This window comes from Medicago truncatula, chromosome 2 (genome assembly GCF_003473485.1).
Source record: "Medicago truncatula cultivar Jemalong A17 chromosome 2, MtrunA17r5.0-ANR, whole genome shotgun sequence".
NCBI classification, from domain to species: domain Eukaryota; kingdom Viridiplantae; phylum Streptophyta; class Magnoliopsida; order Fabales; family Fabaceae; genus Medicago; species Medicago truncatula.
In genome coordinates, this window is record NC_053043.1 from 47204776 (window position 1) to 47347677 (window position 142902).

The following is a 142902-nucleotide window of genomic DNA, read 5'->3' on the forward strand; positions in this document are numbered from 1 at the left end:
AGACTTACAAACTTTCGAAGTAGAGTTAAAATTTCTAGAATATGATTTATATTTCAGAAATTCTAAAAAATGAAACTTCCATTATGAATCTTTCTTTCCAAAAGTTTGGGATGAATTTTTTTTTTCTTTTAAATTTCTCTTACTGTGCCGAAAGTTTGGGCCAATTAGTATAAATTTGATTTTTTTTTTTTTTTATTGGGGTAATTTGAGAGGCCTAAATTGGAATAAATGAAAATTGAGGGTGGGGGTATAGCTGAGGGATGACAAATAGATTATTCCTTGAAACGATATAAATATTCTGGGGTTTTTGTTAAACTGAGCCCAGTTGACCTTGAAATTCTCATAGAGCTGAAAATTGCTTTTCCCACTTTAGAAATTGCTATGAAACACCTGGAAATTACACATTTTTCTTTTGAATTTGTCACTTGATGTTTAATTTTTCTTTTGAAACGAGTGACAGTTAACTTCCAATGAGGGTAAATGTGTAATTTACATTTGTTTTATAGCCAATTCTGGAGTGGGAAAAGCAATTTTTCACATAACTTTGTACAATTCTTTAGAAGCCCTTATTTTTATGAAAAGAACGAAGATGAATGAAAACTACCTCTCCAACAAAAAGAACATGCAATCAAACACATTAAACATGGAAATAAACAATAGTTTAGTGTCAATTCCTTCTCTCCTTTCATAAAAAACAACTATCGTATTTTATGAAATATTGTCGATGCTTTAGTCTAACTTATGTAAAAATAATATTTAATGTAAAGGTAATTTATTTATTTTGGTTAAATAGTCAAATGGCAAGAAATTCACCTTTTAGGCTTTGTTTGGGAATTTGGAGGAGAGGGGAGGGGAAGGCTTTGAGGGGTGAAAAATATGAGGGAAAATGAAGAAATCTTTTAAAAATTTTAAAAGAGTGGTTTTTTAGAGAATGATAAATTACTCCATATGGTTACTATATTTTTCATTCTAAAAATATTATAATAACATAGATTAAATTTAAGAAATTCATATAAACCATCCAAAATCCTCCTCCAATACAATTTTTTAGTTCCCCAAATGAGGAGGGTTTTGTATTATGATAGAAAAGTTAACCCCTAAAACCCTCCCCTCACATTTTCATCTATTTCTCCCACTTACTCATTCCTTTTTTCTTGAGTCTTCCCCTCCAAACTCACAAACAAAGTCTTAATGTAAATAAGTAGGGTGTTCAGAGTTCGAACTATAACCCTTATATATAATATGTAATGTCCCTTTCAACTGAATTTTTCTTGAGGACAAAAGTAATTTATTCTTACACGAAATTAATATGTTTAAACACATAACGATCGGATTTGATCATACAAATAAATTTTACTAATATTCAATAACTTTTTATCAGTTTTTATAAATTTGTCGACCAAACTTAAAGCCCAATTTATATAAACATCACCAAATGCACACAATCCAACCAAGGGTTAAATTTTCTTCAACAAGCAAGTAAATAATTAGTGAGGACAACAACCAAGACAAAGGCAAAGACAAGAGCAATGTTACGAATGCATTACAACTCTTACTGTTTCAACCATTATACATTATAGGGTTAATACTGTTTTACCCCTGTAATATAGGTCATTTTCAATTTTCCACCCTGTAAAAAATTTTAGTTGGGTTTCGTCTTTATAATTTGAAGATTTATGGTTTTGGACCTTCATGAATTTTGACAGTACAAAATCGACTATATGGCAGGGGGCTAATCCGAAATTTTCACAAAGTAACAGGGGGTAAACCAAAATTTGCTCAAATTTTTGGGTGATAAACCGAAATTTTCTCAAATTACAGGGGGCGAAATTTTTCATGAAGATCCAAAACCAAAAAATCTTCAAATTACAAGGACGAAAACTAAACAAAAAATTTTACAGGGTGGAAAACCGGAAATGACCTATATTACAGGGGGTAAAGCACTATTAACCCTACATTATATTCTATCCCACTTACCACTCCACTTCCGCTTCACTTTTTTTTTAACAAGCCCTTTTCGCTTTTCTATTTGGAATTATGCTATTTACCCAACACATTTTGCTCGTTTCCAATTGAAATTCTAAAAATACCTTTGGGTGAGTTAACTCACGCTAGTGTTAAATCTCCGTGACTTAACTCACGTTGCGTGAGTTAACTCACGTAGAGATCTACACTAGTGTGAGTTAATTTAACTCACGCAGGGGCATTATAGTCATTTCAGTTGGGGAATGAGCATTTTTTGTTGGATAAAGAGCATAATCCTTCTATTTGGATGTTAGAGTGTCTGCGGATATCAACCCTACAAACATATTAAAAGTGCTTAACAATCCTTCACATAGTCTACCTTTTGGGTCAATAAATATACTTATTTATCATTATCAAAGACTAACATATATTGATTATAAAATATCACTTTTCTAATTTATTAATTTTTAATGCACATTTGGTTATAATTTCGTTAAGAATAATGTTATAAAATGGCTAATAAATCTTATTAATTTACATCCTCTTTTTATCTGCAGTATTTCAATTCAACATTGTTATAATTTCGTTAAGTTGTTTTCCATTTTATTTGACAATTCAATTCAACATTGTTGCATGTAATCAATTGAAAAAGAAGCCTAAACAAAAATCTTTGTGTGCAACAGAACACGTGCATGAGAACGGACATGAAACGTGTAATCATTTACTTTGCAAACAATATACTAAAATTGATTATAACATCAAATCACATACACGTAAACATTCAATATGTTAAAAACAAGAGGATGTGTTTAGTGCTTTGATTTATTTTATTTTTTCCGAACACAAATTGAAAAATGTGTTGGCTGATTTGAGAGACTCGTGATATTCCGTGAAGAAATTTTCTCGCAATTAATAGCAGCACTCTTTCGTTAAAGCATAAAATAATAAAAAATTGTGAAAATGAATGATAGTATATATTATGGTAATTGCAATAAACTTAACTACCGTATATTACACTATAGAAATGTACATGTCCTTTTATCATTTTCCTACTCCTGTATCTGGATTCCATCAATGATCTAATTCTAAATCTGTATACTTACGTTGATTCCAACCAAATGCATATGCACCCAAGCTACTCCCACTATACACAACCAAGAAACAGCATATTGATAAATCATTGTTCTTGTCGTTGGATATTTGCCCCATTTTCTTGTCTTCACGGTTAACCAAAATACTTTAAAAACAAATCACAAAGTGGGCCCCATTATTGCCGGCAGGTCCTCCAACTTCAAGAATCTTTGACCCCATCGGGTCCACGCAAAATTTCGGATAGATACTCCTTCAAATCTTCGGGCGAATATCTTATCACCGAGTCCAACCCGACCCGAAACTTCACATAAAATTCCCTATACTTAAAAACAATCTTCGAAACCAACGACTCTTTAATTTCATTTCGCAGTTCCAGGTCGGGTACAACCCACAAATATTGCATTCTAAACGCTTCATCGAATTCCACATTGAAACCCTGAAAATTTTCGCTTGCTTTCTCCACCGTTGGATTTTCCGGAATCGACGATAGAACCTTACTCCACGCCATGCGTTCGTACTTCGTAACATACTCTTTAACCTTCATTTCGTGTTTCAATAACCAATCCTCGCCGAGAATAAACCTTAGATTCGATTTACGAACCTTTACGACGACGTATTGCATGTTATTCGCGAGAAAAAGATACGAAAGTGCAACGTCTTTGTAAAACTCAGCTTTACCGTCGAGTTTGCAGAGAACCACCAGAATCAACCACGATAACCGTTTCGCTATCTCCGACGGTGGATTATCCTCGTCGTGAATTGGACTTTTGTAGTAAGATTCCGGTACCGGAGTTTGTGGCCAATCGGAAACTATATCGCCGATTGCTTCGCTGTAATCGGCGAGAAGTGCGATGTAGTTCATGACATAGCGTGTGAGAGGATGGATTCCTCCGCCTGGTACCGGAATCTTCGAAGATTCCTTCTGAATCGCCGATTCAAAATCGGTTAACATTGTTCTAACCGTTTCACCGAGTCTAACCTGTGAAGCAACGACTTGCGATCTGATCGGTGAGTTTGATTCCGACGAAAAAATTGATTCAATTTGATTCCAATTTTCTGAAATCGCTTCGTATAAATCAAGCGTTCTGAACATTTTCTCCGGAGTTTTCTTGCATTTTGCCACGTTTTCCGGGAATGCAAACAGCATTAATGCGCTTTCTCTGCAAATATCAGCGAAACACGATTCTCCGATGTTGTTCTTCTCCGGCGAATCGAAAATATAATTGCAGAGTATTCTCTCGCCGTGAAACAGAGTGTTAACGGCGACTTTGACGGCGTTTAACCAACACTTCATTTTATATTCAAGCATTTCCCAGTCCATTTTCTGAATTTGAGAAAAACTCAAATTCTCAACTCCGAGATTGTACAAAGCTTCATCCATAATAGATTTTCTCACGATTAAGTAAATATTCACACATTCTTTACTGTAACCGGTGAAAATCATACACTCTGCAATAGCTTTCAAATCAGCAACAGCAGACATAGATACTGAGTCTGCTGCGAGTGATGAGCCGTCGTCGTCGGAGAATTCCTCGTCAGAAGAACTACTCCGACGATCAGTGGAAGAACGAAAAGAGATCGATTCAGAGTCGAATCGGTCTCTATTCTGTGATAATATTCCATAAAATTCATTTTCGAGTTTCTTTATGGCGAGTTGCATTAAGGATTGAGCTTCAACGAGTTTTTTGGAGGTGGAATCACGTGCGACGAGGTACATCATAGCGGATTGTAGACTCTTAACGGCTTTAAGATAGCGTTTGGCTTCTTGACGAGTGTTGGTGAAAAGAGAATTAGAATGGTTAGAAGAAGTAGAGACAGTGTTCCATTTGGTTATAAGAGTGCGTGCGGTTTCTATGTTTTCATCAACTATTGCGTCTGAGAATGTTTTGTTTTGTGGTGATGGTAACGGTGATGATGATTTGGGTGGTGATGGTTTGAAGAAAAAGAAGTTTCTAGGTTTAGACATTATTGAAGGGTTTATTTGTGTGTGATTAATTAATGTGTTTGTTGAGGTTTTAAAGTTGAGTTTGTGAAGTGCTTTTTTCTAGTTTGGAGTGTTGGGGGTTGAAGGGTTTTTATAGAAGTGGAACATTTGAAGATAGTTAAGTCTTGTTTGAGGTGAGAACGTAATCGTGTCAGCGTGTGGGGAATGGGAAGTAAAGACAAGACAACAGACGCGGTTATAGGTTCAGATATTGCCAACGGCAACAACCGAGGAAGGGAGTATAAGATAGTAAAAAGAAAAAACAACTTAAAGATCTTTTTGTTTGGACTATCATGTAATTATAGATACGAAGTATATACTCATACAAAATTGCTCTTCTCAAAAAACAAAAAAAAACACTCGCATTCAACTGAATTTCTGAAAATATTGTCGCGTGAGTTAACTCATGCTAGTATATAATCCAGCGTGATTTAAGTCATGTTCAGTATATGACTTAAGTCAGCGTGAGTTAACTCATGTAGGTTATAACTTCATCGTGAGTTAACTCATGTAAGTTATAACCTCAGCGTGACTTAACTCGTGTAGGTTATAACCCCAGCGTGACTAACTCATGTAGGATATAACCCAGCGCGAGTTAAGTCATGTAGGTTATATTTAAGTTTACCGAGCATGAGTTAACTCAGACGGGGATATTTTGATCAGTTTGTATGGAAGTGAATTTTTTTTCTTCGGAAAAGAGCAATTTTCATATTCCTATAGATTGTAATTAATATTCGGCCCATAAAAGCACACAAAATGAATTTTTTTTTCCTCTTAGTCTAGCGAAAAAAGGACACAAGATAAGTTTTTCGCTCCTAATCAAGGTACACAAGATTAAAATATCAATTATGTCAACACTTACTTATGGTGACCAAGTCCCAACCCGATAAGACAAATTTATGATACTCCCTCTGGTCCTAAATATAAGAGAATGTTCTTTTTTCAGGTTCATTGAATAAATGATGTATTTAATGTATATTATTATAATCTAGATACATTAATTATTCAATGAACATAAAAAATATTCTTCTCTTATATTTAGGACCAGATGGAGTAATGCTCATTCATTGGCTACTGAAAGAGATGTTCGGATCGCTACCCCTTCACCACCATCATCGCTATTTGATTTCCTCTCTCCCTCCTTTGTTATCCTTCATCAGTCTTCTTTAGTCTAATTGATAGTTGTTTATCTGGTTTTCTCCCTCTGTGGTTTGTTTTGCACCTTCTGGTGATTTTTTTACCTAGTTTCTTTCTTCTTCTTTTTTCTCTGTTCTCCCCTTTTGTCTCTACTTCCTTCTATATTTCTCATCATATTAAACCAGAAAGGAAAAGGTGCTATCTCTAACACCAATACCTCCCCTCCCAACCCTCAAAACAGTGCTCTGCTGGAACCCAGTTATGATAACCCTATTATGACACCCTGCCCTTCAAAATTTCAGAAAACCCAGATTCCATCTCTGAACATTCTTTCAAACAAGCTTATTTCCAATCAAGTTATGCATAACACTCTTACTGGAATTTGGAGCAACCCTGTGGGATTCAAAATTGCTGAAATTGAGGGGAGGATTCTACAATTTAAGATGGATAAAGAGGAAGATGTCCAAAGAATCTTGAAGGGAAGCCCTTGGATCATCAGAAATTGCTGGTTAATTTTACATGGCTGGGATAGAAATATGGATGTATCAAGATTGGATTTCAGTTCAGCCCCTCTTTGGATCCAATTCTGGGGGCTACCACTACATTGAAAATCCACTACCATGGGTAAGGAGCTTGGATCCCAAATTGGAACTATCATAGATGTGGGACTATGAATTCCCAGAGAATGCTAAGATTATCAAGGTGAAAATCCTATTCAAGATCTGTAATCCTATTAGGGCTGGCATTAACTGGGTGGACTTTAGATTTGAAAATCTACCCATGTTTTGTTTTGGATGTGGCTTAATTGGACATAACCAAGATAATTGCATAAACACTCCCATCCCTATAGAAGGTGGTACTAACCCAAGGGGGACATGGCTCAGATCTAGAAGTTATGGGCGTAGGATCTATGAGAGGCAGGAGAAGACATTCAGAAGTATCCCTTGAAGTCTATCAGTGGAGGTCATTTTAGCCCTATTTCTAAGGGCTTAATCCAACAAATAGATGATATGAAAATTAGGAAACAAGGAGCTCAAACTATTGGCCAACCATCTGCTCAATCACCTTCACAACCCACTACTACTCAGTCCTACAACTCTTCACAAAGGAACAACCAAGTCTCTATTCAAACTACTTACACTTCTCAGGATAATCAGATTCATACTAAAGCAGTTGCCACAGAAGTCCACAAAGTGATGAAGAGGAAAGTGACACTCACAGAAGGAGCACAAACTGATACAGACAAGAATATGGCTCAGGATCAACACATGGCAGGCCTTGATGACAAGGCCAGCCAACCACAATGAGATGCATATCCTGGAACTGCAGAGGGCTTGGGAACCCTGCTGCAGTCAGGGCACTCAAGAAGCTCCTAAAAACTCACTGTCCTGATATTTTTTTTTAATGGAGACAAGTCTCAAAATTAGTGATAAAAAAGCTAAGTCTACTGTTCTTTGTGGCCTTTTATCAAATTGGTTCGTGATTGATTGTAACACTAATAGTGGCCATAGGTCAGGAGGCCTTGCTGTTGTTTGGAATAATGATGTAAACATTGACATTTTACAAGCTAATAATAATTTCATTGATATGTATATTATGTCTAATAATTGGAACATATTTTGGTTTGCTACTGGCTTCTATGGTCACCCTTATTATGCTTAAAAACATCTCATTTGTAAAACTATTAAGGATATTTACAATCAGAGAACCTCATCCAAATGGATGATTTTTGGAGATTTTAACCTTATCCTCAATAGCTCTGAAAAACTTGGGGGTAATAATATTGACTATCATCATACTAATATATTTAATACTACTCTTAATGAATGTGACCTTAATGATTTGGGTTTTTTTGGTTCTAAATACACCTGGGCTAATAACCAGAGTGATATGGATCACATAAAAGAGAGACTAGACAGATTTTGTGCTAACACTAACTAGATTTTATCTTTTCCCAGATACACTAACAAGCATCTGCTCAAATACTCCTCAGATCATAATCCTATCATGCTAGACTTCTATTCAACCAGTGAATGCTATATTAAACATAATCACAAAAAGCTCATCATATTTGAACAACCATGGGCTCAAGATGCATGGAGTAACACCATTCTCAAGACTGCCTGGAACAATACCCAAAGCACCAATATCGTTAAACTTCAACACACATTGGATCATCTATATGCTTGGGGCAGAAACAAATTTTGTGATTTAGCCAATAAAATTAAAATCATCCAGACATCTTTGGATAAATTAAAGACTCAAGTCCCTTCTCAAGACTGCATCAAACAAATCAAGGTTATGGAGACTACTTTGGATGAATATCTCAAACAAGAAGAATTGTGGCGGACTCAAAGGGCTAAGGTCCATTGGCTTCAACATGGAGACCAAAACACAAAGATTTTTCATTATAAAGTCAGTCAAAGGAAAAGGAAAAATACTATCACTAGTATCCAGGACCCTGATGGCAACTCTTGGCAGGAAACATATAAGATCTACTCTATTTTCTCTAATTACTTTCAAAACATATTTGATAGTTTCAATATTACACAGGATAACAATATCAGCTTATATCAGCTTAATTCCTAAAGTTTCTTCTCCTACTAAACCTGAGGAATTTAGACCTATAAGTTTATGTAATGTCATCTTAAAGATTATCACTAAGACTATGGCTAACAGAATCAAACAGATTCTCCCACATATTGTTCATGAAAACCAAAGTGCCTTTCTCCCTGGGAGGTTAATCACTGACAACTCTTTACTTGTTTTTGAAACTCTCAATTATATTAACAAACCCAGAAAGAAAAACTTTGGTTATGTGGGGATCAAACTTGACATAGCTAAGACTTATGATAGTTTGGAATGAAAATTTATTCATAATACTCTTACAGCCATGGGATTCCCCACCAATATTATTAAAACTATTATGTTATGCATCAATTCTGTTTCTTTTTCTATCCTTATTAATGGTCATCCTACTGAGCCTTTCAATCCTAAAAGAGGTATCAGACAAGGTGATCCCTTATCTCCTTACATTTTTATCCTTTGTGGTGAAGTTCTTTATGGTTTGATTAATAGGGAACAAAGAAATGGTAACATAACTGGTATTGCTATTGCTACCAATGCCTCTGCTATCTCACATTTATTATATACTGATGACAATATTTTATTTTGCAAGGCCAAATTTGTTGAAGCTAATATTATCATGAAAGTGTTAAAAGACTATCAACAGGCCTTTGGTTAAAAGTTCAACATGGGCAAATCTGAAATGACATTCAGTCCTAACATATCTATGGATTTCAAGAAGGAATTTCAAAGTATCCTCCCTATCAAAATCAGTACCTCCATTCAGAAATATCTGGGCATAACTACCCACTTTGGTAGATCAAAGGAGCAGGATTTCAACTTTCTAAAGGATAGGATTTGGAAGAAATTAAAAGGGTGGAAGGAAAAGAGTGTATCCTTTGAAGGGAGAGCTTTTCTGATTAGAGCTGTAGCTCAAGCAATTCCCACTTATATTATGAGTTGCTTTCTACTTCCTAAGGGTTTATGTAGCAGAATAGAAAAAGTAGTATGCTTCTTCTGGTGGGGTAGCACTGAGCATAAAAAGAAAATGCATTGGACTAAAAGAGAGCACTTATTTAAATCTAAACTTGAAGGTGGTATGGGTTTCAAAATCTTAAGGGGTTTTAATTTAGCCAAGCTTACTAAACAAGTTTGAAGATTTTAGGTTAATCATAATGCCTTAATCTCCAGATGTTTCAAAGCTAAATAATACCCCACCACAGACATTATGCAGGTCAACATAGGATCAAACTCCAACTTTGCTTGGAGAAGCATCTATAATGCTAAATGGGTTATTCAAAAGGGTTCCTGCTGGCGGATTGGTAATGGCCAAAGTGTTAATATTTGAAATGAAAACTGGATCCCCTCACATCACAACTTCAAAGTTTTCTCTCCCCATAGAGACACCCCAGAAGTTAAGTTGGTTAGTGACCTTATTCATCCTACTACCAAAAATCGGAACACTGATAAAATGTCTAATAATCTTCTGGCTACTGATATATCAGTCATAGAGCAGATTCCTCTAATCAACACTCAGCAGAATGATGAGCTAATGTGGATGTATGAATCAAAAGGCTATTACATAGTGAAAAGTGGCTATACTGCCATCCAACTCTGGAAACCTGGTACACATTCCTCACCTTCTAGCAGTAACAGGGACATTAAGTTATGGAAGAATCTATGGAATCTTCACACAATCCCCAGACACAATCCCTTCGCTGGTGGAGCTTAGGAGCGGTTATCAGAGACTCAACCGGTTTAGCCATGGCTTTAGCTTCTTGGAGATTGAAGGGTTCAGAGGATGTTCTGTTTGCTGAAGCTTTTGCCCTCTATCGTTCTACAGACTTAGCTATTGATTGTGGTTTCAGAAGGGTTGTGTTTGAAGTAGATAGCGAAAAGCTGGTGAAATTGGTTCAAAATGATATGTATGAAGATAGATCTTATCTTGGTCAGCTTATATATGAAATCCGGATTCTCCAATCTCAGTTTGACGCGTGTTCCATTATTCACATAGATAGATCATGTAATGGGTTAGCCCATAAAATGGCTCAAATTGCTCACTCCAATACGGTGTATATCCAAGAAATTGTTCATTAATGTGATTTAATCTTTTATTCAAAAAAAAAAAAGGGACCGGATGGAGTAATATATTTTTATAAATCTTTATATAAACATTCTCTCTTATTTATCATACATTCACATTATTTTTCAAAAAACAACAAGTAGTTTCTCATTTTAATAGCAAATCACTTTTTTACGGTAAGAAATTTGTATTGGTAGTTGAATTCATTTTTATTGCGATTTCTAATATCTTGCCTTGTAAAAGAGCATAAGGTAGTTTTCCCCTTAAAAAAACAAAAGAAAAGAGCATAGGGTCCAATCTAACTAACGATGATGTGTTGTTAAAGAGTACTGTATTTTAGCGTACAAAATAATACCGTATTTCAGAAAGAAGGAAAAAATACGGTATTTTAAAAAAATTACTTATAAATACTTTGGTTCTAGATATTTCGATAGGGCTGGCTGTATGGCAATTAAGCTGCCCTTCCGTGAGATTCTTTTTCTTCAAACAAACTACTTGTTTTGGACATTGGATGATGACTTAGTCTGCTCATGCCTCATTATTCCATGCATACATTCACTAGTGTAGGCTTAAAGAGTAAATGTTTGTATAGGACCAGTGCCAATGGAATATAGTTGAGGTTTTTAAATTGTTGTACCAAATTAAACTCAGAAGATAAAGTCCAGCTTCCGACCTATTCTCATCATCTACATATTTGTTGTTTTCTATGTGTATAGAAGAGTATTTTTAGTAAAAAAGTTTGGTATATTAATTAAATTACACGCGGTATGGTCGGTCATGTTGATTTGGTAGAAAGAAAAGTCCGTCGCATTTAGTTGTAAGTGCCGTCGCGATTTTTATTTGATCTACTACTTTTTAGTAAAATTATTTTGTTTATTTAAAATTAAGTTAAATAAAAAATGGTTAAAAGAAGACTTGACCAAAACAAAAAGTTTAAAAAAGAATCAAGATATCAAACCATACACATACACGTAAGTTAGTGATGTTATGAACCAGTCCACATGAAACACACCCTTTGGAAGTGATGATGATGATTAATTCTTTTTTTTTTTTTGACAAGATGATGATTAATTCATTATTAGTGTCAATGTGCTACTATAATATAATATATAATATTAATTAAAATATTTGAGCCAACCAATAAGTTCATATAAGAAATGCAGATTATATTTGGTGGATGTATACTGGATAGAATGTTCTACTTGTCGCTTATCAGTTGGAGCTGTTAGGGTTATGGTCACCAGACATCAGGTTATTATTATATAGCAAATAGTCCATTCAAAGGGTTCAAAACGTACACTATGTTGCAAAACCAGACACCAAATTATATATTCAAATCGTTTTTTATATTCATATATTTAAGGGTTTATATCTTATATTCTTATCTAATCATTAAAAATTTTGAAGATGAATATACATTTTTTTAGATTAAAGATATATACAAATTAAATTAGATTCGTTCATCTACACATGATTTTTTTATAATTTTTAGGAAGAGTTCATCTACACGTGTTGTTATCTTTAAATCAGCTCGTTACACTTGTATCAACATGATAGTTAATATTGTCTCAAGAGCTTGAACGTTCACTAGTCTTTAAACAAAATTGATGTACTTGATTTAAAATTTAGACTAAATATATAAACTTTTTTGACTCACTTTTATTTCCATTTTGTTACACAAATAGACAAGATAAGATAAACAAAAACGAACCACTTCACTCGTGCCGTGCCTTCAAGGCTCAAAAAAGCAAAGAGTTAAGGATGCATTCTTATATTGTCACAAGTATACATGAATAATATTTGAATAGACAAAGATAAAAATATTTTTATTTAATAATTTTTTAAAGAAGATAAATTAACCTTAAGTCTTGAGTCAATACCACTAAATCAATCCAAATAAAATTGATAATAAAATGATTTCATACATTAAAAAAATAGTTTTATAGATTTGTGCTTAAAAACTATTGATTTATGCTTGTAACTATAGAAGAATGTTCAATAGTTAAGAGCTCAGTTCCTTAAAAAAAAAAAAAAAAAAAAAAAAAAAAAAGAGCTCAGTAAATAAGCTCCCTACCCTATAAATTATAGGCTAGGTGTAATTTCACAATCAAAAGTTTGTTCGCCTAGGGCGGTTCAGAAGCAGCCATAGAGTATTTATGGAACTAATACGAAAAGGAGAAAGTGTGTTTATTCTTAATTCTTTGTTGTTTAAATTGTTATTTTTTCAAAAGCAAAAGGAAAGATTCATTCAACTATTACAAGGCAGAAGATATGGCCAAGAAACAGTTTACACATTCAATGAGCCACCAAATAAACTTGGCAGTAATACACAAAACAAATACTCCTCAACGTTACTTTGATATATACGAATAGGACTGAAATATCGTGAATTTTGTGACATTCAAACCATACACTTTCAAACAAATAACATTTAAATATCCTTAAAAAAACAATTCAATAATAAACATTTAAATAATAAAATATATGCAAGCACAATGGAGTTTTTTTTATTAAGTCAGATCTTAAGTTTTTCGGTTACACTCAGATCTTAAGTTTAATAGTGTACGTCCGGTAAATATATGACGAAAATAAATTCTTAACCGAATTTTTTATACACGTGTAGTATTTATTTTTTGGTGGCTACCTTGTATATATTATCCATTGTTCATATCAAATGAACTAAGCTCACGAGCAGTGACGGAGCCACACACAAAGTTGTGTGGCTCCTGCATGCACAAATATATACCCACCATACTTGTAACATACCACTATTAGATTTTGCAGGCAAATTAAATATATGAATTGGAGTATACCCCGTATAGATTTTGCACTCAATTTATTCACTTTATTTTGCAGGCAATTTATCTACACAAACAAAACATGTTACACTCTCATATATTTAATTTATTTTAAGTTAAAATAAGTAGTTTTTATTACACCCCGTTTCACTATATGTTAAAATGTCTCACATCGGTTGAGAGATGACATGAATAAGTATTTAAAAGTGGGGGTAATATTCACATCACATCCGTTTTTGTGAGATTTTATTTCTAAACCCACCTATGATCATCTCTTTCTCTCTTTCTCAATGAGAAAAATGAAAATTCTTCCTCCTTATTTCATGGAACCGTAAAATCAACCACATCAACTTTTCCTCCCAACAAATTTCGTGTAATAATGCCCCCATTATTCAAAATTTCTGACTCCGCTAGTGCTCACGAGGACATACATGTGTAGTATTTAAAAACACAAAAAACGTGTCATTATTTCACAAAGCTTACAAATATAAATTTATCTGAATTAAAACACGATGAGAAAAATCATGTCAAACCTTGAGGCTAGCCCAAATATTATTACTGGTTTGGTGAAATTGAGCTCTCACACACAATTTAGCTGAGAGAACATTTTTATTTTATTTTTAAAAAAAAATAGCAAATTTAATTTAACTACTAGTTCTATGTTCAAGACGAAAAGAGACCGGTGAAACTGAGAATACAAACTAAAGACATTGTATATAGGCGGAACATCCGAAAATAAATACCCTAAAAAACACCCATGAGGGCACCCACCAAAATAAACGTTACTACCTAAAACAGACTCCTTCACGAAAACGACTATTGTACAAACGATATCCCACAGCACTCATCGTCATTTGAAACGGTAGATATATGATATTCAATAAGCTCAGTCATTTGAAACGGCAAATATATAATATTCAATAAGCTCAGTCATTTGAAACAGCAGATATATAATATTCAATAAACTCAGTCATTTAAAGTTTATAAAATAAAAAATAAAAAACACATGGTGTACCATTAAGATTATATATTACCATATAAGAATATATCATATCATTAATTCAAAATTTTCATATTCAATTTCCACACTAGTAGTTTGTTTCAAACTGATGAATGATTGGTGTAGAGCAAAACTCAAGAACTAATTTTCAGCTCTGAACACCAAACTAAACCTATAAATTCATAAACAAATTGTGAACCATCTGCATAGAAGAATTTTTATAGCTTTCCGTTGAACGTGCAATAAACTGGAGGCTTCAAACATGATGCAACCAGAGTAAATAAGCTAACTTTTAATTATTTTTTTTGAAAGAAGCTAACTTTTAATTTAGTTTCATTAGGATTAATAAATTGCTAGAGCAGAAACATGACACATGATGGACCGTGAGTATAAAATGCACGTCGAAATTCGAATTACATATAGAAAGCAACTACAAAACTTTTTTCCTTACTTGAATTCAATATTATTATTATTACACACCTTCAATGCATATTTTCTTAATGGAGAGTATATTTGTTTCTATGGTATATTTTTTTTTACTTTTATACTTATACTCGTGTTCTGGATTTAGTATTCATTGTACTTCTCTCTATTTTTCTTACCCTCAAATCATTCTGAATGAAATACATCAAAAAATACACAACTTTTGTAACAAAATTAGTACTTTTAAACAAATCAAGAAATTGTGTTATCCAAATGATTACATTATGTACTATGGTTTAATTATGGATGAGATATTAGTGAGTGAAATTTACAAGCATGTTAGACTACTAGCGGTTTAGTGGATTTTCAGGTAAGATTTAAATAAATTTAATCAAAGTAGCTCAAAACATTATCTTTTTGAGGGTGCCTCTCAAATCCAAAAGAGCATTGATTTTGACAACTAAAAAGCAACAACCTTCTCCACACCGTATTGCTGTTGTGAGTCCTGCACAGGCCAACACAAATCTCAAGCCAATAAAGAATGATTAAAAAATTGAATGGTATGTCTTAACCGTATTGATATACGGTGTGGTTGTCAGTGGAGGAGCCAGGAATTTTATAGAGCTTGGGCAAAAAATTTATCGCAAAACGTTACTTCCTTCATGCGAATAATTTCACATTTCCTGCAGATAATTTCACATTTCCTACGGATATATCTTTCTTGCGGAACCTAAATCCTTGGCAAAATCTGCAGGAAATGTGTTTCCTGCGGAATTTACACGAAAATCCGCAGGAAAAACTAAAAATTCTAGTAATGGTTGAGCTTGCTACAAAGAAAGTTGGAGCCGAGCCTGGGCACTAGCCCAGGCTAGCTGGGGGATGGCTCCGCCCCTGGTGGTTCTCACACATGGATGTTAACTTATCATTTCTAAATCCAAAAATATTTTTAAAAAAGAATATTTCAAAAAGTCAAATGTGGACAATGTAGAAATGTTTGAATATGTTCACATTTAATGTCCAATAATGTCTCGAATATGATTATGGAGGAAATATATGAAGAAAAAAATACCAACGCAAATTATGCACACGGGGTGCAAATAAGAGGATGTAAATTGAAACTACATTTTGTCCTTATATGGTAGTATATTAAACTTGTCAAACAGAGCCGTAATGTTTTCCTAAAGACAACATTCCAGCTTTATCATATTATGCAACATCAATTTTTTACCTAATATATTATTTAATAAAGTAATTAGACATACATTCCTAAATAAAATAAAATAATTAGACACACATAAAATAAAATAAAATAATTAGACAAACATCTTTATCTTTATAGTTGGACATTTCATTTCAAGAGAAGAGACCAACCCACGTCAATAATTTTTTATCTTAAATCAACAATGTTTGAACGAAGTTTAAATGAATTAGTTTTATTATCTATTAAAAAAATAAACATTAGATTAAATCAATCATTGTAATTTAATAAATAATTTTGCATCTCAAAAAGCTTGAAAGATAAAATTTACACATTATTATTATTATTATTATTATTGAAAAAAGGCCTCATTCTTATAGTTGTTTTACATCCCAATAATGATTGAGACGGCTATGTTACATAAATCAAATAAACCAAATAATTTGTAGTGACAATTTTGTTCTCAGTGCGTGACGCATGTAACTTACTACTCCATACGGCTTCAAATGTAAACAAAAATTGATCAAAAAAGTCGATGTATTTGGTCGAAATTTGAAACCAAATACATCACTTTTATTTGAACAACTTTTAACCATATTTAAGATGGGAGGAATATCTTACAAAAAGAATCAACTTATTGTTTCTTCCTAATGTTTGAATAAATTTATGATCTTTGCAAAAGAAAAACTAAAGTTTTAGTCCCTCTTTTATCTAATTAAATAATTGTGTGCTCTTTAGTTTTTTTTTTTTTTTTTGACAAATTGTGTGCTCTTTAGTTTTTCAATCTGCTTATTTGTTTATTTATTATAACCTGTTTAATTTTTTTAATAGTAAAAACAATATAATTATACAAAAGTACTGGCCTTTATTTTGTTTTTGACTAATGCTGGATTTAAAATTACTAAAACAAATTCTTGTTCATTATCATCTTACACATTACAACTAAACACCAAAAGATAGATTTGTAAAATAATTCTAGCATACAATTTTGATCAACCATGTAATTAAGCAAGACGGAAGCAGGATTAAATTAATCACCAAGGAAATTTGTTGGCTTTCATAATTTAAATATCGGCTAATGACTTGTTATTATCATAAACTCAATTTGTAAGTGATCGGACTTCAGACCATTTTCTTCAAAAGCGCTTCTTGGGCAAGCTTTTCTGCATTCCACTTAAGTGGATTCTTCTTGGCCTACAAAACATGCAAAAAAGGTCATCAAAACTGATAAACACAAGAGTGGAGTTTGTCATAAGTAACCACTCACCTCAACCGGAACAATGGGACAATATTTGGTCTTCATTGCCCAATCGCGCGGGGCGGAGCCTACTGGCAAGAAGCTCTCAGCCACTAGAGGCGTGTATTCACTATAAAGCTTGAAGTGAGTAGGAGGATCTAACATAAACATGTTGATCAGAATGAGATTGTCGAATATGTTCGCTAGAATGAGTTTATTTATAGCCAATAATGACCATTTTACAGCTGTCTTTGTGAAGGTTTAAACTATGTGTCTTAAAATTACAAGACTAAATTCTTACCTATATGAGGTAGCACTTGTGTAATAAGTAAAAAAAGTTAAAATCAAGAGTAACTTGAATATTAATTGTTAAATGGTTTAGAAAATGTCATGGGGGGATGTAACTAGTTTCCTAAACCATATTTTATATGATAATTTTATTTTATATTCTATAATAGCTTTTTTTGGCAAAATTCTATAATAGATTTGACTTGTATTATTTTTGTATATATTAATTTTTTAATGATTTAGGGCTGCCATGTGAAATGTAAGGGTTTTTGCTCTGCGGTTTGAATAAGTTATGATATAAAAAATTATATGATCCAAACACTTAAATACTCACGGTTTGTTCCGGTTTGGATAACTTATAAAAGTACAATCTTGTAAAAACATCTATTAAAATTAATATTATAAAGACACTATAAAATTGTAAGTTGAAAGCAAAATATAACATATAATAAACTACTCTCTTCGTTCATTTTTAAGTGTCGATCGAGTATGAATATTATTTTTATTTAATTGTCATTTTGATATCTTAAGTGTATAATTTGTCAATTATAGACTTTCTCAATTACTCTTACTATTTTTCAATAAAACTAATTAATACTATCTATTTGAAAAATTCAAAAAAAATTAATTTTAAAAACTAATTATGATAAAAACGATAAAGCAAACACTCTAAAAGGAATAAATATTGCATGAGTATCATTGTTGCTCTCTTTTGCCTCCTCTTCTATGTTATCTTCATCTAATTCCTCTAAAGCAAATATATGTCGATTGGTTAATGATGTTTCTGCACCAATATTTAAATCTAACAGATGAGTAATCTCAACATTCAAATTTACGTCCATAGTGTGGATCTAGTATTGGTTGAATTCATACTTGAAGCCTAAATTCCGATTAATGTGAAGTTGGAAAAAAATTATTTTGCTTTACAATTATTTAAAAAAATGTGTACAACATTTAGACTATTGTCAATTGTTTGTCATGGAAGAGAGATATAATGTGTTAAAAAATAATAGGAATTTGTTAGAGAGAGAGTAACTAGCAAATGTTTGTTAGGGAAGAAAGATAGGAGATCAAATGTATTGGAAAAAGAGAGTGTGAAAAAAATATATTGATTGATTAATAAGAGTGCACAATAGAAAGAAGAAAAAACTCAAAATTTACTCTAAATTTGAGTGTACTATTCTAATTTGTATTTTTCTTACTTAATATTTATATTTTGAGTTGAATTAATAACTTTTATTTTGATATTATTTTTACCAAACTATTATTTTAACAACTTATTAAGAAATTAAATAATTATTTGTGTTTATCTTAATTATTAATAATTATGGAAATAAATTTTAAAGTATGGAAATAGATAAATAATTTATATAGAAATTATCAAAATAAAGTATGGAATTAAAATAATAGTTTATTTAGAAATTATGAAAATAAGGAAATTTGCTAAGTAAGGAAGAATCTATAAATATTATTTTAATTTTTTGTTGACTAAATTTTTATTTTAATATTTGTTTTTTCTATACATATATGTTAAATTTAAAACATATTAATTTGTCTCATATTTATTATATCGGCTTAATTGCATATTAGGTCTCCTAAATAATTTTCAAGTTTCATCTTGGTCCCTTATTTAATAAAAGTTACATTTTGATCCCTTAACTTTATATCAGTTCGTCAAAATGGTCCCTTCCGTCAGTTTTTAACCATAAACCTTATTAATTTGTTAAATTTCAACCCTTGATCTTTTTTTGTCTTCTAGAACAGGCGACCGTTGGATCATGCAAGTCTATTATATATAATGGCGAACCACCACCAATCAATTTTTTTCTCCTTTTCTTCTTCTCCCTCCTCATTTTTTTTTATCGATCTTCAATCCTCAGCATAACAACCTAAAAAACTCATCATCCCAGTTTTTTTTTTCTTCTTAATCTTCATCTCGACCATTAAAAATATCCATTAACTCTTTTAACTTCCACTCATAATTTCCATCCAAACAAACACAAAAACAAAATTTCTTGCATAATGATATCTCTCTCTCTCTCAAAAATCTTTGGCGCAAACATTTTCTCACGATCTCCTCTCATTTTCGCAGACTTCGTCCTCCATAAATCAGTTTGGGTGTTATCATTTTTATCTTTTATTCAATTTTCTAAACGATTTTATAATAGATGATTTACAAATTTGATAGATTAGTGTGATTTGTAGAGGGAAGTGAAATGGGTAAATTTGATTTTGAAGATTTGGATTGGTCGATGAAAGATGGTGCAAATACAGTGAACATGAAATTAGGTGGATTCAATTTATGTAAAAGATTTGAATCCAGCTTTGTGTTTATGTCTTTTGAAGGTTTTTGAACATTCTTGTAGCATTCCTTTGTTCCTCTGTGAGTTGAGAGGGTTGGGGTTTGTTCATGATAAGAAAAAATCATGTGGCTCTACAGAAAACCAAAGAGCATAAGACAACTTCAAAGCCAAAAGTGATGAATCAAAGTAATATTATTGTTTTAAAGATGATTGTTTAAACCCTAATGTTATTGTTTTTGTGTTTATGTTAGGCATGGAATTTGTGAGTAGAGGTGAAAGAGATACCGGAAAAAGTGGAAGTAAAAGAGTTAATGGTAGAGATGAAGATGAATATTTTTTTCCCTTCTGGGTTGTTATGTAGAAGATGAAGATCAACAAGAAAAAAGAAGAGGAAGAAGAAGAAGAAAAGGAGAAAAAATAATTTAATGTGGTTCATCATAAGATATAATAGACTTGTATGATTTAACAGTCCCATTTTTTAGAAAAAAAATCAAGGGTTAAAAACTGACATACAATGTTGTCAGTTTAGATATCTATGGTTAAAAACTGACGGAAGGGACCATTTTGACAGACAGAGATAGAGTTAAGGGACCAAATCAAAACTTTTATTAAATAAGGGACCAAGATGAAACTTGAAAATTAATTAGGGGATCAAATATGTAATTAAGCCTATTATATCAGTCATTTAGCATATATAATTTAAATATGTAAACTTAGTTGATATACATCTTCTTATATACTTCATCTGTCATGTTTATAAAAAATAATTAACTTTTTTTTTTTAAAAAAATAATTGATTTTTTAGATTCATTGAATAATTAACGTATCTAATTTATATATACTATATAGACCAGATACATTAATTATTCAATAAATATAAAAGTCAATTGTTTCTTATAAATAAAACCGAAAAGAATATAATTAACAAAGGCACTAGTTAGCATTTCCTAATATATATTTATCGCATAAATTTTGTCACATTTGTGAATTTATTTATCGTAAAAAAAGTGTCATTTTCAATTTAATTTTAATTGATATTTTTAAATCATACCATCTATTTTTTTTTTTACCAACAATCATACAACCTAATGAATATTTGTACATCACTTTTTTTGACAAGTATTTGTAAATTACTTCAAAATTATTATTATTTTTCGCTTTATATTTTACAATAAGAAAAATATATTAATAATTATTTTTAATAAAATTATCATTTCATTTATATATAGATTTTCTCAATTTGTGCCAAATATTTAAAAGGTAATAGTTATTATTAAAAATGGATTAACAAATAAAAAAAAGTTAAATTAATAATATTATCTCAAATAAAAATCTTATATTATAACCGTTTTATAGAAATAATTACACATACTTGATCCTTATTGAATGTCGGTGTAAAAATGCACGTTATAGTTTATCTATACTATATATAAAGAAGGGTTAAATATGTTTTTGATCCCTATAAAATTGGGACCTTTTAAGTTTAGTCCTTACTTAATTTTAATAGTTTTTTTAGTCCTTAAAAAAATCGCACTCAGTATTAGTCCCTCTTCAATTCAAATTTGTTTAATTTATGCTTAAACTTTTGAGTTTTTAAACAATTTTTTGCAGACGTGTTAAGAACATTACTAAAAGTTCCTCTGCAAAAAATTGTCGTGAAATTTGATTTCTACGTCCATATTTTGTTAATTTTATCTTTAATTTTTGCCGTTTAAAAAATTCTTATTTAATTCGTTTCATGTTAAAAAAGTCTAAATTTTGGTAAATGAACTTTTCATAGTGTTCTAAACTTGTCTTAAAAAAATCGTTCAAAAATTTAAGAGTTTAAGGGTTATGAAAACAACTTTGTTGTAATAGGGACTAAAACTAGAAGTAATTTTTTTTTTTGTAAGGACTAAAAAACCTATTAAAATTAAGTAAGGACTAAACTTAGAAGTTCCCAACTTTATAGGGACCAAAAACATATTTAACCCTATAAAGAAAACCACCCCTTTCAATTCTTTTGGAATGAAATTCTTTCCAACAATACTCTAAATTTTTAATACAAATAACACATGTAACAAATAAATAAGAACAGATTTAAATATTAAAAAAAATGTAACAAGACCAATATGAATATATATATATATATATATATATATATATATATATATATATATATATATTGTTGGAATAAAATGTGTTTAACATTACCCTTTAGAGTTTTGATGATAACAAGGTATTAAAAATTGTCAATTGGATATGCTAATATTTGTTCAAGTGTGTAGGACCACAACCAAAAATTTAGTGTCTTTTTAAAGTATAAGTTCTCGAAGAACAAATGAAAGCAATGGAATAAACAAGAAGGAAGCTTGAAGCATCTGAAGAAAGGTGCTCCTGAAGTGATGACGTCATCAGATGCACCTCATCAGAAGCAACATCACCAGAAGCTGAAGATCATCAGAAGCTGTGAGAATTAAAGCTTCAAAGGCTGTTCAAAGGATTTAATCACGCCTAGCATTGCAGAAGATTGGATGAGTGAAGCAAAGACTAATTCAAAAGGATTTGAAGGCATTGGATTATTGCTCTTTGAAGAGCATTGACAAAGTACAATTGTGCGAAATGTACAACCACTACCTCCACTACTCTGTTTGTGTCTCTGCTACAGGACAAGAATAACAGCTATGCCTGTAACGATGTTCCTTCATACTTGAAATGGATTTGAAATTGATCCTTCATATGACAATAACCATATCAGGAAAAAGATCATTCGTGATTGATCAAAGCTTCAAACGACTCTTTTTGGTGTACTAGCAATTCACAACGTCTCTTTCACACCTCTATATAAAGGAGTGAAGACTTAGAGAATTGTAAGACTCACAACAATTTACAAGCGCTAAAATTATGCTGAAATTGTTCTGCATCAAAAGTTCACTTAGAATTTCTTATCAAAGTTCATATCTTAGAAATTATAAAGTCTTAAGAGTATGTATCTGATTTGTATTATGAACACCACTGATTGTATATCAAGCGTTCAACCTCAAACATTTTTCTTTGTAATTCTGTTTGAATAGAAGTCTCTTGATTGTGTTCAGGAGCATAGGAAATATCTTGCAGTTGTGCTTGAGTAGTTTGAAGTCTCTTGCTAGTTTTAACAGTGAGCAATTGTAATCAGATATTACATTTTAGTGAACTCTCCTTGAAAGTGCAAGGGGGACAGGACTGACTTCCGGTTTGTGAAAGGAATCTGCATAATTGTTGTGTCTTTCTTCTCTCTGTTTTTATCCGCTACATTTAGATTCTGAAAATCACTTCAGAAGCTGAACTCTATCTGCTTCTGATCAGTGACTTCAGTAGGAGAAAACGAAGAAAAAGTAAACACAATTCAACCCTCCTTCTTGTGTTTTTCTCACCTTCATATATGTCTGATTTTTTTTCTTCATCATTTAAAAAATGTAACAAACTAGATGAATATATTTATACTTACTTTTTTATTATCCCAATCATACCCTTAAACAACATTTTTTATAATAAAGATTGTTGTTGGTGTCATTAAAAAAAAGAATTTAGATTATATTTTTTGTTATATTATTGGTATCATTAAACTAGATAATCATGGTTCGTTTGATTTGTTATAACTTGAAAGCAACAAACATTTATATTTTTAGTTTTAATCAAAATCAAAATTTTAAAAGAAAAATATCATTCATAAGTCTATATAATGTTTTATAGAAATAATTGCACATGATTCTTATTGGATGTGGTTGTAAAAATGCACGTCATAGTTTATTTGTATAAAGTTTTATAGAAATAATTACACATACTTGATTCTTATTGAATGTCGGTATAAAAATGTACGTCATAGTTTATCTATCTATATACAGTTTTATAAAAATAATTTTACATATTGCTTCCTATTGGATGTTGGTGTAACAATGCATGTCATAGTTTATTTATATAAAATTTCATAGAAATAATTACACATACTTTTTTTTTTGAATAATTACACATACTTAGCTCTCATCGGATGTCTGTGTAAAAATACATGTCATAATTTATCTATAAAAAAAATTTAAAAAATAATTACACATATTTGATTCTTATTGGATGTGGGTATAAAAATGCTCTATCCATATACAGTTTTATAAAAATACTTATACATACTTGCTTCCTATTGGATGTTGGTGTAACAATGCATGTCATAGTTTATTTATATAAAGTTTTATAGAAATAATTACACATACTTTTTTTTTAAAATAATTACACATACTTAGTTTTCATCAAATGTATGTGTAAAAATACATGTCATAATTTATCTATATAAAGTTTTATAGAAATAATTACACATACTTGATTCTTAATAGATTTAAGTGTAAAAAGTACGTCATAATTTGTCTATATAAACTTTGATTCTCGTCATGTCTTTTTCATCAACTCACCTTTAATCTAAAGTTTTATAAAAATAATTACACATATTTAATTCTTATTGAATGTCGGTGTAAAAAATACGTCATAGTTTATCTATATAAACTCTGATTCTTGTCATACCTTTGCCATCAACTCACCTTTAATCTAAAGTTTTATAAAAAATAATTACACATACTTAATTCTTATCCAATGTCGGTGTAAAAAGTACATCATAGTTTATCTATATAAACTCTGGTTTTTGTCATGTCTTTACCATCAACTCACCTTTAATCTAAAGTCTTAATAAAAATAATTACACATACTTAATTCTTATCCAAAAAGTACATCATAGTTTATCTATATAAACTCTAATTTGTGTCATGTCTTTGCCATCAACTCACCTTTAATCTAAAGTCTTATATAAATAATTACACATACTTAATTCTTATCCAATGTCGGTGTAAAATGTACGTCAGAGGTTATCTATATAAACTCTGATTCTTGTCACGTCTTTGCCATCAACTCACCTTTAATCTAAAGTTTTATAAAAATAATTACACATACTTAATTTCTTATCAAATGTCGGTGTAAAATGTACGTCATAATTTATCTATATAAACTCGAATTCTTGTCATGTCTTTACCATCAACTCTCTTCTAGTCAAAACACCAAACCATACTCTCCTCTTTCTCTTCTTTTTTCTACTTCCCCTTTCACTAAAATTTTAAGAGTGTATATAATATACTCGTCACCTCACTCCTCCGTAACCGTCTCCCTCCACCACCACTCTTCCTCAATTCTACTTCTTTCCAGGTTCTCTCTCTCTCTCTCTCTCTCTCTCTCTCTCTCTCTCTCAAACAGTAATTTATCTCGATTTTACTATTTTCACTGATCTTTCATTCTTCTTGCAGTTGTAGCTTGAAGTACAACTATCGCAAACTTCCTCCTCTGCTCGCTTGATTTCTCAAATCTGCTTCAGGTTCGTTCTTCAAATTTATTCTCTTCAACTTTCATTACGTTACAATTCTAAACTTTGAAATCCCTTTTTTTTTTTTTTTTTTTTTTGTGAAATTGAAATGCTTATTATTATTATTTTTGTGAAATTGAAATGCTTATGCATTATCATCGTTTGATTAGTTCACGACGTTGTTTTCACTCATAAGGTTAATTCGTAGCCACAACTCTTTAAAAAAAAGTTACTCCATTCGTAGCAACATATATAATGTGGATGACTCTCGGCATTCATTAATTTTATAATCTAACTATAAATACGCATGAATGTGTTATCAGAATGATTGAATGAGCTTAAATTTTGGAAAATTTGCTGTGTTTGGTGGAATTAGCTTGTAATACAGTAATTATTATTATTACCGGTGTTCCACGGATATTATTGTAAAATCAGTTTTTTTACAAGAGATTTTTTTTTTTTGAGGATTTTTTTACAAGATATTGTAAAATTTGGAATTAAATGAGATTTTATTGATTCATTAAATTGCATTCATAACTATGAGATCCAATTGAATTTCATAAATTTTTTAAGAGTCGTTTTTGGTGTAAAAAAATACTGATGAAGGGAGGATCTAGAATTTTTAATGCCTAGGGCAAACCATTAACCATATCAACAATGATCACTAGATTCATTGGTGGTGGATTTTTTTTTCTAAAAAAAAAGTTGGCTTAAATGCTCATTTGATCTCTATTTTAAAAAATACGAAGTTTTAGTCCACATGCTGTAAAATTGGTTTTTCGGTCCCTTATTTTACTTTTTTCTTCTTCTGAATTTTGGTCTATCATCTCATTGTAATGAACTAGGATAGACAAGTAGAATAGAATAGGCCTAAGTGATGAGTCGTTCTTTTCTAGAAGGATCCAAAGAGATCAATTGTGACGAGTCATTAGTTAAGTTGTTAGAATACCAACTTTATAAATAAGTGATTAGTGATTCTAATCATTATCAAACGAAATGAATGAATTTAATGTTTAGTCTCTAATCATTTCTAAACATTAAATTATTCATTTTGCTTTACAATGATTACAACCACCAATCATTTTATAACGTTGGTATTCTAAAACCTTACCCAAAGACTCGTCATAATTGATTACTTTAGATCCTTCCAGAAAATCATGACTCATCACCTAATATAACTTGGGCTTATTCTATTCTACAAGGTCTATCTTAGTTCATTACAGTCTTTATAACTTGGTGCAAAAATGAGATGGGACACCAGGATTCTGAAAAAAAGTTAAATAGGGGTCCAAAAAATCGATTTTTAAAAGAGGGAGACCAAAACTTCATGTTTTAGAAAATAGAGGGACCACAAGTGCATTTAAGCCAAAAATGTTTATCAAATACAATAAAGTTAATTGAGTTTATTTAAAAGATTTGAATCCAATTCCTTTCATCAAGTTGCTTCATGGGATGGCCTATAAATGACCATTATCATAATAACATTCGAACGAAATGTATAGACGTGTTTGGATGTATAAATGTATTTGAGCACTCATCGTTGGGGATAGCTTTTGGGATGAGATCCAAGCCCATTTAATATGTTATTAGGGTTTATTTCGTTAAAAGAAACACTATTAGAGTTTATTGATTCTGGCCACCCACCAAAGGTATGAGCTACAAAGGTATGGGACGGGCAGAATGTAAAAGGCACGCGCTCATCATCCTTCACATATTGAGTGTCGGTAGAGGAAAAGTTGAAGGTTTACTTAATGGCTTTCACTACTGTGGTATCAAAGTCGATCCAAGATCTGGGCTATCAGGTTTTTGCTATTGGACCACTCGAATCACGCTCAGATGTCCAATCTTGTGGTGAGGTCGGTGTGTTAAGAGTCTCGCATTGAATTAGATATGACTTAAGTGGGGACAATCCTCACCTTACAAGCTTGCTCATTCATATCTTTCGCCTTTCCTGTCTTAAGGAAATATAGACACTAGTAGAATTGGTGTGCTTATGGATTTCAAGGGTTTAGGACAAGTGGAAAAAGCTTTTGTTCTGCTACTAGAGGAAGCATGCTCTCATCATCAACAAGTGAAGGATGATGATGAGAGCATCATCATCAACAAGTGAAGGATGATGAGAGCATGCTTCCTCTAGTAGCGGAACAAAAGCTTTATCCACTTGTCCTAAACCCTTGAAATCCATAAGCACACCAATTTTACTGAAGTGTCTATATTTCCTTTAGAAAAGAAAGGCATAAGATATGAGTGAGCAAGCTTGTAAGGTGAGGATTTCCCCCACTTAAGTCCTATCTAATTCAATGGGAGACTCTTAACACACCGACCTCACCCCAGGGTTGGACATTTGGAGCGTGATTCGAGTGGTCCAATAGTAGAAACCTGATAGCCAAGATCTTGGATGGACTCTGATACCACATCAGTGAAAGCCATTCAGTAAACCTTCAGCTTTTCCTCTTGACACTCGATATGGGTAGGATGATGAGAGCATGTTTCCTCTAGTAGAGGAACAACCTGAGCAATATGCGACTCCAACACAACTTCAATACCTACCATTATGTGTAGCGTGGGTCCAATTCCTAACGGGATTGTAATGGTTTGATGTAAACATGTCCATATATAACTTTTTATTGTTAGTTCTTATCTCTTTACTACATTTGTATATTACTGATTAGGGAATTGAGGTTTTAATTTTGAAAATCATAATTTGTGACATCTAATAATTTTAGGGGTTCACAGTTATAAATGTTGGACCCTGGATATGGAATCCCAGTCTATTTTTACTGGGACCATGAACTGGAAAACTGCATTCTGGCATTGATGGTATGCATCCATAGCACATTTGATGATAATGGATAAATAGGTCTTGGGTCATATCGATTTATATGGCTCAACATTTAAGACACTTCTTTCCCTGATATGATTACTTGCTCAAAATGAATTTGCGAGTATTGAGAAGCGTTTTCTCTTAGAACATCGAAGGTGAAATGTGGATATGGTTTTCTTAAGACATTATTTTTTATACTATTTTTGTCATTTCATGTTTTATGCTTCATAACTTTACATACCGGAGAACAATCTTGAATTCTGATTAGTAGTGCACATATCTAATGCCTTCTAGAAAGGATGCTAAATCTGCTATGATTATCATAAAATATACAGCAATTAAAAATACTTATTCCGCTTTTTCAACTGCTTCTTTAAATGCTAGCTTGTTACTATTGGAGTATAAAAATACTTGGGATACTCTAAAGCACCAGTACATCATAAATAGTGAAGTACCGTTACCAGGTACGTACCGGCGCGGGCTAAATATACTAATGCTTTGGTTGGTTAAGAGCCTTCATATTCTCTTACTATGCTTGCCATTGGAGTTTCTGACCCAACAATAATCACAGTAGTTCTAGCTACACAAACTTTTTTTCTTCTGTCTATGGCTCTTCATAGTATGGTTGGCGTGAACTGTCTACTTTCTTCCAAAGTGCAACATTACATTAGTGATGTTCTTATGCCTCAATGTCATGCCCATGCATACCGATTACTTGTGCTTTATATGCGTCTCACATATTTCTGATGTGTCTCACTAATGTCTGCTTCCTCTATTTTCCTATTAATTTTCAGGAATGGGGGATACAAATGAAGAACCATCAAGCAATGCTGCAAAGGCAAGTGTTCACCACTTAAACATAACTTGGATCCATGATGTTCTCTTGTCCCCTATTGGTCATTACCCTTCTCCATGGATGAAGCGTGAATTATATTTACTTATTTATTTGCTTGAACAGGTATTACACATGAAATCAACTGTAAAACAATTGCAAGCTATTACCTCGGTGGAACTTAATAAATTATTGAGGGAATCAGAAGGTTTTACTATAAACCTTCTTACCGAACATGGATCATTGCTGAAGGTTGTTTCATACTCAACGTCATAATGCTATTTTACAGCTTGTTTTATCAGACCCTTAATTCTGATCGTGATTGTACAGGTTGACATGGAAAAGCTTGCAGGATCTCTTCCAATGCACCTTGCGTCAGTTCTGATATCGTCCAATAGAGATGAGGCCATGTTCAAATACGTGTTATGTGGTGTTCGACTATTGCATGCCTTGTGTGATTTATCCTCTCGAAATTCTAAGTTTGAGCAGGTTTGTACTTTTAATGCCTATGAACATTTGTCACATTCTGCTTCTGTTGTGGTTGTCTTTTGTTTTTCCTTGCATGGAAAAGACGTTACCAGAATGTTGAAGAATGATATTTATCAAATTTTCTCAAAAGTTTGAATAGCATTTATAGTGTATTAAATAATGCTCTGCTGACCAGTGCTAGAGTCTGTTAGTCGGACACCCTATATTTAGAGATAAAGCAGGAAACAAGTTTAGTGGTAATTTGACAGTGTGACTTGAGAGAAGGGGGGAGAGAGAGAGAGTCATGCAAGAAACTTGATTTTAGTAAAAATAATCAAAACTTACAGAGAAGAGTCTGATAATCACTGTGGTACTACTATACAAAACATCCAAGTTTCATCACTTTTCACACCAATTGTAGGTAAAGAAAGACAAGTATTTAGAGTTCTGTGGAAGTTGTATTTGCAATCCTATACATTTTGTTTGTTTGCAGAAAATAACCTTCAGCGGTTTCCTATGGATATTCATTTTCCTAAGTTGAGTATTAAAAGCTATGGTTCCAATTTTTGTAATACTGTTTCAGAATATGATTACAGATTTTTCTAGATGATGTAAAAGTGGTGACGCAGATGATTGAAATGGTTTTCTTCATGCTAACTGTTCTTGCTGGTTACAGACAGGTATTTCTCAATTCTGCTCTGTACATGTTGATCTTCTGTGTTGTCAATCCGTATTGAGGTTTACATGTATGTTGCAGGAAGGCCATGCTTTTAGTCATGAGCACCTTTTGCATTCAACTCTTGTAGCATGCAATTTATATCTGTTAACAGGGTTTATTTCAACACAATGGAGAGATATTGCACAGGTGTTGCTTGCTCACCCCAAGGTGCAAAATCACCCTCACTTCATGTCTTAGATGCTTGATTCAAAAACTTTCTTTATTTTGTTTGTGTCTATTTGTTGTAACTGGTTGAAAAATACATTTTTTTTGTACTGTCTTGACTATTTCAAATCCTTTTTTCTTAACTCTCACATGTCAAACTTAAGAACAAGAAAACAGCCAAGCCTTATTCTACTGGGTAGGGTTGGTTACATAGACCAAACAACCCCTCTAGTCGATCCTTTTTGGCATATAATTTTGTCTTGATCTACCTCTACCGTTAACTATTGGATATCATCCATCTAGTCAACCCTCCTTATTGTTGCTCCTACAAGTCTTTTACACACATGCCCAAACCACCTAAGAAGAACGTATACCATCTTTTGTGTGTTGTATGCTACCCCATGTTTCTCTTAATGATTGTATTACTAATTGTATGTTGTCTTGCGTGTGACCACTCATTCACCTTGACATTCTTATCTTTCGGCAGAATTTAATTTATTGTTGGCTCTTTATGTCCCAAGATTTAGTCAGCATTGCATGTCTTGTAACTAAGCTGTGAAATTTTCCTTTACACTTGAATGGTGTTTTTGTAATGCATATCACACATTAAACATTCTTACAGTTTGTGTTAATTTTACTTGCTAACAAAAAGATACTAGACTCTTGAAGCGAACAATTGTGTGCATATATATATATATATATATATATATATATATATATATATATATTGTGTGCATTGTTTGGAAACAATAAAAATGTCAAAAAAATATTTTCATTATTTCTAAAAATGCATCATCTCTAATTAGCATTTCATCTTCTCCCCATCACAATGGTTCATTTCAAGAGTCTCACTTCTTATTAGCAAGTTACTGACCACATATTTTAGAAAATGAAAGCAGAAAGTGTTTTCACAAAGTAAATGGGACCTTGTATTTTTCCAAACACTAATAAAAAGGAATTTTTTATGTCGAAAATTAATTTTAACTGAAATATATACCAATTCACGTTGCATTTATTTCAATCTGTTGTTGCATGCATCTAGAATTTTTTTTTTCCTAATCAGCTAATTTATTTATTTTTTATTTAATCTCTATTAACAAGCCCTCCTTAAAAACTTAAGTTGTTGGGTGAAAGCGCATCTGTACATTTGATGCATTCTAAAACTTCTCTTAACAAATTCTATTTCTTACGGCATTTTCTGGAAGTCAATATAATTTATTTATCAACTGATGATATATTTTTGTGCCTTGGATAATGATGAATTCTATGACAGGTTGACATATTCATGGATGCAGCTTTTGGATCAGTTCGTGTGGTTGTTAGGTGTCTTGAGACTACACTTGTAGCTTATAATGAAGATATTTCCATGGAATCAAATCTGACAGCAGAAAGAGTAGTTTTTTATCTCTGCCAGCAGTGTGAAGCTTCTTTACAGCTTCTTCGGTCATTATGTCAGCAAAAATTGTTTAAGGAGCAACTTCTTAGGAATAAGGTTTCCAAACTAAACTTACTACGTAACTTTTGAGCACTTCGTCAAGGGTGATTATATATGAGGGAATTCTTCTAAAGTTTGTTTGGGGATGAGAACAGTATGGAGGCCCAGTTGCATCCTTTGTCTCTCATCGCAATACAATTTACTAAAACTGGACAGCTCAATAAATAAATCATACCAAATTCCCTCTCTAGTAAAAAATCAAGTAATTATATACTTTGCCTCAATAAAGGAAGACATCATATGTTTATATCTGTTGCTATCTTCAAGATCACCCTTTTCTCTCACCCCTAATGGCTGAACAACCAAAAATTCGAGTAGCATCTCAGTTTATGCCTTTTTGACTCATTGTGGTGCTTTACCTTTTAGGAATGTAATATAGGTTTATGGAGAAACTGCAAAGCTCTTTTTCCATTATGGTTTTGTTTGTTTCAGTTTATTGTTGGTTTTCCTTAGAATCCGGGTTAACTCAATCCGACAAAACCGGTTTGTGGTGTTAGGGGTGTACATTCTTTATAAACTATTTACAGATGATGCCTAATGTTATTGCATTGATTTGTTGATTGAAAGGACAATATGTGCTTCATACACGTTTGTCTTTCTCTTACAGGAATTATGCGGAAAGGGGGGTATTCTTCTTCTTGCTCAATCCATCTTGAAGTTACACATTCAACCATATACATCGAATAGAATCGCAGCAGCTATTTCTAGGCTAAAAGCTAAAATACTTTCAATTGTGAGTCAAATGGAAAAGTTCACTATAAATCCCTGCTTTTACCTTTAATCTGCTCTATAACCATTGCATATTATTTACCATACTGTCACTGCTTTCATTTCTCAGTTGCTGAGTTTGTGTGAAGCAGAAAGCATTTCTTATCTTGATGAAGTAGCCAGCACAGCAAGGAGTTTAGATTTGTCTAAATCTGTTGCATTAGAGGTTAGTTTTCAGCAAATGAAATGAATTTGAACAGTTGAAGACATATGGCTGAACTGTTTTATTGGGATTTTGCTGATAGTTGAGTTGCAAAAGTTATAGCCTAATAATTACCTTATTGACTTTTTCTGCCACTCCCTTAATATTACTATTGTCTGTGGGTATGTTGCTCATCAACTGGGATTGGATTTTTGAGAAGCATATAATATGGGTTGTTGAGAAAAAGTACAAGTTCTTTAGAAAATCTTTAAATTGACATCGTTCCATGGTGGTCTGCTGCATGTTTTTGCTGTGCTATTAAGCACGTTGATTTCTTTATATAGGGGGGTGTTTGCTATTTAATATGGTTCTCGTGATATAGGTTTTTGACTTGTTGAAGAAAGCTTTTGGAAGAAATCCCGGGCATCTCGCTGCTGACAGAAGTCACCCAATGGGATTGGTACAGCTCAATGCAATGCGTCTAGCTGACATTTTCTCCGATGATTCAAATTTTCGATCTTACATGATACTTTGTTTTGTAAGTCTATCCTTTGAAGACAATAAGTTAATCTGCTTAAGTGTCATTGACTTTGGTAGTAGCAACTAGCAAGCATCATTCTGTTTTTTTGTAGAAATACACTAGACTAAAATTGTAATTACTTATTTTTTTATTATTTAATTTGTAGCCAATGTATTATATTTACACATCTCCTTTGATTTGCATGTGATTCCAGACTGAAGTTCTGACTGCTATAATTTCACTCTCCCATGGAGATTTTTTATCCTGTTGGTGCTCATCAAACCTCTCAGAGACAGAGGAGGACGCAAGTATTGAATATGATATATCTGCTGCAGTTGGATGGGTTTTGCATAATACTTCACCGGATGTGAAGGATGCCACAAATTTGGAATTCAACCTAACCCCAAGTAGCATGCTTAAAGCTTCTTACGCACACCATAGGACATCATTATTTGTCAAGTTCTTTGCAAATCTTCATTGTTTTGTTCCCAATGTTTGTGAAGGTAGGTTCCTTGTCAATATTCTACACATTTTAGGCCAAATTTGGCTGTTTTGGAGAAGTATTTCCTCATATAATTAGACCCGTTATTTTTTTTTTGTAATTTTAATCTCCAGAGCAAGAAAGGAACCTTTTCGTCCGCAAGGTCATCGAGTGCTTGCAAATGGATCTATCTAACTTACTGCCTGGGTTTTCTTTTGATACTGATGCTCCTAAAGTTTCCATTGCTAGCAAGAACCTCCGTAATGATTGTTCTCATGTAATTATTCTTGCAGAAATATGAGCAACATCTAGCTACTTTCTTACAATTAACCTTTTTTTTGTAGGCTCATTGTTAAGTCATGCAGAATCTCTGATTCCGAACTTCTTAAATGTGGAGGATGTACAACTTTTAAGGTTACATGTCCCTCTCATAAATGTTGCTGTAGCACTTGGCACTTTCAATTTCGCATGACTGATTTAGAAATGTTATTTGCATGATTTTTCATGCATGAGTCATATATAGAATACAACACTTCATGCACGAGCAATAGGGGTGGTGGTCCTTATGCTACTTAATTAAAATTGAAACATTTTTAAACCTTATTAGGGAAGAGTTCCTTGTTGGTTTTATTTCAAGTAAGTATTTTCAAGGATAATGATGAAATGAAGTGATTGTTTTTGTTATTTTTCCCTGAAAAGGGGAGCTTCCTGTCTTGCTTAATGATAAAAAAAATCAATAGACATTCTCTTCTGGCGGTGGTTTGCATGACATATTTACTATCTTCTTGCCAGTCAAGTTAGGAGGATACCTCAATCTGCCATTTTTGTTCTATTTACATACTAAAAATTGTTTTTTAAAGTACAAATATCTACATACTTATCCTCAATATTTTTTCGAAATGAAAAAATAAATAGATGAATGGCAACCGTGCTGATGATAACTAACTTTCATAATAAATTTTCCTGGGTGAGGATAGACCAAAAATTACAGACAAAATTTTGAAATTTAAATATAACTTTTTACTAGCCATTTTATTTATGCTACAAATAGGAATTTCAATAAACTCGGTTTTATGGCAGTCCCAGTAATGTGTTCTAGGAAACTCTTTTATAGCAATACAGTTCTCTTTATGTTGACTTTGTTCTTTGTCATCTCCCTCTAGAACTTCAACTCCCTGTTTAGGACAGGAAACATTTTTCGGTTTTATTCAACAAAAAAAAAAATAAAAAAAAAATCTTGCTCCTAAAGATCCAGTGTTATAAATTATAATATCATCAGTAGTTAAACAACTTCTGTCTGTAAATTGTTTGCAGGGTGTTTTTTGGCGAATTACAATCACTATTTACATCAAATGGATTTGGGAGAAATCGTGTTCAAGTAAATTCTTGTACTTTAGTTCGAGCTGTCAATATTGTCCTTTTCTGTTCAATCTATATACTCATTCCCATTCTTAATTGATGTATGTGCCCAACCACTCTGCCAGAAAACTCAGGATGGCAAATGTGAGGAGTCGTCTTGGGATAAGTTTTCTAAACTCAACATCAATGAGTGTTATCAGGTATTTTCAAGGATTTTTATTTTTGACTTAACAAATTAAATGATAAGCAGCTTGTCCTCTATATAGTGACTTGAGAACAATGAGAAGTTTGATTTCCTGTAGGGGGCTCAAAGTGCTGGGGGACGCCCATTACCTTTAACCAGTAAAGAACAAGCTGATCTTAATAAGAAGGGTGGTAAAGTCGAAGGTATGTCGGAGAATTCTGCAAATCCAAACTTGGAACAACGTAACACCACAGCTGAAGACACAATTCAAGGCAATGGCCCAAGTCGGCAAAGTCAGGTAGAAAATAAAGGCATATCTGGTAAAACAGCATCAGGAGGAGCAAGAGATATTGACAAGGATGCTCATAAAATTGAAACAAGTTGCTCAGATGCCAGTTCTGCAAAAGGAAAGAATGTTGTTGTTCATGTGGATAACGGTGAGCTTTCAAAATCAAATGAGCGTCTTAAAAGAGTTGGTGTTGAAGAAAATCCAGAAGATGAAAAGATTGAGCTCGCACAGAGGAAAAAACGAAAACGGACCATAATGAATGCAGAACAGGTGACAATGATAGAGAATGCACTCTTAGATGAACCTGATATGCAGCGGAATGCAGCTTTACTTCAATCATGGGCTGATAAATTAAGTTCAGATGTATGTTAAACATGACTCAGCTCTCGAGTAGAATTTCATTGACATATTTACTTGAGACTTTCTTGCATGTTTTTCAGGGTCCTGAGGTTACGTCTTCGCAGCTTAAAAATTGGTATGCTTTGTTACGTAACTTGTCATATACTAGTTTGTTTAAGTTGTTACTTCTTTTTCTCATTGTACTGCATGCTTCTTTGTAGGAGTTCAGGAACTGATACATGACCTATTTGCTATATAGGATCAGATAGTGAAATATCTAGTATCAATTTATATATCAAAGTTTCTTTACCAAAATTATGCCGAAAGTTTTAATATCTTACCTGAAGCTAAATCATGGTCTCTGAAACACACTATTATACAATTAAATGTTTTGGTCTCTGAAATGTTATTTGGACTTGAAGCCGTCAATATCTTAAGCAATGTTTATAATTGAACGCCATTTCTGTCATATTAGGTTGAACAATCGAAAAGCTAGGCTAGCTCGTACAGCAGCTAAGGATGTTCGGCCAGCAGCAGCTGATGTCGACAATCAAGTCTCAGACAGGCAGAGAGGGCCAACAATTGGGTCCCATGGCTCACCTGTCAGTGCAGGTATTCATCACATGGAAGAAAATGTCTTTTTTACCATGTGAAATTAGTTAAACCTGTTGCCTTCACTGGCTGTATTTGTAAATGCTGGCTCCCCATAGTTTGGTCATTGTGGTGCAGGTCAATATGTTGTGCTTGTTGGTGTGCAAGGAGAGGAGATTGGGAAAGGAACGGTGTTTCAGACGCAGGATAAGTGGTTTGGGAAGAACTTGGAGGAATCAGCAACATGTGTTGTGGATGTTTGTGAGCTCAGGGTTGATAAAGGGTTGCGACTACCCTACTCGTCAGAAGCCATTGGCACAACATTTGCAGATGCTCAAACAAAGTTTGGTATCATGAGAATAGTATGGGATTTGAACAAAGTATTAGTGTTGCGGACAGACTGAGTTCGTGATGCTTCGGTGGCTGCAGCTGTTCCTTTGCTACTTGCTGTAACTTGTAATTATCAATCTTCCTTGCGGTTCCAAATCCCTATGTTCATGTGTATTATATTTCTATAGACATCAGCTGAGACGAACAAATTTACCAAGTAGAAAGAATCATGACCATTAGAGAAGGGACTTGTAGAAAGCAGAAGAAGACAGTTATGGACAAAGGAAGGGTGATTCAGCAACGATAGTATAGGATATAAACAAGAGCAATAGCCGGTTACAAAAATGTTCAGTAGGGTCTTATTTTATACATGTCTCATTTTATGTTGAAAGTGATAATTTCAAAAACATTCCAATTTCAAGATATTTTGTATTTTTATTTTAGGCAGTGAGTTGCCATGGATGTGTATGTGAATTTTTAAATGTTGGTCTACCATGAACATGAACTACCTATTAAAGTAAACTATGGTAGAATTTGTCGTTTGGATATGCAAATTAATAGGTGATTTTTGGGAAATTTTTACTAGATTGCGTGAAAGAAGAATTTCGCTTACCATTCTTTTGCTACATTTACGTCTCTACATGTCATTCACCAAAAACACACTAGAATCCAGTTTGTGTCAATAGGAACATAAACATACTTTTGAAATTGCATATACTCGGTGTATGACCGTAACTCTGCAAATTAAAGTGAAAATTTTAACTGTCATATAGTGAATGACAAGAAGAGACGTATGTGTGGCAAAAGAAATAGAGAAATATACAACATTTTTTGGATAACTTTTAAGAGTCTTTTTTTCCTTTGTTTGGGATAAAAACAATATCGAGAAAGAGACTGAGTAGAAATACAATATAAGTATGATTCTAAAAATTTATTCCAAAATGATTGTACAAATATAAGTTCATTTGATGCATTTTTTTTGTTTTTTAGCACGTGTAAGGGAGGTGAGTGCTTTTTGAAAACTAGGGAGGATGAGAGTGTCATTTGAAGAGACCATAAGAGAGGACAATGTAAGTTTTCTTACAAAATTAACAAAAAAAACTAAAATTTAAAATATGATTTTTAATGACAAATCCTATATATAAAAATTTAAAATAGGATTAACTGCCTTCAGTAAAAAAATATACTACTTATTAAACAAAAGATGATGCAAAGAGCACCATCAAGATTCATAAATAAATAAAAGAGGAGCAAAATACAAGGAAAGAAAAGGGGACTAACCCAAAACCTTTTCAAAAGTAAACAAACATATAGTTGAGTTGACCTTGTCTATTTCTAATGTAATCATAATTGATAGACTGAAGAACATTGTTCCACCAAAAAATAGAATTATCAGTGAGCAGCTCTAGACCTAATTTTATTAGCAAATCAGCATAAGAGTTGCCTTCTCTACCTAAAGTAATTATGTTTTTAATGACATTTTTTTATTAGTATAACATGATTTTTTTTAAGGGTGGTAAAACATGATTTTTTATTTCAAGTTCACCCACTAAATAAAGTATACTACCTCCATCCCAAATTATATATTACTTTTGCAAATAAAAAAGTTATCCTAAATTATAATATCAATGAAATATTAATTTTTTTTATAGATAGACGGAATGACAATAGTCATTGAAAACTCACACAAACACGTAAAGGAGGTGGAGTTCGAACACAATCACAGTTTTCGACCTAACGATTTTGACATTTTTATTATACTTTTTGCTATTGATTACTTCTCTTGTCTCATAATTAGTGAATCATTCGTAAAAAAATTATTCCAAATAAATGATCCTTTCAATTTTCAATACAACAATAATTTTTTTTCCCTTTCAATTATTACGTCTAGTTAATATTTACTTTCATCACTTCATCACTTACAAGTCAATATCTTCCACTTTTCATTTATGATAATAATGAAGTTAATATTACTTTCATCACTCACAAGTCAATATCTTCCACTTTTCATTTATGATAATAATGAATATACCAATATTAGTTATGATAATATAATAAAATATTATTCTCTATTTTATTTACACATTTTTTTAATCTGTGTGAAATGTTCAAAATAGTCACTTTATACGGGAAGGAGAGAGCACTTTTTTTTCTTTCCAATTCTTTTAGTTTGTTTTTCTCAAGTCATTGATGTAAGATAACTTTGTACCATTTAAATTATTTTCTCTAGAAGATGAATTCAATCGAGACAAACTCATTTTTAGATTTTTTTTTTTTTTTAAACCCACTTGGGTTGGTATGGTGGTGTTGACTTAGAACCTGAAAGTGTGCTCCTCCTCAAGTTCGATTCTCCCTAGTGTCAATTTAGGTGAGCTAATTTAGTTTCTTAAAAAAACTTTTTTTTTTTTGTTTGTATTTATCTGTTTTCAAATTTCAATGTTTGAATGTTATCATTTGGCACACTTTGCTTATAGATTATGCTATCATAAAGTAAACGGCCAAAAATGATATTAAGTAATTAATTGACCTCAAAAATTACCACCAATCTTCCATCTTCCCCTCCTACACATTTCTGCTAAAACTGAACAAATACAATTTTGCTTGAGCAACGCATTATACATATCTCAATCATTAAACATCTTATGGCTTTAGTAAGGTCTATAATTGATTTCCCCTGTGGAAAAAAGCGGGGTTAACAACATCCTTTTTAAGTTCTCTATTGTCACGACAGGGATGCCAAAATCCAAGAATCCAGCCGCACTTGGCGCTGTCTCAATTTAAGTCAAACCAGCTATGTCTATCCATGATCTCAACACTGAATGTGCAGCTCTTGAACTCAAAATTGAACCCGTTCAGTTCAGATGTTGTCAGGTGTAAGGTCAGTATGCTTTACCTCCATATCAGTCACGGGTTGTCCTTCAAATCATTCGAATTCTCATTTTGAACAGGTGCTACAGAGGAGGTTGTCTTCTGAGGTGCTTTCTTCCAGAAACTTTTTGCATAAAGGGAACCGAAGACAATGACCTGACAGTGTGATGCCATTACAATGTTTAGCACCAAGTTTATCGAGGAAATGAGTGGAATCATTGGATCACACTTTTAGGTGTAAGCTTTCACCACTATACTTGGTTTGATATTAATTTTAATTAAAATAGGTGCAAAGAGGGATAAAGAAACAGTGTGATCTTAAAGTGCAAGTGCAACACGAAGCCATTCATTATAATGTTAAGAAAGGGTAAAAGGCTTACGGCTCCAATCCACTGTTCCCAGCTAAGAGGATGAGAAAACCACACACACGACAACATAATGCTCACCAACTGCAACAATATGAATAAAACTTTATAAAAACACTGAAATATTATGCAATTACAGTGAAAATGATAATTAGATTTCTCTGTGCAATTTACCTGTCTCGTGGTCATTATGGTCGCAAAAGTCAGAGCACCAAAAGTGCGAATTGTGTAGGAAATAAAAAATTGACTGATTGTTGCAACCTGTGTAACCCAATAATAAAACAAACTTCAATGAAATAGATAATGAAAAGGGGAATTCTTGTTTTTTATTTTTAAGCCAAAGAAGAAAAAGCGCTATAGTAATAGGGATATTGATGTAGATTTTAAAAATATCTTAAAACAAACAGAAAAGGAGAATGCAATATAAATTTAAAACAGATGTAATTTGCTTACAGTTGAAAGTAATGCTATGTCAAAGAAACAATCATGATGCCGATATACAAATTCTACTGCTGATATCATTTGTCCTTGTACAATAAGACCTACATAAAAAATAAAAAAAAAATCAAATATCAAAAGAGTGAATTTCTGGCCTTGAAGCTGGAAGAGAAACAAAGCTGAAGCAAAATATAAGAGAACTCAAATTTTAGAAAGAAAAGATTACTACTATTATTTAAATAAGTCTAGATAGTTTATACAACACTCAGAATATTGGCTATCAAGTTAGTAGTTATTTAGCAGTTGGGACTGTGAGTATTCTTTGGTAAACAGCTAGCACATAGAAAATGAGAAAGAAAGGCCTAAGAGAAACACCAAATCAGCCAGGGTCAAACATTAGTACTTAATAACTGCGAGTTTTCAGGTGCAAGTTATATACTGTATTTTGCAAAGCACCATCCAAGACTTCTAGAAAATTTATTCATTGCAAACATTTACCCAAAAACATGACTCCAGAAAATAAATCATTACACTGCCGAGCAAGATATTGTTAGACTCAAACCTAGGAGGATAGAATGGGAAATATTGAAAATACTCACTGAAAATGGCTTGCAATATAACTGAATGAAACAGGTGGCATAAGGGGAGTGGCAGAAATTGATTCGGAAATCAGTGGAGTTTATTAGAAGGCGTAACAGACTTGGAGAGGGCATCTTGGAATTGAGGAAATTGGTGTGTGGAGGTAACTGAGCAGTAAGGTTGGCTCTCTCTCAGTCCAGGATTTCTTTCTTAGATTTCTTTCATTACTATCCATCTTATAAGGAGCTTCCTCCAATTCAGTAACAGTTTCATTTTCTTTTATAGTATGGGTGTAAATTCTATTTCACAGGAGTTTCATCGCTGATCAGGATCTATTTCCAGAATAGCACATACATCAGTTTCTTTATATTTGCAAACTCCTATCATGTGTGACAAATATAGTGTTGAATATAAAAATTCACTGTGAAATTCTTAAACCAACCTGTCAAGCTAAGAAGACAAGAACACAGTGTTGTATAAAATATCTGATTATGTATCTCCATGTCATAGCCTCTAAACATCTTATCTTGGAATGTGCTTGTAAAGCCATCAAACCTGTAACACAACAAAAAAATGATTCAATGGGGGACTTGTATATGAACCACTTTTGCAGATAAAATTCTTAAAACAATCTGAAATAAGCATGCATTCAAGAGCCTGGAAAAGTGTTTAAAATACAGATTATTCCAAAATGAGGATTTAAGTTTTAACTATATAATGCAGCTTAAAATAACCTGTACTGCTTAAACCAACAAAAACAGTTCATAATGATTATAGTTGCCCATAATAACTAAATTTTGAAAGAGGGAGGAATGAAAATTATATACAGGACATTATTCAAAGTTTACTGGATGTACTTGCCAGCAGCACTGAAAACAGTTGGACAAATAAAATATCTTCCGTGTCACAATGAATGAAGGTAGCATTGATTTTCGGCCTTTTTTTTTTTCCTTCCCCATATAACACATAATAATACATAAAACCACTAATTGTAGGAAGAGATTCAAGTTCTGTAGTGATACCCAAGATAGCCAACCATTAGAAGAACACCCCAAACTGTATTTTCCCTTCCTCTACTGTATGGACTTATGTCTGTTCCTGCCTACAATAAAAACACAAACGTTTCTTTAGCTTACTAAAGAATGATGCCAGCTTATTTGGTGATTATGCATCAGTGACTATATAATCAATCAGACTCAGAGTAAGAAAGTGATATTTGTTATGTTCTTCTTGCTAAATGGAACATGAGTCGGAACACATATGTCAACAAAGGCACTCTATAAGATGCTATAAGGATAAAAATATGGTCTGGATTGAAAGTCAAGATATCAATATCAAATCTGCAGCTCACTACTCCATTGTTCAAAAATGTGTGTTCTATCTTAACCACCTCTCTCCCTCTAGGTCTTTGTCATCAAGATATCTAAGAAATGGCCCTCTCTCCCTCTGGTCCTAATTTATGAGTAGTAAAACAAAGATTGAAATTAGGAAGTGAAAAGTTCTTGAAATATTAACAGGGTGAAAACTATTTTTCATTTGTGTTTGGTCACCATGTTTAAAGGAAAAGTGTATCAGTAGTAAAACAGCCATTGTCCAAGGAATGCCTCCATAGTTTCACTTTTAGAACAACACTTATTTTGTTAGGTTTCAATAAGGGGGTCAACTCTTTATGCAATGCAATATCTGTTGATGGCTACTGTTACAACAGATCATTGATATTTGCAGGTCTTCCTGATTGGGGACCAGGAACCCAGACCATTGTAATCCCCTTTCACTGCGTGAGTCACTCACTCCTAGTGTTAGTGCTAGCATGAGATATATGGTTTCAGTCCTTCTGCAGCCATGGCTGGCACTATCATGACTGAGAGGGAGAGTTAAAATTTTCTTGTTGCAATCTAGGTCTCAGGTGCCAACAATTCCTGTGTTATAGGCCAGTCACATACCAAAGGAAGCCAGAGGGTAAATTTTGTGAAGGAGAGCTATGCTTTACTTGCTTATGAGTTTGTTCATATTTCTAAACTTCGAGCTCTTTGGGAGAAAAGTACTGTATATAACCTTCTTAGGGGTGGTTTTATACTGATTCAGGATGGTAATATCCTCAGTTGTGCAACATTCTTGACATGTCCTAAATAAAAGCCCTCTTTACTTCAAAAAGAATAACAGTACAACCCACATGCAACATTAAATCATTGAATATGGCTACTCATTGGTTGTTCTTTGATAGAAAATGATCACATACAGCATTACAGACCGGATGATGATAAAGCAACAGGAAAAATAATTAGGGTCAAAGTTCAAACAATTACCGGATATAAGATAAATACTGAGCAGCCAAGGGTAACTAAAAAAGCCAACAAATAGTCAGGTCCCTTATATCTCTTCTGCATGATAAGTGTACCCCAGACCTGTATAAGATACAAAAGAAGGAATATAGATTCAAGGTAGGTCAATCTTAACCAAAACAATAAAGAGGAAACAGGATTTCATGGAATCAAGGAAAATGATTGGCATAGGATAGAAGAAAAATAAATAAATTAATTGTTTTATGCATAAAATGTCCTTTTACATTCATAAACAACTTGTCCAACAAGTAAAATATCCTCTAGAATTTTTTTAATCATGTGAATATGCAAGGCTTAACAATTTTTCTTCCTCCCTCCCTGGTTTATTCTGTGAAAAAAAGATGGTGTGAAGGGAGGGAAAACCACTAGTATTTGTGACCAACTCAAGAATTATATTCAAACAATTTTTTTTTCCAGATCGTTAAATGATTACAAGATTGTGAGGTCAAAAAATATATTCTAGTACCTACTTCATGGATTTGTGTTGTCCCCATTTAGTAAAGAAAGGGGACATTAATACACTAAAAATAATTACACATCATTGAGGACATAAACACACACACACAAAGATAGCATGAAACATTCATTCTTCAACAACAACAAAAGCAATTACTATTATTCTTCATCAAAAGAAGTAGCAGTGACTAAGAAGGTGAAAAATAAGCTACAGATCAATGATGCAAGATAAATAAAAGAGAGAGGGTTAATGTATATTGAAATCAGCCAGTCATCATAAACAAAATATACATAATTGGGAACAGTATCAAAGCTCGACCTACCATAACTGGTATCATTTTCGCACATTTCGCAAGAGTCTGAACAGGAAAACTAACATATTTGAGGGCCTGGAGTAAAAAAAATAAAAAATGGTCATTTCAGTATAAATGGTAGGCAAGCAATGTAACCGATTTCTTATAAATTCACAGGCATGCAGATATTATGTCTCTTACCTCATACTGACAAGTTGTGGTTAGAATGTTTGTTACCGACACAAGGGAATACTTATAAATGGGAGCCACTGGGTCCAATGCTTTTTTACTTGCCTATAAGAAATGTTCAAGAAAGGGGTGTTAGAATTCAAATACTGTAAAACAGGTGAGTATTTTTGCATGCATGTAATGTATATACTTGCCAGCAAAGAACCAGCGGAAACAGCTGACGTCATGATGCGGTTGCAGAAAACAAGAAAGAGTGAATGCTTGAAATACTCCTTTTCTGCTCCATATGGTATTCTCATGATCTTTTCCTGCAAGAATAGACATCTATAACTCAATGAATAAATCTCGGACTGTAAGAGGGTTTTGTGCTATCCATTCAGAGAGAGTGTTAAGAGTAATTTGCACCGGCCCATTCATACTATGTAATAATGTATGTAAATTATAGAGCAAACTAAGCATCAAACTACTAAAAAGAGGAAATACTTGAACCAAGAGTATCATCAACCACTCATGCGTTGTGGTTGTTCATTTATTGATTTATTTTAAAGTTACAATGCTAAGCAGTAAGCACATATAAATTCTTATAATATAAGTGTTTATATTTAAGTTATTTCTATTACAACAAAAAAATAAAGACAAATTGTTTTCATAAGCTAACTTGGAGAGTTTCTGGAAATAAGCTAAAAACAACTTATTGACATGTCATAAGGTCTTGGAAACAATCTCAGAAGTGCTTATCTCAAATAAGTGAATCTAACCTAAGCAAGTCCTAAACCCTAGACACAGCACATATTGTTCATGCGATAGTATTGTGAATTACGAAAGAAAGAGTGTTGCGAAGAGTAATAATGATAACATAACACATCGAGAGCATTCACTTGTACGATGCGAAGCGATGCAATGCAAGGAAAAGATTACCTGTAAGAGGCCATAGGTGACGAGAGTGAGCATGATACCGGAGACAGCGAAAGTTCCTTTCCATAAATTATCTCTGAAACTAACCGCCGTGCTAGTGGTAGAGGATGATGATGATGGTGGTGGTTCCGACATAGAATTCAATCAAAACGGCGTCGGTCGGATTTGATTGGATTTGGATCAAATCAACTGCGGGACCCAGCTAGCTTAGACCAAGTTTTGTCTATGTATGTATATTCATTTCATTTCATCATTCTGTTATGTTTAGTAAAAGGGAATGAAAAAGAAAGATGAAATGAGACTCACCTCATGCGCAAATTGCTTTCTACGCTATATTCGACCCTGCCACGTTATTCAATGACTACTGTGTGTGTGTTGTTATTATTATGGACTCACTTGGATTCCTATTTCTTCACTTCACTCATCAAATCAAAATCAATTCAAATTAAATCAAAACCAAACATTAGAGGGTAAGGTTGGATTAAAATTTACTATATAAAATTGTCTTTCATTAAGGGCTCGTTTCACATACAATAATTTAGAGATTCTTTAAAAAATCAGAATCTATATTATGTTTGTTTACCATGTTAAAAATCACTTTTTTTTAAAAAGGTGATTTTTAGTTTGTTTGGATACAATTTTTTAAAAGTGATTTTTTATTATAAAATTATCATAAAGGACAAAAAAAAATTCTTTCAAATATAACATGTTTGTCAAAAAAAATTAATTTTTTATGTATGAAAACAAGTATGTTAATTAAAAATGCATCTACTCCCTCCATTTCAAAATATAAACAAATTTTACTTTTTAGGTTCATTCAATTAATGATGTATGTGGTTCATAAGACCACATATATCATTAATTGAATGAACCACCTAAAAAGTAAAATTTACTTATATTTTGAGACGGAGGGTTTGAGACGGAGGGAGTACGTTGTTAAAAAAACATATTGTCTACGTATTTGTTACATTCAAAAAATTTACACAAGATATTACATGAATTCAAATAAAATGAGTAACAGAACTTATTCCATAAAGAACAATTAACATATCATATTTAAAAAAATATTAAAGCATAATTGTAGTATCTATACCCTGTTTCATTCGTTGTCCATCGAAAATAAATATATAAACATAAAATTAGTGTTGTCCTCTTCTAGGAAATTGATCTCTAATTGCATTTCTCATTTCTTCAATGTGTTTGATATCTTCTTGTGTTGGATCTTGCCATTCATTATGTTGAGGCACACTGTTATCATCTTCATCACTGACATTTTGCTCATTGTCCTATAACTCATTAATATTCTCCAAATTCTCAAGAATCTATATATCACTCGAGTCTTTTCTTCTAATAAAATTGTGAAGTGCGAAACATGCCCATATAATTGAAATTTGAGTTTCAGGTTTAAAATTGGTCATATTTTGCAATATTCTCCATCTTGCTTTGCAAACACCAATGTTCTTTCAATAACACTTCTCAAACTAGAATGATGATAATTAAATATTTCATTTCTTGATCTGAAACTCGGAGCAAGTAAAAAATGTGGAAGATGATACCTCATATTTCTATATGGTCCCATGAAACCTTTGAATGATGGATATCCCGAGTCGACAAGGTAATATTTGCCTGTGCATAAGTAGGAGATGTGAAATACAATATTATTAAACATAAATATATAAAAAAAATAAAAAAAAAATTGAAGTTACATGCAACTGACCTTCAGGCGGATAAGGGAATGTTTCCTCATTCGGAGTTGCTCAAAGAACATGTTGTCATTTCCATTTATCACTTCTCTATACCACATGTGACCTGTGAGAATTGATGTAGTTTTCTTTTCTTTCACGACATATTTCAACACATGATGTGTGACTAAATAGGCCGCCAAAACTGTTGCAATATGATAGCTACTGTTATGTTCATAATCAATTTCCATTCTAAACTACTATCACTCTCATCCGAGAGCTTTGGGACATCCTGTGCCACAAAATTTAAACTAAATTAATACATAAGAGAGAGAGAGAGAGAGAGAGAGAGAGAGAGAGAGAGAGAGAGAGAGAGAGAGAGTATATAAAATATTTGATTTAAATATTGTTAAATAATACGTATCTAAATAAGTATTAAAGTAGTCAATATCAAGTAAGAAAAAATATCATAGTACTCTAATATAATTTTTACTAACTTTCATTGTATCAAATAAAATAATAACTAATTATCATTGCTCAAATAAATATTCAATCATTGATGATGCTCCTCGGAAAGAGTGCCTAGCCAATCAAAAGCCATGCTAGGATGTTTCTTCATGAGGTGAAAAAATGTTGTTCTATTATCTTTATTGGCAAGGAGTTTCATAGCAAAAAAAGTATAAATGTGATCCTTTTACTAAGGAAGGAATCTCATCCAACATTGTCAGACACTTATCATAACTACAAGGATCCTCAAATGTTGTGATTTATGATTCATCCCATCAACAATACGATCAAGAGATCATTGAAGTTTTTATGTTGTTCCCATCTTTCCTTTCCCGATATTTTCCTCTTTTTCAAACCAATATTTGAAGGAGTTGGTGTTGCATTTACTTCAACATTATTATCAACTTCAAAGCTATCATCTTCTCCTTCATTATCAATATTCAGATTATTTTCATGACCTTCAAAACCAACCTTTTTCTCTTCACCTAGCACTTCAAAAGCCGGTGGATCTTGATATGGCTTTAAAATAGAAAATCCAGTAGCTACCCGGCCCTTGAAACATTTATCCAACAAATCAAGAAATTTTAGGTCCCCCATTTTTCCATTTCAAAACATCAGGATCCTCCTAGATATCAAATAAAAAAATAATGTAAACAAATCATTACAAGAAAGATAGACATAAGGAAAAAAATTAATAATTACAAAGTTACAAAGTCAAACACAAACACACCTTACTCTTAGCAGTTCACCGGTCATCATTAGCTTTGACGTTATTCTTATCATGATTCCACCCAAGTCCGGTGTCTTTTTCAACTAATTTTGCAAATGATGCAAATTCCCTTTTTAAGGCATCCCATCTATTTTTCAGTTGAAAGCGGTTATAAGCATAAGTTGTCCTCTCTTAAAACTTGGTTTGAATGTTCTTCCATCCATCTTTATTAAAATGTGAAGTTGGCCTATTACCGGTATCAATTTCTTCAACACAAATTTTCAAAAATATCTCTGTTTTGTGATCGTCCCATTTTGCGGCAATTTTTTCATCTCCATCAGACCCTTTCAAATCCTTTTTGGGTGCCATTATAGTTATAATACATACAATGAAGATCAAATATCTCTGTTTTGTGATCGTCCCATTTTGCGGCAATTTTTTCATCTCCATCAGACCCTTTCAAATCCTTTTTGGGTGCCATTATAGTTCTAATACATACAATGAAGATCAAATATCTATAATAAAAAAGCGTGGAAAACTATTTAAGTAAAATCTCTTGGACATATATGTGTCATTCAAGTTCTAATACATAGATACTATTATAATTCAAAAAATCTAAACTTAAAACCCGAGCAAGATGATTAGTTGAAAAAGATGGATTGTTCTTCCATATCCTGTGATACTATATATATGATATTTAGCTACTACATATTGATAATAACATTTGTTCATATTTTAACCTGAATCAATACCTAACTAAAATGATCTAACAATAGGGATCAAACAATGCTATATATGTAAACAAATTATGAATAGTTAAGCATGCCATAAAATTATTGATTTACCAAATTATTACTCCACATATATTTTGCACAAGAATGATAAATTTATCACTAGCATTTGTTCATAATTTAATCTGCTTGTATACATGCACTCATATTGCCGAATACAAAGTATCATATTATTTTTTTATAAAAAAATTAACAAATATTCATCAGTTTAGCATTTGACACAATACTACAAGAGTAGGAGACAAATAGTGGGTGAAATAGCACAATACAAAAGTGTTTGTCGATTTTTTGCCATTGGTTTTCGTAAAAAAATAGCATTTTCCTTGATAATAATAACTATATAGTGGTTCCAATTTATGATATATATACAAGCCCCACGCCATGGCAGGACAGGGCACCCAACCAATTACCCTCAAAACCCAACATCAACAGCACCGCAAAATAGAAGCAACAGTGATATATACAAACAGAAAAAACATCCAAAATAGACAAAAACAACACAAAATATACGATAATGGAAAGAAACATGAAAAAAAAAATATACAGGTTCAATTATGAATGAATCAAAAAAATAATAAAATTGCTAACCTTCACAACTTAGATGATCTGCAGCAAAAAATAAAAGAGGGAACTCACTTGTTTAGAGAATAGAGAGAAGAATAACGAATAGGTTGTGAAAAAAGGAAGATTAGTCTTTGTGTATATATAGCAAAACAAGGATATGATTGGAATTTTAGTTTGTTTTAAACATATCTTTTTTTATTAAAATCTCGTAACAAATTTCCCTCCTCTAAAAATAATCTATAAAAAAAAAGCTGCTCATAACAACTTCTCATTTGAAGCTGTTTTTAGATTATTTTCAGATTCTGATTTTTTTTTTGAAAATCTGTAACAAATAGATGCAATATTAAAAAAAGTGATTATTTTGTTAAAAAAAAAGTGATGTTTTTATAAAAAAAAAAAAAGCTGTAACAAACCCTTCTTTTGTATATAAAATTACTTTTCATTTTAATCACTTTGTAGCAGTAACTTATTTCAATATGAATGATACTATCAGAACCATTTTTAAACATGTAATTACCAAAACTTGTATCAGTAATATCTCATCTCAAACTGGTAAAAGGAAAAAGAAAAACTATTAGGTTACTTCAATATAAATTTGGTGCACTGAGGAGTTAAAAAATGAATTAAAGGAGAAAAATTGTATTAAAAAGATAAATGTTTAAACTTTTAAAATATATCAAATACACAATTTTAAGATTATATTTCTACATTTTGATTTTTAAGATGTGTTTTAAGGACACAAACTAGAATTTCACTATAAAATATACCTTTGAAATCAAAATTGGTTGGGATAACGTGCACTTAAAGTCAAAGTCCATTCCCCTAAAAAAAAGTATTTGAATTTTAAATATATATAGCTTTTTTTTTGGACAGAAATTAAATATATTTAGCTGACTATTCCAAACATGCACTTAATTGGATTTTAATATTTGTTTTGCCCCACTCTCACAAAATGGTATGAATGTGTTGATGCATTAAACATGAGTTGAAAGTCTCATATTAAATTATATTAGATTGATCGAGGAAGTTGAACAATATTATATATAAATAAATAAATCATTTTCTATATCTAATGTCTTAATGTACATTTTATGTCAGGTTCTCTTTGTAGCACAACACCTCTCATGACCCAACAAGATTAATCCAAATCATACACAATCTGAGATGACAAACTTCCATGCTATCCCACTTGTTGTTAAGCTCAAAAAACAACAACGAGAAGTAACAAAAATACAAAAGAATGTGGTTCTTAGTACTTACGTGTTGCTAAAGTACAACCAGAAATATAAATATTGGATAATGGATAATGGTTCGTGGTTGAAAAATACACATCCATAAAAAGAGGTGTACTTATTTTTCTATATTGTGTGTGACATGAAATAATTAAGAACACAATTTTTGAGTACATACTTTTTCTTTCCTTCAATTTTCTAAGAATAGAAATTTGATATCACTGCCTATGGACTCTGCTTCATTCCCCGGTCCTTTGATTTCCCACGTCATCACCAATTCAAGGTACATATTTTTATTTCTCTAGATAACACAACACTCTTAATTGTTCTTCTATTTGTTGAACTCGTGTTAAATTTTTCTATTTATTCAAAGCTTGCATCGGTCATGCACTACTCATCATAGTGCAAGATTTGGCCTGTGGAACAACAAGGTGAGAAATTTGGCTTTTTATGCTATTGGGTTTTCTAAGGTTGGAACTGAAGACGTGTTTGATGATAGTGGTGATTTGAAGGAAAATGAAAATGGATCCCTCTTAAAAACGTTAAACGCCGAAAAAGAAATAAAGCAAGAAACCGATGATTTCTTCGTGAGTGAAGCTGAAGGTGATCCAGATTGTCCCTCTAAAGGATACTCTTCCATTGAGCATGCCCTAAATGCGTTACACCAAGGAAAGGTTAGTTAGAATTTTACCTTTGTTCGTTATGTCTAATACATGTTTGGAATCACGATGATTCTAATAAAATCATAGTAGCACGATGACTTCGTTAAAATACAAAAATGCAACTTTGATCAAAATCACATTGACACTAACACGTATTGTGACAAAATCACCGTCAATCTGAACATACAAATAAATAAATTAGCATGCTATTAAATAATGGATTGATCATATCTAACTCCTAGATCAATATTTTTTTGAAGTTTGTAATCGTTGTAGATGATGAAAACAACAATGTTGAAGGAAATCTTATAAAGGCTGCATCTCTAATTAGTACCAAAGATGTGGCTTTTATGATTAAACATGGATCAGGAATTGTTTCTGTTGGCATGAAAGAAGAGGATCTTCAAAGACTAAACCTTCCTCTTATGTCACCTGAGACTGAAGAAGAGGATTCATCTGCCCCTACTTTCACTATCACAGTGGTAAGTAAAATATCATATAGTATATTGAAGCCTAATTTTAGATTGTTGCATATAGTTTGAAGCTCATTTATCTGATATTGTGTAACATTTTGTTGTAGGATGCAAAATTTGGAACTTCCACGGGTGTATCGGCTGCAGATAGAGCAAAAACAATTCTTGCTTTATCATCTCCAGAGTCTAAATCCGAGGACTTAAGAAAACCAGGCCATGTTTTTCCTCTTAAGTATAGAAATGGGGGAGTTCTTAGGAGAGCCGGTCATACCGAGGCTTCTGTAGATTTGGTTGCATTGGCTGGCTTGCCACCATTTTCTGTTCTCACAGCTCTTGTTGATGTGGAAGATGGAAACATGGCATCTTTGCCCAATTTAAAAAACTTAGCATTGGAATATAACTTACCAATTGTCTCAATAACTGATTTGATAAGGTAAGCAATCTTACTTTCATAATTTTTGCTTAAGCAAAGTTTATAATAATTTCTTCTTCGATTGTAGAAATAACTTCTGTATGATAAACTTTATTGAATAAGCACTTCATTATAAGCTAATCCAATCAAATTCGCGTAACGATGTTAATGTATGTGAGTGTGACGCTTCAAGGTATCGAAGAAAGCGAGAGAAATTGGTTGAAAGAACATATGTCTCACATCTTCCTACTAAATGGGGTCTATTTCAAGCATATTGTTATAGTTCAAAGTTGGATGGAACTGAGCATGTGGCTGTTGTAAAGGTAAATATAACTTAGTTAATTTGATTTTCAAGATAAAACTTGGAACTTATAATTTTATTTATGAAAACCTAAACAAATTAAAGCATAATATTTTTCTCAATTATAATTTCTTATTGGTTACTTAGGGAAACATAGGAGATGGGCAAGATGTTCTAGTAAGAGTGCATTCAGAATGTTTAACTGGGGATATATTTGGATCAGCTCGGTGTGACTGTGGCCAGCAACTAGATTTGGCTATGGAATTGATTGAAGAAGCTGGAAGAGGAGTAATTGTTTATCTTAGAGGTCATGAAGGAAGAGGCATTGGGTTGGGTCACAAACTTCAAGCCTATAACTTGCAAGATCAAGGTCGTGATACAGTCCAAGCAAACATAGATTTAGGGTTAGCTGTTGATGCTCGTGAGTATGGCATTGGTGCCCAGGTCAGATCTTTTAATCACTTTCACTTACATTGTTTGTGTGCTTCAAATCAAATAAAGTATACGTATGATTGGATTTCTCAAATTAGTCAGTAATTGGATATGGAATTTAAAAAAAAAAAAAAACTAAAGTTTTACTTGAATTTTTGTTCGCGTATCTTGCTTGGATTGTATAATAAGTTTATCGCAAACACTAAGTGTTGAGAAGTAGAGAATTGCGGATTTCAATTCGCCTCTCAGCATATCAAATGTCGCCGCAACTACCAATTGAACAATAATTATGCACTTTGGGGATATGTAAAACATTTTTGAATGCTGGTTGATAGTATAAAAAAATCTTCATAGTATTAGTGAATACTAATCAAATCCTTGTATAATTTGCGATATTTCATAAAACTATTAAAAATGTGAAATAAGCTGTTATATGATTTGCAGATTTTGAGGGACATTGGAGTTCGAACTATGAGGTTGATGACAAACAATCCAGCAAAATTTGTTGGTCTTAAAGGATATGGTTTAGCTGTGACAGGTCGTGTTCCTGTGCTAACACCAATCACTGATGCAAACAAGCGTTACCTAGAAACAAAAAGGACTAAGATGGGACATATTTATGGGTCTGATATATAAGGATCTCAATGATTCAATTGTAAATAACCAAGATTCATCGAAGAACACATAGCCTACACATAATACGACAGAATGAAAAGTTTGTATACTGTTAAAAGAAATAATTCAAAGGATGAACCCATTTGTGAAAACTGTAATTCAGTTTACTGTACGTACATGCAACTAAAAAAAATTCAAACTACATTTAGTTTTCTTTTACCTCGATATAATATACTCCCTCCGGTCCTATTTATAACTTATAAGAAACATTTGACTTTTTTGATTCATTGCATAAATGATGTATTTGGTCTATATTATAAACCAAATACATCAATTACTCAATGAATCTAAAAAGTCAACTTTTTCTTATAAATAGGATCGGAGGGAGTATAATACTATTTGATCAAACAGAAATTTAGGTTATAAACCATATTAACAGACGCATCCTACTGGTACTAGGAACCAAAGTAAGGAAAAACAAATCTGACCAAATAACCAATGAATGTTGAGCTTCTTCGAACAAAACCAACGTTGATTGAGTCTAAAAAGGGACTAACATTTTATAATGTGGTGAATCAAAATTTGAATTTCGATTAAAAGATGTTTATATTTTTGTAACAAAAAAAGAAGATGTTTATATTTTAATTTTTTAGAGATTTATATTCAATATTTAACCGTGCTTCAAATATGATTACCACCAATGAATGTTAACGTTGTAGTTGGATAAAAATGATTAAGACAAAAACCATAGTAAAATTTTGTATTAAACATTGTTTACGATATAAAATTAGAGTTGGTGCAAGAGTAAGGCTAATTAGTTTTCTTTTTTTTTGAAGGAGAGTAAGGCTATTATTTAGTCTTTCCTTTAAAAAAATGTATACGGTAAAAAGAATTTTTGTAAAAGTAAAAGTTTAGCAAAAACAATTTGAAAAATAATGCGTATTTTGGGGATTAAAAAAGTTTTTGGTGGTACATTTAACAATTTTCATAAACTATCTATATCGTTTTAGAATGGACTGGGTCCATAATCAACGACCCGACCCGTTTGATAAGTGTGACATATAGTCCCGAAAACCCTAATTTGCCACTGTCTGCTTCCATCACACAAGCTTCACGCAGATTTCACATCTTAGGGTTTCTTCATCTTCACCGATTTAATGGCTCCACCAAAAGGTATTTATCTATCCCTCTTTTCTTTTCAATAGTCGAAGATTTGATTTTACTCTCTAATTATTCCGATTTCTGCATCTGTTTTCATAATGTAATTGCTTAAGTACGAAAATCACTGCTTTCACGAGTTTCTGGATTAAATATTGGTTTATCTGCACTGTTGATTTTAATAATCTGTGTTTTTGTGCTGGTAGATTTGATTCGAGTAGAAAATTCACTAGTTGTATTTTTAATGCCAGCTAAAATTGTTATATAATCTCATTTTTGTGTTATGGTTCATTTTTTTTACTAGTTAACTACCAAGAGCTGACTTATAACTTATGAAAAGCTGAAAACAGCTTATGAGATTGTTCATAAGCTGTTTTCAGTTTTCTTTTCTAAGTTCTCCAAAATTGCTTCTGAAACAACGTCCAATTTAGATCTTTTGCTATATAAATAGTTTGAGTAGAACTTGAAATTTTATAGGCTGTAAATAAGCTGTGTATCTGAACCTTCTTTGTTTGCTAAACCTGTATTCTCATTTCTTTATTATTTTAATAGAGATTGAAATTTAATAATTTTCGTTAGACTGTCTGAGTACTGACCCTGAAACCAATGAGATAAATCAAGTTCAACTCAAACATCTCAAGTTCAAAATGATATGATAATTTGCTGTTTTGATTAAAAAAGTTGATGGAACATGATTTGCTTGGACTTATTTTGGTTTTGTTAAATTGGAGACGAACTTATCTGCATGATTATTGCTTTCGGTTTGGAGTTATCTCATTTCTCTGGATGCTTCATTTTTCTAGGATTTATGAAATCAATGATATCTTTTTGTTGAATAGAAGATTTAGGACCTTTTTGGATTGGTTTATTTCAGCTTATCTACTGGCACTTTTTTGTGAGACTGTTTGGGAGAAGGTTTCGTAACAGCTTATGACTTTTTTCATAAGCATTTTTCAACTTGTTTTTATTAGTTTAGTTCCCCCAACGTAACTCAAACATCTTATGTCATATAGAAAGACAGTTTTAACTTTATTTTCCCATTTGCACAAAGAATAGCTTATGTAAGCGCTTACACATAAACACTAATCATGATAAGTGTGTGTGCCATAATCTGCAATTAAGTTGTTTATCTAAACATGACATTTTATGTATACAAAATATCTAGTTCTTGGATTTTTCGCTGCATGAAATGTGACTAGGTAAACTTTTTCTTTTTGCAGGTGATGGTGCAAAGAAGACCGATCCAAAGGCACAGGCCTTGAAAGCTGCGAAAGCAGTGAAGTCAGGCACTGCCATCAAGAAAAAGGCAAAGAAGATCAGGACAACTGTTACATTCCACAGGCCAAAGACTTTATCTAGGGATAGGAATCCAAAATACCCTCGGATTAGTGCTACACCAAGGAACAAACTTGATCATTATCAGATTTTGAAGTATCCACTCACAACTGAGTCCGCAATGAAGAAGATTGAAGACAACAACACTTTGGTTTTCATTGTTGACTTGCGAGCTGACAAAAAGAAAATCAAGGATGCCGTGAAGAAAATGTATGACATCCAGGCCAAGAAAGTTAACACCTTGATCAGGTAAGCCTTTAGGTTGTAATCTTTTTTGCAAATTGTTCGGTAATTCATGGCTGCTTAACTTGAGATGATTGAGATGTATGCTGGTTGTTAATCTTGTATTGAAATTTAAACACACTAGCTTATACTGTTGTAATAACATGTACATACACTGGTTTTTGTGGTACACTGTTATGATCACGGGCCCTATTGTGAAGGGCTATATGACACATAATACAAACCCGTTGTAAACAATAACATGAGATCAAAACCCACACTATTGTAAAGCAGTTTCATACTTTGCATGTATACTTTAAACAACTACTGTTTTTTCTTCTAAATTTGAACTGTTCTTGCAGGCCCGATGGCACCAAGAAGGCCTATGTAAGGTTGACACCTGATTATGATGCTTTGGATGTTGCAAACAAGATTGGGATTATTTAAGGTAGTGGTTGGTTTCGCCAAAGACAGTTTTTGTTTAGATGTTAGTCTTTTGATGGTGATCACTATTGTGGAGACATTTTGACGCAAAGTTAAATTTCAGATTGTGTTTTTGTTATTGTGTATTTTAGTTCAATTGCAATTAAATTATGTTGTTTACAATTTCGAATTTGATGAGTAAATTAGATTATCCTCGAAGTGTGTTTTTAGATTTGGTGGTATTTTTTTATCATCTCAAGATTACCATCTCTTAAAGAGTATCTTTTGTACTGTATTTTTGCTCAAGTTCTGTGCTGTCACCCTTGGGAGATATATACCAAGGTAAAACGATCACCTCGTAGTGCTAAACAAGTAGGCAAAAGGTCTGCTGTAACCAAAGGTAAAACTATCCCCTCACAATGCTAAAGAAGTAGGCAAAAGGTCTGCGGTAACTAATGTTGGTAGTGAAGGACACTATTATGATGTCCTTGCACAGATGGTTTAGCCTATAAATGGAACACCCATTGGCCGAGCGAATTTGAAAATGTGGTTCCTTTAAAACACCCAGATGTTGTCATGCGTATGAACAATGTTGGTGAAAATCATTAATTTACTATAGTTTTCACTTGTATGTTCCTACATATCATGCTGAATTCTGTCGTTGCTTCTTAAACCAAATAATTGTGTATGTTAACCCGTTCTTTAGATTTAACTTAAATATCCCAAGTTCACAACTGATTAAGATAACAAGAAAATCAGGTTTTTAATTTTAGCTTTATGAGTAGGATAAAGCAATGTTCCTTTAAATTGTTTGGCGACTGTTGAGGAACTAATACGACTTTTTTTTATTTTTTTAGGATCTAATACGATCTTTTTAAAAGGAGTAATGATATTTGAACAATTTTTTTGCTACAACTTTTGGGACAATTTTGTTGTGCTCTCTTTTCATTGGTCAAAAGCAATGGAGAGAGAAAAAGGAAGAGAGAGAATAAGAAGATAATGAGTATGAGAGAGAAAGTTGTACAAATATTATACAAAAATGATTATACAAATATCATTTTTCTTTTAAAAGTAAACCTTTCAAGATACAAATAGTTCAAATCCGATAAGCTTGGTGTTTTTTAATTAATTCATTTAACTGACTCCGAACAAACAAGCTGTCAACGTTTTTAAGATGAGATTTGCAAGCGGTTAAGATAAGGTAATTGGGTTGCTCATGCTTTAGTTTAGATTACATTTTTTCATGTATCTTCCACACGATTATTTTCAAGTTTCAAATTGATTCTCTTGACACTAGAATGAAGTAAGCTATTTGTACACAGGTTTTGGATTTTGTTGTGTCAAGTCTTATAGGCATTGGTTTCAAAATGTGTTTTTCAATAATGTTATAATTGACATATCGGTCTAAATAGAAAAATAAAAGCCTGAAAATCCTTTTCTGTGGAATCTGGAAAGAAGTAAATTTAACTTTTTGTTCTTGGATAATAAAACAGATGTAAAAATTTAGGTGTAAAAAATAATGAATTGTTCAAATTAAAATATTCAAACATAAATGTAATTTTTTTTTATTGGAATTGCACATTTTTTTTTTATAAAAAGAGAGTTGTTGATGCATTAATAAAAATGCATAAGTTTTCTCTAGCAAGTACAACTCAGATGATAACTATAGGAGGGACATTTGATGTGTTGGGTTGTCAATTCAAACCAGCAATCTATCACTTCCTCACACTTAATCTGTGAATTTCTCGCTATAAAACTATCTGAAAAACAAAATATATAATAATTCACAAGTTTATTTTAAAGTTTGTAACCATTTGATAAACTTAGCTTCTATACAAAATTTCCTCCACAAAAGAAAAACTTCTATATAAAATGAAAGTAATCTGAATGGGGACAAAACCCTACCATACTATTGTCCACAATGCATTCTTGTAAATGTTTGTACAATTGAAATGGTCGTCAATAAAGAGACTCTAACTCCTTTGGTCGAACCCCACATTATCAGATCATTTTTCTTTGAGAATAAGAGGGTTAAGAAAGGGAAGAAACAAAACTCTTAACTCAATTGAATATACTTTGAAAATAAGAGGGTTAAGAAAGGGAAGAAAAAAACTCTAACTCAATTGAATATAGAATGAACTCATTTTTCTAATCTCCAAGTTTGTGTGATTTCAGAGCGAATGTGACTGGAAATGTGCATTCCTTTCAGGAGTAATGTCATCCATCCCTAAAATTTCCAGCCAAGTGTTAAGAGATACAGAATACTCATTGTTCGCAACTAGTACACGATATACCCGAGATCGACATAAGGGGCAACTTGAATGCAATTGAAACCACTTATCAATGCATGAAACATGGAAACCATGGTTACAATTAGGAAGAAGTTTTAGCAATTCCCCTCCTTCAAATTCTCCCAAACAAATAGCACAATCTACATTGATTGTCATTTCTTGTGCCTCATTTTTCTTAAATTGATACATAGGAAGAGAGTTTATTATAGATAGTTCCAAGTCACTACCTTGAATGGATTCATCATGAAATTGTCCTTCAATCCAGTTTATAGGTGGTGGTGCTGTTGAATTTGAATTTGAAATTGAACTTGAACTTGAAGTGAAAGCTTTACATAAGAAACATTTGAGAACTTTCCATTTATTACATAAGATACATTTGAGAACTTTCCATTGACTTAGTATAAGGAATAGTAGAAAACATATAAAACTTAATGCTAGAATTATAAAAGCATCATTTGGAGTCCAATCAAACATTATCAGGTTAAGAAAAATGTGAAGTGAAGGTAGATTGAGTTTGTAGAGGCTTTTAATGAATGCCATGGCAAGCTATATAAAGGTGAATTGCACGACCCAAAGGACGTGGAAACCAAGGAAATTTCAATAAGTGCAAAAGTTGGGAGATATAATTAAGGATTTCCCATTGTATTTATTTGATACCCTAAGTCTTGATCTTACCGTATCGAAGTTAAAAATATATATATGCAGATTCTGTGCTTATATGCATATTCTCACTATTCTCATCACTAGAATGTTGTTTGTTTGGTTAAAAACACACAGAAAGTGACAACAGAATTTCTAAAGTTAGTCAAAATTTAAAGTGCAAGAAAAGTACTAAAAGGGGACATCACCAATACCAAAATTAAAATATTCAACAACTATAATTTTTCTCAGCAAAAAGTGAACCAAAAAGGTTTTAATGCCGTTTACACTTATGATTGTAATCTAGGAATCTCTTAAGCAAATACGGATATTGGACACGACATTGATACAAACATGAATAGTCGGACATGTTCGAAAATTTTTAACTAATTGAATGTAATCATCCGTGTCAATGTTAGCTTATAGGGGGGTTTGGTAGTTCAACTGGTTTGAACTAAGCAATTAAAGGAGTTGGGGAGTTAAAAATTTAGGGTTCAAGTCTTGAAAAAGATAAAATTAACATAACATTTAACATACTAAAACATGTATCATTAAAAAAATGTCAAAGCTTATCAACAAAAAAAAAAAAACGTGTCAATGTCGTGTCAGACACAACACAGAAACATCTTCAATTGAAGTGTCAGTGCAACATTTGTAACTCCATTTAATCAAAAACATTGATGCTTTTGTTTCTTAAGACTAGAACTTGAAGTAAACTGCCATGCATTGTTGCAAGAGCTAGGTGTGACATCAGCAGCATTCCGAATTGGCAATGATCCAGAAGAGTGAAACGATGGATGTGTTGAATTCTGAAATAAGTTGAGCTCATCAATGTCTTCTTCAACAGAAAAAGGTGGAATTTTTATAGAACTCAAAGGAGGTGGATTTTTCCAAGTAGGAAGTGGCCCGGAAAGAACAAGATTTTGAAGCAATGGACCAGCATTAATTACAGCATCAAGAAGTTTACCTTTTTGTGGTAACACTTTTCCTCTTGCAAGAGAATCAACCACCCTACTTGCAACATCAACCTCGTCATGAACCAAAGTTTGGTTGAAAAAATATTTGTTATGTGAATCAACACCAACATTTGAAAATTCAGGAGAAGAGACAGCTTCAATAAAGGAATCAACAGGAGATGACACGTGTGATGGACTATTAGATTCTGTAATACTTGACTTTGCTTTGGTAGATTGAAACATTACAACGTTGTTGTTGTTGTTGTTTTGTTGGACTTCATAAAACATGTTTGAGTTAGAAGAGGCCAATTTCTTCACCAGAATTTGAAGTTGTTCTCTAGCTTGGTCTCTTTCTTTATAAGCTATTTCAAGCATGTTGAGCAATTCATCCTTCACATTCCTTGTGTTTTCAAGTTCAGCAATTGTGTCTATGAGCTTCAGCCTCAATTGATCAGAACTCTGAAAAATCAAACAAACCAATAATAAATAAATTTTGAAAGAAGAAAAAAATTGGCTTAAAACAACTAATATGCGATATATTTAGGTTATATACAACTCAATGGTTGCACACAGTCGATATCCGGTATAAAACAAAAAATTATTCTTAAGGTATTTGTTTATTAAATCTGATTTTCTTTTTCTTCACAATTGATTTCATTTCATATCTTAATCAATCTCTTTCAAATCTACCCTTTGTGAAAAAGGAAATCTTTTAATTACTTTTAAGTGATGGAAAAGCAAAGTAGGTAAAAGGAGGTGAAAGATAAATTGTTTCCTCTTAAAGAAAGGAAAAAAGTAATGAGACATAAAAGGTAATAATAATGAAGATACTGGTACAAAAAAAAATAAAAAATCAAAGGAACAACTATATTTAAAAAAAAAAAAAAAATTGTTTTTACAACATCAATGACGTTGGGCCCATTAAATTAATAAGGACGAAGAAATTCTTCTCCACAATGTTTATGTGATTGTGACATAGCATTCTTGCAAAAGGTTCAACAAAAGAAACTAAGCATAATCACTCATTCATACCTAAACTCAATATTATTGACATATTAGTATATTGCCTTTGAAAGTGTAGTCTAGTGGTTAAAATGTTGAAGAAGTTTAAATACTAATATTTCCCCCTCTAGAAATATACCAATCACTAACATTTACCTATTAAAAAAAACTAATTAGTATATTCCAAAAATAGCATTTTAAAAAAAATCTTGTAGAAAAATAAAATATCTCTCTCACAGCTTCCTCCTATAAACAAACAAAAAACGAAATTAAGAAAGAAGGTACCTAGTACTTGAGATTAAACACAACAATGAAATTGAGTAAAACAAACAAAACAATGAAATATACATTACTGACAAGAATCTTAATAAAAAAAAAAAATCAAAGAAAACAGCATGTATATAAAAAGAATGAATTATATAATAAAGTGAAGTGTATATAGTAAAGAGAACGATGAATATCAAGAAAAGAGAGAGAGAATTATGAATGCAATGACTCACTTCTTGATAACTGAATATAGAACCGAGAGGGTATTCCATGGTCTCTGTCTTTGCAAGAAAATGAAAGAAAATATTGGCAAACAAAAAGTGTTGGCTAAGGAGGTATTATGATTGGGTTATTTATAATGAGGGTGGACACATAGTGAAATGAGACAAAGACAAAGGGAATAGGAGAAAGTGGGGACTTTCTCACCAACATAAAAAAGAACCTTGACCATATTAATGAAAATATAAAAATCCCAAACCTTGCAGAGCGAAATTTGGAGTTTCCTGATTCTATTTGGTCTTATGATTTGTAAATCCCATTAATTCTCCAACTATTTTAGGTGACACGTGTCACCAAAATATTTTGAAGTAATTGCACTTTAATGAAATATATACTATCACTTTCCATGAAATAATAAAAAAAAATGCTCAAAAATAAATTTTTAGTTAGCCGAAGTGACTAGACTCTCGATAAATAAAAGTTTAAATTCTGATTGAGAGAGTAACTTATCCCTCAAATAAAATTATTTTTGGTAAAAATTTCTACTAAAACAAAAAAGTAACTTTTTCTTTTGTCAAGAACATAAAGGTTAGTAAAGAAATATATCATTTTTTTTTTTTAAAATAAATAATTTTTTTGAGGCATTTTAAAAGAAATAAAGAAAAGCACGCCTTAAGGACATTTTTTATTTCATCTTCAAAAAATTATTATTTTTTCTTTGAAAAAGTACAAAACAATAAAAAATAACATTGCTTGGAGAAATAAAGAAGAGAGATAAGAGCAGCCCCATCCATCTATGGGTTACTCTCTATCTCTCGTAATTTTTTTTTTTTATAGTTTGATGTTTTTGTCGAAGAAGGAAAACTCCAAAATCACTAAATCCTTTATAAAGTTTACAAAAGACAAATTTGCTTAATTGTTTAGCAAACTTTTTTTCTTTCTTAATTGCTTAAATCAAAACTAAATAATCAGTGCAACGCATCTACAGCATTCTTACGGCTCATCACATGCATTGTGAGTGATTACATGTGCTAGCGTAGCAATCTTTTTTTTTTTTTAGAGCAATAATCTTATAACATTTCATTAAAAATCAAGTCATGGATATGTTGGTACATCATCAAAAATACAGAAATTAGTCAAGAAAGTGGATGCCTTTGCTAATTTATGGGCAACCGCATACGCTTACCTCCTAATAAACTCAATATGAGAGTTTTCTAAATTGGAATGACAATAATGAATATTACTATCCATAATGTTTCCAAACTCAATGATATCTCTATTGCTTCGGTCAATATCCATAATGTTTCCAAACTCAATGATATCTCTATTGCTTCGGTCAATCTTAGTCTCTGGTTTTGTCATCCAAAGGCTAACAATTCCGCCGTGTTTTTTTGTCATTAAAATGAATAAATAGAAAAATTGGGGTTTGAATTCCAATCTTTCATCTTTGTATATTGCAGCAATGTCTTTGTAATATGTTGTTACTACAATTCATATTCTACCGCACATAAAATATCTTGGTTAATTATTCCCAGAGTGGTAGTAAGCAATACGTGTAATTCTAAGAAATAATACGGCACAAATACATTTTCGATAAACTAAATCCAAATATATCTAAAAAAAGTGGAAACTGATCCAATTAAAGGAATAGATTACACAAGAAGTTTTTAAGTTATTTAATCTTAAGAAATTGTTTTAAGTTTTTTTTCCATACCATTTAGATTTGAAGTTATTTAACTGTAACAGATTAGTTTTTAAGTATTTTTTGACTGATGCGAATACACAGATAATTACCATGTGTAACTGAAAGAGGTGTTTCAGTAGTCGAACTCTTGCAACCGAGCTCCGCCGCAAAAAATTCGAAGGTGCAGAATACACTGATGAGGAAGGAATCTGTGTGAATCAAATGCCATCTGAAATCGCCGTTGTGACCGGAATTGTAAGGAAACTATGAGACTTGGAACAACACCCGCAACTCTTTATCTCTGGACATTCAAATGAAAGCACACAATGCTAAACGAATTCAGCACCCTACTCACACTTGCTTTGTATTCCATCAAGCTATTGTTAGACTTCTCTGTTTTGACCAAATTAAGAATCGTATTCGTTATTATTTTTGCTGTCACCTTTAGTTTTCAGTATGCACTTAGTCTATTAAATCACAAGGAAAAAAATAAAATCAAAATTAGTGCTCTTTTATTGTGCTGTTAAAGAAAAAATATTAACTCAAATTAAGTGTAGAGGGTGATGGTTTACAATCTTAAACATGGTTGGTGATCGCTGATTTGAAGATGAAGATGATTTGTCTTCTATTTTGGTATCGGAAGTGAAAATGCAAAAATGAAACTAGAAATAAGACGATTTATCTTATTTTAACGGAAAATATAACGATGTTACCTTAAAAGGATGTTCTTGGTCAACTGTGAAATAAATAAGGGAGGTGAATGATGGTTTAAAAACTTTAGGGGTAATGTGTTATTTAAAAAGACCTTATGGTAGGTCATTGCAATTATTGCTTTTTGATTTTTTTTGAATAATTTTTGCTTTTTAATTTACAATATGTATAATATTATTCTCAAATTACATACATGACTTCAAGAATAATATTTAATTCATAAAAAAAATAAGAGAGAACATATTTTCTATGTTGATATGATATATTGATGGTGTCATGCATGTAGTTGACGATGTTCTTTTTTAATGAAACAAACGACTCTAAAGTCATTATTTGTTAATGAGAACGAGAGTGAATCAATTGTGTATGATTTATCTAATATTTAAAGTTTGTTTTTTAATTTAAACTTAATGATACATTAATTATGTTTTACTATTAATTTAATTAATATTTTAACACTTAAATTTCTAAATTAAAAGTAAAGTTTTCAATTTTATATTAAAAAATATACAAAGATAAGGGAAATACCAAACAAATAATTAGTGTTTATTATGTTGTCGTCTAAGTTCAAAGGAATAGTTTATGTAATTTATAATTTATTCATAAAATAATGGATAGTCACAAAATTTTAAGAGGTTATTGAAAAAATGTTATTTGATAGATTATAGATATATGATACATACATGTAATATGAGTTAAAAATTACAATCATTTTGTATTTCTAACATATATAATATTCGTTATCATATGACATACATGACTAAAAGAGTCATTTAATACATGAAAAAGAAAAAATGTATTCTTTTGCATGATATATTGGTGGTGTCATGTATTTAGTTGGTGGTATTATCTTTTTTTTTTTTTTTGGTAGATAGATGAAATGACAAAGCCATTATAAACTCACACACATAAGTAGAGGTACTGGGGTTCGAACCCCGGTCATGATATCCGGCCTAACAATTTCGACACTTTGCCAGTTGAGCTAGGACTTCTGGATAGTTGGTGGTCTTATCTCTGATTGAAATACATGACTCCAAGAGTCATAGTTAATTCATAAGAATGAAGGAAAATTGGTTGTGTATAATTTATCTAATATTCAATAATTATTTTTTTTAATTTAAATGGATGATATATTAAATAACAATTAGGAGTATCGAAACTTGAGCTCTAATTTGAATACTACTTGATAGGATATTTTTTTATAGACCTTTCGACTGAATCTTAGATAACGAGGGCCTCTTTCCCTTAAGAATCGAAGAGATACAAACGAACCTTAAATTTTTGTCCAACCATCAAAATTTGGAAACATTAGAATCATAAAATGTAAAAGCATAAAAGAAAAAGGTTCACTTGTAGTTAGTAAAATTAAGCTGGTAAAGAGGTTGCAAAGACGTTTGATATAATACATATGAAAAAAAAAGATCACTCAGTAGAAATATTTTAACAATATAATACATATGAAATTATTTTTAGATTTTTGTTTAATTTTGAAAAGTTCGATCATTATGATAATGCATTGAAATTAGGTTTAAAACAACTTAAAATTGAAATAAAACATTAAAATTCTTATGATATTGATGTTAAATTTTATTTGAAGGTTAACAATCAATAAACATATTATAATAGTTGAATCAAATAAAAAAAAATTGTTATCGTGAGCTTAACTCAGTTGTTATGGATAATGCATAATATATATAAGGTATGAGGTTCAAACCTAATAATATTTCCTAATTAAAGCATGATTTATAGAATTCATACTTATCTATGTTGGCATTGCATATGTTGAGAGATGCTTTTATAAACTTAAGTCATTAAAGTCTTATTTACGATATATTGTATTGTTGATTCAAATATATTCCAACCCAACAAATAGACTCAAAAGATCAATATATGACTTTATGAGGGTTCTTAGTTGATATGTTTAAAATTAACAAGAGTCTAGTCGTGAATCGGAGGAACATACATGTGTTTTGAATAATGTAAAAAGGAAAAAAGATAAAGGAAAAACAAAACATGAACATAAAGGAGATTTGAAAAATCCTTATAGCACGTTTTCATCTTTCTTAAAGAGTTGCCCCCTTCATAGACTTGTCTTCAAGTACTTATTATTAAAGGATTCTATCAAGAGAGTGTGGTCACCTTGACTTTAATTTCCTTATACTCACAGGACACCATAACATGAGAGAACCTTCCAAACTAAGCACGAGGTGCTGAAGACCATATCATGCCTTCTTCAATATTCAAACCTTATCTTTTTCATTAGAGGCTCCATATTCAGGTGAGATCCTCATGGATACTTCGTCCTCCAAATTTTCATGCAAAAAAATCATTCCTAACATCAAAATGACGCATCTCCCAATCTTAATGTCTTGCAAATGAAGGCTTCCCTACTTGGTATTGAAAATCTCGTTTTTAATCTTATAAATGGTTTGCATCTTTCTTCATATAGTACATCTATTTAAGGTACTACCAAATCGGTTGTGAATTCATACTAAAAACGTACACCAATAAATTTAGATGTGTGGATCAAAAGGAGGGATACAAAATTAAGTTAAAAAGGTAAAATACAACATATTTTCAACAATATTTTTAATTTCATTCCACATTACATTTTCATTTTCATCAAACATCATAACCCAAATTAAAAACGCGGACAAAAATTAAAATACTAAGATTTTATTATTCTCTAAAAGTTCAAGTAGCATATAAATATATTTTTGACATAAAAAGCAAAGAAGAAACTTAACAAGAGAAAAAACATGTCATTTTATAAAAAAATTCATTGAGTTTCTATGAATATTGGTCTAGGTGACATAAATTTAATTAGTGCTTTTATTATGTTGTGGTTTGGTTTGGTTTGGTTCGGTTGGTAAAATGAAAACCGCAAACCAAATCAAACCATGCGGTTGAGTGAAAAAGTGATCTGAATGCATCCAAACCAAATGCGGTTTTTTACGGTTTTGGTTTGAGTTGGTTCAGTTTGCAGTTTTTTTATTGGATTGCTTCGGTTTTGAACACCCCTAGTAAAGAGGACTAAAGTAATATTTCTCCAGTGTAATTGACTTTAATTGAAATTCAAGATTTTAATCTCCTCTCCAATTAATTGTAATTCAAGATTATGCCAAAAGAAGAATGTTTTTTTCTTTCTCCTAGAAGACATTCTTGAGTGGGCGCAACATACTCAAATGGTCTCTTCTAGCTAGGCAGTATAGGAACATAACATTGGATCCTGGAAAGATTAATTTGATATTAATGGATTAACATTTTGTTTAACAGTCAAAGTCTTTGCCAAAAGCAAGTGTCCATTTTCAACATTTATTTGACCATATTTATATAGTGTGCAAAAAGGTAGTTAGAGTTTGGTTTGACTCAACAGGAACAAAGAAATGCTTCAGCAATTGGCTTGAGAGGTTCAAAATTTGGACAGCACAATTAGGAGCTTCTCACTATCGTAATCGAGGCAACAAGTCGGTGAATGATTAGGTGTTTGACGGCAGAAAAAGGAAGAAAATTTTAATATATATGCTTTTGTTCCCTCTTATCAAAGTAATATAGCCACTAAACAACAAATAGTTGCTTTCCTTTCCTTTGGTCAAAAAGGAAAATTAATATCTCAAAAAGAACATGTAACTATCTTCAACTTTTCATTTTAAATTTCATTATTTAGTTCTTAAATTAGAAATGTTTCTTTTGTTCAAAAATAAATAAATAGAAATGTTTCTCCAATTAACTATTCCGTTCAACTATCATTGCATTGACTCATTAAAGGATTCTTGAAATGACACTTTTTATTTAAAACATGCATGATATTTGTATCATCTAACAAAAATCTTCAAGATCCATCACCATGTGTATATCTTCTGTCTTCGTTAGAATCTGCTAGAGCTTCTCAAACCTCTTGAATCAAAATGGTTTATATTTAAAAAAAAAAATTATTTGTTACCAATACAAGGCAATAAACAAGATATAAGCAATACATTGCAAGAAACCTAGATGTTTACGATCATGCAAAACGCAAACTAGGTTTACCTTTAACCAAAAAAATAAATCGGCTAACTCAATTTACGTGTTATAATAACAAAAACACTCTATGACAAGAATGAACCAATAATCAGAAAAATCAAGCTCAAATTTTCATTTAACAACAAAAATGTATTGCAATCCAGATGTTGGAACATAAATAAATTGATATTGAAAGAGGGAAATGAAAACAACAGATAGAAATGTTCGAAAGATCAATGCCCCAAAACAAAAATCTTAACTCCTAGAAATGTTGTTCAGTTAGTTTACTCATACGACTCAATTAACCACGTTTTTGCACAACCTTTAACCGGAGGCGGTGGTCGGCTCATCTCTGGTGTATCTGTGAAAGTATTTACAAACCTGTTATTGTGATTTTTTCATTGAGGGTCTGAGGAGCGTGAGAGGTAAATGCATAATGTGTAGTGCACCTTTCTTCTTGGAGGGAGATTAGAATATTAGAGTAGATCATCACTTTTTTTTTTTTGAAGAAAGAGTAGATCATCACATATCACATCTTTACCCAAAATATAAAACCATAAGGTATAATTAAGAATATTCTCACTTTAATGTGAGCCTTTTGACTCGCACTTGACACAAACATATTTTTTTCATCACTAAATTATCACTTTGGACTTTAGGTGCAAATTTTTTTAGTAAAGGAACGCTGAAAATTGAAGATGTTCCTGCTTGGATTAAGGTCCAATCTGTTCAGAAAACTTGTGTCAACTCACGGCGGATCAACAACAAATGGAACCAAATCACAACTCTCTAATAATGATGAAATGATTATCCGTAGTTCAGACCGAATTACACACAACCATGTAACCTTTTAAGACCTTGCAGTCTCATAAACGTCACCTATAAAAAGGACTCTTACTCTCGGCGAAAGATATACACTTTCTATTCCGATAAACTTTTAGGCTCTCCTAAGATACTTATTGATTTAAACGTTGGATTCCTTGTATAGGTACGCCACCCTCTCCAAGAAGTTGCCACTAGCAGACCATGTGAATAAATAGGGACATGAAACAAAATAGGTGGGAGAGCTTAGAAATGGTAAGTTGAATTCAAGTGTCGCTGTTCATTCAAGGAGAACAAACTTACCTCGATTGCAATGAATGTTTTACACCTTTGCTTTGTAAAAGAATATTTTAGACACTTAATTATTAGTCTAGACTCTAGATGCTTTATCAATGTACTAGTACCAATTGTTCAAATGAAAGGCAAACGCTCAACGAATAATCATTCCGTAATCAAACGTTAAAAATGGAAGAGTTGTGAGAAATAAATTTAACATCAAAATTTGACAAAAAAAATCAAAATATATGATCAATTATATTATTTAGATGGTTAATGAATACAACAAGATGACGTAATTCACCAACCATCCACTTAATATAACTAACCACGATTTTAAACGCCATTAACAATATTTTTCATGTGTTCAAATATACAAGAATATCTATTAACAATATTGTTCCAATGTAAATGATATTTAGGCGTTAAAATAAAAATGATACTCATTAACCATAGTTTTTTTTTTTTTTTTTTTAAATATACACATAAAATGACATTACTAAACAACTATCGTCCCTTCACATATGAGAGCAAAACAATCTTACAGAAGACAATTATGTCATATTGTTGAAACTTGCTTAACATTACTTTTTCATGTCAACGTTCCCTTGAAATTTTGGGTTGATACACTCCTCAGAGTCACAATTGTTTATCTATCTTATTAATCAATCGCAACTTTTGTTTATTGGCAAGGAAACTCCATATTATCAAAGAACACTTATTTGAGATGATAATAGATATCTTTCAACTTAACCAGAGGTCCTATGTTCAAATTCAACTCTAAGAATACAGCTGTGTTAAACTCTTGAATGAGAGTTATGTCATCCATGAACATCCTACCTAAGTCAAGAGATTAGTCTCAGTAGTAGTTGGCCGCAGAGATATTCGGTTCACACACAAAAAAAAAAAAAAAAAATGAAAATTCCATACTTTACTAGAACGGTAGGTATATTATAAAAAGGGAGTACATATAGGGATTCTTACAATTGAAAATAGAACCATAATTTGATTTTGGGTTGCCACATGATTTGAGCCCACTAGATAAATGACGATGAAGAAGAAGCAATTAGATCTTGATCTTGAAGAGAAAGCGTAGAAACAGAGAAAGAAAGAAAAAAAAATGAGGAAATTCGATGCATGGCCAGTTTTCTTCAAGAGAGAATGGAACAGGAATTGGCCTTTCTTGGTTGGATTCGCTGTAACTGGAGCTCTAGTCACCAAGTTTTCCCTTGGTCTCAGTGGTAAATTTATTACTTCATTTTCAAATCATTTTTTTTCTTCTGAATCTGATTTTATTTTTCTTGCTTTTTCGCAGAGGAAGATGCCAAAAACTCCAAATTCGTTCAAGCACATAAGAGGTAACACTTCAATTACCAAACCCTAGCTTTTTTTTGTTGGTTGTGTTCTAATTTTATATGAATGTGGATCTCGTTATTCCAACTGCCGAAAATTTAAAATTTTAACTAATCAGAGTGTAATTCATATACATATATTGCCAGAATTCGATTTTGCAGGTTTCCACATTGTTCTACTATTATAACAGCTTAATTTCAGCTTATAGCATAAGCACTTATCATGATAAGTACTTACATAGAAACTATTTATATAAGATAAAATAAAGTTAAATTATTTTTCTATAAACTACATGCTGTTTTATTAAGCTAGCTTATGAAAATAAGCTTAAAATAGCTTATAAACATGTCATAAACTATTTTCATAAGCTATAAGCTGTTTTCATATGCTATCATGGAGAGCTTATGAAGATGGGCATAAAAATTAAAATAGCTTATAAACAGCTCATAAACTATTTTCATAAGTTATTCCAAATAGTCTCACAAGTGTTTATGTTAGTAGATAAACTCAAATAAGCCAATCCAAACAGGACAGTAGAACTATACTTCATTTTTTTGTTTTAAAGAGGAATGATGGTTGAAGAATTTGATATTTTTGTCCTTGTAAACACAACTTTTGCTCAACTTTAACTTAGTTATATGGTTTCATAAGTTCATACTTTATTGTCGACATTGAATTGGTAGAAATTGAAAGCTCTCTCAAGTTCATCTTCTTGGTCTTGTATCTGTAGACTATATGATCCTCTATCTTTGTCTAATTTCAGCTTTTATTCCATTTATGTCCTTAGTGATATAATAGAAATATGGTGGCACCTAAACTTGATTTTCATTCGAATCTTATATTGTGGATGATTATGAAACTCTTGTGTTGATGGATCAAAGTATTTAATGCACATAATTTAATATTGTCTTTGACATTTTTTACACAAAAACCAATCTATGAAAACTTTTTGGATTTCATAGATCTTTGAAGGGTTGGAACCAATTTGGGATAATATAGAACGAATTTATGTTTAAAATTATCAGATGATAATGTAGAAACTAATTTAGGGTGCTATGATTGATTTATTTTTGGCCTGAGGTTGGGTTTGCCTAATAACTATAACCATTTTAATTGAGGGACTGGTAATATATCGTCAAATTCTTCAGCTCTTTTTTTCTTTTGCTTATGGTTTTTCAATGTATCAACTTTTGTCTGTAAGCTTGATAATCATTATCTAATTATCGCTGTCATACAGATTTCAAATATTTGGATTCTGTTAATAGAATATTATGTTCTTTCTATGTTTTGTAGGTGATATCTGAAGGGAAGAATGACTCTGCTTTGCACGTTGAACTGCATGCAACAAGAGAGCTGAGCTTGCTTTAGTTTTACAAATTGAAATAACCGAAGGGTGTATTTTACATACTCTCTTCATGTTCCTTTCTCCTAATTTGTTTTGTACTTAAATGTGATTTATGTATATTCATACTATTCAGTTCTGAATCATAAGATTCACGTGTTTCATGAGAATTATTTTGCTTTGTACTTCGACTCTTCCTTTTTACCTGAGATAAAACAAATATTAACCTGATCTAGATGTGTTTTTGAAGTTTCAGACAATATTCTGTAAAATAATAATAACGAAACAACTAAACTCACGTAAATCTAAAGAGAGAGACAAAAAAAAAAAACTAAACTGACGTTGTCACATTATCATTTAAAATTGTCTTGTATACTTTGTAAATCAGTAAGATGATTATTAAATTGTTAGACACTTTTTTTTTTTTTTTTTTTTTAAGAAGCTAAATCAGCCCATCTAAATTGATATTTGAAAAAATCGAGGAGGAGCACGCTTCCCGATTCTAAGTCATTACTCATTACCACCATGCCAACTCAAATGGGTTGGTATTTGGTACTTCTAAATTATTACTATTCATGTCACCACTCATACTCTTCTTCCTCCTCTCTTGTCAACCACCATATGATATAACCCTAAGAGCATCCACCATTGTTGGAGTTGTTACAAGTGTTTGCCGGGAATAGAGATTATTCACATGAGGAAGTACCGTGCCTATATGCACCCTTCATTATTATTTCTTTAATAATTAAAATTACAATTGGTAAAAAAAGATGAGTGGATGAGACTCCACTTGAGGAAAATGTCATGGGAGAGAATCCTCTCCCGTGTTTGCCACTTGTAAGGACCATTTCTTTTACAAACTGTGGGTGCTTAAAATTAAGGTTTTTTTAAATTACATTTGAAGAATGATGGGTAATTTACCCACCAACCAATGAAAATGAGTAATTTATTGGTGAGGTCAAGATAGTTCAAAGGTACCACTTAAAAATGTGCTTATGTGGCTAATGTGTATTGGTTGGGGTAAATTACAGTTGTCACCTAAAATTAAAAGAGAAGGCTTAAGACGTTTAAGATAGGGGAGACAAGTTGAAAAAGTGGGGTAGGATAGGATCACGCCATTTCTTTCTATACCACAATTTCAACACGGAAGATGTGTTTCTATGCCTCGCATATTCTTTCATACTCCCCCCGTCCCTTAATAAATGATCTAGTTGACAATATGCATTATTGACTTGATATACTTTGATCATACTTTTCTATTAATTCACAAAGATAAATGATATCATGTAAGATGTTGTTGGATTCGTCTCGATGAGTATTTTTAAAATATTAAATTTTTATAATTTTTTTTAGTAGAAAATTGAAGATATCAAAGATAAAACATATGCATTGGTATGTGTGTCAGAGTCAAGTAGGTCATTTATTTAGGGACGGAGGGAGTATGTTTTATGGTGTTTTTCCAACTACAGTGAGAACAATAGTTGCTACCGACTTTGTGCTCATGTTTCAAATATATATTTTAATGATGAATGTTAGCATGCTAATTGTTCAAATCGTTTGGCACACCTGAAGGTAATTTACCCACATAAGTTTTTTTCAAGATCCGCCACGGCTTATGATACATATATCAAATGTTTATTCTAGTGACGCATTTATTTGAATATGTATGCTATTACCTGGAAACTATATACAATCACTAAGCCCTGGAAAATTTGTTTGATATTGATATTTTAACCTTGGGGTAGTGAAAGCAAAACAAAAAAGAAAATAAAGTTAATTTGACTTGCATGATTTTTTTAGTTAAACTTGACTTGCATGATGGAAGTTAAGAAAAGTTGTCTTTGGTATGTAATTTAAAACATTTTTTAGAGCGTTAAGCATTTCCTATGATTCATTAACGAATTTTAGAACGTATCATGAGATTCAAGAACTATTTTGCATGCTTGTGACCAAGATCTCTCATGGCTACCTCCTGTATCAGCACATATTGCATGAAAGTAACCTTTTTACAAATTTGCTCATCAAGTTTGGGACCAACTTTAAATACTATGCTATAGCTAGAATACATTTTTCAAATCTTTGTCCCTCATCCTCTGTCTAGTTCTCTTCTAGCAGATGTTTTAGAAGTTCAGTAAGTAAGATCATAATTTCCTTTGTTTGTTTCTTTATGTGTTGCTTTCACCTTTATTAGTGAATGTCAATTTTGGTCATGTATGGCACATGCCAAATTTATCTGTATGTTTTGAGATATGTCACCAGATTTTGATAGGATGGGACTACTCTTGCATTGGTTTGCTAGTAGCAGCTATTAATATACTAAATATACAATAAAGAATAAAAGAGCTATATTAGTAGAAGAAATGTTGATGAAATTTAAGATTTATGATGTACTAAAGTACAGGCAAATAATATTTTACATTGATTCCGAACATATACCAACTCCCTATCTTATTGGATGTTTTCTTAAAGTAAAGAAGCACTAAAACATTGATAAGACTAGAGGTTATCCTTGGGGATTATTACAGCTGGTTCACACTAAAGAGAACCATGACAAAAGGTAAAAGGCTGCAGTACTATACAAAGGTTAATTAGACTAAATTAAAACAAGTTGCAGTGGCACACATGATGGTATGAACAAACAAAATATTGATTTGGAAAAAGAATCCTAATTAGTAATTAGCATAGCCAGAAAAATAAGGGTCATCACTCATAGGAGCCATAGGGAATAACATACTTTCTTCACCCATCACCCATAGTGAGTCTGTGGAATTATACTCCCATGATGAAGAAGTCTTTGGTAAACAAGATATGTTATTATTAATATTGCAGCACTCTTCATTCTGTAGACTATTCTCTTCTGATAGATCAATATCTTTCCATATATCATCCATTGAAATTTCTTTTTCATGCTCTTCTCCTACTAGTTTAACTTGTGTTGATGTTGATGATCCTCCTGTGTCATAAAAACTTTCTTCTCCTGCCTCTTTGGAAGCATGTGAATTCATTACATGGTGTTCTGTTGATTGAATGGATCCTCTCTTTTTGTCTTGAGCCTTCTTCCTCATGTGAGTTCTCCAGTAATTCTTGATCTCATTATCCGTTCGTCCAGGTAGCTTGCGAGCAATTCGTGACCACCTGCATGTCTCAAAGGTTTTAATTAGCCTCCAAAGTACAAAAGGAGTCGAAAATTTGTTTACGAAAAAGAACATCTCTCTCTCTCACTTTACAAGTCGGTTTTGCAACTGATATAAACTTAATTACGAAACTAAATATAATAATATCAGACAAATTTCACGTTGAAAAAAGATTATATCTTAGAAGATTATATATAAAAAAGAACCAACCTATTTCCCCATTTGGATTGAAGCTCAAGGACAAGGCGTTCTTCATGAGGTGTCATCTTTCCTCTTTTGAGACCAGGATGAAGGTAATTAACCCATCTTAACCTACAACTCTTACCTGTTCTATTCAAACCTACAACAAAAATGAGGATGGTTAAACTTAAAAGGTTGCTTGTTACATAAACTATCATGTCCAAAATAGCATTACCTAGATGTTACTGTCTCCCGCCACCTTCAAACCTGATACCTTAGCAATAAAGTCCCATCTTCTGTCTCCAAATAATCCAACAAATGACACCAATTTGAAGTCTTCTTGTTCTGTCCATGGTCCTTTTCGTACTTCTTCTTGAACCATTTTTCCACCAAAGCCAAGCAAGCAAGTTCTTGAAATTGAGAAGAACCTCTTTTTTATTTTCTACTTTACACTTATGGGAATCTATGTGAGGTAGTGGTAGTATTTATATACGGGTTACCACTGTCTTGATTTGTTTTAATTTTTTATAAAATTATATAACACAATAATAAGTGACTTTGCATATCAACCGTACAAGTGGTTCCGCATGCTCAGTTGCTCATTCAATCAATTGCTATGAGACAATTCTGGAGGACAATGACATCCATTATTACATTTACATTGCATTATACATTAAATGGAAATATAATCAGAGTTGTTGATCAATTGTCAATGTAACTTTTTAACTTTTCTTTGTGGAGTAATTGACATTTTGATACTTAAAATTTTAAGGTGGAAAATTATTTATTTAGTCTCTTAAATTTATGAAATGTAAATTTACTCCTTTGAATAATATGGATCAATTTAATTATTTTTCTGAATTTAGTACTATATATTAAGAAATATTTTATTTATATTTGTCTTTGTTCATCAAAAGACTATTAAAGATTTTATGTTTGTCTTTTTTTATGTCCATATTAGAAATATTATTGAATTGATTGACATTCTTTAATTTAAAAAAATAGTATATTACAAATTTGTGAAATTGGATTGATCTTTACTAATTGTTTACTAGTGAAGTATTATGTTTTTATATTTGGCCTAATTCATATTTACAAATCCAGTTCGTAAAGAAGGGAGGGAAGAGGAACAGAAATGGAGAGAATTTTTCACATTGTTTGGGAGAGGAAGAATAATGCTTATGATTTATATATTATTGCTCTGACAGTGTTATAACAATATTAAAAGGACTTGAAAAATTTGTTAAAATAAAATCCTTCAAGACATTTCTCTAAAACATATATATTTTTTGGTTTCTCCATATGAAAACGTTTTAATTTTGTAGAGAAATATAAACCCTAATATGAAATGCTGGACGCCTATATTCCTTTCATCATTTCTTTCCTTCCAAATCCTCCTTCATCTTTCTTACCTAAAGTTATTTTCTTTCTTGTATCCATACCCACTGCTTAATTATAAATTGTTTTTCTTGAGTTGAGCACTTGATGGAACAAAGTAACTAGTACACTGGATTGGTACAAAGTATATAGTACACTTAATTAAAATAGTTTTATTGCCATGACACATTTATCTAATTAATTATCCTTTTTGACAAGTTATCTAATTAATTATTGGTATCTTAAACTTGAAGATTTGAAGATGAAGTTTGCTTGTTGTAAAGGTCTTCAAGGAACACACACTTCCAAAAAAGGGTAATATTTTATATAGTTATTTGTTACACTAAAAAAAAAAACTGCCACATATTAATCACGGCTAACATTCTTTGTGTATTCCGGACAAAGTTTAATGTAAAAAAGGGTAACATATATACTACACACGAATTAAGGCCCCGTTTGGATTCAATCAATTTTAGTTTTTTTCTCATATCAAGAATTATCAAGAATATCATCTTTTATTATTTTCCTTTCTCTCCTGTGAGCCGTCACACAAACCCTAGTTTCTTCTCCTTCATCCACCAAAGAGGGGTGATTTAGGGTCAATTTTTGACCCAAAACCACCCATCTAACTCGTTTTTTCTATTTCTCTTTTATTGAAATAAGTGATGATTTCACATCTATTTCGTTTTTTATTTTGTGATTTCTTCGTGCGACGTTGGTTGTTCGTCGTCTTTGTGCGACGTTGTTTGTTTTTCTTGTTTCTCTCAAGTATTTGATCGCTTCAAATTGTCAGATCAGCTTCGATCCAGTGCAGATCCAATCAATGACTTTGGCGTCATCCACGTTGCAGATTCGAAAACATGGTTATTCCGGAGATTTAAATATATTCATATGTGTAGGCATTTGTACTTTGCCGTTTTATGCTATTAACATGGATGTTGTGAGCCTGTTCACAGATTCATCCTTTTTGTTTTTAACGAATTTGCATTATATCGATTTACTCTTTCAATTTGAATGAATGAATATCTTTTATTTTGTAAAAAAAAAAAAAAAAAAACCCGTTTGATACAATTTTGTGTGAAAAAGTTATATTTGCAATCATGATATTTGAAACTTATATAGTATCAATTGTAGAATAATGAGCTGATCACTAGTCACATATAGTAACATTTTCAACTTGAAATGAAATCAAAAACAAAGAAAAAACGATGTAATGTATGTAATTGGGTAATTTTTTGTTACAAAGTGGTACAGGTCATAATCACATCGGTTAAACAAGAAGAAAAAAAATGCGGAAAAAGTGGTAGTGGCCAAAATGTACAACTTCTATTTAGATCTCACTCCAATAAAATTAAAAATCCAAATATTATAGAGCCACCAAAATCTAAATTTAGCAAAGAAAGATTAATCACCATATGTCACAAAGGTAAATCCCTCAAAAATATGTCACAAGGTAAATGAAAACGTTTAACCACCACATATATGGTAAGTATACAAAAAAAAAAATAGAGTGAAAAAGATTCTTAATCACCATGGTTTAGAAGCATATAACAAAATCAATAAGCTAACATCATGAAACAATCATAGAAACAAAACATGAACAAGTTAAATCCATTTACCTCCATAGTTATAATATGTTGAAATCATTTTTGTGACAACTTTTCCAACAATCTAAGGTTAAATGCATCTAAAGGTCTTTAAGTTTTTCATTTTTCCCAAAGTCGTCCTTTAAGTTTCAAAAGTCCCAAACAAATCATTTTAGTTTTTGAATCGTTTCAAACAAGTCCTATTGTAATTGCTTCCTTGAACTCATCTTTGGTACCAAATCTGGCTCCTAACACCCACTTAAAATTAGTCATTTTTTTAGGCATGGTAAATGGTGGATAATGCTCTTTGTTGCTATCATCTAAATCATCATCATCATCCTCTAAAAGAACTTGTTTGAAACGATTCAAAAACTAAAAGGACTTGTTTGAGACTTTTGAAACTTAAATGGCTTGTTTGGGACTTTTGAAACTTAAAGGACGACTTTGGAAAAAACGAAAAACTTAAAGGACCTTTAGATGCATTTGACCACAACCTAAAAATACTAGTTATCGAAATAACCTTATAATATATTGACATAGTTGTTCAAATATCATTTCTCTAACTCGACGTTTCGAAACAAATTCCGTTACCATCCCACAAAAACAACTTCGCAACATAATATTATAAAATCAAGGGTTAATTAAGTTTTTGGTCCCTATAAATATCTGCAGTTTTGTTTTTAGTCCCTATAAAAATAAATCACACTTTTTAGTCCTTACAAAATTTTCCGTTAGTGTTTTTAGTCCCTGTTAAATTAAAATTTGTTTAATTATGCTTAAAATTTTAAATTTTTTAATGATTTTTTACACACTTGTTTAAAACATTATAAAAGGTTCTGCCACAATAAATTAGCTCAAAATTTTATTTTTAGGTCCAAATTTTCGTTAGTTTTATCTTGAATTTTTGGCGTTTTAAAAAAATTATATTTAATTCATTACATGTTAAAAAATTCTACTTTTTTATAAAAGACATTATTATAATGTTCTTAACATGTCTGTTAAAAATCATTTAAAAATATAAAAGTTTAAGTATATTTAAACAAATTTCAATTTAATAGGGACCAACACATACTTTTAGTCCTTGTAAAATTAAAATTTGCTTAATTGTGCTTAAACTTTTAAATTTGTAACATATTTTTCACATACTTACTTAGAATATTATACAAAGTTCCCCCGCAAAAAAGTAACTTAAAATTTTATTATTATGTCCAAATTTTCATTAATATAATCTTGAAAATTTGGATTTTAGAAAAATTCATATTTAATTCATTACATGTTAAAAAACTAATTTTTTTTATAAAAGAGTGTCTTACGATGTTATGAACATGTATGTAAAAAATCTTTCAAAAATTTAGAAGTTTAAGCATAATTAAACAAATTTTAATTTAACAGGGACTAAAAACACTAACAGAATATTTTGTAGGGACTAAAAAGTGTGATTTATTTTTATAGGGACTAAAAACAAAACTGCAGATATTTATAGGGACCAAAAACTTAATTAACCCTAAAATCAATAAAACAAAATTTTTTAGATCAAGTTGAGGAGTACGTCTCCAGCAAGCTCCAATTTCAGATTTTTTTTTCCTCTAAATTTTGGTAGCAAATTCATCTATGTTTTAAAATAAAAAATAAAGATTAATGAGTTTCAAATGATTAGTCTTTTCCAATTGTATATTGTGTTAATAGTTCCACACAAAAAATGTGGATACAAGGGAAAGCATGCGTGCACAATTTTTATGGAATATTACGTCCCTTGACTTCAGTAAGGGCCATTATTTCAGAAAACAAAAGACAAATATGGAGCGGACAAAACTTTTGAAGTGGTTTACAGGCACAATCTTAATTTTCTCTCTAAAAAAATATAATACTCCTATTGTTTGATAAATCCAACAATTATAAATGAAAGAATGTTATTTAAACTATCAAAACTTAACAACTTATTTGTCAATCATATGAAAATATATTATTTATATATATAACTATTTGAGTTGACTTAAAAAGAGAAAAAAAAAACTAATAAAAAACAAAACCATATCTTCTATATATATATATATATTTATATATATATATATATATTTGTTGATCAGACAATTAAGTGATTGTCCAAATAATATTTCTCTCTATGATTTGTGTGGTGCCACCATCAGGAATCATTAGTAGTGTTGCACGAGTAATGCTAATAACACACTCTCCACCACTCTCATTTTTTTATTTATTAATTTAAATCATGGTAGATCTCACATTTTAGAAATGGTTTTCACTTAAAGTGATGGATCATACAATAGCTTCATCTAATAAAAATGAGTATTGAAAGAGTGTTAAAAAGAGAGAATATCTCTTAAAAAAAAAAACAGAGAATATTTACCATTCCCCTCAGTGTAGCACTGTGTACGTAATATGTCGGCACTTTAAGTTTTTAAATAATACAGTAGAAAACTCCAAGTTGATGTATATATGCTTTCCACTTACATGTACAATACTAAAATTAAAGGGTATAAAGTCCCACTTCTCTTGCAAATGCAAACCTTTTTGTTGGCAAATAGTTTCTCGCGTACTTTCATGCAAATCATTAGATAATTATATGATTTAGTTATATAAATTTTGAAATGAATCAACGTTCATAATTATGAGAAAAAAAATAGATTATTATCGTATTCATATTTATTTATAAATATATTTTGATGTTTTCTTCTTTATCCTATGATGATATGTATGGTATTTTAAAGGGTAACATTTCTAATTCTACTATGATATGATCTATATGGATACTTTTTATTTTTTTTTGAAGGATATGGGATACTTTTATTGAAATAATAATAATAATTTATTTTTAACTTAATTTGTCTGGTGATTACTTTAGGGACCCGCCACAAATGTCTATGATAAGTTGCGGGTGCTATACTATACATGAATTAATTAAGTATATGAATGATATTATTCACACAGCAGTCATATTCAAGCTGCAGAAGAGGAAGGTGACATCAAAGTGTCCTTTTATTTTGTCAAATTAATGGAGGACGTGCCATCAAGGCCCATACCTTATTGCAAAGTGCAAACCATAAATAAATCACATTGGTTGATCCTAGATACGTTTCAAATTGGAATATCAAGCACCTTATAAGTGCCTCTCTATTTTATCAAAGCAGTATCAAGGTGTATCAAAATTGCCTAACCTTAATGGCAACGTTACGAACCTTAGGGCACTCGTTAACAAGACCATTTACTTTATTGAGAAATAAATATTTTCATATCTTTTAGAAAAATGAAGGATCACAACTCATTATTAACATATTTTATATGGGGTTAAAATTATCTCCCTTTTTTCCGGATCAAGTAGTCTATTGGCTATAAATTCACCTCTTAAGATGAATAAGTGAGAAGCTCAAGGTTCAAATCTCACACCCTATATATTACAATGTATTGTCCCTACTGGTTGAGCTATGGTCACGAGGACAATCCTCTTTATTTCTACTCTCTCCATTTCATTCTTATAGATTTAAAAATATAACTGCAAAAGGAGAATTGATGTTGACACATTGCATAAGGCTGAGGCACACGAGTAAAATACGTTTTTGCCCCCTCGGCAGTTAACTGCCGAGGAATTCAATAACCGGCTACATTTAACTGCCGAGGAAAACAATTATGCAGACAGTGGGTTATGCATAATTCTAATGCATTTCCAAGCCATTTTTTGGGCAGTTTTTACCTGTAATTAAACCAGAGCATTTCCAAAGGCAATATAAATCATACAACATTGAAACTCGGTCATAACTAAGAAAAATACAATATCTTTTACAGTTGTCCATAATTAAATCAAACCGACATTTGGTTCAAATTACACAAACGTTTGAAATTCATCAAAACGTTACAAAGTGTCCATAATTAAACAACTCATTACACATCATTAAATTAAATCCCTACTTACATTCAACGCAATTACATATGGAACGAACATACATATATAATATATTATCTTCCACCATATTCCGAAACATAAATCCGACGTCGCTATCGTCGCGTATAAGCCAATGCATATAGCTTGCCGTTTTCCATGCGTATTCGTCTCTATCTTCTCCTAGGTGTATGCATGGCATTTGACCAAACAAGTGACGTGTATATTGATTTTCACCAAGATGCACAAAATAAGTGTTAAGTTGTGTCTTCAAATCATCAAGAGAGTCCGCCGGAGTTATCATAACCTTAATTGTCTTTTTAAAAGCGGAGTACCTAACACGGCCTTCAATTTTTGCAACCTCGGACATTTTTCACTTGACAAAAGCTTTAAGAAAAGAATCATAGATTAGAACAAAATTAAATGAAATGTAATAACGAATAAATCAAATGCGTAAACATTAATAACGAATAAATAAGTATTGCACTAGTTGCACCACATAAAAGTCATATTATCATATATATCAATATAAATTACATAATGTTAATTATATTTTGGCCACAAAAAAATTGGTGTTACAATTTCGACCCCAAAATATACGTCGGTGTAATTTCTACCAAAAAAAAGGACTAACATCGAAAAAAAATCACTCATTAAAGACCAAGTGATTGGGGAAGATCAAGTGAATTAGAATCTTCCTCATCTTCTGCAATAACTTCAAATTGTTGCTTTGGTTTTTCGGGAGTGTCCAACAAAATAGGCGCCGCTTTGTTTGACTCCTTTTGTGGTTTCGGCGGTTTGTTTCCACTTTCAATAGCCATGAGCTTTCGGATTAACAACTCATGTTGATCCACATACTCATCTTCCCAAGTCACCGCATCTTCTTTCTTGTGATTGTGCCACTCCGTAGATGATGGAGGTAGTGGACAACCATTCTTCCAAATAAATAAGCACGAAATGATTCGGAATTGCCCCAAGGCACAAGATGGGAGTTTTTGATTACCCGACGGTGGTGGTCCTCTTAGTGGGAAAAAAGATTCCGAGTTTTCAACTTCAAGATTTGTCAACACGACCACACACCTTTTGTAATAATTAGCAACAATGTGTCCCATGTCCGGAAAAGTCAACCACTTATCAACAATGTGTCCCACTACCGAGGTTTTCCTCGGCAATACACTACCGATGTTTTCCTCGGCAGTTAACTGTCGAGGTTTCCCATGACAGAGTTCTACGTAACTGACGTAGATACCCATAACAAAACCAAAAAAATGAACATATTAAAATGTTCAATACATGTTTTTTTACGTAAAAAGTGTGTTGAATGCTCAATAACTGCTTGATGCTTGAATGATTTTGGATCAAGATTTGATGAAAAAAAATATTGGATTTGGGGATTGAATGGAGGTGGTATTGAAGTTGATGATGAAAATAGTATGTAGGGGGAGCAGGTGGCTGTTTCATCTGATGAAACATTTTCCTCGGCAGTTAACTACCGAGGTTTTCCTCGGTAGTTAACTGCAGCCGGTTTCAAATTCTTCGGCAGTTAATTGCCGAGGGAATTACTCGTGTGCCTCAGCCTTATACAATGTGTCAACAGCAATTCTCCAGCAAAAGTGTTACATTTTTTTTTGACAAATGCAAGGTGTTAACATTAATAAATAAGTCATGATCATTCTTATAACATTTAAACACTTTTTTTTTGTTAAATAACCCGGTAATTGGAAATTCATCATTTAAAGTGAATAAGTAAAAAAAATTGAGACTCAAACTTTGGTCCTTGTATATTGCAATGTCCATAATTTAATAATTTGAGAGAATAAATGATGAAAGAAAATGGAGAAGATGCTCACTTATTTTGCTTATATATATATATATATATATATATATATATATATATATATATCATATTTTGAAAGATTGGTTGCTTATATGAATGCATGGTTTTATCTTATATGAATGCAAGGTATCCGTAGATTCAGGAGACAATAGTTAATGTGCTTCCCCATACCCAAATTAGTAATGGCCAACCTATTTGTGGTAAACCAATCAAGCTTTTTCATATGATGATGATGACGCCAGCACACCTGAAACAAAGACCAATATTTGAGTCATTGTCTATTTGTCTTCGTTGAGATTTGAGGGAATGAGAAAGCCAACTTTAAATAGCATTATCTTTTCATATTTTATATATTATCGTGTCATTAGTTAAATTAAGATAATTAATCCAAGTCTGTGTCACTGTGTGTGTGTGTGTGAGGAAAAGGTTTATTATGCTATATGATCCATTACATACGGCATCGTCTGTAATTATTGTTATAGCGTCACGATATCCAAGTCTTGGCCACATGCAAATAGAAAAACGAGGATCTTAATCAGCTGGGACCATTATATTTGCAATTTTTTGAGGTGAAACATAATTTGTGTTTGTATAAGAAAATGATTTCTTCCTATGTTTCATAGCCGTTATATTTATAACAAAAAGAATCTCAAAAATAATGTCAATTTTAATTTTAAATGGAGTTTTAATTGACTATATTTTCTACCCGTATCATATATGTAATAATATGATTATAATGAAATACATAAGATGCCAAAATAAAAATAAAACTAAGACAAAGCAACCAAAAAAACAAAGTCTAATATTGAAAATATACAAGAGTCAAGAAAAAAATTGCACCGAAACATTACGGCGTTACAAATCAACAAAAAAAAATCAAAATCTAACCACACTTAATTTAAGATAAATTCTATGGTACATCCAACATTTTGAGTGTACCGGTACACCAAACATTAAATTAATAATTAAATTGATTATTTTTTGAAGAAAAAATAATTATTTTCTATCATTAACAATTATAATAATTAAATCTTATTTACCAAAAGCGTCGATGAAATAAAATTTATTTATTTTTGAATTTTTATTGCTCATAATGAAGAATATTGATTATTTTTTATGAGAAAATGTTAAAAATTTAATATAATTCATATAAACAATGAAATAGTGTTTTTTTCTCATGATATGGTGTTTTCTAAAATATAAATAATAACAAATAACAACTTATTTCATAAAATGATCATTAATTTATAAATTTATGAAGCGGAGTATCGATACACCTCAATTTGCGAGGTGTACTGTATAAGCTCCCTTAATTTAAACTCATACGTTGTTGAATACTCAATAAATAGAAGTTGTAGATTAAACCCTTGACTTTATTTTCAATCCAGGATCACACCCAAAAGCTTTATCAAATCATCAAGAGGAAATTTAAGCCTATCTTGATTACAAAAAATAATTTAATAATGTTGTTTCCAAATAATTCACAAACAAGTCATTCATATTCCCAAACAGTATTTGAAAACATCGTTGCAGAAGTGAAATCAATCCAAAGATATTGACAACTTCGATTGTGTTGTGTTTTATTTTAAAATTGGGACTAAACAAATTATAGAGTAAAAGATGGAACAAAAATTGAAATTATTGTCCTTCATTAAAACACAACAGACATTTTGTCCACAATACAAGTTGTTTAAGATACTAAAGCAACCTTTTGTCCACCATTAATGCGAGGCAACGAGGGCATAGAAAAATACAATATGGATCATGCAATATTCAATTTTCCTGTGTGTAAGTGTCATGTTTACTTTTTTTTTTTTTTTTTTGTTAAGTTGTCTAGTGGTTAGAGCTCATACAATTAAATGTGCAGAAGTGGATTCTCGGATTCGAACCCCAACCCCTGCATATAATATACAATATCCCTAGCAACTGAATTAAACTTACAGAGATAGTGTCGTGTTTACTTGGTCTATGTTATTAAGTGTGAAAATAAACTGAATCGAACTAAACTTTGTAAAGCATAAGTATGGCGTGGTTAAAAGATTCAAGGCATATATCTAGACTATTACATGTTAGAGACTTATTTTAAGGCTGTGCATGAACATTTTTGAAAGGTTGGTATTGTTTTTTAGCCTACAATTAAGGGTTTATTCCATATTAATGTCTTTAAAGAAGTTATTCGACTTATTTCTAAATAGATTAATGATCTAACAGATTAATGATATTATGTTCCTATTTTGATATTTAATATTTTAGAGTATCTAACTTTATATGATATCATATATCATTTTTTTTTTATAATAATACATTTAAGTATAAAAGTAATGTAGACTAATATCTTCAAATTATTGAAAAGGGTAGTATATTTATAATTTTAATAAAAATACAAAATCTAATATAATAATAATTGGAAAAAAAAATACTATTCATATTAACTTAAGTAGTCAATCTGATAGGAATACAAGACTCTATTATTGTCAAAAAAAAAAAAAAAAAAAAAGACTCTATTAATAGCATCTAGTCTAACATTTTTTTTGTCAAAAAAAAAAAGCATCTAGTCTAACATTTTTAGCAAAATAAATTTCTAAAACAGTCCGATCTAGCCTAGGTCTGACGCATGCCACCGTATGTACTTAAGCCTAAGTGTCTCCTTTATAATATTATTTAGGTTTAAATATGTCTTTGGTCCATGCACTTTCATCAGATTTTGGCATTGGTCTCTACACTTTTTTTTGTTTGAAATTGGTCCCTGCACTTTGTAAAAATATTGGTATTGGTCCCTCTGTTAACTTTCTATTAAAAAAACACAAAACTATTGGTATTAGTCTCTGCACTTTGTAAAAATATTGGTATTGCTCCCTACACTTTGTAAAAATATTGTTATTGGTGCCATGTGGTGTGAAATGATTGGGTCACGTGGCACTCCGTTAGTTTTGTGTTTTTTTTAACAGAAAGTTAACAGAGGGACCAATACCAATATTTTTACAAAGTACAGGGACCAGTGCAAAACAAAAAAAAAGTGCAGGGACCAATGTCAAAATCTGATGAAAGTGCAGGGACCAACGACACATTTAAACCTATTAATTATTTTAGATTAATTATCACTTTAAAATGAAATTTATTTCATCGTTGAAGTCAACACAACTAATTAGTTTTTAGGAATCATGACCAACTCAAATGAGACAATTAGTGTATCCAAATGTTCCCTCCGTCCTAAATTGTATGTCACTTTAGAAAAAATATTTGTCCCAAATTATACGTCGCTTTACAATACCAATGAAAAATTAATGTTACTTTTCCTATTATATCCTTAATTATTTATTACTCTCTCTTCTTTCAATCCTTCATTTATTTTTCCCATATCATTTATTGAGGATAATTTTGTAAAACAACTTAAAATATCTCTTTCCCACACAATATTAATTACATTTCTTAATATGTGTGAAATGCCCAAACGTTATACAATTTAGGATGGAGGGAGTATATGAGTGTTTCATTGATTTAACATCAAATTAAATAAGAGTCTCATTAAATAAACACTTATATTGTGAAGTAAAATATTAAAATACATGTAAAGAAAAGTAACCGCAAAAACAATTTCTCTTAACTTTTTGCAAACTCCACATAGTAGATTATTAATTTCATTATAATGTAGTAATATATAATTATTTGTGGGACTCCGTGAGCTTAACTCAGTTGGTAGAAATATTACATATTATATGCTGGAGTTGGGGTTTGAATCCGAACACCCCACTTCTCCACAATTTAATTGTGTGAGCTCTAGCCACTAGACTACGTGATAAAAAAAATATAATTATTTGTGGGATTCATTTTGTAAGTTTTTTAAAATGTTGATTTTCTTTTTGTGGTGACCGGGGTTCGAACCCCGGACTTTGCATATTTTATGCATTGTCCATACCAACTAAGCTAAGCTCACGAGGACTTTAAAATGTTGATTTGAAGAGTTGCGTGTTTTTAAATAGTAAATAAAAAAGCTTTAAATTAAATAATGTGTACATGATTTAATAAATAAAAAAAAAAGTGTACATGAATCCTCGTTTAAGTATTTAAATCAAGTTGCTTGCGCGCAAGTAGCAAGGAGCTCCTTCTAAGGACGTATCTGAAGAATACCGGGTTCGATTATGAGGGGGAACAACACTTGACCAGTGTCCATGCCTCTACGCATGAGACATATTAGTCGCCCACGTTTGACCAAGTTGTCTGGGCTTCGGTGGCAAGGAGCTCCTTCCAAGGACGTATCCGAGGAATACCGAATTCAATTCTTAGGAAAAACAACGCTTGACCAGTGCGCATGCCTCTACGCATGAGACGGATTAGTCGCTCATCCATAATGGATCGGAAACCGATGCAAAAGAAACAAAAAAAAATTATTCAAAACAGGGAGATATATTGTAGATGTTGATCTTCTATTGAGAGGGATGTATTTAGAAGAGAACGGGACCACCTTCAAATTTCAATATACTTCTAATAACTACTATTCATAAGGCAAGGAAGCTCTGAGAAGATAAAATTAAGTGCTGTACCCACAAAATGGTGGTATCCACGTCCCCAACAGATTTTTTGGCCTCGTTAACATTCAATTTGAACATCAAATTCAGCGAGAATTTGTACTAATGAGAAATTCACTCTCTAACATGTAGAGACTCTAGAGAGTACCATGAACACATCTCTAGCATGTGTTTCAAACATTCTCTGGTTTTTTTGTTAGCATGATATTGGTGTCAAGTTTTCATCGCCGTTTAATAGTGATCAATCTCCATCGAAGAATCCGTAGAGCATACAAGGTGGTTCTCCCCTTGCAAACAGATTCTTTTCACATGCATTAGCATAAAATCAAACTTTTAACTACATATTTAAAGGATTTATTCAAAAAAAAAAAAAAAACTACCTATTTCAGGGATCAAATTCTTTATTATTTAAACTAATTTATTGTTGGTCAACACACATTTTTCTTTTTTTTTAGTCAAATAATCTAACGATTAAAAATTTAATTTATACGAGACTCATATAAATTTTGATCAATAGAGGAAAATACATTGGAAAGTACTAGGTTGCTAGGACTCTTAAAATGAGTGACAACTGTTTAACCTTGAGGCAACTAGTGCAACCGTTATAAATTATGGGTTGGAATTTAAGGGATTAAATTATACTCCTATATAAATTTTGAATGATGATACATGAACCACTTTATGTGACATACACCCTTTTATATCTATACATATTTATGACATGTGGCAAAAACATTGAAAAATGATATGAAAAGGGATGATGATGTGATGTAAAATTACTAAAATATCTCTGACACATGTGATGTACATGAGAGGTGTATAACAAAAGGGTGTCTGCCTATCTTTTTCCATAGATTTTTTTTTGAAAAAGTGATAGGATGAGTATTTTTTTGAAAAAGTTAAAGGGTGGATTATATAATTATATACTTATCTCATATTTTCATTGATGGCGTAAGTACCGTTAATTTTTTATAATGTAATCTTATCTTTATCTTAAAAGACTTCATAGCATCACTCACCACCACAAACATATATAGTGTGTTAGTATAAACCCAGACAAATGATGCAACATTCCACTTTACATATATATCTACTTATCATGTTAATTGTGGTTCACAAAACTGTCCTCAATTTCATAGTATTTGTTTGTAGCACTGTCTAATCACATACATATACAATACAAGCAGGCCTGAATTGTGCATCCAATTAGAAATATAATTATTTTCTTGTTTATTCCTCCACTGAGATTCTGAATGCGACCTATTTTGGGTCACAAAAACCTTGCCTAGACTAATAATCACACCAAAGTCAAAAATCATATTCAGATATCTAAATAAACATTTATCGGTATGGATAATATGATATCTCTATCCATCTCATTGAATACAATATATATAATATTTGTGTCCACTTCATATTCGTGTGGACGTCTGCTAAATGGTTAATCCACAAATTTTAAAATATCAACGGGTATAAACAAATATCCATGGATAACATTCTTTTTTTAAACAAAAAATTGATTTTTGTTAAAAAAAATACTAATTATCTAAAATTTAATAACAAAGTTCATCACAGTAATTTCTTCTTTTTACCAAAATATAACAATATTCATACATAGTAATACTCATACATTTCATTTAAACGGAAAAAAGATCATCAACTTCCATCAAAAAATGTGTTTTTCTTATGGAAGTTTAAAGTATCTAAGAATATTTATGTATTTTACGTAGTTTAATAACATGTACGGATATCTGCGGACATGAATACCATTAACTTCGCATAAGTATCCATTAACTAACGGGTTTAATATATATGTTTATTAAAGTCACGCATGTTATTATTCTTTCTAAGCCTACCATGTGTCCTGCATTCATATACTGAGAACTAAAGAGATGCCACTCTTTCTTCTATTGTCATGACTAATGAACTTCTCCTTTGTTGTCGTCATTGATGTACCTTTTACTTAGTTCTTTAATTAGATTATATTAGAGAAGATAGTATATAAGAAAAAAAAAATCGTAAGTACAATATGCAATTGATTTAATTCAACTTTTTTTGACGGAATGATTTAATGGAACGTGGATGTATCATTTTATTGATTTGATGATCTTGATTTAATTAAAGGAAAATACTCTATGTCACGAATGTTCCCTCAAAAAATAGTCACGGCATTATATCATTGATTGAAATCCCATGATTCCCTTTTCAAAAAAAAAAAAAAGAATAAGAAAATTCATGATTTCTCTAGGAAAAAAAAAACTTTGTCCTTTTCCATTTCCTCTTAAAATTGAACAAGTGTTATTTGTAGGATTCGTGTGTACATGTGAAATCATGACTAATTTTAAGCAAGGATTTAACTATGTACAGACCCGTCAAAATTTAAAATAAAAAAACTATGTACGGAGTAACTTCTTTTACATGTATATCGAATTACATCTCAAAATTTATGTCGAGTTATAATAAATAAAATAGAAAAGAGAGAATTGTTAATAACGATGACATTTAATCATCATAATTTTACGTTTGTTGCCGATTTTTTTTTACAAGCAAGATAAGAGAACTAAAACCTCATACATTAAAGAAACAAATGAAATCACACCACCAGTCATAAAAACTAACACCTGAATTCTTTTCCACCCTATTTGTGAACCAATCCCATGTTACAATATTTATCTCAAAAACAACATTTTAGTGCATATATTCTCTTTGGTCATATTTATAAGTCAATATTGCTTTTTAAGATTTATCGAATAATTGATGTATTTGAACTATAATATAGTTCAAATATATCAGTTATTTAATAAATCTAAAAAGAAAATAGTTGTTTATATATGTGACTAAAGAAAATATTAATTAAACTCTTTAAGTAAAATCAATCTTCATACATAGAGATCACAGTTATATATACTTTTAGTTGGTATCTCAATCATAATAAATAAAATGAGCTTATCCGAAAAAAAACACAAGATTATGATAATGCATATACATTTAACACATGATCGTTTGTTGAAGATTGCTCTATAGACTTTAAAGCATGCTATCACACACCTGTAAATAACCTTGAATATCTCCAAATGCAGTTAATTTCAGTTCGTTGCTTAATTTTCTCTTTTGAAGTGAACGATAGTTAATTACCATTGAAATATTTTGGTCATTTTTAGATGTGTAGAAAATCATTTAGTGTAAACAGAAATAATCTCGTTTGTTTGATATTATGAGCCGAATTCTGCTCTTCACCCAGCAAATTTCGCTCGCATCCTGCAGTCATGCGCAAAATGCCCCTGTGCTAGTTAACTAGCGCAAGTATAACCTGTGCGCAAATTAAGTAGCGTTGCACATGTTAAGTGGCTCAAGTGTAAACTAGTACGAACTTTAAGTGGCGCAAAGTGCCTACTTTTTATTTATTTATTCAATATGGTGCAAAGTCGAAAATATTTTATTTATTCAATATGATTCAATAAATTATTTTATTTAGTCAATATGGTGCAAAGTCTAAATATAAATTCTATTTTATTCTAAATTATTTATGCTTTTAAAATAAATTCGATTTTATACTAATTCAATTTTCATTATAATTTATTTATTCATTAAATGCAAAATTAGAAAATAAAATTGATTTTATTTATTCAATATTCATTTATTCAATACATAAGCATAACCATAAAATAAATGCGAAAAATAAATACAAATAAAAAACAAAATTAATAAAAATAACTCTCATTTTATTAATATGATTCAAACATTACATTATATAATATATATATATATATATATATATATATATATATATATATATATATATATTTTACCCTCTTCGGTATATGCCAATAGCTCTTGGGGAAAATAGTGATCCGTCTTGTTGGGGAAAACGGCATCAGGAACCCTTGAGTTAAATTTAAATTTGGTTCCTTTTATACCCCCATATTGATTCTTTTTACCCACGGTAAAAAGATTTTAGGAGTAAAAGGAAACAAACCTAATTTTATCTCACAGGATGATGTCTTTTTTCACTTAACGGACCACTATTTCCTCCAAAAGCCACCAGTATTTACCTAAAGGGGTATAAAAAAGCCTAGAAACTAAAGAAGCAAAGAAGAAGAAGAGAAAGAGGGGGAGAGAGTGGGAGGAGAAAATGTGAGGAAAAGAGGAAGTATGTGAGGGTTTTTATAGGTGGTATAAGGTATATGGCACTTAATGAGATCCAAAAGCGTGTGAGAAACTTAAGAAAAACGTGTAAAATCCAATCAAAACCATTGACTACCGTCCAAGAAACGTTTGTGCTTTAGTTTTTACCACCGGCCAACTTGCGCAAGTTAACTCGCACATAGGCTCAGTGGTGTGTGACTTAAGTCACACAGAGCTTGTGAGGTGCGTGAGTTAAGTCTCGCTGCGTGACTTAACTCACGCAGGGTTATATTTGGAAAAAGTGCAGGGCGCGAACAAAATGTGCAGGGTGAAGAGCAGAATTCTTATGAGCCATGAAACAGGCCCAATTCACAGGTAGGGGGAGGTTGGGCCAATAGTAAGCAGTACCAAGTTGCAAACTCATTGTAGAATTTTGCTCTTTAAGCCTCCATGTTACTCACAGACCCCCAAAATTGAAAATACCCCTGTCAATATCTAGTCGAGCTTTGTAATCTGGTCAATGGTATGTTTGGTTCAATTGAAGGGAGATGAGGGTAGGGGTTTTTGAAGTGATATAATTAAATTCAAACTAGTTTATCTAACTATTTACTCCTTCCATTCTTGTATTTAAGCACAACAAAATAAAATTCATGGTCTCAAATACAATGCAAAAGTTTATTATAATTATTACATTTTATGTCATTATTCTAAATTTACCTTTAAATTAAATCTACCATGATTATTCATAAAGACAAACACTTACGTGCTCGTCTTTCTACTTTTTTTTTATTGAAGAGTAAAATAGATAATAAAAAAATCAGCTCAAACAAACTCATGTATTTTTTCTTTATATATAATATACATTTTAATGCTTTCAACACTTTTCAAAACATTTCCAAGGTAAAATTTGAGAGGGTGTGCTTTTTATAATGACTTTTTTTTTAATCGGCTAATATTATTCACGTTGAAAAGTACTAATACAAGTACCACACGCGGAAAAGAAAAATACAAATGCACCGTATATAGGTGGAGCACCAAAAGAGCACTTACTAAACAAGCACCCACAACAGTCCAAAAAATGGAACCACCGGTAGTAGGGGTGGGCAAAAAGAACCATGAACCGAACCGAACCAAAAATAACCGAACCATTATAATGGTTCACGAACCGAACCGTTAATTTATTAACAGTTCTTGAACCATAACCGAACCATCTTGAACCGAACCGAACCAAACCACTTGAAGTGTTTTTATTTTTTATTTTTTAAGGAAACCACTTGAACTCTTTGTTGGATCTTTCCCAAAATAGCTTATTTTAAAAAACAACTTATTCAAAACAGCTTATTTTATGAAAACAACTTATTTTAAAAAAACAGCTTATTTGAAAAACAGCTTATTCAAAACAACTAATTTTATGCAAAATAGCTTATTTTAAAAAACAACTTACTCAAAAAAGCTTATTTTATGCAAAACAGCTTATTTTAAAAAACAACTTATTCAAAACAGCTTATTTAAAAATAAAAATAAAAACTTATTAAAATATTTTAAAAAAACAGCTTATTTAGATTTGGTGACGAATTGGAAAGAATAAGCTAACATGCTAGTTTTTGCTCTACTCCTTACTTTGAGCATACTTATTTAGATTTTATATTACGCTTCTAACGATAACTACCATATTAATCTATTTGTTGGACCAAAAACTAGTGCTGAATTAGGAATTATAGAAAGAACGGAAGAACCTTTTCACATGAAAACATTGTTCATGAAAGTAAGATATTGGCCAATATTATGAATATTAATATCTTCGCTTTAGGATATTAGTATTCATACTTGTAGCTCTAACAAGCATGAACATGTTAGTATTCAAAGTATCAGGTGATATCTTACCTGTACAAACTATTATTTCTTGTGTATCGAGGCTCTTCATTTCATTTTGAAATCCATATATTTTAGCACTAATTTTAATTTGTACTCCAACAAATAAAATAATATAGCAGTTATGGTTAAAAGAAGGTAGATAAAAAAGAAATAAGTATTATCAAAGCAATGATTCCATACATAAGAGTATAATTGTTAATTATGTGAGTTGAAAAATTACTTGAGTGTGATAATGGGCTATGAATATACCATACATAAGGAAAATCAAGGACCATTTTTAGACTCAAGAAATTTACCAAAATAGATTTTCCCAAAAAAGAGTAAAATGATGCATAAGGAAGAAGCATGTTCCATGTTATTCTTCAAATCTTAAGTTGTTTTAAAATAAGCTTCTTTTTTTTTAAAAATAAGTTGTTTTAAAATAAGCTGTTTTTTTTTTTAAAATAAGTTGTTTTCATAAAATAAGCTGTTTGAATAAGCTGTTTTTTAAAATAAGGTGTTTTGCATAAAATAAGCCGTTTTGATTAAGTTGTTTTTAAAAGAGATCGTAACAAGCTATTTTTAATAAAATAAGCTTTTTAGAATAAGCTGTTTTTCATAAAATAAGCTGTTTTGAATAAGCTATTTTCAAAAATAAGTTATTTTTCATAAATAAGCTATTTTTTAAAATAAGGTGTTTTGCATAAAATAAGTTGTTTTGAATAAGTTGTTTTTCATAAAATAAGCTGTTTATCAAATAAGCTGTTTTGAATAAGCTGTTTTTTTTTTTTTTTTTTTTTAAATAAGATATTTTCATAAAATAAGCTGTTTCTTAAAATAAAGTGTTTTCATAAAATAAGCGGTTTTGAATAAGCTATTTTTAAAAAGAGATCGTAATAAATTGTTTTTCATAAAAGAGCACACCTAGGCTTCGCACAAACAACCTGTAACCAAACCAAAACTAGTACCGCATCAAGCACTCTTGTGGATTCCAATTCCACTCATAAAAAAGGCAAGTTTGAATAGAAAGTTTACTCAAACTCCACCTCCAAGACATCACCATTATTTCCGACAATAATTCATCAACATATTTCAATTCATTCCGGAAAATAATGTAATTTCTCGCTTGCCAAATAACCCAAATAGTAGCATGCCAAATAATCCACAATCCCTTACGAATTCTCTTATTTCTAGCTTCATTACTCCAACAAGCCCAATGCACAAACAATTTGGGGGAGTAATGAAAGAGAAATCTAGCCAATTCATAACACTTTCCCACACCTTTGCCGTGAAATTACAATGTAAGAATAGATATTTAGATGATTCTTCCATTCTTCCGCAAAAAACACACAAGATAGACTCCTCCGGAGGTAAACAATTTCTCCTAGCAAGATTACATCTAGCAGGAACCTTATTAAGAAAAAGTTTCCAATAGAAAGCAACCACTTTCAAAGGGGCTTTACTTTTCCAAATATTCACAAAAACTCCCTTTGAAATGATATTTGAATAATCATTTTTGACAACTTTTGTGACAATTTTCTCTCTCATACTCACATTACCTTTTTACTTTCTCTCTCTATTGCTTTGGTTTTTGTGTCAATATCTCATTTCCTTTGTAAAATTTTGGTTGTCACAAAAGTTGTTACATATATGAATGTTCAAATAACACAACTCTATAAATATTACATTTACCTCTTAAAAAACACTTGTGTAATTTTACGCGAACTATGTGTACCTCAAATTCGATGTTGAGAGAATTCATATATTGAGCCTGTTGTACGTAGACAAACACAAACATTAAAAACTAAAAAGTTTTTTTTTTTTTTGTCAGGTAGCCTAGTGGCTAGAATTCACCTTATTAGGTGAATAAATGAGGTGTTCGGGATTCGAACTCCGGCCTCTGCATATAACAATGCATTATCCCTGTCAACTGAGCTATGCTCACGGGGACGAAAAAAAAAAAAAACTAGGAAAGTTATATTAGAAGATTTATGAGCATTAAAAAAAATCATGACCACTGGATTTATATGCACCAACATAGAAGTGCTACAACTATGGGTATGTAATTTGGTTGCGCGTCCGCATCTCCAAACACATCATGTGCACCCTTGTTTTTACCCCGGTTTTACATAAGCTACAAAACCAAGCTTCTACGTATAAAGTTTAGGTTTAATAGCAATTTTCGCCATCTAAAAAAAAGTATAAAATTGTCCCCTAAATTTTGCAACTGTAACAGTTTTTGCCACGAGGCCAATTTTTGGTAAAAAAAAAAAAAATAACATGTGGCACCTCACTTAGGGTGCCACGTCAGCGTAGACCAAGTCTAAATTGACATTGGGGGCAAAAACTTCCACATATGCAAAACTTAAGGGACAGTTTTGTAATTTTTTTCTGGGATCAAAATCACAACTTTGAAAAAGTTAAGGGTTAAAACTGCTATAAAGCCTAAAATTTATTGTTTATTTTGACAAAACACAGAAAACATGTTGAATCAAACACTCGCTAAAGGTCGGATGATTAATATTTGAAATTCATGCTCTATTGTTTAGAATATGAGCCACGGTTGAAATATAAATTGTACAGACAAAGGCGCTGTCCACGACTCGTGTCTATGAGTAGTCAATGGGTAATTCACGTTTACCCATGGTAAAGTTGTGGATACTGTAAAAAAAAAGGTTGTAGATTCTCTTCTAGCGATCGTCGACGAACCAATAAAATTATTTGACCATTCCCATCATATTTATTATTGTAGACTAATTTTATCTATTTCTCATCGCATAGAAAAATCACTCTTTCTTTAATGAAAAATAAATAAATAAATAAATAGTGATAAGTTTTCTAATTTAGATTATATAAGTATAATGATTTAAAATTCAGAAGTTGCTCAACTGGCAAAATGCCGAAATTGTTAAGCCGGATGCCATGACCGGGGTTCGAACCCCGATACTTCCATTTATGTGTGTGAGTTTACAATAACTTTGCCATTTTATCTATCTACCAAAAATTTTAATTCATTTTATTCTAATTATTGTTTTTTGAAAGCTTATTTTATAATAATAAAATTGTGATTGTTATACACATAATGAAATTGATTGCGGTCTATAAATACAATTTACTATCCTATAAAACAACAACAACAACAACCAAGCCTTATCCCATCAAGTGGGGTCGACTACATGGATCAAATGACGCCATAATGTTCTATCAAAAACCATATTGGGATCCAACTCGTTGACCTCTAAATCTTTTATAATGGTTTCTCAAATGGTTTTCTTAGGTCTTTCTCTACCTTTTTTTAACCTGACTCTCCTCCATTTGATCTACTCTTCTTACAACGGCATCTACGGATCTTCTCTCTACATGTCCAAACCATCTAAGCCTATTTTCTACCAACTTTTCTATTATAGGTGCTACCCTCACTCTATCTCTAATGGTGTCATTCCTAATCCTATCATGTCTAGTCTTACCACTCATCTAGCGCAACATCCTCATCTCCGCTACACTTACTTTACTCTCGTGTTGGCTCTTAACCGCCCAACACTTTGTACCATACAACATTGCTGGTCTGACTGTTGTTCGATAGAACTTTCCTTTCAGCTTAAGTGGTACTTTTTTATCGCACAAAACACCTGAGACTCTTCTCCATTTCAACCACCCAACTTGAATACGATGATGATTCACATATGCTTCTATTTCTCCTATAAATTTATGAAAACAAAAACACTATTTTACTCATGAATAAAAAAATTCTATGGGAAAGCTCAAAGTGAATCAAGCAGAATAGATATCTCTAAGCTACGAATCTGTCTCTCTCTATTGACATGGTTTGATACTATTTTCCTTCTCCATAAGGTACACACACCCATATCATATCATATATATGTCCCTCATCACTTGAGTTCTTAATACATTGTCTTAAACCAACCCAACATAACATGTCTTATTGTTGTTATTGTTCTTGTTTCTTTAATTTTTCATCACTTACCTTATAACCTTAACCTTGTTTTTCTTCCTTTTATTTTCATTTTTCAACAAGGTTCTCTCATTTCTTGCATGCTACCATTATTCTTATTGTTATAACATCAAAAATATATGTTAACTGTCCATCATTCTCTAAGGTTTGTGTTGTTGATTTATAAGTATTGTGTTATTACTCTCTCTATATATATGTGCATATATTATGAATTTATGATAGTGATGAATCTTGTTTTGGTTTTCTTTTGTCTTTGACCCTTTGAATTCTTTCTTGCAGACTTTGATTTGACCCTTCAAAATTTCTGATTCAATTAACTTGTTGTGATGGGTCCTGTGAGAGGAATCAAAAAGAGAAGAAAGACAGAGAAGAGTTATGACAATAATAATGATTCTGCTTCTGGGTCATCTGAGAAAGAGGGTGTTGTAGATTGGTGGGATGAATTCTCAAAGAAGATAAATGGTATGAATTTCATCATCACTGTATTCAATTTATATAATTGCTAAACTTTTCATGCCTGATATTTGATTTTTTGCTGATGAATCATTGTTTGCTATGATGAATGTGTTGGTTTTCAATTTTCATATCTATTTTACATCAAGATAAAGACCCCTTATTTGACTTTCAAGTTGACTGTCATTCTGATGTGTAATCTTCGTCAATCATGGAATATTTAATCAAATTGCATTATGATTAACCTTCAACATAACTGTCGATAAAAAAAAAACTTGAACATGTTTGTGTATCAGTAGTACATTGTTTTTCTTACGGAAAATGTTAGTAGCTAGAATTTGAACCCTAAACCTCATTCTGAAACTCCCAAGGGTATCCTGAATTAACCACTTAAGTTACGCCTTGGGGACTACATCGTACATTGTTGATGGTGTATGTTAAGTGTCTTTGGAGATTGAAGCTTTTTTCATGGTTGTTATTTGTCTGTGATTTCTGGTTTATATGAGGAGCAATAACACGTCTATATTTCTAGAGTATCCAAATGTTTTCATACTAAATATTTTTGATTTCATGTTTTAAAGTAAAGAAAAGAAAGCACATATATATAGTTCTCTTAATCTATATTTATCTGATCACATTCTTTTTTACATATTTTATGAGCTAGTTAACCTAAATTAACTGAATTGATATACTAGTTCAGTTTTTTGGCTCAAATCATTTTAGCCTACACATTCTGTTATGCTCAAGTGGTTAATTTAAGCCTAAGTATATCAGCCTGATGGTAGCAATTAGTATGCGTGTAGCAGGAAGCATGACAGAACAGATTTTAGTTTCACTGTATTTGATATTATATGTTTTGCATTTGTTTTATCTTTGAGGAATTTAGTTGGTTCCCGCCATTGTTGGACGAATCAAAATGAGGAACTGTAAGTTAATTATCACATCATGTCCTGTGGTGGAAATAGAATTCATACTAATTAGATTGTTCAAAACTGAGTTTGATGACAAATCATGTTTTTACAACTTTGTTTTTCATTGGACAAAAGTCTTAACAACTTGAAATACGATTTTCAGGCAGAAAAGCAATGCAGCTTCTGCTTTCTGACTCTAGCTTTATGACATGATTTGATTGCCTTATTTCAAGATTCAGGGTTTGGTATATAGATGTTATTTACAAATTTGTATAGTTCTAAGTAATACATTACATTTGCATATATTTATGAGCTCTTCCTTGTGACATATGATCATCATGGTTCCTTTAATCAAACCATTTACTGAAACCAGACCATGTGTTACTGAAAACCTTTTTCAGTATAATTATTTGATATTTAGGTCAATTCTGCTGCTTGAGTTAGTCACAACCAGTGTTCAGTTTTGAAAGCTTATGATTTAATCTAATAAGCTTTAAATGTAACTTTAGATGATTGATAGCTCGTATTTTAATAATTTTGATAGGCTGCATGGATAATTTTTTTTTTTTAACTGAATAAGCCAAAAGGTTTAACAACTTACATTTCAAAGCAGCATCAGCCGCTATACATGCTTATAGGTTATAGAAAACAAATTGTGCTATTGTGTAGGTTGGTTATAGAAAACATGAAACTTGTTTAATAACCTTTTAGGACTAGCCATTCACATTTTTAGAAATTTTCTGGGATAAAAGTCGAATAAAAATACAAGGTAATAATACCATTTTATGCAGGTTGATTATATTATGCTATTATTGAAGAACTCACATATTTAGTAAACTTTGGTGTTTTTCTGTTGTGTTATCATTAGTGATGTCAGTTTGGTACATTTTTCAAGGATGGTGTTATTTCTAGGAACATGAATAGGATATAATACAATTTTAGAAGTCCATCAGATGAGGTTTTCTCACAGTCACTCTCTAATCTTTTAATCTAAATCATTTTAGTATCATTGTTATGCATTGCTGCAACTCAGGCATGTTATTGTCTTAAACTATGATGATAATTTAGTTGTATGCTTGTTTTTCTCTTACTGTATTTTCTTCAGATTCGTGTATAAATAGTTTCCTCAAACCTTAGAACTTGTGTTTATTGGCAGGTCTTCAGAAGTCACCACCAATGATATCGAGAAAGACGTTTGAGTACATATGTTCACTTGTCAAGGACGATATGACAACAAAATCCGCGCATTTGACATTTACAAACGGAAAGCCAATGTCTTTATTTGATCAAGTAGCCGTGGCACTGAGGAGATTAGGATCTGGCGACTCGCTTGTCACAGTTGGCGATTCATTTGGGCTAACCTACTCAACTGTTTCACAAGTAACATGGCGATTTGTGGAATCCATGGAGGACAGAGGGCTTCATCACCTTCAATGGCCTTCAACGCAAGAGGAAATGAATGCAATCAAGTCAAAATTTGAGAAAATACAAGGATTCCCGAATTGCTGTGGCGCTGTTGATGCTACTCACATCACAATGTGTTTACCTGCAACTGATCATTCAAGTGATGTGTGGCTTGATCATAGAAACAACCACAGCATGGTTTTGCAAGCAATAGTTGATCCTGACATGAAGTTCCGTGACATAGTCACCGGTTGGCCTGGTAAATTGGAGGACTGGTCAATATTCGAGAGTTCAAATTTCAACAAACTTTGTGATAAAGGAGAAAGATTAAATGGAAACAAATTAAAATTATCTGAAGGATCAGAAATAAGGGAATATATAATTGGTGATTCAGGTTATCCTCTATTGCCTTATCTTGTTGTTCCTTATAAAGAGAAAGAACTCTTAGAGTCAGAGGCAAAAACTCATTTTAACAAGCTGCATTTGGCAACAAGGATGGTGGCACAAAGAGCATTGACAAGGCTTAAGGAGATGTGGAGAATCATTCGTGGAAATATGTGGCGGCCGGACAAACATCGTTTGCCAAGGATTATTCTTGTTTGTTGCTTACTTCACAACATTGTCATTGATATGCAAGATGAAGTGAAGGATGAATTGCTCTATTTGTATCATAATAATCATGACTCTGGGTACCATCAACTTATTTGTGAAGGTGTTGATGAGATGGGAGTGGCACTAAGAGAAAGTTTGTCTCACTACTTGAATGGAAGGTTGTATCCATGATTTTTTTAACTTAGCCAACAAGTAAAGTTATCCCCCAAATAGAAAACTTGGTCACCAAGATTATCTCCTCGACCGTATGTGCCTAATAGGATTATATGCTGTTTTTAGATGTGAAGGTGAGAAAAACACAATAGCGGGGTTGAATTGTGTTACTAATTTTTTTGCTATTTAAAAGGTTTGAACATATTCGGTTTGGGTTTGAGTTTTCTAAACAAAAGTAATGATAAAAACTTGAAGTAAACTACTAGAAGGTAAGAGATAAAGTAAAGAAATAGGAGATATAAATGACATAGTATGTTTATATTGATTTATTATCCAACGATAGCCAGTCCAGGCCACCTCTGAAAAATGTCACATGTCGGTTTTTTTAAGAGTCATTTGGTTGAAAAAATTAGATTTTCAACCAAGGTGATATGGGTTCATGACTGGCACACCACAAAAAAAAAAAAAAAAAAAAAAGACAAGTGCTGTGTGTTTTTTTTATTACATAACATTGTTGAGACTTTAAATATTATTAATTTAATATCATTTAATTTAACAATTACATCTTTAACTATTTATCCTTAGTTCCAAATTAAGAATTATATAGTTAAATTATTAAGTTAACGATATTTTAAGGTATAAACAATGGTAACCTATTTGGGTTGGTCTGGTGGTATTGACCTGAGATCTGGGAGTATGCTCCTCCTCGAAGTCTTAGGTTCAATTTTCTCTGATGTCAATTTGGATGGACTAATTTAATTTATTAAAAAAAAAAAAAAAAGGGTATAAACAACGATCACATCAGTAAAAAAGCTATGTGTAGTCTATCATGGAACTCTTGTTAGACATATGTCATAATTGTGATGACTCAATTTGGTAAATAAAAATCAAACGACCAAAGTTTGTAGCAAACTTTTGTCAATACTAAAAATGAAATTGTTAGATTTATAGACATAAAAAAACACATTTAACCATTTATTAATATTTATCTTCTTTTTTGAGGGATTTATTAATATTTATCTAATCCTTCAAAAAAAAAATCTAGCGTTTAATGATGCAAAAAAAAACTTACAATAGCATTTAAATATTTTTATTGATTCAACAATTATAATTGATTAATTAATTTTCCCTAAAAAAAAATTGATTAATTAATTTAATTAGTATGAGAAATTTCCTTATTGTCATGCATAACACCACGATGCAGACTATCAAGAGTTTCCCTAAATAAAAGAGATACTTGTTTAATTTAAGTAAAAAATGCTAAAAAACTATCAATTAAAATCATAAAAATATAAAAATACCACCAAAAAATTCTAAAAATAAAATAAAACTAATGCAAATTTTTATAAAAAAAAAAAATGAAAAATGGGTCTAAACGATGAAATTTTGGATTTTGATGGGCGGAGTCCTGTAAGGAGTCTCTTCTACGAGAGTCATCCTTGAATTTTTTCTAATTTTCTGGGGAAGTTTCGGAGCAATCCGATCAAGTTGCCCGAAAATCCAATTTTTAACTAAGAACAGGTAACAATGACCCAAAACAGAAGGATGAAAGTTAGGAAGATTAATATTGTCCATAAAATGACTATCCATGTTACAAACATGTTTAAAATTTGTGCTGATACAGTTCGGTTTATATAATCTGAACTGTTTTTCTCTTTAAAAAGGGTGTTTACGGGGTGTTCGGATTATGTAATCCAGAAAAATTATGTAGCACCCTATTTTTTTGTAGTTTCCGGATTACAAAATCCGGAAAAATCCGAATTTTTGAAAAACTCAAATTTTCACCCTATAACAAAGAAAAATATGAATCCGGATTACACAAAGGCATTTTTGAAAAATTTACAGAACGCGCTAGAAATGTAAAGGGTGGGAAAAATAATACCTAATTTTTATCAAAGAAAAATTAGAATAAGAAAGTGGTGCGTTAGTCCAAAAGAAGAGACAACTTTTAGACTAAAAAATACTAGCACAAATTTACATAAAAAATGCTGCCCTTGTGACATTTGTTAAAATATACTATAATAAATAAGTTCGTATCAAAAAGCAGTGTGACATTATCGATAAGATAAAACTAAAAATTTATATTTTTAAGACAAAGTTTTCTATTAATGAATTCGTTAATCAATACGCTTTAGGTTTTAGTTTACCTCTTCAAAATATTTGTCTAATTTTAACTGAACTAATGTGCACCTCAATTTTGAATGGTAGAGAGAATTCAAAGGCTATTACTTTTGCACCATACTTTTTCTCGCACGTCCTATTTATTTTTGGGTTGTATAATCCGAATTGAGTTTTCCTCTTGTTTTAGGGTGAAAAAAAAAAAGAGTTTTTCACTAATTCAAATTTTATAATCCGAACACACCCCAAAAAGATAGGGTGCATTCCTTACTTTTTTTCGAATTAAACACTATTATTCAGGGGAAAGACAGTTCGGATAATATAATCTGAACTGTATCAACACAAATTCTGAACATGTTTGTAACTTGAATATTGATTTTAAGGGTTATATTAATTTTCCTAACTCCCATCATTCTGTTTTAAGTTGTTGTTAGTTGGTTTCAGTCGGAAATCCGATTTTCGAGCTACTCGATCAGATTGCTCCGAAACTTTCCCAAAAAATCAAGGATCAAGACTACCACAAAAGAGAATTCTTATGGATTCCGGCCGTCAAAATCCAAAATTTCATCGTTTAGACTCATTTTTCATATTCTCATAAAAATCTGAAGAAAAAAAATTGCATTAGATTTATTTGAATTTTAGAATTTTTTGGGTGGTATTTTTATATTTTTTTTAGTTGACATGTTTTTATCATTTTTTACTGTTTTTTTAAAGTGAATTTTGCAACTGTAATTTTTTTTGGACAAAATTCACAATTTTTTTTTTGTTTTTTTGTGGTGGTCGGGATTGGAACCCCGAGCTTGCATATTTTTATGCATTGTCCATACCAACTAAGCTAAGCTCACGATGACGGACAAAATTCTCAACTATTGAAATGAGAAAGATTTTGATTGTTGCTTATATATAACATTATTTAGGATTATATAATCCGAACACAACTCCATGAGCATTTTTGTAAAAAAAAAAAGGGTGCATGAGAAGGTTATAAGGTGGGAAAAGTAATAGTCGAATTTAAGATATATATTGGGCCAGATCATAATCGTATGTAGACAATCTCAAATATTTAATGGATGGTGCTAACAACACTCTTATTTCAACACTCCCTAATACTTACTTTCATAAAATTATATAAAATCTTTAAAAAAAAACTTAAAAACATATATTAACTTAATGTTACAATGCTTAATATTGTTTTATTCGATTCATATTTTTTTAATTTGATTGTTGGATTGTAAGTTTATATCGTATAGATCATTTGTAAATTTTTTACACAAATCTAAAATTATTTGATATGATTTTGAGACTCAACAAGATTAACGATGTTCTATAAAAGCACACAAACCCTTAATCTTGATAGATCTTAATAACACTTCAAATAATTTTAGATTTGTGTAAAGATTTGCATGAATGATCTATATAATAATATAAACTTACAATCCAACGATCAAATTAGAAAATATAAATCAAGTAAAATGATATTCAGCGATGTAATATTGCATTGGTGTAATTTAATTCCTTCCCATTGATGTAAAATGATATGATTTTAATCCTTACTTTACCCTCTCCTTTTGTTAAAAATATAAATACATAATTGAGAGAGAGTAAGACAAAGATAAAGATAGATAATACAGAGGGTGTGGGGGTGGGGCGCGCGTATTGGAGAATATTTGATGTCTTCAATCAACATACATTGTTGAAAAATGAACTTGTTATTGTTAGAAGATAAATCACAGTTATTTCTCTAATATAACTCAGTTGGTAGAAACATCATACTTCCTTCGGTCTTATTTATAAGAGAAAGTTGATTTTTTAGATATATTGAATAATTTATGTATCTAGTAAAAAATATAAACCAAATACATAAATTATTTAATATATCTAAAAAATTAATTATCTCTTATAAATAGGACCAGAGGAAGTATTATATATATAAAGGTCGATGTTTGATCTCCAAATTTTCCATTTATTTTTTTTAAAGGATGAATTTCTTACTATTATTCTACTTGACTAAAAAAAGAATATAAGTCACAGTTCTTTCAAAAATAGTCATAGTTGAAATATATTTGTCTGATCTTCGTCAATAACATCCCATTTGTCATAGACTAAATTTACATATTCCCCCTCTCATAGAAAAATCACTATTTTTTTTTGAAAAGAAAAATTGAATATAACACTATCTTTTATCTTTTGTAAAAAACATGGTGTTGACCTCGATTGAGTTTGAGTGTCAGTGATTAATCTTACATCTAATATGAATTGCATCAATGTTGGATATAGAATAGAAGTAACTCATTCCTTTCAAAAGGAAAAAAAAGTAGATTATATATGTCATGTTTTAAGATTTGGGATGTATATATAGTGTTTGATCTCTTGGTTGTCTTGAATCATTGGTTCATTGTTAATCCCGACACTGCCTTGAATCAGGGTCGGTCCAGGTATAAGCGGTTCAAACCTCCACTTTAAGCATAAAAAATACAATACTTTTAGTAAACGAGTTTAGGCCTCCAAATTAAAAAATATATATATACAATTAATATAGGTATTTATATAAGGTCGATATATGTATTTATATAAATTTACACACATTTTTTTTAGATAGACACAATAACAAATAACCATTAAAACTAATAGGGACGAGGTTCAAAACCCCAATCACGACGTCTGACCTAACACTTTCAATATTTTTATACATTGAGTTGGGACTTTTGTACACATACATACATTGTTAATTGTTTTTTGAAAGGATACATTGTTTTTTTTTTGAACAAGCAAAAATGAATTATATTAACACGGACAACGTAATTGTTACACCAGAGGGTGTGCCAAAATAATCACAGAAATGTCAAAGTACAAACAAGATTACAGCCAAGTCAGTCAATGCACAAACATGAAAGGGGGTTCGACCATCAAATATGAGTACCAAAGCTAAATACAACATTACGAGATTTTAACCACCATAAAGAAGATGATTTGACTTTATCTAACATGTGTGGTAAAGAGCTTTGTCTATTTCTAAAAATCATTTCATTTCGTTCATTCCTCAAAACCGAAACACAAAGCAATCAAATCAAGTGGAAAAATGATCGTCGCAATCTCGAACAATCTCGAACAACTTGCGTAGTTAATAAATTGCAAAAAATGATCTGAAGTTGTCTGAGAGTCAACCCCTACCACTCCGAGCCATGCCCGCATCAATGGCCATAAGGCACCAAAAGTTGGACAAGACAAGAACAAATGATTGACATCTTCAACGTGCCCGCATCCAGTGACACACAACCGCGCCTCCAAGGGAATAATGCCACGATTTGCCAAATTATTTTTTGTAGGTAACCGATCCCTCAGAAGCCGCCAAGCAAGGATAGAGACTTTGAGAGGAACCTGTTTATGCCAAATTAACTCCATATTTGGATGTAACTGAGGATGTTCCTGCGATGTCAGCATGTCATAAACTCCACATACTGAATACCCACCATCCTGATCTGGTAACCACAACCATCTATCTGCCACTGATTCCTGCAAGGAAACTGTAAATAATAAAACCCTACACTCCTCTACCAACTCTTCCTCCCATGCCCACAACCGACGACGCCATTGCAACGCCTCCCCACCCACATCCACCCCCAACAAGAACATATTCCTAACTGTGATTGATACATTGTTATTGTTATCTATACTATATATAAAGAGAATAAGGGGTTTTGGGAAGATTTTGGGATGACTTTTTTGTTATTTCAATTAAATCTTTAAACAAATTTTCCAATAATAATGTTATATTATTGGTGTTATAAAAAAGAATAGAGTTTTTGTTATATTTATTATATTATTGTTGTCATTGAAAAATATAAATATGGTTTGCTTAGTATGTTACATTTCAAAGTCACATATATCTACACTTTATAATTTTAATCTATAACAAAAAATTTATATAAAATATCCTTTGTCATTTACACGTAAAATTTCTATAAAATATCGTTGATAATCTACATGCATTAGCGCAATAAAAATAGCGGAAAGACTGGCGCTCACGTGCCCGTCTTTCCGGTATACATAATTAAATTGAATGAGGTCGATATATGTATCTATAAATATTTACTTATGATAACCAAACCACTATTCTACTCATCAATAAAATTCTGTGGGAAAGCTCGAAGTGAATGAAGCAGAAGAGAAGTCTCTAAGGTACGCATCTCTCTCTATTGACATGGTTTGATACTCTTTCTCTTCTCCCCCATTCATATCATATATTAATATGTCCCTCATCACTTCACTTGTTAACACATTGTGTTAAACCAATCTAACATATCTTAATGTTGTTATTGTTGATGCTGCTTGATTTTTTCATCACTTACTTTATAACCTTAACCTTGTTTTTCTTCCTTTTTTTTTCTCTCACTATAGTTGTCTCCTTATTTGCATGCTACCATTGTTCTTATTGTTATAACATCAAACATATATGTAACGGTCCATCATTCTCTAGGTTTGTGTTGTTTGACTTATAAGTGTTGTCTTATTACTCTATATATGTATATATATTATGAATTTATGATAGTGATGAATCGTGTTTTGGTTTTCTTTTGTATTTGACCCTTTGAATTCTTTCTTGTAGACTTTGTTGCCCCTTCAAAATTCTTGATTCAATTAACTTGTTGTGATGGGTCCTGTGAGAGGAACCAAGAAGAGAAGAAAGACAGAGAAGACACATGACAATAATAACGGTTCTGGTTCTGCTTCTGGGTCATCTGAGAAAGAGGGTCTTGTAGATTGGTGGGATGAATTGTCAAAGAAGATCAACGGTATATTTCTTGGTTTTGTTGATGCATCATTGTTTGCTATGATGAATGTGTTGGTTTTCAATTTCATATCTATTTTACAAATTCTTGGTTTTGTTCCTTTTGTCATTGAAATTCTTTAACACTGTATCACACAAATGTATAAGATAAGGACCCCTAATTTATTTGACCTTCAATTTGATTGTCATTCTGATCCTGTTTTCTTACCAATCATGGAATATTTAATCAAATATATAATCGCATTATTATTAATCTTGAACAAGTTTCTGTATCACATAGTACATTTTTTTTATAGCCAAAATTTAGTGGTTAGTAGTCAGGGTTTGAATCCGGAACCTCATTCTCAAACTCCTTCAGGTGTCCTGAATAAACCACTTGAGTTATACATTAGGGACCACATAGTACATTGTTGATGGTGTACCTTCAATTTCAATGGAGATCGATGTTTTGTTCTTTATTGTGATCAGTCTGTGTTTTGTACTTTATACGAGGTCTAGTATCGATTTTATATTTCTAGAGTGTAATTTCGGGTTTATATTTCTGTTGATGTTTAGTAGCATTGCTTTATTGCACTTCTGCTTTCCAATCATTAGAGTTCTAACTGATAGAGAAGGAAACTAAATTTTGTTATCTAATAGCATTTTTTTTTACATATCTTGTGAGCTAGTTAATCTAGATTAATTGAATTGATATAATACCCTTCAATATTTTGGCTCAAAGCATTTTAGCCTATACATTATGTTCTGTTCAAGTATAACAGTTTGATGGTTGCAATTAGTATGCATATAGCAGGAAGCATAACAGAACATATTTTAGCATCAAAAGAAATTTAGTTGGTTCTTGTCTTTGTCTGAGGATCAAAAGAATTTATATTCATTAGACTTCTTAAAAATATATGATTGTAGAAAATTTCTGTTATTTAGTAGAAGAAGGAAAAATATGCAGTCAACAAGCAACTCATGAATATTCTCCTAGAACAATTCTTGTGTGAGCACAGTTTTTATAGACACAACCAATTAAAAGTTATAGATAAGATTAACATAAACTCGACATAGTATATGATCCAAATGTTTATACACAGAATATTTTTAGTGGAGAGGCGAAGTTCTTTTTTATTTTACATACCCTCAATAGATTTCAAAACTGAGTTTGATAAAGAATCATGTTTTTACTACTTTGTTGTTTATGATTTGATTGGCTTGTTTCAAGATGTAGTAGGACTTGGTATATAGTTGTCATTGACTAGTTTGCATAGTGCATTAGTCCTAAATGCATTATTATTTAAGTTAATGACAATGAACCAGGGCTTTCAATTCTTGGCTCATTTTGTATGCTTTTACCAGTGATTTTTTTTTTCCCAGTGTGTTCATACTTCTATTTATCTATACCAACTTGATAATTGCTTACAGATTTTACTTGGACTGGGCTATATTTATGTGTTTTTCGTCCGCTGCTCTTAGATAAACTACATCTATTCATCCTCTGAATAGTTTTAAAATGGGTTTTCCTTGTGATATAGATCATCAACCATGTTTACTAAAGCTTGCCAGGGCTTTCAATTTCTGCTGCTTGAGTTAGTCACATACAATATTCAATTTTCAAAGCTTGCCAGTTCTGCAAGTAATTTGTTTTTCTTTTTGAACGGAACGCGCCAAAAGGTTTAACAACTTACATTTCAAAATAGGACCAACCACCATACATGATTATCTAGGTTATAGAAAATATGGAACTTGTTAAATAACATTTTGGGACTAGCCATTCGTATATTTTGAAATTTTTTGGGATGAAAGTTAAACAAAAATATAAGCTGATGCCTTTTATGATATTGTTTAAATCAAACTCATATCTCGCAAACTTTGGGATTTTCGGCTGCGTGATCATTTAGTGATGTCAGTTTGTCTTGTTTTTATTTTAAGTTAAAGATCATATTAGGAGACTTGTATATAACACAATTTTAAAAGTCTAGGATCAGACAATTTTTTCTCTCACAGCCACTCTAATCATATAGTCTAAATGATTACAATATCATTTATGTAATGCATTGCTGCAACTCAGGCATGTTACTGTCTTAAACTATTTAGTTCTTAGTTTGTATTATTAACATTAAGAACTAGTGTTCATTTGCAGGTCTTCAGAAGGCACCGCCAATGATCTCCCGAAAGACGTTTGAGTACATATGTTCACTTGTCAAGGATGATATTGCAAAAAAATCCTCTCATTTCTCGTTTTCAAACGGAAAGCCAGTGTCTTTAACTGATCAAGTGGCCGTGGCATTGAGAAGATTAGGATCCGGAGACTCGTTTGTTACAATTGGTGATTCATTTGGTCTAAGCCACTCAACCGTTTCGCAAGTAACATGGCGATTTGTTGAATCCATGGAAGAGAGAGGGCTTCATCACCTGCAATGGCCTTCAACACAAGAGGAAATGAATTCCATTAAGTCAAAATTTGAGAAAATACAAGGCTTCCCCAATTGTTGTGGCGCTGTTGATGTTACTCACATCACAATGTTGTTACCTGCAACCGAACAATCAAGTGATGTGTGGCTTGATCATAAAAACAATCACAGCATGGTTTTGCAAGCAATAGTTGATCCTGACATGAAGTTCCGCGACATAGTAACTGGTTGGCCAGGTAAAATGGAGGATTGGTCAATATTCGAGAGCTCAAATTTCAACAAACTTTGCGATAATGGAGAAAGACTAAACGGAAAGAAATTAAAACTATCTAAAGGATCAGAAATAAGGGAATATATAATTGGTGATTCAGGTTATCCTCAATTGCCTTACCTTGTTGTCCCTTATGAAGAGAAAGAAATCTTAGAGTCAGAACCAAAAGCTAAGTTTAATAAGCTGCATTTAGAAACTAGGATGGTGGCACAAAGAGCATTGACAAGGCTTAAGGAGATGTGGAAAATCATTCGTGGAAAAATGTGGCGGCCAGACAAACATCGGCTGCCGAGGATTATTCTTGTTTGTTGCATACTTCACAACATTGTTATTGACATGCAAGATGAAGTGAATGATGAGTTACTATGTTTCTATCGTAATAATCATGACTCAGGTTACCATCAACTTGTTTATGAAGGTTTTGATGAGAAGGGAGTGGCACTAAGAGAAAGTTTGTCTCACTACTTGACTGGAAGGTTGCACACATAATTTTTTGTCCATCATTGCTAGCATTTGGTATAGCTTAAAAATTTAAGTGGAATTGAATCATGAAAGATTATAAGAAAACATAGTATAGTATGATATAGTTGCTCCTCTTTGATTTCTAGACTGTAAATAATTTGGATGATGCCTGTGTACATTTTACCAAATTATAATTTTGAGGATTGGAGTGGTAAACTCGCATTATAATACTGATCATAGATTTGTTGCTGGAGTAAAGGTTGTTCATCATTACTGCTGATTATGTTCATTTCAAATTATTATGAATATTCCGTGTAAAACCTTTTTTTTTAATAGGGTGTCCTCGGTCGTGCAACTTCAAAGACTAGTTTCACGAGCCGAATACAATGGACGGTAAAAAAATTCTCAAAAGTTTTAACGTTAATGCATTTCAGAATTAGATTTGAACTCATGATCTTTATTAAATTTGAAGAGACATGAATCATCCCATCTAGATACTCTTTTGATCGTGTAAAACCTTTTATAAACAAGTAACCTCTATTTTTTATTTATTTTAAAAATTTGATATCCGACTTAAAGAATCGACTAATTCTATGAGTTTGAACTTTATTAATACTATTTTAATTGTAATGAATAAATAAATCGTAATAAGTGTTGTTTTAGGTTTTAATTGAAATATTAACTAACTTATTAGTTCCTTCCTTATTCAAATATGAATAAAGATAAATTGACACCCTTAATGTTTACACTTAAATATGAATGAAGATAGATTGGTCACACAACTAAAAAATGTGGTCACACAGACCATATATTTGGTTAACTTAAATTTTTCAGAGTGGTACAAAGGGGTATACATATTAAGGGTGTCAATCGATCATTGTTGTTCAAATATATTACTTTTGATACTACCTAAACCTTGAATTTTTTTGGTGAGATAAAGGGATAAGGTGTAAGTCTTGCTTGGTCACAAATAACAAATAAAAAATATTTGGACACACGCTCATAAACAAAAAAATTAAATAAAAGAGAAATAAATTAATTACATCATTTTTTTATTATTTTTTCCTTTTATCTTTTGCGTGTCCAAATATTTTTTATCTGTGTTTGTTAAGTGCGTCAAAAAAAGGGAAGAACTATTAAGGACTAGAAGCCTTGTAAAAAAAAAAGGCTAGAAGCCAATTAAACCCTATCTAAAAGTCATATATCCAGTAACTTTTTTTGTAAAGAAAACTTATATTACTTTAAATAATAATAACAACAACAAAAACAATTGCTTTTTGTGGTGAACAACAACTATATATAACTATACAAATGATATTTGTACAATCATTTTATTATAATTTTTAAGACATCCGTATCTAAAATACCTATTGTATTTTTACATTCTCTATTGTTTTGATTTTCGTGTCAATACTTATATTTCTTTGTTTTTTTTTTGTGTCATAAATTATCTTAAAAATAATTATTTAAATAACACACCTTAGTAATACGGTCCTTGTTACGTAGAGTACATAAAACTAGAAAAAATATAAAATAAGTGCAAAGAATATGTAGTAATCTGTATAATAATATATTTTTCATGTGGAATATTCAGCCTTATCTATAATTATTTTTAAAAAATATATATAATTATTTTTCGGCCTAAGTATTAATAAATTTGCATAGGCATCAGGGCCGTTCCTAAGTATTCGGAGGCTCGGCTCTCATGTTAAAATAGGCCCTTAATAAAATAAAAACGTAAATTTTTAAAAGAGCAATTATCTATTTAAATTTAAAACAAGAACCGTAAAGATAAAAAATAAAAGCCTTTATTGTAACTAACACATAAAAGATCAATATTCTAATCAATAATATAAAACTACAATTTAAGCGAATATCTATATTGATTTTCTATGTTATATTTTTCCTTAGTTTGTACAAAGCCGATAATAAAAGGTTTACACTGTTTTTTAGAGAATAATTATTATGTTTGTTCTTTCAAATGAAAAATTTATAATATTTGTTGTTAGAGTTTAACTACCTTATACAATAATTGTGGACAAAAGATTACAAGATATGTTCTAACAAAAGAAGAAGAAAAAAAATTATATTATGTTTTGATTAGTAAAAATATTAATTAAAGAAACAAAAAGGAAAAGAAAAGAAGAAAATCATAAGAGAAAAGTGTTGAACCCAAGAGACCCATGGAATCCCAACTTGCTTTTAAACCACTACGCCACTTCAGCAAGCTCTTCAAAATAATCACGCTAGTTGTTTTTATTACTTATTTACTGGGCTTTAATATTTTTTTGAGGCCCATCCTCGAGGGAGACCCAGCTCGTTTAAGCTGTTTGCACCCCCTCAAGGATGCCCCTGATAGGCATAATACGTTTTCATGTAAATTACTCCAATGAAGAAAAATAAATCAACACCCATTTACTCCTGTGATCATATAAGAATTTAGTCAAAATCTACATATATCCTACTCAAACTATCAGTTCCACTTCCACCTACCACACATCAAAATGAAGCAAATTATTTTTTATTTTTTTTTGGCAAAAGAGTACAAAATAGAAAAGGGGGAAATAACCAAAAACCTTTTCAAAAGGTGATGTATCTAAAGTTGGGCATTCCCAACCTATTCTTGATGCACTCTCCCCTAACAAAGTCAGGGACAGTATCAAACCAAAATAAATCTAAAGAAGACAAAGTTAAACCAAAGTTAGCCAGGCTATCTGCACAAGTGTTTCCTTCTCTGTAAATGTGTGTGGCGCAGAACCTCATCCTATGAGTTAACTTGAGACAGTTTTCCCACCTATTTCTAAGGGCCCAAGGAACAATGGAGATTGACTTGAAAGCAAGAATAACAAGTTGAGAATCAGACTGAAGCCAAATATTGAAGAATCCCATTGAAGAAGCTAATTCTATAGCATTCATAGCAGCAAGCAATTCGGCATAGAGAGCATTTCCATTACCTAGAAATTGAGATAATCCTCCAAGACAAAAACCTTATGAGTTGCGAAATATACCTCCTGCTGCAGCTTTAGCAGGGTTTTTGACAGCAGCACCATCAGTATTGATTTTGATCCAAGAATGGATAGGAGGAGTCCAAATGATTTCTTTGGTTATAGGAGCTTTGGGAGGTCTGATAAAAACCTTGCAGGACTTCATGATGGAGAATTCTTGCATATTTACTGCAGAAGTTTTTTTGGTGAGATTGCCGGATAAAGAAACTTTGGAAATGATAGTGTTGATGGCAGTATTACGGCTAATGACCTTATCTTGAAACCTGATTTGGTTTCTTCTATACCAAATTACATTGATCAGATTAATTATGCAAGCTTTAATCTCAATTCTACACTGAGGAGTCCATCCATGATTTAAAATAGACTAGATATCTTGAGTAGAGTTGAAATTCAAGGGCCTGTTAAGAATAGATGACAACCAATTCCACAATTGAATAGCAAATGAGCATTCGAAAAGCATTTTCTGAGGATGACTGACAAGAGGAACGCATTGAAGGTAAATTGCAGCCTCTAAGCGTCAAATTATCATCAGTTGGTAATTTATTGTGTATGAGCCTCCAAGTCATCAGCGATTTTGAAGGAGGAATGTCTGTACACCAAGCTTCCTTAGCCCATTGAATATTTTGGCCAGAACCATATTTAAAATTGAAAGCTAAGTTCCCCTGATGTACTACCTTTCCAGCAAAGTTTATCCTCCTTAGGCTCACTAGGAAGAGTGACCTGCCTAGTAATATATCTAAGAATCGGATATGCATCCGTAACTGAAGAAGGAAGGTTCCAGGTGGAGTTTAACAGAAAGTTGCTCGCTCACCCTATCAGTTAAAGAATTATGAACCTGAGCTGGAATCTGAAGCACAATAATCCAACCACAATTTCCATCAATACAGTTAACTTCTGATTTGGCACTACTCCATAAAGATGATTAAATATGATGACGGATAGCTTTATTACCTCTAAACACTTTACTTCTTAAGAGGATGGCCCAATCTTCATTGGAATTTTTTAGATCCCAACAAAGCTTCAGATTCCCAGCCCCCCCTCTGAGAACGGCTTACAAACCTTTTCCCATGATACCTCTCCACTCCAGATAAAATTCCTCACCCAAGATTCAATGTCTTTCAATAATGAACGGGGCCAAGAATAAATAGCCCTCCAATAGATAGAAGAGAAGCTTTCCAGGCACTCAACTTGGATTTTACCCTATCTGCAATCGGTTAAAGATGTATCTTTTTAGGCTTGTCTTTGAATATAGGGACTCCAAGATCCTTTGCTAAAACCAATGAGATTAGTGATCTGCTCTATCCTAGCGTTGGAGATAGAACCAAAAAAAAAAAAAATAGTTGATTTGAAGCAAATTAATTGCTATGACCAGTAAATTTGATGACCAATTTAAATTTTATACCTATCATCAATATAGGACTTCGTTTCAGCTTCACGTATATTTGATATACCAACGAAATGAACAAAATTAAGAAATATAAATTAATCGCATCATTTTTCATTATTTTTTTCTTTTATCTTTTAATTTTTTTTTTTTTTTTTTTTTTTATCTATATATGTGTTGAAATACTTTTTATTTGTAATCGTGAGCAAGTAAGAGTTACTCAGTTTTCTATCTCAGGCATTTGACAATTTGTGCTTATTAGGATACGTTGTGCTCTCTAAAAAAAATATACATTGTGCTCCTAACATGTCACGACAAATTTATAATCAACTTTTTAGACAAAAATTATTTTATTAGAAGAAAGCGAGAACAATACAATAGGAGATACTCAATTAGCAGGCAAGGTTTAACTACAAGGTCTACTAAAGTCTAAACCCACAAAAACAATCATTCTACACTAACTGTTTAGGCAAAACAATGATTTGAGCATTATTCATAATAATACAAACAAACACCCCTTTCTTCTCCTAGCAAAAACTCATCTCCAAGAGATTGTTTTAATCTCATCCATCATGGCCTCTACCTCCGGATTCTTAGAAGAAAAAATAATCGCATTTAGCATATAACACTTATATGCTAGTATTTTGAAGAACTAGTGAAAATAAACTACAAAAATTTGACTTATTTTGATAAGCTCTCTAAAATAGTTTATAAAATCAACTTATATAAAAATAATTTAACCACATTTAACACATGCTGTGTTTTTTATGTTAAACATGACAGCATGAGAGATTCAGTCATATTGACACCAACCAAAACCACAAATATAAGACACTGCATAAATTATTCATCTCTCTGTACAAAAGTTTTTTCAACCAAGCTAAATAAGCCCTGGTCCCCAGTCTTAAGACTGAAATTCAACGATAATGTTGAAACTTCAAACCTTCACCAGTTTGCCCCCCTTACAAGGTACTTGAAGGTGCAACCCAAAAATAAAACATTATTCCTAGAACCAGTGTGACACAATGTATGATTGTTACCATTGAAATAGAATGATAACATCACTTAGTCACCAATATGTCATGTCTTCTTCATTGTGAATCCTGCAAGGTTGGATGAAATCAAGTAACAATTGATATCAGTGCGTCTAACAGTACCAAATTACATGAAAAGAGATATATATAACTTGGTTCAAGGTTACCTCAACTGCTAAGTCTAGTGTCCATTAATAACTCCTTCATTGAAGGATATTGAAAAATGTTTCGTTCCATTTCGTCTTTTCAGATGTTGGTACAATAGAATCATCTAGGAAAGGGCTCCAGAAGCCACCAGGACCAGACAAAACCCAGCTTACTTTTGTTGGTGGTTTTGTTAAGTTATGGATGGAACCTCCGTCGTCTTCCCCCGTTTTGATTTTCTTCTGAGAATCGGTTATTTCGGAATCCTTCAAAAGAAATTTAATTAGTTATAATGTAAGGTCAGTTATTGTAAAGTCTATTGCAGTTTTGGAACTCACCGTAGATTGAATAGAAGGTTCTGGAGTTGTTTGATCCTCGGCATCTGAAAAGCTTTTCTCGACAGGGTTTTCATAACTTCTCATACTAGGAGTACTTCGCTTACCAGAGCCACATTTAGAAACTAACTGAAATGGAAGCGCAAGTTAGATAGTGGCAATCCATGAAAATAAGAGTTTAAAGACAATGTGCTTAAAGAAACATTTTTACACATTCATCCAATCAGACCTATCCGCATAGATATTTGTTGAGATATTTTACGAATTAGTATAATAGTGACATTATTGTGAAATCTGATTGGATGACCGAGTAAACTAAATTTACACTGTCAAGTATATAGTCTTAACTCCGTTAATTGTCAAATTGAAAGTAATTTGTTTGGTTGGTTTAGGCACCTTCGGTGTAGCTCTACATGTATTTTCTCCATTGCTTGGTTTAGGCACCTTGGGTGTAGCTCTACATGCATTTTTTCCGGTTAAACCTCGTCCCTCAAAATCGCTTGAAGGACAACGAAATTTTTGCCTTTTTCTAGACTTGATGAAAGTCTGCAGAAAATATAGCACAGCTCAAGTCATTGAAAGACTAGTAAATTAGAAACCAAGTCATTTTGATGATAGTTATAGCAAAGCATATCTTCGCGAGGATTTCACGACTGTCTATTTCCTAGATACCTTTCCTAATATATACACCTGTCCTCCCTTGATTTCCAGCAAAAAAAAACAAATTTAATTGGCTAAAAACTGTTTGTGATCAGCTCGGGATGATATCTGTCTAGATATATAGCAAATGCTCTATATTTCACCCATATCCCAAACTCAAATCGAAAAAATGCAGAGACCTTAAAATTCAGATATTAAGATGTGAGAGCCTCCAGTATTAAAGAGAGGAAAGAGTAGTTCATCCAGAGAAAGTAGAGAACTTCTAAAGCCTAGCCATTAATAAGCTAGCTTATAGCATAAATGGGAGTCCTATTTTTCATCTCTAGTAACAAGTATAACTATGAGTCGAAGTAACAGAATCTCAGACAGTAGTTTCTAATTGACTTTTGTTATTTACTTTTGCAGTGATAATTTCATTAATTCATATCAAGAATGAATGCAATTTCCATCATATATATACTAAAGAAAACACTGCACGATAACATGATCTAGCAGAAAAACAATTTATATTTGGCTTATTGTAAAGAAACAGTTGAATGATTAAGAAAAACTATTAGCATCCTAGAATCTTATAAACCAAATTTATCCTTTTTTTATATACCACTATGTTCCTCTTGCTACTGACTAAAGAGACATACTAGAAACTGACGTAAACATGAAATTGAACTCACAGTGTTCTTGTTTTCTGATATCATTCTCTCAGTAGAAAGATAGTCTTTTGTTTCTCCTCCATTTAGATATCTGTGAACAGATACCAAAGAACGGAATTTCTGTCCAGTGTGTGGCTCTATGTAACACTGAAAGAAGAAAAAACAAATTCATAAACAATCAAATGCAAGGGGGAGGGGAAGAATATCCAAATGGTTATAGAAACAAATGAGTTGAAAGCAATAAGATGTGGTAAAGTCTCATATTGTGTGTTGGCCGAAGTTACAATAGTCACATTGAACCCTCGAATATGTTCGAAGATCTTGAACATATCTTCCAGTTCTAGGGAGAATTCGCAAAACTCCGTTTCCATCGAGAATTAAATGGAGTTTTCCCGTATTTCGACAGGAGAATCTAACAGAATCCAAACCTAAATAACGTGCTAAATGTAGAAATGAAGCATATATCAAGGGATCAAAACTTGATTTCTTAGCTTTATTGTGTTAATTATTAAATGTTTGAATCAAGTCTAACTTCAACTAGTTCATATTGAATTATCTTATTCATCATGTGTCAAAACACCAACATTACTATGTTTGAGGATGAAAACAAACACTTACAGAATGCCATTTTAAACGCGTATCAGAAATATATCATCCAAACTTCGATTTTCTTACTGATATTTTCATACTCTCACATATGTGTTAATATTTTCAAACATTTATGTAATGGAACTAGGGTATGCACTTTCAGTGTAAAACAGTCTTGCACACCAAATTGTGTGACTTGGAAAAATTGTGGCCTCCCATTGACATTGTACAACCATTAAACTCTTACGCATTTATGTATAATAATAATTTCAGTTTAATGGAGGTGCATTACTGGTGTAAAACGATTTTACACCGACATCCAATGACAATTGGTCATAGTCAATTTTAAAACAGCATTTTAAAAATGAGTTTAATGGGCATACACTTGATAGTGTGAAATAGTTTTACACTGTCATCCAATAAGGAACCATCTATCTACCATGACATAAAACTAACTTAAAAATATTTTTGTGATTTGACGGAATACAAGATGGTCATTGAATGTTGGTGTAAAACTACTTTTACAGCAACAATGCATCTTCTATGTTACACACCAACAGTCCACATAACATTTTCTCTAAAACTAATTTGTATATTTACAAAGCTAAAGCGTTGAATTTAAAATTAATTAATAGAAAGGGTCTGAAAACACAATCAAAAGCAACAATTGTCACACATGTACGTACATAGGGTGCATGCATGATATGATCGTATGATAGATTACTATAAGCATTGAAAAGATGCATGCATAAATGAATAATTAAATTAAGTGAAAGAGAACATAAGGTTACCCTGTCAACAATGTCAGCATGATTAGGGTTACGGTTAGGGCGGCTTCGTTGCTCAACCAACCAACCATCAGGAAGCTTCAACGGTGACCGGATAACAATCTGCAATTCTTTTTCCCTTGAATTCATCGGATTTTCAATATCCATGCCTGTTTGTTACTTGGGACTCACTCACTCTCAGAGTCACAGTCGCACCCCTAGCTCAAAATAGGTTACACAGACCGGCACGGTCCACGGCCTGGTTTACATCAAGTTTAGGCTAGCTCAAAATGTCAAACTATGGATCATAAAAAAACAACATTTAGCTCCAAAATAATGATTTAAGTATAATTATTTCAAGAATAGATTAAATCAAAAGATGCGATTTCCAGTGGCAAGGAGCTCCTTCCAAGGACGTACCCGGGGAATACCGGGTTCGATTCCCAGGAGGAACAACGCTTGGCCAGTGCGCATGCCTCTACGCATGAGCCGAATTAGTCGTTCACCTTTAGTGGGTCGGAAACCGGTGCGAAAGCCAAAAAAAAAAAAAAAAAAAAAGATGCGATTTGGGTCTACCAGAGTGGTTCAATCGTAACTCCAACTCTCTCTTTTACACACACACACAAAAATAAAAATAAAAAACATTTTAGACCTATCAATTTACTCAATTAAATGCAGTAATATTATATACTTCATCCGTCTCACAATAATAGTCGCTTAAAAATTTATGTACGATTTTTAAAAACATGATTAATTGTGTTGATTTCAATTATAAAATTAGTATCATTTATTAAAATATTTTTATTAATTGTAGTTAATGAAGTAGTTAAGTCAGATGAAGTTCAATAAATGCTAAAATGATAACTATTTCGAGACAAAAGAAATTGTAAAAAAAAAAAAAATTTATTTTAAGACGGGGTGAGTATTAAATTTATGCTTTGAATGAAATTATAATTTTATTTACTTTTTCATAAATTTAAGGTGTGTTTGATTGACACAACAATAAGTAAACACATGAAAGAACGGTACAAGACATAAGATAATAAGGGAAAGCAGCTTGGAAAGAGGATATAGGGATGTGATTTGCTACTCTTACTCGACTTTGGTTGTTCAGTTAGTTTCAATCATGATGAATTTTTGGCATCATTATGCGGCAATTATCAGTAATGTGCAGAATTTATTGCAAAGAAGCTAGAGCGTCTGGTTAAAGCATGTTGTGAGAGAGGCGAATTCGTCAGCGGATTTCATGGCTAAACTAGGTGCTGCAAGTTTTGAGATTTGGCATGTTGTTGCAGGCTGATGCTCGACGAGAGATGCATCATGGAGACTAGTTTTTAGTTGTTTTTTTATTCTTTTCTTTTTGTTAGCTTCTTTCCCAAAATAAAATAAAATAATAATTGCACTAGAGATAGACAATACTCCTTCCGGACACATTTATAGGTAAAAAAAAACTTTTTGGATTCATTTAATAATTAATGTATCTGACTTTCATATAGACCGGATACATTAGTTATTCAATGAACCTAAAAATTTATTTTTTACTTATAAATATGACCGGATGAGTATTTTTTATGTTTGGAAATAAAAAGAGTATTTCGGTATTTTTTTTTATAGTCAATACTTTCGACAAAAAATTGTCTTTGTGGTTTAGTTCAGTCTCTTCGTATCTATTTTTGTCCAATCTCATCTCATGACATTGTGCGCGCTTATATGGATAGATTTCTCATATTATAACTGTCACAAAAAGAATAACTTGATCCATCAAAAAAAAAAAAGGGAATAACTTGATCCATCAACAAAAAAGGACAAGAGTCTATCAGGTACATTCCACATTGTGCGCGCTTATATGGATAGATTTCTCATATTCACGTGACATATGAGAATAGAGATTCTCTCAATTGAAATCCTCATTCTTTCTAAATTGTTAGTTACATCTCAACCATAAAATTCAATCTCTCAATTGATTCTTTTCGATGTAGTTCGGTTTTGTTTTTGTTTCTTTCAAACAATTTTAATATTAGATTTTGTTCCAATTTTTCTTTTCTTTCAACAGTCCTAATATTCGATTGTTTAGTTTTTTTTCTCCAAGTGTCCTAACTCCTAACTATTCGTTAATAATAGCAAATTGAAACAAGTGGGGTCACAGAGAATCAGTTCAGATCGAAAAAGTACAATTTGGGTTTTGAAAATATAGTTCCTATTCGGTTTGAAACCACATAACCTACACCAAACCTCAATATCAATTTGGACAATCACGGTTCGGTTCAGTTTTATGAAACTGTTGTTACAGTTCAATTTGATTTTCTTCTTGAAACGAACCATGAACGGTCCTAGTTTTAGATATTAAGCACGACACTGATAACGGCATGAAACATGGTCATATTAACACCAACCACACAATAAAAGACAATACAAGATAGTTATTTATCTCTGTACAAAAGTTTTTCTAACAAAGCTAAATCAGCACTGGCCTAGTCTTAAGACTGAAATTTGACAATGAGTTGAAATTTCAATCCTTCACCAGTTTGTCTATCCCCTCTAAGTTTTTTGAAGGTTGTGCAACCCAATAATAAAGTATTGTTCCTAGAACCAGTTTGACACAACACATACTACTGTAACCAGTGAAATAGAATGATCTCTACATATATGCTACAACATAAGCTACATAGTACCACAACATAGTCACCAATATGTCATGTCTTCTCCATGTTGAATCCTGCAAAGTTGGATGAAATCAAATAACAAGTGACATCGGTGCTTCTGAAGGCATCAAATTACATTCAAACATATTTAACTAGGTTCAAGCTTACCTCAATTATTAACTCCACTAGTAGCTCCTTCATTGATGGATATTGAAAATGCTTCGGACCATTTCCTCTTTTCAGATGCCGGTACAACAGAATCATCGAGGAAAGGGTTCCAGAAGCCTCTAGGATCAGACAAAACCCAGCTCACTTTTGTTGGTGGTCTTGCTAAGTTATGGATGGAACCTCTATCGTCTTCCCCTATTTTGATTTTCTTCTGAGAATCATTTTCTTTGTAACTTATACTAGGAGCACTTTTCTTTCCAGAGCCACATTTGAAAACTAACTGAAAAGGCAGCACAAATTAGATAGTAGCAATCCATACATATAAGAGTTTAAAGACTGAGCACTTAGAGTGTAAAACATTTTTCCACAATCATCCAATCAGATCTTGCCGCTTAGATATTTGTTGAGATGATTTATGAATTAATAAAACAGTGACATCATTATTGAAATCCGATTGGATGACCATGTAAAAAAAATTGTACTAGAAGTACATATTATTTAAACTCCATTGCTAATTGTCAAATCGAAAGTAATTTGTTTGGTTGGTTTAGGCACCTTGGGCGTAGCTCTACATGCATTTTCTGCAGAAAAACTTAAACGTCCCTCAAAATCTTTTGCAGGTCGAAGCTTTTGTGCAGTCCTAGACTTGATGCACGTCTACATTAAATATTGCACAGACCAAGTCATCAAAAGAACAGGAAAGTGCGGCAGCTTTGGATCAAGAGCAGCAAATGTTCACTCAAAATTGCGAAAGGAAACTACACAGAACTAAAATAAAAAACTGTCCAAAAGAGAACAGAAAAAAAAGGATATTTTGCATGTAAAGAACTAGAATTAGAAAACAAGGCTTTTTTTGACATAAAGAACCAAGGCATTTTTCAAAAACTAATTAGAGGATAATTTAACTAGTAATAGTGGTTCATCAACTCTAGGATGGAATGAGAAAACCAGGCTCTAATACCGCAGAATGTGGAGAACTCACTTCTAAAGCCTAGCTCACAAGAAAGCTAGCTTATAGCATAAATGGGAATCCCATTTTTCATTTCTAGTATAACTGAGTCAAAGTAACAGAATCACCAACATCCGATTCGAAAAAAAAAAACAGAATCACCAACATTATTATCTACTTTTACAAGTGATTATTTCATATCAAGAATGAATGTAATTTCCATCATATACACTGAAGCAAAAACAACACCATAACCTAATAATGCAGCAAACAATATATATTTGGCTTATTGCAAGGAAACAGCTGAATAAGTAAGAAAAACTTTTATGCTTCATACAATCTTATAAACCAAATTTATCCAACTTTTTTTACAAAATGCTATGTTGAGTATCTAGACAATTTCATTATCTTTTCAAAATAAGGATTGATGCCACTGTGTTTCTCTGGCTACTGACAAAAGAGACATACTAGAAACTGATGTAACATGAAATTGTTACTCACAGCGTTTTCTGATATCATTCTTTCAGTAGGAAGATAGTCTCTTGCTTCTGCCATAAGATATCTCTGAACAGATGTCAAAGAACGGAACTTCTGTCCAGTGCGTGGCTCTATGTAATACTGCAAATAAAATAATAATCAAATCCATGAAGGAAGGGAAATTTTTTCAAATGGTTTCAGAAATGACTAGTGGAGTTTCAACAAATGACATGAGAACAATACTGTGATATACCAAAAAATAGTAACGGAGAACTCAAGCCTAAATGTGCTACCTGTAAAAATGAAGCATGGAAAGGGATTATAACTTTCTTTCCTAGCTTGTGTGTGTATTATTACATGGTTCAATCAAGTGTAAATTAGCCTAACCAAGAAAATTATATTATCAGCAACGCTGTTTAGCTATTTAGGTTCAATTTAGAATGATTTTTGTTCATATTGAATTATCTTATTTATGTTGTTTTGTCAATTTTTCAAAGAAATGCCTATATTCATCATGTGTGAGAGACCATCATTAATAGTGTTCAGAATTAAAACACTTATTAGACGCCATTTTAAACCCATATCAGAAATTTCTTATGGAAACTTCGATTTACTTCATAGTTTCATACTCTCACATATTTGTTCACACTTTCAATTATTTAATTATAAAAATTTGAGTTTATTGGAGCTGCAATATTTTTTACCGACATCCAATAACAATTCATCGTGTTGTCACATAATCCTATTTTAGAACTGCATTTTGAAATAACCGCCAAATATTTGATTTTATGAATGGTCACTGTAAAACTAGTTTACAATGACAGTGCATATCACTTTTTATACATACAAACCCTAAGTCAGCAATCCCTACACAATTGTCTCAATGTACCCAACAAACACAAACTTTGTGTGTGTGCGTGCGTGTGCATGGGTGTATGATATGATTGTATGGTACTAAGCAGTGCAAAGATGCATGCATAAATAATTAAATTAACTGGAGGAGAAAAGAAGGGGAGAAAGAAGGTTACCCGGTCGACGCGGTCGGAGTTAGACAAACGGGGCCGATGCTCAACCAACCAACCATCGGGAAGCTTGAACGACAGCCAAACCATAAAAAAAAATAAAAAAAAACCATCAGATACATTACAAAACAGAATGCATCAGTACTTCTACAGATCATATACACAACACACTGTCCTCTTCATTCATTTCTCAAGTCAAGCATAATTCTAGAGCAAAAAAGGATACACCAATACTTCCAAAGATCACTCACCATAAAAAACAAAATCCAAACAAGCACTGACACAGGGTACTCTGCTATTGCCATTATTTACCACTAGTGTTCCACCATTGACACAAACACACAAACAAACAATAAAAATAGTATTAAAAAATTGCTTAATTACTTTAATTCTCTTACATTCAACCCTATTTCAGAACACATTTCAATTTACATTACAAGTAAGAAAAATGCAATTAATGATTTCCATTTGCAATTCTCTTAATTACCATCATATAAATTAAAGCAAAAACAGGAGTATAACCTGATAATGCAGCAAAACGATGTAAAAGTAAAGTTAGAACTGACATTATTATTGTTTTCTGATATGATTCTTTGAGTAGGAAGATAGTCTCCTGTTTCTCCTCCATTTAGATATCGCTGAACCGATACCAAAGATCGGAACTTTTGTCCGGTGTGTGGCTCTATGTAATACTGAAGAAGAAGAAGAAGAAAAAAAAAAAAAAAGATTTATCATTAAGCTGTCAGTGTAAAACTAGTTCATAGTTCATACGCTGATAATTGTTGTAATTAGAAAGTGAAGGAGTTGAATTGAAGATTAATGAATAGAAAGGGTTAGCTAAAGATGCATGCAGAATGAGTGGAAGAGAAAAGAAGGTTTACCCTTACCCTGTCAATGTGGTTGGGGTTAGAGGGACGGGGTCGTTGTTCAACCAGCCAACCATCGGGAACCTCAACCTTGGACGGTGACTGGACCACAATCTGCAATTCTTTTTCCCTTAAATTCATCACATTGCGATTCAAATTGAGATGTTCCATTTCAACATCCATGCTTCTATTCATTCGGTGCTCTCGTTTAAGGACATGATCAGATCAGATCATGATGATAATGATGATGATGTTCTTGCTTGGGACTCACTGATCGCTCCACAGTCAGCGAATTAACAAGTGTCATATTTATTGTTAAGAAAAATGTATAAATTCCCTACATTTTACTTAAACTAGCTGACAAGTGTTTTAAGGGCTCCCTAAAAAAGTGTTTTAAGGGTATTTGTTAAATATTTAAAAGAGTAAATTATTTATAAATTTTATATAGAAAATGTTATTTTTAAAGTTTTATTATGTTAAATACATAATTTTCAATATCCCAAAGGGTTAACATTTCCCTTAACTATGGCTTGTTGTTGAGCTAATGAGTAAAGAAGTTTAAGATTCATGTTACATAACAATTAATATATTAACATTTGACATTCAATCCTTAAAAAAAACATTTGTCATTAAAATAAATATCATGTATTGGTGTAATCGCTAATGTCAAAAATGCATAGTGAAATGCGGTGATCGAGAGTGATGAAAGTATAATTAATTAAAGAATAGAATTGAAAAATGAGATGCACATGAGCTTAGTTTAGTTGAAGTTCGATCCAATTTGAGAGATAACTCCTGATAGATACTATTTTCATGTTAGAAGTAAGGGTTTTACTTTGGAGTACGGATTAGGATGTGCTTATGGAATGATAAAGGAGAATTTGTTCAAGCCAAAACAGTGTTCAACTCTGCAATTTTATCTCCTAAACAGGTTGAGGCTTTTTGTTTAGTAGAGCCTATTTAACACAAGTATACAACGATAGTTACCTACCTACGTAACTTGTCTATAACATGGTGGAATTCAACACTTACATACGCATCGCACCACATTAACATCTCAAAATATAAACAGAAATAAAGGCTCAGCATTGATATTGTCTAGTTGCAATATAGAACAACTAGCGCGCATCCATGAACTTCCACGTCCATTGATATTGTCCCTTGCGTTGTTACAACGTTCTTCCCACTCCACACTTCTTTGCCTTGACAGGAATTGATGCGTCTGCCAGGTAAAACCTTCGCCAAATATGACATATTTGCATATATTGGTGTCTTCTGTTCATTTAGATTGAAGAAAGCCATATATACTTCTCCTTTTCTTCCTGTTGCAATCCAAGAGCGAATGCCACCCGATTCAACATTAGCTGCACAGGGAAGACAAATTATATTTCCTCTGGTCTTAAATATAAACAAAAAGGTAAATGTATTTGGTCCAAACTCGCGTACTTATTAATTATATGTTGGACATATATATGTACTAGTAAAATTCACCTTGGATATACTTCACTGTTGCACAAAGACCAGAGTAACTATTTACCAGGGTTCCATTGGAGTTTAGCTCCCAAATCTGTCAAAGAAAGAATCCATCATCTTCCAATTGAGTCCACAAATAGCAATAATATATGCCTAGCTAGGGGTACATACATCAAATATGAACTGCAACATACCTGATTTGAATCCAAACTGCAAGGAGAAAATGCGCCTCTCTTGAACTCTTTGGAAGTAACTTTTCGTTTTGGAGAAGCATCGAAGCAAAGTCTCATTTGGTTGGTTGCAACTAATTGATGTTTCCCGCGATAGTCCTCTTGATACTTACTCTCTTTGTCTCTGTAACAACAACAATTAAACAATTTATGTTGTTAACAACAAAAATAATCAACTAAGTTATATAAATAGAACATAGAAAGATAAAGTGTGATTACAATCTGAATTGAAGTTCTCTCTTGTGTACACAGAAAGGGTTCTGATGCTTGTTTTCTGCACTCCCTTTCCAACAGATTCTTTCAAGATCTTGGTTAATATTTTCAATAGTCCAACCACTTGCCTTTGATTCAGTGCAGCTAGTAAGGCCTAATGAATGTATAGGTTTCTTTCCTTTCTTGGATCTTCTCATTTTCCGTATATGATGCTGATATTCGTTATTCGAGTTCTTCGAGCTTGTGACGTAAGGAAACTATCATTGCAGTAAAAAAGATATGATTTTTTATATGTTTATCAATCACATGTAAACTATTTTCCTCCAAAAAAAAAAAGTAAGACGGCTCAGATACCTCCATGTTATTAGAGCTGAAATAATTAATTTCTAGCACGGTAGGATTTGTGATAATTTCATATGTGGCAGGGTCGATCTTCCGCATGTCACCTCCATACATAAGGGGAGACTTTGCCAGAGCCCATAAAGTCATCTATGAGATAACAATGAATTCACTCAAAATCTATCATAATGCATGCAATCACATCACAACATGAAATATATAACAGAACTAATCAGTTATACTATTTAGTATTTATCAATACCTGAGTCCTTTTCTCATCTAGATTCAAGTTACTATACCTGTGTGGCTCTTCTTTTGAATCTATAAATAAAAAAATAAAAAAAAGTTCAAAAATCCATATTTCAGTAAGCCTTTTAATCAAGAGAGAATGCTTCACTGTCTAGCAGCCGAGCCTCGTCACCTTTGTCAGTTAGCCATCCAAATGGTAGCATGTCCAAATCAGGCCATGAACTCCCTTTTAAACCTTTTGCTCCTATCATATTAGCTGTAGCTAAGTCCCTGGTTCAGAATTTAATGAACTGAAGTTATGTAATATGGTGAAATATTGATGGTAAAATAACAGAACATAAACAGAAAAGGAGCATCATGATAGCAACATACTTCAAATCCAAAGACCGATAAAAGTATCTTAGACATTGATATAATGTATAAAAAAAAAACTTAATCACCTTGATATATCAAAATGAGCCTTGACATCATCCCATTTATCAAAGTCATCTCCTGTTATGCGATACATGTTGACTAGTCCACTGACATCCTTGGCCATGGCTGGTGTCACATCTTTTCCGGGAGACAGAGAATACACAATGGGACGATTAAATTGGCTCAGAACCTGGCATGACATGTCACATGAAAAGTTTGAAAATAATAGGAGCAAAAATATTAAGATCTTGAATGTTGACACAAGAATAAGTAGTAGTGGAAGAAGATAAGAAAGAGGAAACTGAAGAATACCTCAGATACATAGGTTATCTCGTTTAAATCGAAGTTCTCGCCAAACACGCAGTCGTGTTTCACTGCAAGAAAGGCATAAAATCTATCAATATTAGTACCAAAGCATAGGCTTAACTGTGTACATATACTCTCCTACATGATAATGCAAGTCCAAATTAACACATGAATGTATAATCAATCAATACTTTGTAAGTTTAATCACTTACAGAGGTTTGAAAATAATGGAAATCAATTATTTAAATTCATCATGATAAATGTTGTAAACAATACACTTAGAGAGTAGAAGTCTTGGTACCAAGATCAACACCCCAAGCAGCATACTGCTCATAAAGGGATCTCAAAAACGCTCTCCCTGCCCCTAATGTTGTATCTACACTCATGAAACCATTCTGCATCCATCCACAAGCTCTTTTTGGGATTGCTATGTCTTTTGCATGCCACACACGACCAGATTCTTGATAAGCACCGCCCTAGTAAAAGATCACAAGAAGAGGACATCAAAAGTCAATATGAAATTTTGTTTTAGATTAAGTGCATGTATGAACTGACTTATTTTTAATTTGCTTATTTGACCTTATCTACTGACATAAGCATAAGCACTGATAAGTTCATAATACAGAAATAAATAGAAGATCAAGTTAAATCAAAAATGCAAACCAAATACCTTTGATGTATCTAGAATAGGGGTATTTGCATCCACAGCTTGTGTGCTTATCCCTCTCATAATATGAATTCCAAACTTTAAACCTAAGCTATGTACTTTCTTAGCTACTTCACTTAACCCATTCCCACCATGGGAAGAAGGCCACCTTCCTGGATCAGGGACCATCCTTCCCCATTCATCAATCACGTCAAATCCACGAGAATCAACATTAGCACCTGCAACTTTCTTCCTATACCAGAGGAAATCCACCACAACAAACTACAAGGGTAGAAACAAAGAAATCAATATATATCTATAACCAAAGCACTACTAATGCAGTAAAGTAAAATCAGTTCATTTCAGTGTTTATACCTCATATCCATGAGCATGAAGACGCTGAGAAACTATTTCAGCATTCTGTAAGAATTCTTCTTCAGATATTATCCACGAAAATGAATCGTAGGAATTCCACCCTCTTGGTGGCAAAGCAGCTTGTTGTAGGTCACTCTCAGATAAATTTCTTGATGAGACACTGAAATGACACACTCAAATATAAATAAAATTATCAAAGGTTAAATTGAGCTAGGTTCTAATCAGCTAAACATTTAACTACCATAAACTCTATTTATAGTAACTAACAAAACAACCTTTGAAAAGTATGTTTTGAAAATCTCCCAACAATACCAAATGCACAACACAAGACATAACAACATCCAGTGGCAACCAATGACAATGTAAATGTAAATGCAAAAGCAAAAAAAGAAAAACATGTTGGGTTTTGGATCCAACCACCTTTCAGTTTACTATAAATAGTAATATTCCATAGAATGTAGGTTAAAAGAAGAATCAAGTAAAGCTGAAAATAGAAAGAAAAAGAATGAGAAGAAGATTGTGTGGTTGCATTGCATTAACATACATACCTCTGAAAGCAGCAGGAACCAAAGAGAAGCCAAAAAGAGACTAAGCACAGTGTGATGAAACACCTCATACTCATAAATGTCCAACTCTTTTGTAAAATATTAAATTAAATTTAGAAAAAGAAAAAGAAAAAACCAGAGAAATTAGTAGGAAAAACACAAACAAGATGAGAAGAAGATGGAGGTGATGGGATTTTACAAAACTGCCCCCACTTTATGGTTGAAATGTCAAAACAGTCCATGGTGTTGTATTTGTGTCAATGTCAAATATTTGGACTTGCAGTGAGCAGAATGTGAACGAGTATGAGAAAGGAATTTACTTGTGTTGACCAGAGTCTCTACGACACACGTTTGCTTGTGTAATCATCCCAACTCCCCTAAGCAACAACACAAACACACTGCAAATAATCACCAAATTCTCCTAGCTAGGAGGGCCCACACGTAACGGTTCACATCACAAGGCATATAGTACTTTAATTTGTTGATTTAATTATAGTCTTGGTTCCCTATTTTCATATATTAATGGGATTATTTGGCCTATAATATTGTTCCTATGGAAATTGATCAATATATGTACTATATTTATGGAGAAAAGGTACGTAGTTTAGCACGTAAAGAAATGCAACTAAATTTTTTTCTTTATTTAATTTTTTCGTACAATACTAGTTATTTATGAATTTCGCTTATGTATACTCTTTTCCAATTTTCATAGTTACATGCCTGGTAATTTCAGCTAGATTCTTCAATAATCTACAACATAGACGGGTCCCTTTGATACGCGGTATGCTTAGCTATCAACTCCATATGGTCTTTAGATTTGATTTTTAACTAAACTTAGCTATCACTCACTACTGGAAAGGAAAATATGCTAATTAGCTACTACCATCCATAATAGATACTGAGAGTGCTAGCTGCTAAGATAAGCATTTAGAAGCTAAATTTGGGGATTCATTGGATCCTTTCAATTGTTTCTTTTCTTATGTCTCTCAATTATTATCAATTACATTATTAAACTTTTTTCTCTCTCATTTTTTATATTAAAAATCAATCTCAGTTTTTTCCATTCAATAATAAAATTGACTATGATTGAGAGGAAAACAATTGAGAGAATTCATTCCATTCCACTAATGCTTCCTTTGGTTATATGTTGTATGTGTTTACTAATTTTGTTTTCCAATGCAATTTGGACGTTGTGCTCGTGATTTTTGGATATCAAACCATTAATTGATTTGAATCGTAAATCTTTGAACTCTCGATTTTTATTCGTGGGAAGGGAAAAAATGAGTAAAAACCCTTATCGAGACTTTGGATTCGGGGGTTGGTTATGCGAAGGGAAGGTGCTAGCACCCTAAGCATCTACGGTATTCCGTAGGAACCTCTTACCTAATTTATCTTGTGCTAAATTGATTTGCTTATTTGAAAATTATTATCTAAAAATCTAAGTGAAAGAATGGAGGAAGAAGAAGTATGTTTTTGGTTATTTTTATTTGATTTGGAAGGATAAAAATCCTATGCCTACATACCCTTAAAGAAAAGGGATCAAAACCAATGTAGTTCACCTCAAAAATTTCTTTGGTGGGTTAGGTTGATTTTAAGATTTTTGAAAATGGGTTTTAAGAAAAGAAAGAGGCCTCAAGGCATGAGAGAAAAAATAAGGTGAGGTTGTTCACATTTTAATTACAAGAAAATCAAGTCTAATATGAATATTAATTCAATTAAGCATTTGATTAAGAAAATAAAAAGGAAAGACACTTGGGTTACAAACCAAGGTTTATTAAGAAAATATTTTTGGAGTTTTGCATGTTTTTGTTGTTTTTGAATAATAAATGAAAATTAAACTAACGGAGCAATAAAAATAAAAGCGCGTGGATTTTTGTAGTGACGTTGGATCACCACAAAATCCCTAATCTAATTTGTTTGCATTTTTTGGATATATCTAAGGCGGTAAGGAAATAAAAGGACACACACACCCACACACTTTTCTCATTTATATTTACATTGGACCTAAATACATTCTAATTGCTGGAAAATAAATAACAATAATTAAAGTGCTAAATAGAAATAAAATCAAATGTAAAAATGCTAAAAAGAAATAAAAATGCAAGAAAATAAAAGAAATGGACTACCGAAAGGATAAAATTCCGAAGGGACAGAAAAAAAAGGGAGAAGAAAAGAATAGCTCATTAACACAAGCTAAATAGGGAGAAGAGAGAAAAGTTCTTTGACAACTCAAGAGAACTTTTTGGTGTGTGTAATTGTGTGGTATGAGGGCTCTATTTATAGGTGAGGAGGTTGATGAAAAAAGGAAAAATGGTTTAATGGAAATGATGGACAATTATGGTGAATTTTGGAAAAGGAATGTTAAAGTTGACACTTGACTTGAAAATTTTTTTAGACCTTGTACATTTTATTTTGGACCTATTGACACTTTGTTTTTTTCTTTTTACACTAATTAATTAAAAAGAAATAAAATAAAAATAAAATAAATCTAATACGAAATAAAATAAAACAAATTAAACTAAATCATGTAAAGAAAAATAAAATTAAAAGATGGAAAATAAAAATTATTAAATATAAAAAAAGTAACTAATCTTAAAATTAAAATTAATAAAAGATGGAAAGAAAATAAAAAGAGAAAAGAGGGTCCGACTCGGAATCAAAAATGAGGTACTTCAAAGTAACCTCCTTGCCAAAATTTCGTCTGAAACGACGAAAATTCCCGACTTTAAAAATACGAATAAAATGGGTAAGAATAGAGAAAAGTGGTCAAAATTTGGGGTATGACAGACGTGATATTAGAAACTATATATTTAAGCTTCAGCTGAAACGTATCTTAGCGGTGATAACAAACATAAACTAAATTAGGATATTCTATTACTCTATTTGAACGTATAAAATTTACATTGTATGTGTTGGTTATTACCTAAAATATATATAAGTGATGAGTACATACATATATAATCCACTTAAATGATTAAAAAATATATATAATCCACTTAAAAAAAACTTATAAACCTTAATGAGAGAGAGTGGCCAATTAGAGATTTTGTAGGGGATTAAAAAATTGAAATCGCCACTAATGTCTCGTCATTTCGTCAATAAATTTAGTGAGAAAAACTGAGAAGTTACTCAAAATTTTCATATATATTTTTCATCTATATCTTTTGTTGACTGTATTTCCCAACTTTTTTTTGACTAATCAATAGTTCTATCTATTTCCTAACTTTAATATATTTCCTTAATTGCTAAGAAATAATAAAAAACACAAGTATTATTTCTGTCACTCTAACCGCGTAACGAGAGTCGTATTCATAACAACTATATCTATCTATACGCACCTTCCTCACATATGCTGAGAACCTATCTATAATCTATATAATCTATAAGTGTGTAATGCTCTCAAATTCTCATTATTAATTTGTACAATATACTAAGCCAGTTCCATAAAAAATCTCAACTATATTCTTGTACTTTTTTCCTAGACATGAAGAGAGGTAGAGAAGATAAGAGTGAGTTAAATTGTTTGATGCTACTATCCAAAGTTGGTGAAACAAAAGAGCCTAATACATTGAAAGAATGTGGTTTTAAGTGCAAAACATGCAACAAAGAATTCTCTTCTTTTCAAGCTTTAGGTGGCCATAGAGCAAGTCACAAGAGACCAAAACTCATGTACAAGTTACCAAACATGAAACCAAAGATGCATCCATGCCCTATTTGTGGACTTGAGTTTTCCATTGGACAAGCTCTTGGTGGCCACATGAGAAAGCATAATAGTAGTTTTTCCATCTTCAAAAAATCAAAAAAAGACCATTGTGAAAGGTTGAATTTTTGCTTGGACTTGAACTTGACGCCGTTAGAGAATGGTCTTGTTTGGACTTGTACTTGACTTTGGTAGTCGCGGTTGCAGTTATGCTACAAATCTTAAGATTGTAGTAAAACGCGAGACCACAATTTAGAGTTGTGATCTTAAGCTCAAACTCAGGAAACCTGTTCAAAATTGTTTCATTTGATTGGAAATTTTTTAGCTCATGATATTTATTTTTGCTTAGTTGTGTATTATCATATTTTGTAACATTTTTGCAATACTTTTTGATAGATGCATTTTGATAGAGGATGGAGAACTTATGGTTAGAATGTTACTCTCAACTAGTAATTTAGGCTTTTTCATCTATTGATTTTGTAACTATGAAATTATTGGTAAAAGTTTAAAAGAATTAACTATTGTACTTTGAAACAAGAACTATGTCAACATAAGTTTGTCAAAATTCTAAAGAATGTCAACACAATTAACCCTTAAAAAAATCAAGGACTAGGGGATTGTGTCCGAACCAAAAAACAAGAGGCAATGAAACAATCACATTGTCATTTAAATTTGGATTAATTTACTTCTTGGAAACAAAGAAATTCTGAAAGAATGACAAGGTTAAACACAAAAGAAGTCATCATCAATCTCATCATACATGTATTTTCCTCCTTCTTGATCCTGAACAGCAATTCTGCTTCCTCAACCACAGCATTCCGACTTCTGTGAACCACGTGCTGCAGTTGCATTGTTGTGTTTGTTGATTCTAATTCTTGACGGCTGCAATGTAAAAACAGACATTCAACTTCATGAACAAAGAGCTATTAATTAATAATAAATTTGTAAATGAATTCAATGAAGAGGAAGTTTAAATACCGTTTTTTTAGAGTCAGGAAGCCTTTGTTTTATATCCCTTGCAATTGAGAAGAAAGCTTCATCCACATTTAGATTTGTTTTTGCACTCTGCAACAAAAAATCTTAAATTTGCAATAATAGCAACAAAAAAACTTAAGGAAGTTTCCACATTTTTAAGTATATACACCACTTACTGTTTCAAAGAATTTGATTCCATACTTGTTGGCTAGTGCTTGGCCCTTGGAGAAAGGCACGGCCTAGAAAGAAATACAAAACTTCATAAATGTTTTTGTAGCATCATGAAACATGTATGTTCAAGATTAAGGATTGGCAAACAAACTTAGAGTTAGAAGAGAAAAAACAAATAACTTCAACTAATGTGGTTGGGGAAGCATAAAGGAAAATGTGCAAGCGTGTATAGTTTTATATACATATATATGATCGTAGTATGAATCAAGGCTGTCAAAATCGAGTTTAAAAACTCGCGGTTTCTCTATAACGAGAGTTTACTTGATATTAAAATAATATATACATGACAATGACATATACTTATATACATGACTGTAACTATATCAATGATTCAAAATTTTAACTCGGTTATAAACAAAAGAGTAACATGAACAAAATCAAAGTAACAAAGAAGAAAGGGAACTCGATCGAAAAAATTGAGATGAAAAAAGATCATAAACTGTGTTAAAAATCTTCTGTGACTTTACTCGAGTTCACTGCGATTAAACTCGACTTCATGGAATTGAAATTGATACTTAGACTCAAAGTTTAGTTCACTGCATGTTTACCAAAGTTTACTAAAATTTGAGTTACAGTTAGATCAACTTGAAATAGATCATTAGACTCATGGAATCGTAGTTAATTTGTGGTTTTAACAATTATTCGTGTGTATCCGTGTTATGTGAATATGAAACATAAATTCAAGTTTTATAGCACTAGTGACAAGAAATTATCCTAAATGTTTGCATACCCTTTTGCTTTCATCCATGTCAACTTTGTTGCCAACCAGTATTTTGTTGACAATATTGTCTGAAGAATGTTGCTCAATGCTACGAATCCAATTCGTGATATCTGAAATTAGCATATGGTTGGTGAATATTGCATATGAGAAAAAACCTTTGAAGAAAATAATACAAGATGGAAAACATTACTGTTAAATGAAGATTCATCTGTAACATCATAGACCAGCAATATGCCCATAGCACCACGATAGTAAGCTGAAGTAGGAAAAGAAAGTTAGTTTATACGGTTTGACTCAAAATAAACTACTCCATCGTATTTTAAGGTTATATACATATCTGAGAAAACTAAATAATTGTGTTTCTTTCGGTAGAATTATCTGTCTTTTCCGTATAAATAATACTTAAAAGAGTATTATTAACAAAAGAATAACACAAAACTGACAAGTAAAAGTCACAGGGAGTACTAGAAAACCACTCTCCTTTAAAAATCTTACCGGTTGTAATTGTTCGGAACCGCTCCTGACCTGCAGTATCCCAAACTTGGAGCATGATCTTTTTTCCATCCAGCTCAATGGCTCTATTCTTATAATCAATGCTGCATCAGGAAGAAGACATTGTGATTTAGAGAAACTTCTCACATACAAAGGTTATGCAGCTCTACACCTAAATCATGAAAAACTCACCCTAGTGTTGTAATATAACTAGTTGTGAAATAGCTATCAGAGAAACGTAGAAGAAGGGAACTCTTTCCAACACCTGCAATGAAGAATAACATACAGGAATCGTAGAAGATTAAGGAATTTTTACACCAAAGCACCCTTATACACTTAAAGTTTGGATACGGAAAAGACAGATAATTACACAAATGGAGGGTGGAAGGGGTCGAGGGGTCGTCACGTACTAAATGTGGCTGCCTTTTCCAGCAAGAATTTGAACTTAGGTTCGTCACATTGTCGAGAACTAGTTCCTTTTGCTAGGCCCGACCACTAATATTAGTTCCATTTATTTATAGTTTACAGTTAATCTTTTATCATATTCATCCACTAACAAAAAATTACACAAATGGAGGGTGGAAGGGACAACGAATATATCATGTTTAAGTGGGTAACAAACATTATCAAACTAGGATCAGAGGAAATTCCCAATTCAAACCCTTGACAACATAATTGCATTTATAGTTGTTCAAAGTACAATCGTTTTGAATTCATTCCCAATAGATTCAATGTGGAAGTGATTTAAAACTCGCATGGACTGACACACCATTGTTTAATTTTGCACGTCATCAACGTCAAAGACTATTGTGCTGTATCAAAAAATTCAGGGACGAAATTTATGGGTGTACAAATTCAGGGACTAGATTGATCAATGTACAAATTCAAAAGTCAAAACCCTTGACAAAATATTGCATTTATAATTGATCAAAGTACATGATTGAAAAATTGAATTCTAAAACTAAAGTACATCGGCCTCACTATGAGAAAACAAGAAAGAAGAGGCAAAGGAGTAACTTACCACTATCTCCGATCAAAAGAAGCTTTATGAGGTGATCGTAATTCTTCTCACTTGCAAATCTCAGAGGAGCCATCAACTTGCAATCAATCAATGAATTTGCAACAAATTATATTGATACCTATCAGCATAAAAAAAATATTGCACGTTAATTCCTCATATTTTTTTGGGAGGGAAATTCAATATGCTTAGTATGAACATCATATACATGTGTCAACGTCAAAAAATAATAAAAAATCATACACATACGTCACTATGTTTAGCGTGAAAAGAGTAGAAAAACATAAATCAAAGACCGTGATCTTTTTTGGATAGAAACAAAACAAAGACAGTAATCTAAAAAGGATGCATGAAAAGTAACCAGATAACAAATAGTAAAAAGTAACAGAGACCGAAAAGCAACACCTCAATGAGAAATTTCAGAGAAAAGCTATTTCTCAAACTTTTTTAGCCTTGATTTCCTGTCTCAAAGTCTCGTTAAATAGTGTGATAAAAATTTTAAATTTTAGAAAATAATCGCTGTATTCTTAATGATTAAGGTAAATCACATGCCATTGGTACATCATAACAAATCATGTAAATATTGAGTTACAAACAGATATATTGTCTACTTTTTTAAAATTTGCCTTAGAGATTAAAAAATTATCATGTGCAAAAGAATTTCAGTTACAAATATTCAAATAAAAAACGCCTCTAATCAAAAAAATTTAAAACAGTCTAAATAAAATATATTTTTAATGATAAATCGAATTTAAATTATAGCCTTTAGGCAACAAAAAATTTGAATTATTACAAACTTTTATGAGTTTTATCAAACAAAAATTATTACCAAACTAAAAGATATGACCAACGTTTTATTACTTTTATTATTATATATTGACTTTTCTTTTTCAGGGGTATTATATATTTACTTAAAAAATTGTAATCATTCAAATCGATCGATACATGGTTAAAAACATAAAGAAACATCAATAAAAAAAGTGATAACCTATATATAATTGATAAAAGTTGATATGTCAATCTTTTCTCAAAAAAAAAAATGATATGTCAATCTAAATAAAAAAAACACCACAATCAAATAAACACAAAAACAACGTGCTAAAATGAAGAAATCACAAACAAACAAAAAAACACAAAAAATAAAATAAATTGGATCCAAGTGAAAACCATTATTCAAATCAAAAGAGATGGAAAAGTGAAATAGATCAGTGATCTTAAGCCAAAAAAAAAAAATGATTCCAAATCGCTCATCTCTGATGAAATATAAAAATCTTAAACAAAAAAAAAAAAAGGTCTCTACTCTACCAATTAAAAAAAAATTATTATTATTAGATCCTGTGTAATGGAATTGTGAGGTCAAACACATTTTTGGTGAGGTTAACCGAAATGCAGATAACATGATTAATCGTGACCATAAAATGGAGTTTAACATATATGATCATAATGTTTTCTCTTTAATATTTATTTTGGACGATGATTATAGTAAATATCGTGTCCCTTAATTTTTGTTGTATTTTCTTTTTACATATAGAAAATGCTTTTTTTTAAACAACATATAGAAAATGTTATAATTTTAGTATATTAAATTATGATTATTGTACAAAATAAATATGATTAAATTGCCAATTCTTCCCTTAAAATTATAAGTATCAAAACCTTACACTCCTAGATTTATGAAAAGGCAAAAAAGATTTTGATATTGAATTATTCTCTTCGGTCACAAAATTCATTTTATTCATTGAATTTGTGTTTACTAGTGACCAAAGTGATATGTAACGATTTGGTTCTTACATTGATGTTTAAAAATAAAATCAAGCCCTTACATTGAACTGAACACCGAACTACAGCAAAATTAGTCGAACTACGATTAACAGTTTGCGAACTAAACTGAAGTAATTCAGTTCGATTCGGTTGAGTTGGTAGGTGGCTGAACTTGTCACGGAGTACCTGCCTTCTTCGTGCAAACAATCAAAGGACACCTGAATCTGAAAGTAGACAAACATGTCTCAACGAATCGGGACAAAGCTATTTGTCAGCAGTTAGTTTTTTTTTTATTTTTTTTTTATCTCTCATTCATTTTCGTCGAATTCATCAATTTTCCCAACATTGTTTCATTTCATTTTCCAGGATTATCGTTTTACACTACACAACAACAATTAGAGTCATTATTCTCGCCATTCGGAGTACTTACAGAAGGTGTGTATGTGTCTTTGTGTACCCCTCTTCTTTCTTTTCTCACCCCCCCCCCCCCCACCCCCCCACTGCTATGTTGCTTCTCATATTCTTCTTTTGCAGCTACACTTATTACGGACCAAAATACTCAAAGGCCTAAAGGCTTTGGTTTTGTCTCGTATAAATCTGAAATTGAAGCTGAAAAGGCTCGGAAAGCGTTGAATGGAAGGGTAATTCTCACTTTCTCATATCTATATATTATGCCATGAATTGGAACATTATTCATCAATGTGTTTGTTAAAATGCCTGGCTGATTAGTGTTTTAGAACCTATTTTCCTTGATTTATTTGAGCTTATTATATACTAGCATAAGCATTTGTGAAACTGTTTAAGAGAGCTTATGAAGATAGTTTATGGCATGTCCCCACTTTATTATCAGCTTATTTTTGTATGCTCTCCGATTAGCTTATGAAAACATCTTATAGTTTATATGAAAAAAAGTCTGACTTTTGTTTTGTAACGGAAAATAGTTCGACTTTATTTTATATTTTGTTATAGGAATAGTTTATACATAACCACTCACATGGTAAGTGCTTATGCCATAAGCACTTAGGGCCTGTTTGGTTTTGGATTATTTGAGCTTATTTACTCGCATGAGTTTTGTGAGATTGTTTGGTAGAACTTGTGAAAACAAATTATAACCTTTCCATAAGCTTTTTTCAGCTTAATTTCACAAGTTTTCCAAGATAACTTAGGAAAACTACTTATAGCATATACAAAAACAATTTAACTTCATTTTATCTTTTCCTATAGAAATAGCTTATGTAAGCTTATCCATAAGCGCATATCATGATAAGTGCTTGTGCTATAAGTTGTTTATTCAAATATGGCTTTAAAGCTTTAGTTCGGTTTCTAGTTTAGCTTTCCTGTTTCTGGTTCTATAATCTCCTATTTGAGGTGAACAAGCTTTTTCTGTTGGTCAGTGGAAATATTGTTATTCATTATTATGTTATCGAAGGAAATTGTGGGGAATCTATTTTCACTGCTGCTAGCCTGCTACAATGATGGGGTAGATGTGGTGGATTTTTTAATACTGAAATCAATGTTTTTGTTACATACACATCTTTAATATCTTCTTTTAGTTGCATAGTTGTACCCACCAATTGTTAAGAATACATGGAGGAATTGGAGGAATATCATAGACATAGGAAAGATAGAGAGCATATTGATATTCATGGAGTTGCATATTGATCAACATATTGAATTGTATAAAAAGATTATTCAATTGAATATATGATGCTTTTTATATGTGAAGCTTGTCGAGGATTACCTACTTAATTACTTGTCAACAACCGCTGACAACTCCTACGAGGGTTGTAGCTAACTAACTAATCAATTAATTAATCTTAGATTTCTATTACCAATAAAAAGAATCTTAGACAGAGCATCAATAGTTGGATTTGGATTCATTACAGTCAATAGTTCTTGTAGCCATTGCAGTCAGCCAATATAAGTTGTTGGATAGAGGTCAAGAACTAATTGTACTTGGTCAACGGTTGATACTTGGTATCATTGACTGCAACAAATGATGCAACTAA

The 142902-nt window shown here is 31.8% G+C and overlaps 15 protein-coding genes across 23 annotated transcripts in view; 7 read left to right on the top strand and 8 right to left on the bottom strand.

Moving 5' to 3' along the window:
- Positions 1 to 2917: 2917 nt before the first annotated feature.
- Positions 2918 to 5134, bottom strand: LOC11422157 (exocyst complex component EXO70H1). The gene has a single exon (XM_003597266.4). It carries the CDS (start codon positions 5021 to 5023, stop codon positions 3257 to 3259), a length of 1767 nt encoding a protein of 588 aa, XP_003597314.1. The 5' UTR covers positions 5024 to 5134; the 3' UTR covers positions 2918 to 3256.
- A 19969-nt stretch (positions 5135 to 25103) lies between these two features.
- Positions 25104 to 37513, top strand: LOC11412805 (nodulin homeobox). Its single transcript, XM_039830848.1, has 20 exons — positions 25104 to 25272; positions 25371 to 25438; positions 29045 to 29088; positions 29209 to 29334; positions 29413 to 29571; positions 30147 to 30230; positions 30308 to 30436; positions 31707 to 31925; positions 32536 to 32661; positions 32767 to 32862; positions 33221 to 33376; positions 33573 to 33861; positions 33974 to 34099; positions 34184 to 34253; positions 35154 to 35217; positions 35324 to 35398; positions 35501 to 36034; positions 36112 to 36146; positions 36486 to 36622; positions 36740 to 37513. Exons 3-20 carry the CDS (start codon positions 29047 to 29049, stop codon positions 37003 to 37005), a joined length of 2733 nt encoding a protein of 910 aa, XP_039686782.1. The 5' UTR covers positions 25104 to 25272; positions 25371 to 25438; positions 29045 to 29046; the 3' UTR covers positions 37006 to 37513.
- Positions 37514 to 39422: 1909 nt separating this feature from the next.
- Positions 39423 to 45709, bottom strand: LOC11413265 (UDP-galactose/UDP-glucose transporter 5). 3 transcript variants are annotated; one of them, XM_024775639.2, is made up of 12 exons: positions 45683 to 45709; positions 45380 to 45599; positions 44656 to 44769; positions 44474 to 44566; positions 44303 to 44368; positions 43488 to 43586; positions 42204 to 42283; positions 41624 to 41736; positions 40618 to 40706; positions 40339 to 40425; positions 40180 to 40248; positions 39423 to 39955 (listed from the first exon to the last, which is right to left on the bottom strand). In XM_024775639.2, the coding sequence occupies exons 2-12, from the start codon at positions 45509 to 45511 to the stop codon at positions 39836 to 39838; spliced, it is 1062 nt and encodes a 353-aa protein (XP_024631407.1). In that variant the 5' UTR covers positions 45512 to 45599; positions 45683 to 45709; the 3' UTR covers positions 39423 to 39835. The 3 variants fall into 3 exon arrangements, with proteins under 3 accessions (XP_024631407.1, XP_039686783.1, XP_039686784.1); XM_039830849.1 differs by having other exon boundaries at positions 45380 to 45602; positions 45682 to 45706; XM_039830850.1 differs by having other exon boundaries at positions 44656 to 44785; positions 45380 to 45699.
- Positions 45710 to 50988: 5279 nt separating this feature from the next.
- On the top strand, positions 50989 to 53908 carry LOC11412806 (monofunctional riboflavin biosynthesis protein RIBA 3, chloroplastic). 4 transcript variants are annotated; one of them, XM_024777348.2, is made up of 8 exons: positions 50990 to 51144; positions 51235 to 51292; positions 51374 to 51535; positions 51784 to 52005; positions 52104 to 52429; positions 52602 to 52731; positions 52857 to 53153; positions 53586 to 53908. In XM_024777348.2, the coding sequence occupies exons 1-8, from the start codon at positions 51089 to 51091 to the stop codon at positions 53775 to 53777; spliced, it is 1443 nt and encodes a 480-aa protein (XP_024633116.1). In that variant the 5' UTR covers positions 50990 to 51088; the 3' UTR covers positions 53778 to 53908. The 4 variants fall into 4 exon arrangements, with proteins under 4 accessions (XP_024633115.1, XP_024633116.1, XP_003597321.2 ...); XM_024777347.2 differs by having other exon boundaries at positions 50989 to 51144; positions 51235 to 51535; positions 52611 to 52731; XM_003597273.4 differs by having other exon boundaries at positions 51235 to 51535.
- Positions 53909 to 54773: 865 nt separating this feature from the next.
- LOC11413266 (60S ribosomal protein L23a-2) lies at positions 54774 to 57153 on the top strand. The gene is made up of 3 exons (XM_003597274.4): positions 54774 to 54929; positions 56135 to 56498; positions 56834 to 57153. Exons 1-3 carry the CDS (start codon positions 54914 to 54916, stop codon positions 56916 to 56918), a joined length of 465 nt encoding a protein of 154 aa, XP_003597322.1. The 5' UTR covers positions 54774 to 54913; the 3' UTR covers positions 56919 to 57153.
- Positions 57154 to 60178: 3025 nt separating this feature from the next.
- On the bottom strand, positions 60179 to 62404 carry LOC11417591 (uncharacterized). The gene is made up of 2 exons (XM_003597276.4): positions 62283 to 62404; positions 60179 to 61239 (listed from the first exon to the last, which is right to left on the bottom strand). The coding sequence occupies exons 1-2, from the start codon at positions 62319 to 62321 to the stop codon at positions 60493 to 60495; spliced, it is 786 nt and encodes a 261-aa protein (XP_003597324.1). The 5' UTR covers positions 62322 to 62404; the 3' UTR covers positions 60179 to 60492.
- Positions 62405 to 70782: 8378 nt separating this feature from the next.
- Positions 70783 to 72689, top strand: LOC11418072 (uncharacterized). Of its 2 annotated transcripts, XR_003009155.1 has the most exons (3): positions 70845 to 71004; positions 71079 to 71121; positions 72410 to 72689. XR_003009155.1 is itself a non-coding variant. In XM_024776014.2 (2 exons), exons 1-2 carry the CDS (start codon positions 70884 to 70886, stop codon positions 71123 to 71125), a joined length of 168 nt encoding a protein of 55 aa, XP_024631782.1. In that variant the 5' UTR covers positions 70783 to 70883. The 2 variants fall into 2 exon arrangements, 1 of the variants encoding a protein (XP_024631782.1); XM_024776014.2 differs by lacking the exon at positions 72410 to 72689 and having other exon boundaries at positions 70783 to 71004; positions 71079 to 71125.
- A 2132-nt stretch (positions 72690 to 74821) lies between these two features.
- Positions 74822 to 76242, bottom strand: LOC11417379 (transcription factor MYB48). Its single transcript, XM_003597278.4, has 3 exons — positions 76040 to 76242; positions 75803 to 75932; positions 74822 to 75593 (listed from the first exon to the last, which is right to left on the bottom strand). The coding sequence occupies exons 1-3, from the start codon at positions 76152 to 76154 to the stop codon at positions 75128 to 75130; spliced, it is 711 nt and encodes a 236-aa protein (XP_003597326.2). The 5' UTR covers positions 76155 to 76242; the 3' UTR covers positions 74822 to 75127.
- Positions 76243 to 98710: 22468 nt separating this feature from the next.
- LOC112419094 (protein ALP1-like) lies at positions 98711 to 102686 on the top strand. 2 transcript variants are annotated; one of them, XM_024776005.1, is made up of 3 exons: positions 98711 to 98821; positions 99222 to 99404; positions 101463 to 102686. In XM_024776005.1, exons 2-3 carry the CDS (start codon positions 99269 to 99271, stop codon positions 102491 to 102493), a joined length of 1167 nt encoding a protein of 388 aa, XP_024631773.1. In that variant the 5' UTR covers positions 98711 to 98821; positions 99222 to 99268; the 3' UTR covers positions 102494 to 102686. The 2 variants fall into 2 exon arrangements, with proteins under 2 accessions (XP_024631773.1, XP_024631774.1); XM_024776006.2 differs by lacking the exon at positions 98711 to 98821 and adding an exon at positions 98864 to 99087.
- A 6013-nt stretch (positions 102687 to 108699) lies between these two features.
- On the top strand, positions 108700 to 112772 carry LOC25487867 (protein ALP1-like). Its single transcript, XM_024776340.1, has 3 exons — positions 108700 to 108772; positions 109200 to 109386; positions 111511 to 112772. The coding sequence occupies exons 2-3, from the start codon at positions 109245 to 109247 to the stop codon at positions 112539 to 112541; spliced, it is 1173 nt and encodes a 390-aa protein (XP_024632108.1). The 5' UTR covers positions 108700 to 108772; positions 109200 to 109244; the 3' UTR covers positions 112542 to 112772.
- A 5338-nt stretch (positions 112773 to 118110) lies between these two features.
- On the bottom strand, positions 118111 to 121249 carry LOC11408909 (methyl-CpG-binding domain-containing protein 7). Its single transcript, XM_024777174.2, has 5 exons — positions 121106 to 121249; positions 119748 to 119873; positions 118813 to 118962; positions 118420 to 118545; positions 118111 to 118347 (listed from the first exon to the last, which is right to left on the bottom strand). Exons 1-5 carry the CDS (start codon positions 121247 to 121249, stop codon positions 118141 to 118143), a joined length of 753 nt encoding a protein of 250 aa, XP_024632942.1. The 3' UTR covers positions 118111 to 118140.
- Positions 121250 to 123437: 2188 nt separating this feature from the next.
- LOC11412807 (methyl-CpG-binding domain-containing protein 7) lies at positions 123438 to 127529 on the bottom strand. Of its 2 annotated transcripts, none has more exons than XM_024776757.2 (7): positions 127221 to 127529; positions 126906 to 127031; positions 126346 to 126408; positions 125342 to 125458; positions 124447 to 124548; positions 123892 to 124171; positions 123438 to 123797 (listed from the first exon to the last, which is right to left on the bottom strand). In XM_024776757.2, exons 1-6 carry the CDS (start codon positions 127398 to 127400, stop codon positions 123893 to 123895), a joined length of 867 nt encoding a protein of 288 aa, XP_024632525.1. In that variant the 5' UTR covers positions 127401 to 127529; the 3' UTR covers positions 123438 to 123797; position 123892. The 2 variants fall into 2 exon arrangements, with proteins under 2 accessions (XP_024632525.1, XP_003597337.2); XM_003597289.4 differs by having other exon boundaries at positions 127227 to 127527.
- A 524-nt stretch (positions 127530 to 128053) lies between these two features.
- LOC11416095 (probable alpha-galactosidase A) lies at positions 128054 to 132301 on the bottom strand. The gene is made up of 13 exons (XM_003597290.4): positions 131999 to 132301; positions 131451 to 131610; positions 131100 to 131357; positions 130731 to 130905; positions 130436 to 130497; positions 130150 to 130313; positions 129882 to 129979; positions 129723 to 129781; positions 129476 to 129610; positions 129128 to 129378; positions 128873 to 129032; positions 128697 to 128772; positions 128054 to 128569 (listed from the first exon to the last, which is right to left on the bottom strand). Exons 1-13 carry the CDS (start codon positions 132070 to 132072, stop codon positions 128304 to 128306), a joined length of 1938 nt encoding a protein of 645 aa, XP_003597338.3. The 5' UTR covers positions 132073 to 132301; the 3' UTR covers positions 128054 to 128303.
- A 4118-nt stretch (positions 132302 to 136419) lies between these two features.
- On the bottom strand, positions 136420 to 138374 carry LOC11416096 (ras-related protein RABE1c). Its single transcript, XM_003597292.3, has 7 exons — positions 138307 to 138374; positions 138118 to 138218; positions 137813 to 137878; positions 137632 to 137732; positions 136847 to 136909; positions 136674 to 136760; positions 136420 to 136577 (listed from the first exon to the last, which is right to left on the bottom strand). The coding sequence occupies exons 2-7, from the start codon at positions 138170 to 138172 to the stop codon at positions 136500 to 136502; spliced, it is 450 nt and encodes a 149-aa protein (XP_003597340.2). The 5' UTR covers positions 138173 to 138218; positions 138307 to 138374; the 3' UTR covers positions 136420 to 136499.
- Positions 138375 to 140955: 2581 nt separating this feature from the next.
- The window catches only part of LOC11412816 (small RNA-binding protein 11, chloroplastic), a 2467-nt gene continuing 520 nt past the window's right edge, over positions 140956 to 142902 (top strand). Inside the window, exons 1-3 of the mRNA NM_001405045.1 lie at positions 140956 to 141170; positions 141260 to 141328; positions 141428 to 141534. Of these exons, the coding sequence (NP_001391974.1) occupies positions 141134 to 141170; positions 141260 to 141328; positions 141428 to 141534 (213 nt within the window). The 5' untranslated portion in view covers positions 140956 to 141133. The remainder of the gene's footprint in view (positions 141171 to 141259; positions 141329 to 141427; positions 141535 to 142902) is intronic.

Excerpts from the sequence above, each read along its gene's own strand:
- LOC25487867 (XM_024776340.1), top strand. The coding sequence starts at position 109,245 with ATGGGTCCTGTGAGAGGAACCAAGAAGAGAAGAAAGACAGAGAAGACA. Across the intron at positions 109,387-111,510 it reads ATTGTCAAAGAAGATCAACG|GTCTTCAGAAGGCACCGCCA; the intron begins GTATATTTCTTG and ends GTTCATTTGCAG.
- LOC11416095 (XM_003597290.4), bottom strand. The coding sequence starts at position 132,072 with ATGAGTATGAGGTGTTTCATCACACTGTGCTTAGTCTCTTTTTGGCTT. Across the intron at positions 129,611-129,722 it reads TAGATGAGAAAAGGACTCAG|ATGACTTTATGGGCTCTGGC; the intron begins GTATTGATAAAT and ends GTTATCTCATAG. Across the intron at positions 128,773-128,872 it reads GCAGTTTGGATTCAAATCAG|ATTTGGGAGCTAAACTCCAA; the intron begins GTATGTTGCAGT and ends TTTCTTTGACAG.
- LOC112419094 (XM_024776005.1), top strand. The coding sequence starts at position 99,269 with ATGGGTCCTGTGAGAGGAATCAAAAAGAGAAGAAAGACAGAGAAGAGT. Across the intron at positions 99,405-101,462 it reads ATTCTCAAAGAAGATAAATG|GTCTTCAGAAGTCACCACCA; the intron begins GTATGAATTTCA and ends GTTTATTGGCAG.
- LOC11408909 (XM_024777174.2), bottom strand. The coding sequence starts at position 121,249 with ATGGATATTGAAAATCCGATGAATTCAAGGGAAAAAGAATTGCAGATT. Across the intron at positions 119,874-121,105 it reads ATGCTGACATTGTTGACAGG|TGTTACATAGAGCCACACAC; the intron begins GTAACCTTATGT and ends TTCTTCTTTCAG. Across the intron at positions 118,546-118,812 it reads CATGTAGAGCTACACCGAAG|TTAGTTTCTAAATGTGGCTC; the intron begins GTGCCTAAACCA and ends CTTCCATTTCAG.
- LOC11417379 (XM_003597278.4), bottom strand. The coding sequence starts at position 76,154 with ATGGTTCAAGAAGAAGTACGAAAAGGACCATGGACAGAACAAGAAGAC. Across the intron at positions 75,933-76,039 it reads CTTTATTGCTAAGGTATCAG|GTTTGAATAGAACAGGTAAG; the intron begins GTTTGAAGGTGG and ends TTTTTGTTGTAG. Across the intron at positions 75,594-75,802 it reads CAATCCAAATGGGGAAATAG|GTGGTCACGAATTGCTCGCA; the intron begins GTTGGTTCTTTT and ends TGAGACATGCAG.
- LOC11416096 (XM_003597292.3), bottom strand. The coding sequence starts at position 138,172 with ATGCTCCAAGTTTGGGATACTGCAGGTCAGGAGCGGTTCCGAACAATT. Across the intron at positions 137,879-138,117 it reads GTTCCGAACAATTACAACCG|CTTACTATCGTGGTGCTATG; the intron begins GTAAGATTTTTA and ends TTCCTACTTCAG. Across the intron at positions 136,578-136,673 it reads TTCCTGACTCTAAAAAAACG|CCGTCAAGAATTAGAATCAA; the intron begins GTATTTAAACTT and ends TTTACATTGCAG.
- LOC11413265 (XM_024775639.2), bottom strand. The coding sequence starts at position 45,511 with ATGTCGGAACCACCACCATCATCATCATCCTCTACCACTAGCACGGCG. Across the intron at positions 44,369-44,473 it reads CCACAACTTGTCAGTATGAG|GCCCTCAAATATGTTAGTTT; the intron begins GTAAGAGACATA and ends TTTTTACTCCAG. Across the intron at positions 40,249-40,338 it reads CCATAATGACCACGAGACAG|TTGGTGAGCATTATGTTGTC; the intron begins GTAAATTGCACA and ends ATATTGTTGCAG.
- LOC11412806 (XM_003597273.4), top strand. The coding sequence starts at position 51,089 with ATGGACTCTGCTTCATTCCCCGGTCCTTTGATTTCCCACGTCATCACC. Across the intron at positions 51,145-51,234 it reads CACGTCATCACCAATTCAAG|CTTGCATCGGTCATGCACTA; the intron begins GTACATATTTTT and ends ATTTATTCAAAG. Across the intron at positions 52,430-52,601 it reads TCAATAACTGATTTGATAAG|GTATCGAAGAAAGCGAGAGA; the intron begins GTAAGCAATCTT and ends TGACGCTTCAAG.
- LOC11418072 (XM_024776014.2), top strand. The coding sequence starts at position 70,884 with ATGAGGAAATTCGATGCATGGCCAGTTTTCTTCAAGAGAGAATGGAAC. Across the intron at positions 71,005-71,078 it reads GTTTTCCCTTGGTCTCAGTG|AGGAAGATGCCAAAAACTCC; the intron begins GTAAATTTATTA and ends GCTTTTTCGCAG.
- LOC11422157 (XM_003597266.4), bottom strand. The coding sequence starts at position 5,023 with ATGTCTAAACCTAGAAACTTCTTTTTCTTCAAACCATCACCACCCAAA.
- LOC11413266 (XM_003597274.4), top strand. Across the intron at positions 56,499-56,833 it reads AAAGTTAACACCTTGATCAG|GCCCGATGGCACCAAGAAGG; the intron begins GTAAGCCTTTAG and ends CTGTTCTTGCAG.
- LOC11412805 (XM_039830848.1), top strand. The coding sequence starts at position 29,047 with ATGGGGGATACAAATGAAGAACCATCAAGCAATGCTGCAAAG. Across the intron at positions 30,231-30,307 it reads TTCTTGCTGGTTACAGACAG|GAAGGCCATGCTTTTAGTCA; the intron begins GTATTTCTCAAT and ends TGTATGTTGCAG. Across the intron at positions 36,623-36,739 it reads TGGCTCACCTGTCAGTGCAG|GTCAATATGTTGTGCTTGTT; the intron begins GTATTCATCACA and ends ATTGTGGTGCAG.
- LOC11412807 (XM_024776757.2), bottom strand. The coding sequence starts at position 127,400 with ATGAATAGAAGCATGGATGTTGAAATGGAACATCTCAATTTGAATCGC. Across the intron at positions 126,409-126,905 it reads TATCAGAAAACAATAATAAT|CTTCCCGATGGTTGGTTGGT; the intron begins GTCAGTTCTAAC and ends CTGTCGTTCAAG. Across the intron at positions 124,172-124,446 it reads CATGTAGAGCTACGCCCAAG|TTAGTTTTCAAATGTGGCTC; the intron begins GTGCCTAAACCA and ends CTGCCTTTTCAG.
- LOC11417591 (XM_003597276.4), bottom strand. The coding sequence starts at position 62,321 with ATGGAATACCCTCTCGGTTCTATATTCAGTTATCAAGAA. Across the intron at positions 61,240-62,282 it reads CTATATTCAGTTATCAAGAA|AGTTCTGATCAATTGAGGCT; the intron begins GTGAGTCATTGC and ends TTGATTTTTCAG.